Source organism: Doryrhamphus excisus, chromosome 5 (genome assembly GCF_030265055.1).
Source record: "Doryrhamphus excisus isolate RoL2022-K1 chromosome 5, RoL_Dexc_1.0, whole genome shotgun sequence".
NCBI lineage: Eukaryota > Metazoa > Chordata > Actinopteri > Syngnathiformes > Syngnathidae > Doryrhamphus > Doryrhamphus excisus.
Window position 1 is genome coordinate 22,695,511 of NC_080470.1, and position 121,990 is coordinate 22,817,500.

Here is a 121,990-nt window from a genome sequence, read left to right on the forward strand (position 1 = left end):
TCAAAAGTTTAGAGACACTTTCTATTGCTTTTATATGTAAACGTGTCTACAAACTTTTGTTTCCACAAGTTTGAACACACTTCATAATGCTGATAAAAGTGAAAATGAAAGCAGAAAAATATACATTTGGGAGTTCATAATACAGGTTTTGATGTTGCATTTTGAAACACACATCAGTGTATTCCAAATTAGTCTCTACGTTCCTGGAAGGTAACATACAACCTTTTTGATAAGATGCCTGTCATGATTCCACACCCACACACTCTCAATTGCCAGCTCCCCCCCCCCTCCCACGTCCACCCTCCGCACCCTAGGAGTCGAGGGGAGGACACAGAGTGAAATGGGGAGTTCAGAGTCGATTTTCAGCTTGGTGTGGGTAATAATATATAATTCAAACCGGCAATAAAAGCCTGTTGTTCCAGCGAGTCTGGTGCTTGTGTGTCTCACCAGACATCACTCTATTGACCAGTTTGTGATATTACAATATCAGAATGTCTTTGAACGAAGTGTATTTTACTTCATGTTGCCATTTTTATGCTTGAAAATGCTTCATTTGGGCCCAAAATTAGATATGCATATGTTTTGACTAATAGGCCATATTCAACCACAAAACAGCATGACTTATTCATTTATATACGTACTTTTGAAAATCAGTGATAGAGTGAAGGTGCGAAAGTCTAAGCACAGTGTGATGAGGGATTACTGTATTGACTGACATTAAATCCATCGAAATAAATGAAATGTACAATGGGGAGGGGGTGTTTAATAATTTAAAATGCAAGCGCACATTGCAGTAAGATCCATTTCTTGCTCAATGATCATCATATTTTTTCCTCCTTGCCATCACTGGTAGCTTATGAGAAAAATGGCCTACGTAGTGAAGATGTGAGGAGACAACAGGGGGCAACATTATAAACGATGACGGTTTGACCCCAAGTTAAGTGGTTTCTTTTGGTATTTAAGTGTGGTTGGTTTGACTGCATTTCAACTGGTGAAGATGTCTTCATCAGCGCAGACTAGATGCAAAATGAACACCCTTCCTTGGTTACGCCACCATGGACAGAAGGATTTGTTGCGCCAAGTTGTGCCTCCGCAGAAATACAACTCGTGAAAGCCAACATACGTGTCACTCGTCACGGATGATGGTAAACACTGATTTCACAGCTAGTTCAAGTGTGATCAGCGCCACAATTAGATGCGTTACTGGAACAGACGCTTCAATTCATTCTTATATTAGTGGGGAAAATCTGTCTGGCGTCTTTCCTGTTAAGAGTATAGCAGGCTTTTCTGTCTTCCTTACAAGATGGCCGTCATGTGATAAATCTCGTTGACTGAGAGTATGTGTGCGTGTCATGTAGTTAACAATAAGGCAAGAAGGTCAGCCTAATTAAGACAGCTGTCTTATCTGGATGTGTACTACACATGCCGCACAAATCAAACCATGTTTGTTTCCGATTCGATTAAAAGACTGAGCAAATGAGAGAGGACGGCAAACATTAGGGTTTGGTATCGTCAGGGGCACCTCCAGGAAAAACACTGATACGTGGGAAGCAATTTGTTCAACAAGTTTTTTTTCGTTGAAAATAAACAAAATTTAGAAAAAACTGGCCTGGTCTGGGATTGAACATTCACTATCTACATAAAAGGCAGCAGCTGTACCATTACACCAGTGTTTCAGTTATTTTCTGTCATGTCCCGACTGCCCCGCCCCTATTTCAAATACTATTAACAAACTGTTAACATCTATTTATCTCTCTGTACTGCATGACTGAAACCAGCGAAATGTAACAACATGTTCACTAACCAAAGTTCCACCATCATCGGATCTGCATTATCTTGATTTGGTTAGCATATGTTCGATGCTCCTCTGTATTTGTCTTTTCAAAGTTTTTAAAATATCGACTCAATCACAAGCACACTGTTCAGGTTGTCTTGGAAGATGTTTTGCCTCTCGTGCAAACGGCTTAATCGGTTCATGCTCAAAGATGAGATAGGACGGTCCAAGTCAGAAGTTCGGAAACTGTCTCAATCTGTGACCCTCGTTATCCAATGATCATTTAGACATTAAGCTGCAAACAACCATTATTTCAGTCATTTTTATTCAGTTCTTAAAATGCCAAGTTCCTTGTATTTGCTATAATGTATATAGTATATTTTTCATTTATTTACCAATTTATTTCTTTATATTTGTCTATACTTTTAAGTCAAACTGTCATCTACTGAAACATTAATACACAAAATGAGATGTCCATTTTAGAGGAATTTATGAAGGCATTTTGTCAAGGAAATGAGGAAGGATATGCATGCAAATACTGTAATGCATAAATTACAATTATATATTTTTTTTAAAGAAAAATTGCACTAAATAAGGCAAAAAAAAGTCTGACTTCACTTACACGAAGGAGTAAGATGATTCAAATATACTCAACAAGTCAGACATGGGTTGTATACAGTAGGAGATATTTTAATGTAATGCACAGCTGGTCTGGGAACGCCTCGGTGTCCTACTGGTGGAACTGGAAGAGGTGACTGGAGACCAGGAAGTCTGGGTTTTCCTAAAGAGATCGCTGCCTCGTCGACGCAGATAAGCAGAGGAAATGTAATTCTTGACTGCAAGAATGGATCCACGGTCCACTTTTGGGTCCTGACCCACCAGTTGAGAACCACTGTTGTAAAATAACCCGAACACTCCGGATTCAATGCCCTGGATGAATGACAATACTCAGCATTTCAAGATTGTTTCCAATCAAAAATCGATTGGTTGGGTTCGACTCTGGTGAAAGGGGTTTGTGACTTCATGACCCCGGTAAAATGTGGGACCCGGGGTAAAAAGTAGTTGAGGTGAGTGGGGACAAATCCCAGACAAGGCCATGTTTTTAACTGTCATCTTGGCAGGGCTTTCTGTCGGCTTCTCTCGCTGTATTTTTCCAGCTGTCATTGAGGAACTGCTGCAGGTGTTTCTGCTGCATTAATCTTTTATATCCACCAAGGAAGCTATCAAACAAAAGCATCCAAAGCGGGCCACAGAGACGAGTGAACACTATCATACACTCTCAGATTTTTTTGGGAGAGTGTGAAGCATGACATGCTTTCTAGCAAGTCTTCTGTGTGTGTGGCTGGCAGACTTGAAGACACACTAAACTGCCAACCTTCATTTTTACAGAGTTCAGGATGTTCCTACCTCGCAGCCGAGATGGGCCTCCATTACGCTCAGCTGCTGTCAAGCAGACACAATGCTCCCAAACGCAACCAAAATATCCCAAAGTCACAGAGTGAGCTCAGAACCTAAAAAGGGGCAAGGTGGTTCTTCTTCTTCTGTCCTACAATTGTTTGTGTCCCCAGAGTCAAGTTAGCCGGCTCGGTGCTCGGTCCACTAGGCACCAATCAAAACATCGCTTTAAACAGACACCAAAGACATGACGACGAGGACGCGCATTCGTCATGGCGGGCAGACAAGCACAGGCGACCGGGATTAGCACTTACGGCCGGTGACGCAACGTGCGGCGGTGCAGCCATGCAGAGGAAACCGCTTTAAAAATTGAAGGAGAGACTTCACGGCACTGGACTCGGTATGCTTCAGAGCGCCGCTTGAATGGCTGAACAGGTTAATGCGACATTACACAAACACACGACCGCCGACATTCCGCTCTTTAGAAAACCGGGAAGAGCAACGACTTCAAGTGGTCATCGCGGATCTCCAGCGCTCTTGAGGAGAAGAGGGAGCAGATGGGAGGGTGAGGGCGGCCTGACACCACGTGCCGACACTTTAATAAAAGCAAAGAGTTGTTTCGGGCCTCTTTGACGTGTTGAAAGTTTAATAGTGCAGTGTCAGAGGACCAGGCTCGTCAAACATGGTGTTCTGAAACATTGCTACTGCAAACACTGCACCGCCATGGCTGCTTCTTACTTGGCCCCTGTTGGCTCCATTTGGCGGAGGGTCACATCTTTCGATACAACATTTGTAACCATCTGGACTTTAGTTTTAGTCATATGATTCGGTCTTTGTCTCAGTTATCGGACAATGTTTTACCCTTTGGCACATTGAGTCTTGTGGCATTAATAAAGATTGATTTCTTCCGCAGATCCAAGGTCGGATGGCGGGAGTGGTAGCCTAAGCAAGGAAGCCTGGACTTGACTCCCCTCAGCTACTTCGCCCAGCCCCTCCCTGCGGGTCCAATGGCGTTCCCAGTCCGGTTGAGGGACATAGTCTCTCAGTGTCGAGGTATCCTACCTATCATACATGCCGTGAACACCTCCCCAGGCAGGTGTCCTGACCAAATGCCCGAGCCACCTCATCTCGTCCCAGAGGTCTTACCAGCAGTAAGAGAGAGCCCAGCCACCCCACGGACAAAACTCAACAAGACCACTTAACCTTTCGGTCACTACGCAAAGCTCATGACCATTGGTGAGAGTGGGCAGGTAGATTGAGTGATAAGTTCAGAGCCCTGCCCTATCTGCAGATGAAGGGCAGCCCGAATGTTGCTATGACGAGCAACATATATGGACCAAGGTTCCTCTCGCCCGGACGCAGGGCTCCAGGGCCCCCCTCTGGAGACAGGCATGGAGTTGGGGCACAGCCTGAAGATGCAACATGGGTCATACTCCCAGCATTGCATGTTTTTTTCAGCCATGTTAGATCTCATACCCAACACCACATCTTGTGATAGTTTACACAAAAAAACAAAGATAATGTTGGGAAAGGAATAAAGTTGTAAATATAACAGAGGTGGGCGGCACGGTGGTCTAGGGGTTAGCGCGCAGACCTCACAGCTAGGAGACCAGGGTTCAATCCCACCCTCGGGACCATCTCTGTGTGGAGTTTGCATGTTCTCCCCGTGCATGCGTGGGTTTTCTCCGGGTACTCCGGTTTCCTCCCACATTCCAAAAACATGCTAGGTTAATTGGCCACTCCAAATTGTCCATAGGTATGAATGTGAGTGTGAATGGTTGTTTGTCTATATGTGCCCTGTGATTGGCTGGCGACCAGTCCAGGGTGTACCCCGCCTTACGCCTGAAGACAGCTGGGATAGGCTCCAGGACCCCCCGCGACCCTCGTGAGGAAAAAGCGGTAGAAAATGAATGAATGAATGAATATAACAGAGGTCACAAACAATGGAAGATGTTGAGAAGTTGCATGTAAAACTGTAATTTGTCTCTATAAAATGTATGTTTTGTTGATCTTTGGATGTCTGTGGAGGATTCATTAGATTGACATTACTTCCTATGGGAAAATTTGCTTTGTATCATAAAGATTCCACATTCCACAGTACTATAAAGACCACATCCTTGTTGGACTAATGCGTACATTTCCTATAGCTCTTTATCGCCCCATGACCTAAAAATCCAGTTCTTCCTACACAAATGTCAGATTTCAGCATATGTAAATGTGAAGAAAGTAAGAAATTACATCTATTCCTATAAAATACGACATGTCGGGCGGGGATTAAACAGCATGTCTAAGACGCTGCACAGTGAGAGGTCTTAGTAATTCTGTCATAAGGATAAAAAAAGGTCATTATGTATTAAAAAAAAATTTTTTAAGCTCGCTGAAAGTGTCACATTAAGCAAGCTACACAAGAAAACACGCTTAACACGGGGATATACGGGGAAATTTACAGTTTCATTACAAACTCTTGCAGGTGGAATTACATTTGCATTACTCCCATGGTGTCCCCCCGGGCTCAGTTCTCGGTTCCGTCCTATTCAACTCCTGAGCTGTCTTTTCTACTACTACTTGTCTGTCTTTCTACTTTCAGAAGCAGGTGCTGATGGAGCTCCTCTGGTCTCTAACACGTCCTCAGGGAAAGGCTGACAACAGTTAGCCTGGATGATGAACTCTGCCGAGGTAGTAGCACGAGAGTGACCCCTCTTCACCTCCAACACCTACACGAGCACCCTTCTGACCTGTCTCAGAGTCGCATGGAGTAAGTCAATTAGAGGCCGCCTAACAAAAAGCAGCCGTGACAACATGAGTAGAAAAGCGCCGTGGGGTGAAAATCACCTTTTTTTTGTGTGGAAGCAACTGTGAAAAAAAAAAAACACACATCAGACAAGAGGCACTCTATCACAACTTGCAGGTAGATGGCTTCACTTCACTTCGAAACGAAACTTCTAAAGCAGGGGTGCGCAAACTATGGCCCGGGGGCCACACGCGACCCAACAAGCATTTGAATCCGGCCCGCCAGTTACTACATGATGTCTTATTCAGTAAAAAAAAAAAAGAAAAATACAAAACTGTAAAATTCAATTTCATAGTTTGATGTGGTCTGATGTTTAAAGTGTTCCTGAAAAAAGGAAAATGAGAACATATAGCTGATAGTATGACACTTTTACAAATAAAATTATACTAATAATTCAAAGCGGACTGTTAGAATTATAAGCGTAAAATAGTGTGTGTGTGTGTGTGTGTGTTAAATATATGTTATGGCCCCCCCGCACAATTTTGCTAACTCAACACGGCCCACGAGTCAAAAAGTTTGCCCACCCCTGTTCTAAAGACTTTCTGTATGAATACTGCAATGTAATACCTGTATAACGGTATACAGTAATCCCTTGTTTATCACAGTTCCACACTGTGATAAGTGAATTAGACAAGTAATATTACTTACAGTATTTATAAATACTTTTTTAGAGCATAAATAAACTGTTTATGACCTTCTAAATGCATTTGTTTACATCATTAGAGCCCTCTAGACATGAAAGACATGTAAGATATAAACTTATAGATAATTGACTGAACTTACAGATAAACTTATAGATAGCTCAGACCTGTGCTCATGTGTGTTGCTGTAAATGTGTTCTGGTGGCCCACACAGGAAGTGACATTGAGTTTTCGAGTTGAGCTTGGCATGGGTTACGCCAACAACAGTAGCCCACGTTAGGGATTATTGTGCATGTTCAAGTCTGGTGCTTGTGTGTCTCACCCAACATTACAGTAACAGTAGTAACATCTAGTGGCCAGTGTAGAATACTACATATCATTACTGCGTCTTTGAATGAGTCTTCTGAATGCCTTAGTTGTGTGTTTTACTTCATTTAGACATTTTTATGCTTGAAGTTGCTTAATGTTATTTTTTACTAATAGGCCGTATTTAGCCACAAAACATCACAATTCATGAAATATCTATTAATAAATATATAAACCTGACTCAACTGGATATGTCAAAGATACCCTCAACCAGAATCCAGACCCTCATTGGAAGCTATAGGAAGCATTTATTTCTGCAAAAAGGGGATCTACTAAATATTGATGTCATTTGTCTGTCGGGGTGCCCAAATTTATGGACCTGCCTACTTTTGTTGAAATAATTATTGTACACTTTCTGTAAATCCTATAAATTTAATTTCCCTTCTCATCTATCCCTGTGTTGGTCTGCTATATGATATATTTACGAGGAATGGATGATCCCAACAACCAGTCATTTAGAAAGGAACATCTTGAAAATTATCAGGGGTGCCCAAACCTTTTCATACCACCATGAACTATTTACAATTTACAGCACATTTTCAACTGAACTGTGTGTGTGCACACGTTCAATGCATAACCTCCTATGCGATAGATTTTTCACTTTTCACTGCAATAGCTTTTCACTTCCTGGTTGTTGGGAGTATATACTGTATTTCAATGGGAAAGGTGGATGCCGAGCACTTATAAAATGCATTTCTGATGTTTTATGGCTTAAAACTGCATCAAACATGATCTCTTCTATTGTGGAGTTCACCTTTTGCGCCTCTCATCCACAAAAAAATGAAAAAGACGTTTTAATACATCTTTGATAGTTAAGAAGTTAAGAACTACTATGAATGAAAACTTGAAAATTCACACATTGCTCCATCATTTCAAGAGACAAAGTTTTAGGTTTAAACTGATTATTCTTGACCAAAATGTCTAGTCTTTGTCAAAAATTCAGGGCATGACCAAAATTTGGGCAAAAAGTAAAGTTTGCATGTCAAATTATTATGAACGCACGCTCGCTGCCATATGGAAGTAGATTTCATTTTCTATTGGTGTTGAGTCATTTTTGGCATAATACTGCATTTTTTGCACTTTAAAAGACCAATAAAGTTATTAAATGCTTCATGATGGAACAAATGCTGCACGGTTGACGAGTGGTTAGCGCGCCGGCCACACAGCTAGGAGACCAAACTAAATTCCCCTCTCAGGCGACTCTGTGTGGAGTTTGCATGTTCTCCCCATGCGTGGGTTTTCTCCGGGTACTCCGGTTTCCTCCCACATTCCAAAAACATGCTAGGTTAATTGGCGACTCCAAATTGTCCATAGGTATGAATGCGAGTGTGAATGGTTGTTTGTCTATATGTGCCCTGTGATTGGCTGGCCATCAGTCCAGGGTGTACCCGCCTCTCGCCCGAAGACGGCTGGCATAGGCTCCAGCACCCCCTGCGACCTTTGTGAGGATAAGCGGTAGAAAATGAATGAATTGTAACAATGGATGACATTATTCCCAACGTAGTTGAAACAAGCCTAAGCTGTCATTTCCAACGCATTCAAAGCAACATTTGAGATGATATCCAGTCCAGCAGTCGAGCACCGGGAGGCGCCTTTAGGACTGGCGAGAGAGAGCGAGGTGCTATCGTAGATCCTGTTAAAGCCTGGCATAATGAGGCTAATTACACAAAGGGATAATAAGAAGGTTAATCAGGACGATAAACACAGCAAACACAGATTTGTTCCCCCCCCCCATTAGCTATTGTGATGACTCCAAGCGGCTGATAAACATTACAAATGAGATTCCAAACTGTGACTGCACACCCATTTCATCTCCCTGAGCAAAGAACAGCAAGTGGGTGGAAAAAGAAGGGGGTGGGGAAAGGTGGCGAGGCTACTTTTCCCATCACAGTAGAAAAAAAAAAGTGGTATTTACATCAAGTGTTTTTTTTAACATCATTTGACATACACTTCCTCTTAAAAGCTCAACAATTACACGCTTTTAAAACTGTACGACCAACAAGATGCACTGAGTAAAAGTGTAACAAGCAATGAACAATAAATTCAACACAGTCCTGGGCAAGAGTACAGGATCTATTAACCCAACTTTATTTTTACTCCCATGAAAATGTCCCACCCCCACCAGATTAATGTGCTCCCTAATTTATTCACCACATAAATGTGTACAAAAACAATTATACTGAGAAAGACCCACTGGAATTTAATCAACATGTGAAATATACGCTGCACAACTGCTTAGTAATAAAATAAAAATAAGACAGTATAGTTTTCTCTCTCATAGTGTTTTTTAAATGTATATACATGTATGCGTCAGTAACTCTAACAGTATTCTAATTAGACAAAATGTTCTGACGATATTTTTGCTGAAATATTGCCCCGGTTTTAGGACACTGTTTCGATAATTGTACAATACTTGACATAAACTGTACTGCATCATTCTGAAGATAGAATGAATTGGATTGTTTGGATTATTTACTATGTGTTTTTTTCTGACCCTTTGGAACAACAAAAGAGTTTGCCTGCCAAACTTTCCACAACCTTCCATCTTATGTGAAAATGCATTGATACGATCATGGTAAGGTTAAAGTATCTGCTAAAACTTGTGAAAATGCGTGTGATGTTTTTTTCCCCCTTCCAACCAGCTGTTGAGTGGTTGATTTGAGTTGTTGGCCTTTGCTCCCCAATGACAGCAGAACAACTTTTTCCTGTAAATACGCTGAATCTGACTTTCATGCTGACTGACAGCTGGCGTCGGCTCGGGATGAATCAAAAAGAACGGGACGGCTTTGCGCGACGGCGGTGGAGTGGAGTGCGAGCTCCTTGATACTGCGAGTGGTTAGATGCGACGTCTCGGGAGTTTATCTCATGTGCGTCTCGGGAGGTTAGTGAGTGACAGCTGTAAATATATCACCACGCGCGCAGCCCCGGAAAGCCGCTCCCGCAAGCCTCCGCCGAGGATGGCGGCCTTTTAAAAAGGAGGGAACACGGCAACGACAAACAAAGAGAGAGCGCGTCTGCGCGTTTCATATTTTCAGCAAATCAATATTGCAGCCTCTTGATTATCATGCGTAACATTCAGGTAGATGCAGGAATGAAAGGCTGGAATGAAGGCCGCACCTCTGGTGGCACAAATCCATGATCCTGGAGATGTTACTTTGGGTTTCAAAAGCAGACGTATCAATAGAGTTTTATTTGGAATAGGAGTATTTTCAAGGCATATTACTGATGTTCTATATTCAAACAGCCTCGTTCATCATCGAATGCTACATTAATGACACTGCTCAGATGTTTAGTGGCTACGTGCCCATAAACTCTCAATTCTGTACGAAAAGAAAGAGTACTATGTATTATGTATTTGTATTTCAGATACTATTAGGAAGGGTGTAGTGGTTCTTTTAGGGTTGGGACACCATGGAAAGATTCAAATCAGATAATGGACACTTCGTATTCAACAAGTTGGATCAAAATTATTTGCACATGGCGGAAGAATACATAGTAGGATTCCTAGTCCAATGTTGTAACACTGAAGGACAACATCACTGTTTCTTTTTATTTACCGGTATTTTTTTTCTCTTCACTATTACACTGAAACATTTTCAGGTCAAAACGGGAAAGTATGTGATCGCTTTAGCCTCCCATTTTTTATGTCCCATCTAGCCATTGGGGCAGATAGTATTGTGCCCTTACATGCTCAACAGATTTGCTCTGTCGGGAAAGGTATAAGCTACAAGTTCCCTGTACTATGAAATTTTATTTGGAGTTATTTGATGTTTTTGTTGAATTTGGAGCGGCCGGACCAGAGCAATAAGAGACACAGAAAAGAAAAAGAAGAGGGTGTGAGACAGTAGAGAAAGAGACAAAAACAGCAGCAGCAATTCCCATAACAACAACAGTGACAAACAGGACTGCATCAGTTAAATGTCAATGATGGCAGAGGGTCACAATGGAGATGATATCACTGAAATGAAACAGTCAAATTTACCAGTGGCAATAGTAACAATGAAGACATGAACTATGATAATCGAAAATCGTTTTAGCCTCTCATTCGAACAGGAAGTGCAGTCGGGTGACCTGAAGTGGTCATTCTTTGAAAACGGCGACTAGAGTGGGGAAAATCTGAAAACTTCAGGTCTCCATTTCCGTTTGGACAAGCAAAACCGTAAAACTCTAAACCAGGGGGGCTCACACTTTTTCAGCATGCGAGCTACTTTTAAAATGACCGAGTCAAAATGATCTACCCACTACAAAAATGCAAAACATCTCTTGATTTTCAAATGTATTGAGGATTATTTGTACGTACAATGTATGTTGATGTACCTTACATAACCAAATGAGCCAATATTGCAAAACACACATAATTAACTATTAACATTTTTTGTAATTACCTGAGTTTACTTTGATGACTTGCACTGAATTGAACCAGCCAGGGATGCATAGTCCGGACAGTAGCTGCTGATAGCCAGCCTCAAGCACACTTCCAAATGTTTATCAGTCATGGATAATATCAGTATCATAATATCCGTATAATATTCCATATCCGTATGGAAGTGATATGTTTTTGCCTTTTTACTTGGTCCAGCTCCTTCACTCATTTTAGTGACCATAAACTTTAGCGAGGGCTTTAAAATCTCGCAATTCGCCGACTAGCTTAGCACTTTGCATCGTTGTTTACGCATGAGCGGTGACCTAAAGGTCAAAATTCAGGTGTCATCTGACTGGTTGTCCTGTATGTCAATCAAGTAACAGGGATGGATGATAGGCTGACATCGTAAGTTCTGCTGCACTTAGAGACGTTGTTTGATTTGATTGGTCACCAGAAGGGCAACATTCAGTTGACATCTGAATGGCTGCCCTGTATATGAATCAAGTGACGGCATTGATGCTTGGGATGATATTTTTTTAATGTCACGCCGCGATCGACCAGCGATCGACCAGTACCACCTCCGCGATCGACCGGTAGCTCGCGATCGACTTAATGAGCACCCCTGCTCTAAACAATGACATTACCGTCACATGACCAGAATCGGGCTTTGATGACAAGCTAACATAATAGTATTTGAATATTCACAGCAGTAGACGTTTTGTCGCACAGTACGACTAGATGAGCCTTAAAAAGTGGAAGACAACGGACGTATGGTGCATCTGTTCTTTCTTCTTCCATGGTTTGGTGTGTCACTTGGTTATGTCCTCGTATCTGTTGGTGTATTCCAAGCATACTCCAAGCATAAAAATTGCTAAATGACTTAAAATACAAATATAAGGCATTCAGAAGACGCATTCAAAGACATTATTCTGTTGAATAATTATTTCAAAAACGACTGTAATTCCCCAAATTTGGCTGGGTAAAGTCAAGTCTGTGCAGAATGATGGCTGTTTGACTTTACGTTGACTTGTTTGGTCTTGTTTGCTCATAGGTTGGGTCTTTGCGTCTCAAAATGTCAATCGGCTGGGTTTATTTGTTGTTGGGGTTTTTTGGCCCGCAAGAGGACTCGGGAATTAAAATCCAGTGTTAATCCAGAGATGACAGCGCTGACAATGACAGGCTATTATCCAACGGTGGCCTGCAGCTGCGTGTGTCAAACAGGGATCGGTGGCAAATAAGCAAATCAGCGCGTTGGCTTCGGAGGAGGATTCTGGCAAAGTCGAAACAGTAAAGCCTATCTGGAAGCGAGCGACGCTTGCCTGGCATTGATTAAACATCACATCAAGCCGCCGTGCATGGGTGTCATGTGACAGGCCTTGTCCTGGAGCTTGTTATGTTAACAACTACATGACTTTTATTGTTACCAGGAGTATGCTGATGTACTAATTGTTGTTTTTCTTTTCTTCAGCAATGCTCAGTAAGTGTTAGAAGATGGCATTGGTGACTTGATACTTTCTATGACGGCTTTGCTGATATTTATATGAACGGGCATGATCTTGCGAGTGGGAATATTTCCAGTTGAACACAATTAATAATCGTGATATCCCAGCCAAGTACTGGAGGACAGCCATTAAAGGAGATTAAAGGGAGACAAGACAGGGCTTCAATATTCATGTGGCCTGGTTCAGGCTTGCCCCCGCAGTACCGTCGAGCACCTCACGGAGTGATAATGAGCCCATGTTGCCCCATGGCAGGCCACATAATGAGGGAATAGTAAACAGAACTGGGAGCTTTTAGCATGTGACAATCAGCAAAACAAGCATAAACATGCAGAGATTAAGATGTTAAGTTTTATTAAATAAATGTAACCATATGAGTTAATAAGTTAATATTGTGGAATGTTTCTGGAAAATTAAGCAATTAAATGCAAGGTAAAGGTCGCGTATTGTTTTATTATTTTACGCAAATAACGGAATATCGTTAGTATCAAAAGATTACATTTTTTTTTTAGAATTTGTGATATTATAATAAAAACAAAAAGAAGGATACTTTTTTGGACAATTAGTTCTAATGTTACGAAAATAAAGTCAAAATTACCAGAAGAAAATGTAGAAAAAGAAAGTTGAACTAGTTATTTTATGAGAATAAAGTCAAAATTAATGGAAAAAACAGTTATATTCTAATGAGAAAAAAGTTGAAACGTTGCCAACATAAACCCGGAATACTATCCCAAAAAATATTTTAGTAGTCATTTTAGTAGTGCAGTGCTGAAATTTTAAAGAAAAAATATATAGGTGTAAAAAAGTAGTAATATTATGAGAAACAAACAAAACTAAATAAAGTTGTATTTTGGGCAACATCTGGTTGGGGAAAGGTCAAAATATTATGGGATGGAAGAAAGTTGAGAGAAGAAAAGTCATATTCTAACAAGAAAAAAAAATCACAAACTTGTAATATAAGGAAAAATATATTTTGTAGCACAGAGCTGAAATATTAAAGAAAAAACATTTTAAGTTGTAATATTATGAAAAACACAAAAACAAAAGTTGTGATTTTTGGAAAATTTGGTTTGCTAGCAGAAAGTTGACAATTTGACAAGTTGACAAGTTGAAAGTGACAATACTTTTTTTACAAAAAATAGTAATAATGGACAGCAAGACATCATTGCTTCAAAAATTGGTTTGAGCACTGACCTAAAACCTTGCTTCCTAATGCACAAGACTAGACACACACAAACTAATAAACACATCTAAAAACCTCAGGTAGGGTTTAACAAGAAGAAACTGATGTTTGGGTTGGTCACCTGTCCAGACACAGTCTCAAGTTCTTGTTTTTTAATGCATAAGATTAGACACATGTAATCCAGAAAATAAGTAAATGTCACAAAAAAGTGGGCTAATAAATTGACACACAAAGACTGCAGATTTCAGAAAATAACAGATGAAATGATTCAGCACTCTACAAGCAAAATTAAATAATTAAAAAAAAAATTTTTTTAACTATAATGATGAAAATGGTAATATTAATGATGATTATAATGATGGTAATAATGATAAAGATTATAACAATAATGATAATAATAATAATATTACAATGATAATAATAACAGGGGAAACAAGACAGTGGCATGAACAGCATTATATCCTGCAAAAAGGGGTAGGCATTTATAAGCTTTTGCTTCAGCCTACTCCTTTTGGGCTTGGGATCAGATAGTTGAATACAAATGTAAATAATGGAAAGTTATATTTTGATTGATGTAAGAAATGCACTGTAATGTTTCACATAATTGCCCAAATAAAGGGAAAAAAAAAAAAGAAAGTGACAATAAAGTATAAATATCATGGGAATAAAGACTTGATTTTACAAAAAAAAGATAGTTTTAAAGTTTTTATAAAAACTATATATTAAAATATCCACGTTGCTTTAGAAAATAAAGTGGCTGGATATCCCTGGTGTAGATTTTGAGGCTCATCTTTGGTACCCATAAACAGGCTATGGAACACTGTTTAAACATCTTTAAAAAGTCATTTTGCACAATAGTGACCTTTTAATATGCAACTTTTTTGTCCAGTGGGGACAGGCTATGTTGGCTTTGCTTACACAAAGCACTTGGCGTCTAAGGGAGGCTGGATACTGCTTATTTACAGTTAAAATCTTTGCAGAAGAGAAAGTAGCTGTAAACAAGTTTTCCTGTCCGCTCGCTGACCAGATGCTCCTGCAAGTTGCATCAAACTGCACAACAACCAAACGGAGCACAGCCGAATGCCAAAAAGACATAAACAGGAGATACCGTAGTCCAACGCACACACGGATTAGAGGATTTCCTCTCAGTCTCAGACATATGCTGTTGCTGCTGACGCGACGCATTTCCTTAAAGCCCAATCGCTGCACTCGTTTCATTGTGTTTGACGCCATCTATGACTTCAAGCAATTACCACGTTGATTTATCACTGCGGTACTTAGACGAGATTAAGACGTCTTGCGGTATCACAGGTATCGACACCAGCGTCGTTTGATCCCCGGCTGCAACACTCGCCGTCAATCCCTTTATTCTAAAGTCTATTGGGGACCTAATCCCGTTCCCCGGCAACTCATCAATAGCACTTTGTTTACAGAATACAGATGCTAGTGCTACCCGCACTAGCGTTGGAACAATGGGAGCCAGAGTATGATTTCAATTTGGGCCCGGTCTGATGAAAGAGGCCGACAAAAGGTGATTTATCCCGTTTGTCTCCACTCTCAGGTGTTACTTCAATCGCGTGAACAATACTTTCTTGGGAGACGGGCCCGGGGAAGTTGGCAGCCATTTCTCCGGTCTCTCTATATTGGGCGTCCGTGCGCATACGCACGGTACATAACAATGAGCAGCTCCGGGCCCCGAAACTTCATCATGTCACAGCCAACCAAGGTTTCCTCATACTCCCTTTTCACACGCACAATAGCTGCGCTGAAGCTGGCGATGGTGGGGGTGGGGACTTTTATTTCACAGCCTCGGATTGAGCAAAGTTGATGTTCGGGCATATGAAAAAAGGGAGAAAAAGTCATCAGATGTGTTTCATCAGCGTACTGTATCACTGTAAGAGATTACATTGCATCAGCGTGAAATCTACCGCGCCACAATACTTCACCTAACCTTCGCATGAACCGCCTTGTTGACTCATTTTATTTGGAGCTTGCAGAGACAGCAAGTGGTGCTTTTTTGTACGTTGTACTTGCATGACTGATCCAAAATTTGGACCTTTTTTTTTTTTTTTTTCAAGAATGTGTCTCCAGAACGAGCACTTTGAGAGATGTTGATAGCTGCAGGCCTGGCGCAGAGTTTAGTCGGGTTTAATCCACCCCGCAAACAATCAAACATGAGTTACTATTACCAAAACAAAACACGCCCCGGCGCTGCGCTCTATTTTAAGTGGAAGTAGGTGACTCGGGCTGGTGTTCAGCATTCGGTACAAGGGGCATTGACCCATTGTGGCCCTCGCTTCTAAGTCTGTACTCTAGCTCGCTAATAGAGCCGACTGATTTACAGCAATTGTTCACAACGCTTGAAGATTTGGCTATGCTGACTGCATTTATTAACCCTGAAGAGTTCCTAAGGATGTTTCATGCCATTCGTTTTTTTTTGTTTGTGTGGAATTTGTCAGAGGGTATTTGTTATTTTTATATATGTATTTTTTTATGTAGTTATTTTTTGTTTAATAAAAACATATTTGTAATTGACAAATACTTCAATGTATTAAAATGACTTACTTTCTATTATCTATTATTATTTTTCTATTATTCTATAGCATTTTATAAATATTTTATTCCACACAGAAAGTTTTTACTTTTTTATTATTATTTTGAATAATTGATTTATTTTATTTTCAATTTTGTATTTATTATTATTTTAATTATGAATGTTTAGAATTGTCATTGCTGTTCCTTGAATTGGCTTAAAATGGCAAAGTGACAAATTTGTTTCTCATGACAAAAAATTAAAAAATTCCCATTGCAAGTTATTGTATAATTTATAGTGATGTCCTGAACTACAGTTTTTGGCTTCCGAGCCAACGTGATATTTTTATGACACCCTTATCTTGTTCCGACAAAAGTGAAAAGGAGCGCTGTTATTTTGAAGGCTGGAAATGTGACATGGATACGAGCTGATGAAAGAAGAAAGGTGCCTGTCGTCCATTGTAAAAATGACCCTTGCATTATAAAAGACACGGTCAAACCTGGTGAAAATTGACTGATCCAGCCCGAGTTGCACACATACACCCTCACACTCAGCTGCACTGCTAAACTAAGCGAACCCTGGTAGCTTTCACGTATTAGTAATCGATATAGATATTATCATACATTTATACAGGGTCAGGCAAAATGATCTGACACATTTGTAGGTTAAATAAAAGTCAAATAAAGTAAAGAAACAAAGTGTTTTTATTTTCAAAAAGTACATATAATGCCATTTTGTTTTGTTTCTTCATAATGCCATTGTTTTTCATTTCTTTTTCAGTTGTTGCCATGACTGGTGAGCATCGCGCTTTCATTGTGGAAATGTTTATCAAAACAAACGAATCTGTAAATGTGTTCCGTTTGCACTTCAATCTTGGTAGACATGATCCCGTACCATCTTGTTATGGGTTACCAACTTCAGAGCTACTGGATTTGCGGTGAAACGAAAATCAACCGACCTCGCACCGCAACTGATTAATTTTTTACATAATGAAACAGAATGGTATTATATGTACTTTTAGAAAATAAAAACACTTTTGTTTCTTTGCTTTATTTGCCTTTTATTTAATCTACAAATGTGTAAGATAATTTTGCCGGACCCTGTAGTAAGGAAACATTTTTTAGATTTGTATGATTGTCCACCAGATGGCGCCACCTTTTCCCCTACAAAGCATGCAGCAAAATTTCTTAACGAAATATACTGTTTCCAATATGTTCATCTATTTCTGAGACACTTCTTTCCAGGGGGTCACTAAAACAGGTGATATTAATAATAACCTCATCAATTATTATGTATTTGTATCTCTACAGCAGTTTTTGGGAAGGTGACTCTTGTTAAGGGGATGAGGGTGGGATACAGCAGTCGGGGACACTGACACAGAAGGAAAACAAAGTGCTAAAAATGGTGTGTTTGTGCTTGCCAGAGCATCTGTGCAGCATCCTTTGGCTTAGTTAAATGTTTTGGCCTTTGCTTCGGACATCCAGTTGTTTGGCCTCGCCTCTCACTGCTCACTCTGCAGCACTTTCACCCCGCCCCTCCCCTGCCCCAAGGCAGATTAATTGAACAGCAAACTTAAACAAGTTGTTTTTGGAGGGCTTTAGGCTTAATTGACTCATGGCTCAGGCTGTTTATCTTCTCCCGCTGCCTCTAAAGCAATCCAAGGGTGCTGGCTGCTAGCAAGCAGGGTATCCGTATCAGCCTCTTAATCACTCGGGGCTATCATCATCTAATCTGTCCATCCTAAGCATGTCTTATTTACTCCTTTTTCACTCACACTTTCCTCAGCTGTGCATTATCCTGCAACTCCACTTGGGTTTTGGGTGCTTCTCTAAAAACAATCCTCAGTGCAAAAACAAAATTAGCAAAAGCTAACTGAGGTCTTTATATGATAGCATTTGGACTTTTGAACATAAACAGATTGTCCTCGGACTGTACCATTACAGTCCAAATTATTTACAGTATCCAACAACACGTACTATGGCACTTTCCTTTTTGTTATTGAGTCTATTGAGGGATAACGACATGCAGCATATCATGCATCTCCTTCCTGATACAGTTGGGACACATCACACAAAATGACCGAGTCGTAAGATAACTGTTTCTCAAGCGTGGTGGCAGTAGCCTACCATGCAGCATACCATGCATCGTCTTCCTGATAGGGACGTCAAAGTAGCCGCACATCAAACTGAGCCACAACACTACGAGAGGGAGTTGCATGAATTCCAACATGTACTCCGAGACTGTGAGGCAGAGCAAAATATACCGCTATACAAGCTGGACATGGACTACTCTAAAGTATATGCAAGTTTATTGTCGATAGCAGGGCTTGTCACATGGTCTCAAGCTGGGACACACATTTTTTATTTTACTTCCTATTTTAAAATAAGTCTGACAATTTAATGTAATTTTTGACTAGCTGTATGTGACCCGGACTGCACGAAGCACAGCCAGGAGACCCGAGTTCAATTCCACCCTCGGCCATCTATGTCTACACTTTAAAGACCAATAACGAAAGTTCTTCAATGCTTCATGATGGAAGAAATGCTGCGCGGTGCGTGAGTGGTTGGCGGGGTGGCCACACAGCTAGGAGACCAGATTCAATTCCACCCTCAGTGTTGAGTTTGCATGTTCTCCCCGTGCATGGGTGCGCTTTCTCCGGGTACTCCGGTTTCCTCCCCCATTCCAAAAACATGCTAGGTTAATTGGCGACTAAAAATTGTCCATAGGTATGAATGTGAGTGTGAATGGTTATTTGTCTATATGTGCCCTGTGATTGGCTGGCCACCAGTCCAGGGTGTACACCGCCTCTCATCCCAAGACAGCTGGGATAGGCTCCAGCACCCCCTGCGACCCTCGTCAGGATAAGCGGTAGAAAATGAATGAATGAATAGGAACACTTTGATGACACTGAGAGCATCCACACACTCGAGAAAGTGGCCGCTTTGAGTTCAGAGTCATTATTCAGGCTGAGCAGAAGAAGAAAGGGGCGAGGGAGGGAAAGAGTAAACACTGAGAACGGGAATAAAAGCAACATATTACCCCTGCGACACCACTGCACTGCCAGCCTCGCTCATCCGAATGTGCCAAATGTGATGCTAATGAGGTGCAAAAAATCCCAAGATAGCGTGTGCCACAACAGAGCAATCAGGGCTCTTTGTTAAACAGGCGCTGATGAATGGAAAACACTTGAGGCAACGTGTAATAAGCAAATAAGTACAACGTTCATTAGCGTCACACTTTATGGACCACCTCGTCAGACACACTGTGGACTCCCCCTCACCCGCACCACCCACCATATAAATCACTCATGAGTGATGGATGTTTACAAGGAAGTGTACGACACTTAAACACATTATCATATTACAATTGTCGACTTTTCGGTATTGTGCTTAGGTACCGAAGTACTTCCTCTGTGGCTTCCTCTACCATCAGGATTATGACAGACCTCGGCATTCAGGGACAGTCTTTGTGGCAGACAATAAGATCAGTTTATGAAGTGGAAGAAAGCAGAAGTCAGTGGCTGTTGATCAAGTCCCAGGACCCTTGCTGGGCTCAATGGAAAGGGGGGCACACATGGGACGCCAGGTGTTGGCGATGAGATATCTGGAGGTGTCATGGACCCCTTCCTGCCCTTTGCCAAGGATAGGCTGTGGGGGGAAGGGGGGAGGCCGAGCGACAACCTCTGCCTCAATCCAATCAATGAAAGGCCAAAACATCCTGTGTGATTCAATGGTACACTACTGATGATGTGTCACAAAAAGAAAACATTAAATTATATTAAATATATATTATATATTATATTATATATTATATTAAAATAAATCATTGTTGCCCTCTAAATTAGCTTTTATTTATATATATATATATATTTTTTAATTTATTTTATTCATCATATATTTTCATATATTTTTTTAATTTATTTAAATATTTAAAATGTAATTGGAATGAAAGAAATTGAAGATGAAAATGACGTACTGAAAACAAAAATACACAAATAAATAAATTTATGTAAAGATGCAAAAAAAAATGTAAATGTTGCCTTCAAAATTAGCTTTTTTTCATGAAAATCTCAGCAAAAATTAAAATTTTTATATATAAATATATATATATATATATTACTTACAATTAGATATTCATTCATTCATTTTCTACCGCTTATCCTCAAACAAACAACCACAATTAGATATTTTGTAAATTAACATTTTAACATTCTATATCAATTCAATTGGTGCTATGGAAATTGTATTGCTAGCTCTGTATCCGTATTGGCTGTCCCAGAGTAATTCATCCTTTTCATGAATTTGCGGTAGAAATTGAAACTGGTCGGTATCTTGTGAATGTATGTTTTTCTCCAGTTTTGAAAATTGGTCCAAAGTTAGCTGTTTTTGCATTTTGTTTGGAAATATACCTGACTGAATGATGATCTGATTAATTAACCCTTTTTATCGTTTCCATTTAAATTCCATTACAAGTTCATGTTTTTGTTTTACATTTGTTGACACTATCAATTATTTTAAACCTTCCAACTACCTCTCTCATTTTTGGCATTTCCATCTGTGAAATATTGGGTAATCTGCTTTCTTAGTATGATTCCTGATAATACAGAGTCAACAAGATTGTAAAGAGTATGAATCAAAGCTGGTGTTACAGTATACGGTATCGATGAATAGATGTTTACCAGGCAGAGTAGGCTGCTGCTGGGACGGAAAGAAAACGCATGAAAGGAAATAAAGCAATCCCAGAGGAGGATTTCTTTGAGTCTATAAGCACTAGAGCATATTCAAATACAAGTCGATGACAATCGCCTCCACGACGTCAATCAGGCCCAGCAAAAACAGCGAAGCGTTCGCTAAAGCATTCTTGAAATTCACTTTGGCCGTAAGCCTGGCGACTCATCCGCCGCTTCAAGAATCTGGCCCGTACTGTCCCAGTGTGGGCCAGGAATGCAAGAAGGCACTTTGGAGAAAAGCAACCAGCATCCTTGGCGAGCTCAGGAATGCAGGAGGCTCCTCCAGTCCATTTTGAGACCACTGTGATATTTTTAAATTGGCTGAAATACACATTAAAGTTCGGCATGGAGGGGGCCGGTTCATTATTCTTTCCGTTCCATGTACATTACTGGACATAAGACTCTGCACTGCACATGCACAGGGGTCAGAGGGTGCACGTGGTTAGAAGATGCACACACAACAACAGTTTGTTCTGAGGTGAGGAAAATAACTGTAATCTATCTTTAGCCCAAACGACATAATTGCACACATTTGCTTTGCAGCGCTATTGTCAAGGATGAAAAATGACGGTTATCAAAGGATGTGAAGTGGACGGTGCACGGCTGAAAAAACTAACTCCTAAATTCTCATTTTTAAAGCCAACTTCATCAAACGCTGCTTCCACCTTACGTGATCATAACACTCCGCCAAGATTTATTGTTATGGTTGACTTAACATTACTTACTTACATGACAAAGTATCGTAATCTACTCATTTCATTTTAAAATAAGACTGTACGACTGACAAAAGGGTTCATTCCGTTCATGCCGTTGTTCTATGGAACAACCACGACGGCAAGGTGCTGGAACCAGTGCACGGAGTAAGCCTTCTTCCTGATGGTTTGGAGACAAGAGATGACAAAAACGAACACGTTGCATGTCTCCCAAGCATGAGGCAGACTATTCTAATGGCAATTCATCAAAGAAAAGAAAAGTGAAAGTGAAAACTGGAGTGAAATTAGTAAGGGTGCACAAATTGATATGAGGAATTATGCCGTCAAAGCGAAAGGCTGTCCTATAGGTGGGTTGAAAGTCAAGCACTCCTTTTCTATGATGTGCTGCAAATATCCTGCGATAGCTTCCACTGGGTTCACTTGGAAACAAATATGGCACCGATCGGGGGGGGGGGGGGATTCCCACTGTTTCACTGTTTGGGAGGAAGATAGTTTGCTCTGCAAACATTTTTCAATACGGGAAAAAAGGAGCTTCAACACATCAAACCTCATCAGGCACCTGAAATGCCGGCATTGCTACAACGCCCGAGGCTTGGGGCTAGTTCCTATCACCTCGGCAAAAAAGTTTGCCAGATGGGGACCGAGTAGTAACAGTTACCATCATTGATGATACCAAATTCTGTCAGCAGGTAAACCACGGTTTGTAATTCTCAGCCGCTGCTATTTTTTTCGGGTTTTTTTTTTTAAAGTTTTCTTAATGGTTATTAGTAGGACAAATCTACAGTTACAGTTTGTCAAATCCAACTTTGTTTGTGTCGTTCTTACCTCTAACTGTGCACAAACTACAGAGAAATCGACATTAAAATAACAGAAAAAAAGATGGTAAAATGCTGCCCTATTATGCCGCAACCATCAAGAACGATGAAGATGCTATCTTTGAACATGTGAAATGGGCAGTGATAACTAAGCAGTGTAGTGGTCTGGTAATTGAGATGGTCGCGGGTATGCTGGAGCCTATCCCAGCTGTCTTTGGACAAGACGCGAGGTACACCCTGGACTGGTGGCCAGTCAGTCAATCACAGGGCACATATAGACAAACAACCAAACAATTTGCCGTCGCCAATTAACCTAGCCTGTTTTTGGGAGGAAATCTGAGTACCCGGAGAAAACCCACGCATGCACGGGGAGAACATGCAAACTCCACACAGACATGGCCGAGGATGGAATTGAACTCCGGTCTCCTAGCTGTGAGGCCTGCGCGCTAACCACTCGTCCGCGTGCAGCCACTGTAACATTATTAATTCATTCATTTTCTACCGCTTTTTCCTCACGAGGGTCGCGGGGGGTGCTGGAGCCTATCCCAGCTGTCTTCGGGCGAGAGGCGGGGTACACCCTGGACTGGTCGCCAGCCAATCACAGGGCACATATAGACAAACAACCATTCACACTCACATTCATACCTATGGACAATTTGGAGTCGCCAATTAACCTAGCATGTTTTTGGAATGTGGGAGGAAACCGGAGTACCCGGAGAAAACCCACGCATGCACGGGGAGAACATGCAAACTCCACACAGAGATGGCCGAGGATGGAATTGAACTCCGGTCTCCTAGCTGTGAGGCCTGCGCGCTAACCACTCGTCCGCGTGCCGCCCTGTAACATTATAATATTGTTAAATCACCCCAGAAGTGATTGTGTCTATTTCCAGCGTTTGCTTTGTAAAGGGGTACGAGCACACAAAGAGGTTGAAAAGTTGGTGAGGCACAAAAGAAAAGGGGGCAGTGAATAATTGATGACAATTAAAAAATCATGTGTCTTAAATGTCACTAAATCCTCCTGTCCAAAATCGGCTGTATAAAATATGAATAGTGTTGTACTACGGGCCTGATAGAAAACACCCACTACATGTACAAACAACAACAAATATTGCACAAAGACAAAACTGCATCACATGAGTTATGCCCCCGTGTGTGCATGCATGCGTGTTGTATTGGGTACTTAGACAAAGAAGTGTAGAAGAACGGCCCGTCTATATGAAGGTCTGTCTCATGGAGCCAGTGTGTTATTGCTAGGATGAAAGTGAACCACCTGTTCCAACATTTTCACATTCAGTCAAGACGAGCTCGCATTCGAGCTAATGGCCATCTGTTTTGTTTTGTTATGGAAATATTGAACATAGATGTGTTGGGAAAACTTCTTGAATGCATCGGATAAAAAAAAAAAAAAAAAAAAGAACTATGCACTGTTACCACTCAGTGACCAATTGGGGGGAGCGGCACCCCTGCAACTTTGTGTCGACAGCCAAACCTCCACCACGCTGCATTTGCGCCACTTTAAGATGAGATATATCTCAAATCAATTAGAGCGCAGCCATTAGCCTTATCAGCGCACGCAAACACAATACTCAGAGTCGTATCGGCAAGAGAGAGTCGGCTAATCGGCAGATAAAGAGAGTCGATTGTAGGATTAATTAATATACCTAATGCTCACTTAATTTGTGGTAATACGTTCTTTTTCATAGTTTAAAAGGGCTGTTATTGGAGGGTAATGGCTTTTTAGTACAGACACATTATGTAGTGTGTATGTACACAATAAAAGTCAACATCAGCTCGCTTACTTGTGTTTATCTTACTATATCTCTGCTAACCACCATCTCCATCAATCATATATCATGCTGCTTCAAACAAAAACAGTCTGACTTACAGTGTCACCTTAGATAGGACGCTATAATCATCACACAGCAACTAAACACTGACTTACACAGCTAAGATACTTTTTACAAGACACGGAAAATAAAAAAAAACAACTAACTTCTTCCCATGATGCATTATTCCCAGCAGAGCAGTTCATCCAATTTCATTTTATACCACTTAATTCACATTAAATTCAGACTTTTTTCTTATAATATTAACATTTTATTTTTCTAAAAGGTTACCGCAAATTTTTTTTATGTTTTCTTGTGTAGTTGTGTTTTCAGAATGTGCCAAGTGGTAATGAAACCCCAGCCACGGGCCAGAAATGGCCCCTGTGCTATACTTTGGACACCCTGTGCTAACATGTCATGTGGCCAAATAGGTCCACTGCATTTCCATTCTTTCCTATGAGAAATAGTTGATAAAACCTGTACAAATGTAGGTTACAGTAACAAATATTTGGGAGTGAAAAGAAAACACAAAGAGGGGGTAGGAAATACCGTACTGTACTTACCCAAACTTTTACTACAAGACGATGGCAGGCTCAACACAACACGGCCCCTGAAACAACAACAAGAAAACTTTCAATAATGAGCCAAGGAACAACGCAAGTGTAAAAATACATTTGTTTGCATGTGGACCGCTTGGTGGGAGCTGTCCAATCTCAGGTGGCAGAAGTTTGCTCGTCTTCTTGCGCTTGCATGTTTATATACGCGCAGGAAGTTATAGCATTAAAGTGCAAACGCTAACACAATCAAAAAGTTAAACACTAACTTTTGACTGCGGGGGATAAATTGAAAAGACCATAATTGTGACTGAAATTTCTATTTCTGGCGCTGGGAATGTCCTACATTCGCTTTGGATACAGGTACAGGGTGGGGGTGGAATGATTTTTTATTTTTCGTCTCCAGGGCCCAAAGATGTGTGTTGTTCTTGCTGAGGAAGCCTTTTGTTGCTGTAAATTGACAGTGTCAGTTTCCCACTTTGCCACATATACTGTAGGGAACAGTGATGCTCCATACGATTGGCGTCAGTCAATGTGACAGTTGTTGTTTTTTCTCCTCTCTTAAAAAGGGAGGGGAGGAAGAAGAGTGGAGGGGGGAGGTTGTTACTTTTTTTCTACATCTGAACTTCCGAGCCGAGGAAGCAGGAAGGAATAGAAATTAATACACCTACACTCCCCTTTTCCCTTTAGGACGGCAACAATCTCTTTGTACTCGCATCATAATTACTGGTGGGCGCCAGTTTGGATGTTATCCATGCCTCCTTCGCACTTTTTTTGCAAGTATAATTTGGAGTACATGCAACTGACAACCAAGACTTTTTCCTCAACTTTGCTACCGAGTTTATTTCCAACATTCTCATGTTATGAGACCAAAAAAACAAACAAAAAAAAGGTCTTTATGTCGTGTTCCTGTCGTCACCCTTGTAGCAGCCACGAGCCCGGCACGCACCCAAGTTGTTGGTTTTATACCCAGACTATCGAAAGGGATATTCGCTTTAATATCGCTGTGCTCTCCTGCTAAAAACAGCCTGCTTTTTTTGTTTGAATTAAAAGAAAAAAAACAAAAAGATTGTTTTTCAAGGTATTTCATAAAAACACATTTTTTTAAATAAGTAATTCTACTGGTAATAATAAAAACAATAATAATACATCTGTTTTTCATTATTTAGTAATTCAATATTTTATTACAATAATGTTGTTTTCTTAAAGTAACATTTATAGCAGCAAGTAAGTTAATTCATTGATAAATGTTTTTTTGGGGGGGTTGTATGGAAAGAAAAACATTTCAGGGGTTTTTATTGAACAGAAGTATGTATAAAATTTTTATACATACATATACATTTTATTTTAAATATGTAAAGTATGCTTGTATTTTATTAAATTATTATTATTATAATTATTGTTTTCTTAACATATATTATGTTTTCTTAAAACATGTAGCCCAATGTAAGAAAACAAGTACGTAAAGGCTTAAAGGTTTTTTTTTTAAACGTATGTTTGTATTTTATTCAATTTATTATTTATCCACATCTATTTTGTCTCATAATGTAATAAATATGTTTAAGGTTTTCATTGAATAGCTGCATTTTTCCTGTATTTGTGCAATTACATTGTATAATCATTTCAAATAATCAGAATTCTAATAATAATAATAATAATAATAATTTATTTTAAGGACATATAAATTCAATTCTAAATCATAGGAAATAAATCTGAACATTTCACATAAAAAAACAGCCTCATGGTATCCTTCACGCAGCACGTCTCCCTCTTCTGCTATTTCAGTGAGCGTATACATAAATAAATATAAAGATGTATGGGAATAAGCGCACATGACGCCTCCATGGAGACTTTCTAAGTGCTCCCACAGTGGACGGCCTGATTGGATCCTAATGTTTATAGCCTGAAAAGGTAGAGCCAGCCAATGAAAAATACATACCCATGAACACACCTTGAGCCTGGGGGATGTATTTATAGACGCTTGCCTTACGGCTAAGTGAACGTTACTCATGTTCAGGTATTGCTTAGTGAGTGACATGTGGGAAAGAAAGCCCAAAAAGGTAGAAAATACTGCAAATATAATTTGAACAAACTTCTACAATATGCTCGCTCGGCATGTTGAAACCTTTTCCCACAAGAAATAGATGGGTTAAGCTGCCACCTCATCAAGTAATACTCTTTACTGGCATATAATTGTAAAAAGAAGTTAACGACTGCTGAAAAGGTCCAATTTATAGTGAGCTTGATTAGAGTTTACCACAGAACCGCAATCTACTGGTGGCAGTGGTGGAATGCTTTTGGGAGCGGCAGAACACTCGGACTGTTTCATGACCATAACAATGCCATGCATTAGGGCAGTCATGACAAAGTGTTGGGGGGTTTTGGCGTTGGAAGTTATTTGCAAGGTCAAAGGGGATTTATTTGTGAGATTAGGGCGCACGTCTAATGTATGGGATCTGTCTGTTGTTAACACAAGTGACCTCAAACTTGACACGTAAGGTTCCATCTCTCTCTCGGGCGTCAGCTTTCAGACTGAAAACTCAAGCGAGGTCGGGGTGGGGGGGGGGTTAATGTGCAACACTGAGATGGGTGGCGCTACCGTGATCCACCATGCACGCTAGGATACATATCGTGCAACTAATGAACCCTAATCCATTAATGAACCCTTTTGTGAGGACTAAAGATGCGACATGAGACAAGAGCGAGCGAAAGCGAAGCTTTTTGCGGAAGTCCCCTCCACCTCTGGCGGCACACTTGTAACAGCATTAACCGTGCTTTAAAGTCCAAATCTTCCAGCATTAAGGCTCTTAGCGGCAGCATAAATACATGCCTTCCATTTGGTTAAGCCCCGGCTTTTACTTTTTTTTTTTTTTGTTTGTTTGTTTGTTTTGTTTGGTTTGGTTTCTGTGCCCCCTGTGGAATCCAATATAGGTTAATCAAGAGCGAAGCCACTGACATCCTAAAGAGAAGACAAACAAAGAACGCCAATGTAAAGTGACTCGTCTATAATAGATGCGCTTGTGGTGCTCCAAAAAGACGGAGCGATGCGAAGCGACTCGACAAGGCGGTCATTTTCCAGTGAGTAAACCATAGGTTTATTCCATTTCGGAACTAATGAAACATACTGGAAAATATAGAGAAGAAGTTATATGTGTATACATATATTTCAAGGAAAAATAACATCTCAGATGTATGATATAGATTTTAAAAAGTCTATTTTTAGTACCAACTTTGTTATTCATTCATTCATTCATTTTCTACCGCTTTTCCTCACGAGGGTCACGGGGGGTGCTGGAGCCTATCCCAGCTGTCTTCGGGCGTAAGGCGGGGTACACCCTAGACTGGTCGCCAACCAATCACAGGGCACATATAGACAAACAACCATTCACACTCACATTCATACCTATGGACAATTTGTAGTCGCCAATTAACCTAGCATGTTTTTGGAATGTGGGAGGAAACCGGAGTACCCGGAGAAAACCCACGCATGCACGGGGAGAACATGCAAACTCCACACAGAGATGCCCGAGGGTGGGATTGAACCCTGGTCTCCTAGCTGTGAGGTCTGTGCGCTAACCCCTAGACCACCGTGCCGCCCCAACTTTGTTATTTTTTTCCTAATTTTTGTTAAATTTTCCAAACATCCCATATTTTAACCCAATTTATGGACACCACTGTGGATTAATCACATGACAAAAATGACAGGAAATTATCTGTTCCAGGGTCAGCCCGTTGCCATCACCAATCGTAAGAAAAAATGCCACAAAAGCCAAAGAAAAAGTACAGTCGGCGTTAATTCATGGCACCTACATTCAAACTTAAAATAACAAAGCAAGACTAACCAACTAAGACTTAATCACCTTAAAATGAACAACTTGTGCAAGAATGCCCCTCCCCAATCTATTTTTAATAAACCGCACTTATACATTCAAACTTTGAAAAGGAGTGAAAACTTTTGATTCATTCAGGAGACTTACAATGAATAATAGCGAGACCGAAGCATTTTATCATGATAAATGTTTGTCTTCTATCAAACATGGCCACCAACACAGGGATATAAAGTGGTGCGCGTGCTTGATGTATGGACGCTGTGCAGGCCGAGAGTGGGCTGAAGCGAGGCCCGGGTCCCAGGTGTAACATTGCCAGAAACACTGACACACGCTCACAGCCAAGACAATGATTTGGGTCAGTAGGTAATTGCATTCCGGGACCACAGGGGACTTGTTGGCAATTAATCCCGCCGACGAGCCGGCTGAAATATGCAGACGTCCCGTTTGCCGGTGGCCTGATGAATGCAGCTCTTTCTAGGCGCCACGGCGTGAAAGCTGTGACAAATGCTGACACGTTTGACTCAGCAAAGCGTCTTATGACACCACTGGAATGTTGCAGGACAGAAAAAGTGCTCTATTTGATGCGAGCGCACAATCATAAGTCTTCCCGCTCAATTTAGCGCCGGCGTCAACTCTTGTTGCTAAGTAGAAAAATCATATATCATCCCAGCCTCCAAGACTAATGGCTTAAACCTTCTAGAGTTGGGGAGAGACTATCATAGCAATAATACACCGTCCTTGTGTGCACTGTACAATAATCCAAAACTCAACATGCTGTAAAAAGTATAGTACAATGCGAGGGGGAAAAACGGTTAAAAAAGTGGTATATTTTCTCCCAGTGACATTTTTTTTTTGTTCTAACCAAATTAAGATAATTCAGGGTGCACTTCACATGTCCAGGTCCAATTCTTTGGATAAGTGTGAGTGCTCTGATCCATAATCAACCATGGTACATACATGCCCCCACCAGTTATCAATGATAAATGCCCCCTTTAATTGTAGAAATAAAAAACACAAAGACCCAAAACAATCCACAGTCAAGTGTACAATAGTTCACTCACAAAAGCACATGGCCACGCGCCTTGTGTCATTTAATTCATGTGAGCACTCCTCCCACCAGTTATTAATGATAAATGCCACCTTTCACTGTAAAGATAAACAGAAATGCTCAAAATAATCCACAGTCAACATATGATGGCTCACGCACAATGTGCCATAATTAATGTAATCGTTCCTCCCACCAGTTATTAATAATAAATGCCACCTTTCACTGTAAAGATAAACAGAAATGCTCAAAATAATCCACAGTCAACATATGATGGCTCACGCACAATGTGCCGTAATTAATGTAATCGTTCCTCCCACCAGTTAATGATAAATGTCATTTTTTATTGTAAAAATGAACAGTTCTCTCCAGTTATTCGTCATAGCTGTCACCTTGCACAAGAGAATAAGAACTAAAACAACACAAGGTCGGTAAAACTGTACAAATGATGTTTGTATGGATGGGTGTGCTCCTTGCTTTTGCAAATCTCTGCTTGTGTCATGATAAAATGTGTGTATATTTTGTCATTAATGGCTGTGTGTTTTGGCAACAGGCCACCTCAGTAATTTGAGCGTCTTTAGAGACTGGCATCTGTCAGTGCTTGCGAGCGGGCGAGTGGATCAGGCACAGAGCGCAAAGTGTCCTATTAGCCTGCAGCTAGCGCTCGGCTGCCTAATCTGCGCTTAATCACTTTGTGGCATCTGATGTTAAATGATAGGGGAGGACAGAGGAAATGTCATTTCTGGCACACCAGCCGCTCGGGCTGTCTGCGACTGTCAGCCTCATGCCACTGTTTCCTTCAAGGGTTCAAAACACTCAAGTAGGAAGTAGACATGTCAAACATAAGCATATTTGGTTTGGACTGGCAACACACATGCATTGCCGGCTGCGGGAATCGTTCACCTTCACTTTTTGTTTGTAGAATGCTGTTGCAGCGATACTGTTTTTTATGTATGATATCCTACTGTAATGTTAGGTGGGACACACAAGCACCAGATCGCCGGAACAAAAGGCTTTTATTTGCTCACAAAAGGCACACTAATCCTCATCCCAAGCTGAAATTCACATTTGAACCTCCAAAATCACTTCCTGTACGCCCAGCTCACCTAGCACGGGAACGCATTTACAGCAACACACATAAATCTTATTCTATATTGGGTAACAGGAGGGTAAAAGTGACGGTCGGGGTGCTATTTCATGTCTAGAGGGCTCTAATAATGATTTTAAAGACATTTAGAAGGTCATAAACCGGTTTTATGTGTTCCCACTATGAAAATATTCAATTTCACAACCAATTAATTAAAAAAAAGGAAGTGTTAGTGTATCACTAGTCATACACTAGTTGGCCATACTCATCAAAAGCTTGGCTGCATGCATGTATTTGTTGACAGAGTAAATGCATGATGTAAACACAGATACATTATAATATATTTATGAGCAAAGATAGGTAGGGTCAAATCTGTTCTGTGGTTGTCCAAATTCGAATGTGGCGGGCCACCATGAATAAATCAATGTATGGGAATTAAAAATTTAAAAACATGGCGTAAATACTTCAGTCTTTTCAGCCCATTCGCTATAAAACGCCCACATCCTCTGGCAACATGTGTGGCTGTTTTGAAAACAAATGAGCGCAAAAAGGCCCAACAATAGTCAGTTCATGATTTACGCTGAAACAAACAAAAAATGAAAGCCACAGGTGAGCGCAAGAAGTCAACATTCAAATGTGGAAAGTCGACCCTGGCTTTGGGAAAAGTGAAGCATCAGAGAGTTTATTAAATCACCCCATCCAGCTCAGGGGGCAAAATAGAGCAAATCCAAAAATCCTTAAAAAGTGCTTAAAGCCTGAGAGGAATAAATGGAAATACTGGTGGCGCTCCCACTATGGCAGACATTTGCCGATAATCTCCAGCGTGCACTCCATAAACCGTCAGGAATAAATAGCTGTTTGGAGGCTCGGCATCCCTTTAAGACAAATCAAGACTTTAAGCACAAAAACAGAAAGTAATCAAATCCTTAAAGTGATTCTTGCTTAATGACTATCATAATCTCCACTTGAGCTCATTCGGATCGGCGCTGTAATTGCTCCGGTTAATCGTGCATTAATTTGTTGACGACATTCTTTTGGACCACTTGCCAGCGTCTTGAAATTAAGGCTGGGTAAGCGGAGGCAGGCTGGATTAAGGCTGTTGCAGATGCAACACATCGGGGCAGTCGGCGTGTCCACTGAAGAGCATCAAAATATTTTTTATGGGGTACTTGAACATATATCGGATTCAATCAACAACATCAGAAAATACTGCAGCAGGTATTGTATGGGAATGCTGCTGTACTACATCACAGCAGATGGAGCGTACGGTGGCGCTTTCACATCCAATCTGATACCGACATTGGACATCAGCCAATACCGATATTGATCACATGACAACAAAAAGTAGTGTGTAATGTTAGAAAAGGTGAAAAAGTGATATTACTCATAGAATAGGTAGCAGTAGTAGGCATGAGGAAAAAGAGAGCCATTTACTTAATACTACTACCTATAGTAGTATAATACTACCTTATACATGTGGTGTACAGTTTCATCCACAATGTAGTGGCAACTGGGCATACTTTTGTGACGCTCGAGGTGCTCAATGAAGCGTTTGAGCACAGCATTACTCACCAGACAAGAGCTCATGCTTTTCTGTTACAGATAATGACTCTTCGCCATCCTGTGGGAGTTTCCCATGTGATGCTGTTTCATATTTGCAATGAGATTGCTGGTACTACACTTCCCCAGTTCTGCGCCACCACGAGAAACTTGTGGATGACAAGTTTTACTGCCACACGGCAGTACAAAAGGGACTCAAACCTGAGTTCAGGCAACATGTGTGCCTTCAAAAAGGTGGAAGGTAAAGATAACACAGTCCAATCGTACAAGATACCAGCGATGAGATAAGCAAGGCCTCTTCATCGCTGAGGCCCTCAGCACCCAGTTCAAGCCCATTAAGCGCTCTCCTCGAACCGCCAAAAGCAACCGTTTGAAGCGTGAAAGTAGGAGCTGGAAGGAAGGTCAGCGGTCTAAAGAAGTACATAGAGTACAGTAGAAGTGGATACCTCAGCCAGGAATACCTGCCAAACCGCACCGAAACTTAATGTGTGAGTGGAGAAAGACAACTTGTATCCTCACTACGCTTCTAAGGAGACACCACCTCAACAACAACATGCTAAAGTCAGACCCCATATAATACAATGAACGCACCGAAGCAGACAAAGCGGCGAATAAAAGCCCAAGAGGATACTCACAGTTCCTCTTCGGATGAGCGAAGCACTTTAATGGCAGTCACTTGGACAAGTTGAAATCTTTGTGCAGCAAGAAGTGACTCATATCCCTTCTCCCAACCGCTGTCAAGCATCATGAGGAGGTAAACATTTCCAAATATGGAGAAAGTATGAAGTCAGCATTGAGTGCAATATTAGTTTGGTCTGCTTTCTCTGGGAATGTCAGCTTTGTTCCACAGAGCCACTTCGTCAGACCTTACCTTTCAGCTTGCAATAAAAACAACAACAACAACAACATGGCTTTTGTTCAATCAGACAAGAGGGGCCAGGTTATGAACATAAATATAAAAAGATGGTCAATTTACTCTGAGAGGCTGAGGCTGCCGTGTACCACACACACACACACACACACACAGATTACATTCCAGTGATTAAAAAGGTATAATTAAAGTCTGATTACTCCCCAGGAGTGCCGCGGGTCAGCAGTGATGAGGGTGATATTAACAGCAGCTTAGGGGAATATACCCTTATAACTGGGATACATTTACATTAGTAACGCACGAAGAAATAAAAATCATGTAGTCTGTCCACTTAAACACATTCAAAAGCTGTCATCCGCATTTTGGCCAATCAGAAGCCTGACAAATCAATGCTTCTGTTCATCAATATAGTAATCCCAAATTTATCGTAGCAAAGTAGAATTCCTTATTTACTAATGGAATATTTGGGTAGTTATTAGAGCCCTCTAGACATGAAATAACACCCCTATAGTCACACTGACCTTTTATCCAATGTAGTAGACATAATCAGACAAGATAAAAAGTTACATGCACGTGTGTTATAGCCAATTATGCAAATTAGACTATTCTCTAACTCCATCATCAAGCTCTATTCCCTCAACTTGGTCATTTTGTAAGACTTTATTCATTGGCACAGATATTGTACATTTGTAGCCATCCAAATGTCCCATTTGCAATGTTGCCATGGGTGTCCAAACCACATAGTGAAAAATGAAAGAATACAACATTTGATATTTTGTAAAGCAACAGATGCAACATGCTAAGAAGCCATATGCAAGATATTTAAAAAAAAAAAAGCTGCATCTCAGCTTTGTCATATACTGTAGGTGAAAAAGCCTGTTATCAGTATTAAGGTTGCTTTTTCCCCACATTTTTGCTGGGGTTTTTGTCACAAATATTTATTTCTTCATACCTTTCATAATAGCATGACTATTCCCAGAATTTGTTGGGTTTATTTCCATGATATTGTAACTTTTTCTCGAACCTAATTTTCTAAAAATTTAAATTTATTTATTTGGTTTCTCATGATATTACAACATAATTTTTTTTTTGACCATTTGTATTGAGGTGTGGTCTCCTATAGAGCAGCTACACACAATAACCCGCAGAGAAGCATGCCCACTCCACTGTGACCCAAAGTGCTTCCTAACTATGAACCATATAAGGAAGTCTGCCGCTCTGTGATGTCACAAAGGACCGGTTTCCCACGCCTTTTCAAACCGAGCGTTTTGAGTCATTTCTAACTTCTGTCAGGGCTCACTTCTAAATGCGCAGACCTCATTATCTGAAACTTTGGCTTCATTTAACATTAGAATACAACATTCTAACTATATTTATAGGTCAGAAAAGTGGAAAAAGCATAATAGGTCCCATTTAACTCTATACTACTAAAATGACTAAAATTTTATCCATAAAATTACAACTTCAGACTTGATTATTTTAAAATTACTTTCTGATGTTTTTATTATATTTTCAGTATGTGGCCAATTAAAAAATAAATAAACAAATATAAACAGCCGTAGGCTGCAAATAGTCCCTAGGTCACACTTTGGACACCACTGATATAGACCTTGTACATGCAGAGAAAAACTATTTTGAATTTCTCTCCCCTTATAGGTTGAAATGTTAGGTAAGCAGCAAGCCAGCTGAGGCCAATAAATTCTCTGCCAAGTTGAAAACATCTCCATCGTAGTATATTCCTGTAGGAGCTCTGGGCCTTGCCCGTTGAACAAGACCAAACACATACTGCAGATGTTATTAACTGGGAAGAAACTCGCCAAGATCACATTACTGGAATTCTCACCCTGCAACCAAACTATATACACACACACAAGTGGACGCGCTATGAAGGCGGTCTTCCCCTGGCTAATATTAAACGGACAATGTGTCTCCGTGACGGTTGACATCCGCCCTGTGTGGATATGCGGGCCGTCTGAGCCTGGTTGGCGGCACTTTCTGTTTAGTTCCTGATTAAAAATATGGGCAGCACTCAACCTGATAGCTGGCTCAGCACATTTGTGACAAAATGACGGCAGCACACAAACATCGTAAAGAGATGTGGTCTAATTATTGCCTCTATATAGGTAACAATTCAGACAGCAGAGAGCATTTTTAAAGTCAAATCTCAAAATGAACACAAAGCATGCATTATTGGTGGTGTTTTAATTTTGTGGATGTTGCTGTTGTCAAACAAGTGATTATACTCTTGTATATACAGTATACACATTTAATTATGTAAGTGTCAAAGTTGTCCCACTAACTAACTAAAGGTCAGATCAGGTCTTGACCCAAATCACCACCATTGGCTGAAGCGTCATCGCCGTTTTAGAGCCCAAAAGAGCAGCAGAAGCATCCTCTGAAGCCAATAATGGCGCCTTTGATCTTGGTGCAGCACCATGATAAAATAAAAGCTGCAACACCTTGTAAATACATTTTTATATATGTATACATATAAGTATTACATTGTATGAATGGACATACAGTATATACTAGTATATCAGGAGTGCCCATTTTAGCCATCGCGAAGGTAGTGTGGGCCCCGCGTCGCCTACATCATAACCATCACCTTCTATAAGTCGTATGACATTAAGCCCCCTCCTGAATGTCGGCAGCCACACTCAGATAATCCAACTTTCATCTTTATTATTGTGATGACAGACAATCTAACTGAGCGATAAGATGCCTACATGTAGAACTAAAGTTATCTGTTCCCTTGAAGTGGGTACTTGCATAGAAAAGGTCAAATGTTTCACGGGTGCGCTTCACGTCATGAACTCTACTATAGAAATGAGTTTTTCTCCACATTTAGTTTAGTTTGTCAAACTATTTCACAATGAATTGATAAATGTACCCATTACTGAAAGAGTTTAATATGTTGCCTTGACTTCAGCTCTTTTGCATAATCCTTTTAGTTTCTGGTATGCAGTATCTGTAATGTTTATTGGCCAATGCTAACTGGATGTAATACATGAAGTGTGAGTGTAATGAAATCTATGTGGCTATTTTCACTGATGTACTACTCAGTTATTGTGCACAATTATGTGTACGGTGATTATCAGTGATTGCCATATTGATTGACTTGTAAACTATGAAACTGTGAATGTGAAATACACCCGGCAGGAACACCACCCGGATCAGCAGTCCCACCGTGCATTGACTGTTGTATACTTGGTGTTTAGCAGATGCCATTTTCTTTTGAGTTTTTTGTTTTGAAATTATTCCTGAAAGATTAGATCATTTTTTTTCTGTATGCCAATATCCCAAACAAATGATTCATATGAGGAAAGTCCAGTTTAGGGATATAAAATAAAAATGATGTGAAAAAATATTGTCTCAAAGTGTAGTTTTGCTTTGAACTGGTAGTTGACATCACCTGATGATGTTTGCGTTGCAATTATCATTAAAATATCATTTCAGTCTGCCTGCATACTTATGGATAGCAACAAGATGCAACTTTCTACATGTTTGTCTCTGATGGAAGCGGTTCAAAGGAGAGTTTCAAAGATAAGGGAATAGTATGAACCCTTCTCCTAATCTTTGCAGATAAAATGCCCTGGACCAATGTTAGCGATGATTTTGTGCTGCGGCAAAGTATTTACCAAACGCATGATGTATCCTGCAACATTGAGCAACAAAGCCACAGACAAATTCCTGTTACGCAAGAGCAGATTACAAGTTTCTTGGATATTAATTTTCTCTCCGAAAGAGCCACTGGGGGAAGGGGCAGGCTGGAGGAGGAGGACATGCGGAATGCAGTGTAATTATTGCAAGTCAAGTAGTAAAGTGGGATAAACATGCAGTGCATGTGAGGACCCTCCTGTGTTTCCAGCGCCAGCTGTGCTGTTCCGTGACTTCAGCTGTGAAGAAGAGTTTCTAGGACGCGTCTCTCATTCAAATGGCAACATCAATTAGTGTTATTAAGAAACACACAACAGTACTGTTATGACAACACAAGGAAACACTTCAAATCACTTCCTTCTGTCTGCGCCCAGCTTGCCCTTGTGCACAAAGCATGTCTCCATGAGCTTTGCACAAACAGGGAAACCTCTAAAGTCAGCGTACAATTCGGAATGCGACCAAAATATTCCTATAAAACCACAACAATGCTTGACGTCTCTTAAAACTTCAACAAACTTCATAGGTTTATATCAGCATGTTTTGCCTTTTCTGCTGACATTTCTTTGATTCGTTTTTTTGCGACTTTCTCACTTTGCGACATGGACCTAAACTTAACTGTCGCTTTTATTGCAAAAGTTGATCCAATATCACAGGAGAACTGTTTTTCATCATTCGCTGGTAGCCCCTAAATACAACCCCTAGGGATCTACTGTAACAAGCTTTCATATTTCAGAATTTACAGCCATTTCCAGTTATCAACCCACTCCAATTTGGAGCTTCAGGTAAAGAAAGGCCCGCCTACAATTAGAGCATTTATAGCAGGGCTGTCCAAACTTTTTCTCGGGAAGGCGACAAAGACAAGAATGAAAGGACAAAAAGGCCACTTTAATATATACCTGACGAAAATCTTAAGACCAGTTGAAAAAGTTGCACGTTTGGACCTTAATGAGGTTGGAGGTGCCATTGCTGCTGAAGTTGGACGCATTAAGACAGTCATTCTACATTTATGGACAAAATGAGCATTACAGAACAAAAAAAGTCAAGTGGTAGACACCCAAAAAATGGGTTAGGGATCCGATTGGCTGAAGGCCCTTAATGGTGCCAACTGCAGCGCAATAACCATCAGATGACCTGGTCTCCTTCAACGCCACAAAGCTGCCTGTTTAGACTTTGCCATTGAGCATCAAACATAGCACATTGAAACGTGGAAAAATGAGGATGGCTTCCAACGTTACTGGCATGACAAGGAGATCCCACGTGAGATGTTTTCTACCCGGCACAGTGGAGGGGTCCATTGTTATTCAGTGGAACACCGGCGCTTCAGGTGGTCGTCAAACAGCGTCCGGTTTTGTGCAGTTTTTTGACCAGGGCGTCCCTAATGACTGAGGGCCCTGGTCTGTGTGGTAACAGCTGGGTTATTCAACAAGACAACACTGCAGTTCGCAATGCTGGCTTGACCAAGGACTTCTTCAGGGAGAATAAAATCATTCTTTTGGACCGTCCCACATGTTCCCCTGATTTAAATCTTATAGAGAACATTTGCGGATGGATGGCAAGGGAAGTTTATAAAAATGGCCTCCTGGAAACACTGGCATCAAGCATGCCAAAACCAAATTTTTAAGTGATGAACAACAACGGTGGAGCTACTCATTACTGAGTCCTACTCAGACATTTTTTTGGTCTTTAATTTTTTGATCAGTTGATAAACTACTTTAATTGTTGTTTTCAATAAATGACTTATTCCAAAGGACTTTTTGTCCCACTCCACCTATTTGCTTCGTCATATTATAGCTCGACTTAAAACCTTGCTAAGGTCCAAATGTGCAAAAGGTAAATTCTAGCTATTTTTCAACTGAAAACAGATTTTGATGATTTGAGGTTAATGAGGTTAATGAGGTTACAAGCTTATTTTCCAACAAAATACAACTTATTTGTTGTTTTCCTGTTTTTTATCATATGATGACTATTTCAACTTTACTACTACTAAAATTATATTTTTCCCTTGTAAAATTGTGTTCTAGTGTAAAATCTATGTTTCTTTTAGTTTTCCTGTTAAATGGCCAGTCAGACTGATCATATTAACAGCATTAATATAAACAATAATAATATAAACAATATTAATATTACCATTATTTTCGCCGTCAATTCATCTGAAGCTTATTCGTTCGATTCATCACGTAATCCGTTAGGTCTAAAATGGAACAAAAATTAGTTAGAATCAGAAAAGAGGCAAAAATGTTGATCACCATTTCCTGATGCTGTTTAAATATCTTGTTTTGGTTAAAACACAAAGATAATATGTCTGCTTTCATGGACGACTAAGGAAATTCACATGTGAAAACAGCTGTTTTGATTTAGAAAAATCAATTAATATTGATTCATAGATTAATTGTTGCATTTCTAAATACTATCTTGGTATTTAGGTTCAAATTGGTCAATCTTGTCGTTGACGATTGGACTATTATCAAAGTGGCTGCACCTGTACAAGCTCTTATCTTTCTGTAAATGTTCTGATGTTACGTTTTGCTCTCAGACGACTCATCCACAGCCTGGGAAGTCGCCGCTACTTCGCCGTTAAAATATGCCAGCATAACTTGACTGAACCCACCAGGAGGGTCTGCAGCTCAAAAGGCGGTGGAGGCGCGCATCTTTTTAACTTTAACATCATCAACACTGTCAAACGTGGCCTTTTCATCCAGAGTTTTTTTTTCCCCTCAGAAAAAAGGAGCGCTATGTTTAATGTATCCCGAGTCAGAAATGTTTCTGAGCGACGCAGATGTATGCAGTTTGATAGCTGTGCTCTCGAGGGGCGTGAGGGTAGGGGGGACTCCATGATATTGATTTCAAATTCACATGGTGTCAGGGTCTTTATAAGTCCTCCTTTTAACAAGTACAGTCAGACGCTTTTCCCATGTTCGCTTAACGGAACTATTCCGCTTACATCACAATGCTGTTCCCTTCTGAACCGCGACCCGTGCACTGTAAAACTTCCGTTACCTCCCATCATTCTAACCAATGTACTAATCCCAGTCTTCCCCATACATTCAATTTGTTGTGGTAACTCATAAAGACATTATAATGGGACTATCTGTGCCTGTAGCATTTTTATGACTTCGTACTCCGCACCGCTTTTTGGCACACCTCATATCTACCAGAGAATAAGATGACGTACCAGGACTAATCGGTGTTGCCTAATTTGCGACTTTTTTGCTATTGTGGCGCACAGGAAGTAGAAAAAAGCTAAAATTGTCTTGCTGAAGTAAATACTCTTCATTTGCAGATATTAGCTAAGCAAACACACATTGATACCGCACATAGGAACAGGCAGTCACTAACCCAAACACCTACCTCGCTAATGTAAGTTAACACACAATGCAACTTTTAACAGCTGCATCCCACGGACACCAAAATAAACATGCATGAACAAACACCCAAAATGACGCCCCCCAGGCATGCTGGGTAACCCGTGTTACTCTTTCCCAACACGCTAAATCAGGGGTGCCCCAGGGTCAACCACATGTGTCACTCACATTGTTAACATCAGTTTCTAGATGTCATATGACATCAGTCAGCTGATTGTATGTGTGTGTGTGTGTGTGTGTGTGTATCCGCGTGTGTATGATTTCTCGTCTATACAGTATGTGCCCTGCGATTGGCTGGCGACCTCTTGCCTGAAGACAGCTGGGATAGGCTCCAACATACCCGCAACTCTAGTGAGGACAAGCAAAATAGAAAACGGATGGATTTGGATTTGGCCCAAAAGTGACATTTCTCTAAAGCCAAAACCTTGTATTATATTACACTTCAGCTGTTCATTCTATTTTTCCCATTTTTGCCGTTTTCTGGTGTTTAATTTTATTTCGACATTGTGCCACAGGCCAATAACTAACAAGACTTTGGACACCAGTGGTCTACAACCTGACCGACTCGTCGATTACCGTACATTTACAAAGCACACCCACTAAATTTAAAGCGAAAAACAGATTTGTACACAAATAAGCTACGCGGACTATCAGCCACACATGTCCATGTCGTAAAATGCCGATTTCCCTAAGGGAATCCCAAAGGGATTAAAGTAAAGTATTCAGTCTGTCTGTCTAAAATGCCATATTATGGCACGTATGAGTCCATGAGGACCAGGCAGTTCTAGACAGGGGCCCAATCATGACCTATGAAAAAACTCACAATGAGCTTTTCAACTCACTAGAAATTGCAGAATGTCATTACACAATACAACTCTTGACTCATAGTGTCGTCTTACAAAGAACACTAAACTCATCACACACCAACTAAACAATCAAAAGGTATACCTAATAAATATACAAACAAGTAACAATATGAGTTTAACAGTAGAATTAGTTGTAGTTCTGAAGTCACAGAGATGTCACGCTATTAGAACATAACCATAAATTAGCCGTTTAAGAAAAAACGTGGGTGCTTATACAACGGAAATAATGGTAATCAAAAAAATTTTTTGATTAATCCACTGAAAAAATGATCCTTAGATGCAGGCCTAGAAGAGAAGTTCATTTCTGAAATGTGTTTTGCGCAATTTTTGCACCGCACACAGCATCCATAAAGCACATGGTATTATGCAAATAGGATGAGGAGGTCATCTACCCCTGCTCCAGACCCACCACAAACACCACTAGAAATACAATGAAGCACTGTGGGAACCTGAATCCTGTCTGTCCTCAAAAATGATTTCAATGGAAAGAGTATATAGCGTGAAGTCTAGTCTGTGTAACAGTTTGCTGTTTTATTCTTTCAGAACATTCATTTTACCGCAATTCACCTATTCTTTTATGAAATGGCTGATAATAAGGCCATAAGGAAAACAGAAACCTTTAACCTAAAAAAGCTTTCATTGCTGAAACATACTCACTGAATCTTTTTTTCTTTTTTATCTCAAAGAATGATGACTCAAGTCCCTTCCAACAGCCACCCGTCCGCCACTTCTGAGCGCACCATAAAAGGTCAACACACAGCGAAAGTCGGCAAATGAACACGACACAAATCACCGTACTTGTTGCACAATTTACTGCTTTGCAAAGGCATCTGCAAAGACAATAATGCTCTGATTTGTTTTGACACTTAAGTTAGTCACGTCTTTAGGTTTTGTCATCAGTTTGTTCACTTCTTGTGTTAGAAAGTCATCACTTTATATTTAAAGAGAAGAAAGATTGTGTAGTAATAGATTGATATCTGTTTCCCAGCATGCTTTGCTGTACTGTTGTTGTAAATGGCTAATAAGTTACATGTTTAGAGCTCACATAGTTGATGGCTATTCTGCATTATTCATTGGTCACGTGTTGTCTGTTATCTATATATTACATTGCTGTGCATTGGTTTAAGCACTTTAAGACAGCATGAGTTAGAATGTGGAACATTAACGCGCCCATGATTTCTATGGAGCGTTGAGTTCAATTTGAGCATTGTTGTTACTCTGCGTGCGCAGTAAAAAGTTACCATTGTCTCACAAAAAATTAGAGTGGCACAGAATTAACTGCCTTATGTTGAAATTTCAGTAAAACTGCAGTTTAGTGGTGTATATGCTACATCGCTTTCATCAAATGGAAGATCCCTATAACAATAACATTCTGGTAAAAATTCAACACAATATGCACTTAAGATTTTACTCCAGTCTTGGGATTTTGCTTAGGGGTGTCTTTTTAACACGACCATTTTTTATTATTCTAAAATGTGTTAAAAGTGACTTGTGACATCACTTTTTTAAATAAACGCTACATGTTAGGTTTAAATAACAGTTATAGTGTGACGAATCTGCGTCGTCAACTTCAGAGGTTCATTTACTTTGATGGCTAACACACAAGCTAGCAAGCTTTTAACAGCTAAAAGTAAACTAAGTACAACTTGCTGATATTTTTCGAAACGAGTGGGGCTCCTTGCTTCCCCATCCCATCATAGTTTGTCTTCCGCATTGTTGAGCAGCCAACCACTTGGCTAAAAACAGACACGGGAGAGACGCCCAAAGTTGCAGCTAGCTTTAGAAAAAACTTCACAACTTAGCTTGACTGCTAGCTAGCGACTAGTTAGCGCGGCTGATAATGCTAGTCGTGCTAACGGTGGCTCGTGGTGCCCAGCGGAGCGACAGCCAAGGTGTGTCCAAACAACGTCGGAGTCTCGGCCACATTCTTACATTCCTCCCGCAGCCCACCACAGGCGAGGAAGCAGCTTCTCCACCCGTTCTGTCACTTACACGTCAAAGTACAACATTTCTAACCCCCGCCGATGAAACCGGCTAACCTTAAAGCGTCTCAAGCCGCGTCCTGTCCGGTAGGCTTACCTTGGCTTTCGAGGATATACGGCAGCGGGCAGAATCCCAGCAAAAAACAGCCAAACTTCTTGATCCAAATTCTGGGAGAGTTGTGGCCGGTGACGTCACGCAGTGAAATTCCAAGCGGCTCGTCAGTTCGGAGGTTTGCCCATGTAAGGCAGCAGGCCAGCGGGGACGGCCAGCCGGGACACCCCGCACAAACTCACCGTCACAGGGCACGATGCCGACGCCCTCTGCTTATATGGAAGTATAGCATCTGTCTGTGAAGTAAATGACTACTTTATATGTATTCTAACATCCCAGTTCTTTACTAGCTGCTAGTTCGTTGTTGTCACATTGGAGACACTTTTAGCACACCTACATAAAAGGAAAGCCAAAGTGAAATATCATAAAACTCAGGCTCTTTATTAGTGTAGCCCATGTTTGCTATGCAGGTTTTTTCTTGTATTGTCACCTTTCATTTAAATGATATAATGATATAGCACTGTAGAACTTGTTTGGGATGAGCAAGAGTCTATCCCAGCTGACATTTAGGGTGAGAGACTTGGTACACCCTGTACAGGTCACCAGTCAGTCCACGACACATATACATTTATATATTCACATATAAACTCCTGGCCCGTGAGTGCGAATGATTGTTTGTCTATATGTGCCCTGTGATTGGCTGGCGAGCAGTCCAGGGTGTACCCCGCCTCTCGCCCGAAGACAGCTGGGATAGGCTCCAGCACCCCCCGCGACCATCACGAGGATAAGTGGTAGAAAATGAATGAATGAACTCCTTGCCCAAATAATGGCCTCTGGTGTGTGCCATTAGCTGATATGTGGTAAACACAACACTGACAAGTCCCACAAAGTCCTCACACCACATAGGCCCCCATCTTGATTACTATACTATTACTATACAATGAAGGCAACAAAGTTGGCAGGTCAGGTATTAGCACGTACAGTAGATCAGCTATTATCCACAACTTTTTTTTTGAGTAGCCTCGTGTCAGTTTCTAATTTGGCATAGTGTAAGCCATGCGTGTCCTTCATCTTCACAGATACCTCTGTTTCATCAGGTAAAGCGTCCCCTTGATTTGCCTGTTCTTGACTTGATGCAAATCCGCTAACTGCTTCCTCCCCGCTCATCAGATTGCGTGTCTTTGTCGACAATGCTGACATTGTGTCTAATGCTTTTGAGAATGCTCCGAAACATGCAAATATACTTGATGGTATCTTTTTTTAACTATTAAAATGGAATGTTCTTCAGTTTCTTTGCCAAACATTTGCAAATGAATTGTCGCATCGTCATTCTGTTCCCGGGCTAAATGTCGAGAAAGAGTGGAATCTTCTCACTGATAATCCTCACTCGACTGCGACTGATTGCATTGTGCTCCCAGCAGTTGAATATACTTTTTTTTTATCCTCTCTCCCCACTTCTCTCACCACCGAGCATGAAGCATAAACAGCACATACAGATCCAGCACACTGATAAAGAGCAGAAGGGTTTTAGCTATTTCATAGCCTCGTCTCCAGGTTGCAGGGCACACGGGTAAAGGTAATCTCATTTGTAGCGTGTGACATCTTATTTGCAAGTGTGCACTCTGGCAATTTCCTAATGGGCCTGCCTCCTCTCTTAAAGCTGATTTCAAACAGACACCCTGGCGACACGTGCCGTCGCCTGTGAACTCAACTTATCAATCAAAGACCAATTAACACGCCGCGTTAGAGGAAATCGGGAGCTTTGATGTTCAGCACTTAGCGAGCGTCGTCCCGTGCTTTCAATTTTGCCTTCGCTATACCATGACACATTATGCTCACAGCGTCCACCGAAACAGATAACTCACACAGGGGATGAGTTTCATCTGAAAATTACCAATTTTAGCTGCAGACAACGAGCCGCGAGAAGATAACTTCGTATTTTGGGTGTTTCAATTGTTCCAGTGTCGGATATCCTGCACACACACACACACACACACACACGCGTGCACACCACTTCCGCCTGAGGTGGGTAAACCTTATACACTAAGCAGACGAAAGCAGATGCACTTCCTCTTAAAAAGTGTCAGTGAACCCTCACATTTCAACATGCTGCATGCACATTTCCCTACTCCGTTGTTACAAAAATGTCCATCCACGTGAGTGCAGCCTTAAAATAATCTCTGTCCAAATTAAAACACATTCACCGGATGTCATGAGTGTTTTGGCCCATCAGAATCCTGAAAAAGCAACCACAGCTGACCTGTTGGTGCATTAGAATACATCAAATATTTACCAAATATTCATTCATTCATTCATTTTCTACCGCTTTTTCCTCACGAGGGTCGCGGGGGGTGCTGGAGCCTATCCCAGCTGTCTTCGGGCGAGACTTCGGGCGACCTGGACTGGTCGCCAACCAATCACAGGGCACATATAGACAAACAACCATTCACACTCACATTCATACCTATGGACAATTTGGAGTGGCCAATTAACCTAGCATGTTTTTGGAATGTGGGAGGAAACCGGAGTACCCGGAGAAAACCCACGCATGCACGGGGAGAACATGCAAACTCCACACAGAGATGCCCAAGGGGGGAATTGAACCCTGGTCTCCTAGCTGTGAGGTCTGCGCGCTAACCACTAGACCGCCGTGCCGCCTATTTACCAAATATATTATCCTTATTTTTATACAATACAAAAGTAGTTTTATATGTCATATTTTATTTAATTAGCAGATGTGAAATAATGTAAGGTATTGTTTTTTGGTTTAGATAAAAAAAAAAAAAACTAATAACTGGGCCTTAGCAGCAACAACTGCAATCAAGTGTTTGTGATAACTTGCAATGAGTCTCTTACAGCGCTGTGGAAGAATTTTGGCCCACTCATCTTTGCAGAATTGTTGTCATTCAGTCGCATTGGAGGCTTTTACAGCCTGAAGCCTTTTTAAGGTCATGTCACAGCATCTCAATAGGATTCAGGTCAGGACTTGGACTAGGGCACTCCAAAGTCTTCATTTGGTTTTTTCTTCATTCAATCAGAGGTGGACTTGCTGGTGTGTTTTGGATCATTGTCCTGCTGCAGAACCCAAGTTGGTTTCAGCTTGAGGTTACCAACAGATGGTCGGACATTCTCCTTCAGCAGAATTCATGGTTCCATTTATCACAGCAAGTCTTCCAGGTCCTGAAGCGGCAAAACGGCCCCAGACCGTCGCACTACCACCGCCATATTTTACTGTTGCTATTATGTTCTTTTTCTGATATCTGGTGTTACTTTTACACCTGCATTGCAGTGCAATAATGGGACACACACCTTCCAAAAACTTCCAACTTTTGTCTCATCAGACCACAGACTATTTTCCCAAAGGTCTTAGGGATCATCAATATGTTTTCTGGCTAAATTGAGACAAGCCTTAATGTTATTTTTGTTCAGCAGTGGTTTTGGTCTTGGAACTCTGCCATGCAGGCCATTTTTGGCCAGTGGTTTTCTTATGGTGTAGTCATGAACACTGACCTTAACTGACGCAAGTGACGCCCACAGTTGAATGTCAATGTGGGGTCTTTTGTGACCTCTTATATGAGTCGTCACTGTGCTTGTACGGTCATTTTGGTTGGCCGGCCACTCCTGGGAAGGTTCACCACTGTTCCATATTTTTACCATTTGTGGATAAAAGCTCTCACTGTGGTTGTCTGTAGTCCCAAAACTGTAGAAATATCTTTATAACCTTTTCCAGAGTGATACATCTATATTAATCACAATTTAGTTATGTTTTAACAGAAGGGGCAAACATGTTTTCACACCACTTAAAAGTGAAACCTGCATCTCTTCATCTCATGGATGGTGATAACCACATTTGATATGATCAAGGCTGCATCCTGACAATACATGAGAATGATTTGGGTGATATTTTTGTTGGTTTGCAGGAAATAGAGTGATCGTTGTTTGGTGCCTTGCACATAAAAAACAAGTCTTCTCCACCAGGGAGAGAGCACAAAAACAACAAGCGTGTCTGGGAAGTACGCACTCTTGCTTAATTAGAGTGTAGATGGTGCAGATTAGTCTTGAAGCACAGCCATATTACAGGGAGTCATGCCAAATAAGGAGAAACAAAAGTAGCAGACAGGCAGCCTGATGACAAAAACAATGTCCCAAAGCTACTAATCAGACAACTCCAGATCTTGATTTAGACCCCAGATTGCACTAATGAATTCTAATGCTTGTGTTTTAGCATGTAAATGTGCGTTAAAAGTGGAGTGTGGTGACAATCCCCGCCTACAGTCAACTCTTTAGCATAAACGTGTTTGCTGCAGACGTATTTGCAGTTTTGTTTGTGGCTTTGCCATTTGACATGCCACCCCGTATCAACTTTCTTATCTGACACGAAGAGATAAATACGCCGTCGCATCTGGATCGCTCACTTCTCAGCAACTTGGACCTCTACTTCAGACAGTCTTAAATGTCAAACACGTACAGGGCTTCCCCTGAGCCCTTCAGAAACATACAGGCCCTCCTCATGTCACAGCATTTCCTAGTGGCGTACGCACTTCTATTCATTATTTATGCCGTACAAAAAGAGAAAAAACACAACTAATTTTGTTTAAGTTAACTATTTTCCATCGTTATATCTCACCAGTGCGAGGCAGACTCTTCTCATGGCAGTGCCTCTAGGGCAGGGGTGCTCATTAAGTCGATCGCGATCTACCGGTCGATCGCGAGGTGGTACTGGTCGATCGCTGGTCGATGGCGGCGTGACATTAAAAAAATATCATCCCAGCATCAATGCCGTCACTTGATTGATATACAGGGCAGCCATTCAGATGACAACAGAATGTTGCCCTTCGGGCGACCAATCAAATCAAACAACGTCTCTAAGTGCAGCAGAACTTACGATGTCAGCCTATCATCCATCCCCGTTACTTGATTGACATACAGGACAACCAGTCAGATGACAACTGAATTTTGACCTTTAGGTCACCGCTCATGCGTAAACAACGATGCAAAGTGCTAAGCTAGTCGGCGAATTGCGTCAGATTTTAAGCCCTCGCTAAAGTTTATGGTCACTAAAATGAGTGAAGGAGCTGGACCAAGTAAAAAGGCAAAAACTGGACCAAGTAAAAAGGCAAAAAACATATCACTTCCATACGGATATGGAATATTATACGGATATTATGATACGGATATTATCCATGACTGATAAACATTTGGAAGTGTGCTTGAGGCTGGCTATCAGCAGCTACTGTCCGGACTATGCATCCCTGGCTGGTTCAATTCAGTGCAAGTCATCAAAGTAAACTCAGGTAATTACAAAAAATGTTAATAGTTAATTATGTGTGTTTTGCAATATTGGCTCATTTGGTTATGTAAGGTACATCAACATACATTGTACGTACAAATAATCCTCAATACATTTGAAAATAAATAGATGTTTTGCATTTTTGTAGTGGGTAGATCATTTTGACTCGGTCATTTTAAAAGTAGCTCGCATGCTGAAAAAGTGTGAGCACCCCTGCACTAGGGAAAGGAAAGTGAAACTGAAATTAGAAAATGCTCAAAATGGAGAAACACAGACCAACAGTAGCCACGTATACCTGGGCCCGAATATTCCAATTGCATTCGGTTTAGTTGCTCAAACGGAAAGAATGTAACCTTTGTATACACCTCATTCCGAAAAGAAAAGTGCCAATTCGAATGAACATAATAATAATCGGATTCACGGGGGTGGAATATTCCTTTCCCCAATCCAATTGAGGTATCTTGTACCCGCTCAAACGGAAAGTTGTCAGGGTGCGTTCTTCTTCTGTTGTTTATTGGCGGTTGGCAAGCAGCTTTGCGATGCATGTTCAACATACGTCAAAACTCACTCACAAATAATGTTATTAATATTGAAGAAATTACAACACAATCAATCATTTTTGTCATATCAATTATAGCACATGATGCCACAAAAGTGCTGTCCTAAAATCTAAACCCTTCTATACTTTATTCACAAGTCCAGTTTTATTAAAAAAGAAAATATATATCTATATAAAACATGTCCCGAGTTTAATTATAAAATATTAGCAAGATTGAATTTGATCATTTCCTGTTTAAATTTATTGGTGCGTTTTTTCAGCACATACTCAGATATGACGTAACACGCAGCTCGAGACGTTCTTCAGTTTTAAAAATGGAGGCGAGCAATCAGCACTGGACTGCTGCGGAACGTTTGTTTTTGATCCAAACTAATTTCAAGACTGGACAAACGAAAAATTGGCAGTAAGGAGTTATTCCAACAAGTGGAAGAAAAACTCGGAGAAGTCAGTATCACGTGATGTTGATGTTTACGTTTTACCACGCATGCCCCATTGACTATTCCGTTTGATTATAGCACCGCATGTAGACAAGAGATTGGAATATTCCTTTCCATGTATGTATACCATTGTTTTCGGAAAGAGAAAAACTCCTCATGTAAACGTGGCTATTGGCGGTTTGCTTGGTCCAAGCTGCTCAAATGTCACGGTCATCATAAAGGATAAACATGATGTCCTTGAACATGTGAAAGGATCTGCTCCTATGAAATGGACAGTGATAACTAAGCAGTGTGGTGGTGTCATTATTGAGATTTCCATCCCCCCAAAAGTCTGTCTCTTCCTCCCTTTCAACACTTCTTCCAGTCCAACAGCAATCTTACTGTAGTTTCCATGGCTGTCATACACACCTGTCAACACTCCCATTTTCCCTGGGAAATTCCAGTGATTTGCCCTTATTTCCCAACGCCCTCCCGTTTAATGGGATATATATATATAAATAGTTTGTCATATTTTAACTTTAAGTGTTTAAACTGAAAGACCGTCAAACATATCATGTTACCTGTGGTACCTTTAGGGCAGGGGTCTCAAACACGCGGCCTGCGGGCCAAATGTGGCCCACAGGACACTAGTTTGAGGCCCCCGCCTTGATATGAAAGTTTAATGTTAGTGCAGCCCGCGCAAGTTTGATATGGATGCTGTATGGTATCATGTACCCAGAAAAAATTATTACGTTTGATTAATGTTCATGTTAAAGGTTAAATAACTATTAAAAGTTATCCTCCCTATCCATGTGGAAGTGGTAAGTTTTTGGCTATTTAAGTTTAAAGGAAATAACTTGAAGGCTACCGTTTAGGTCGCTAGCTCTCTAGTTTGCGAGTTAGCATGTGTCTCAAGACCCTGCAGTTGCGCAATATGTTGTAAATAAAAAAAGTATAAATGTGACTGTAGTCGTGTTTTGTCATGTCTACAGGGCTCTAATAATGCTTTGTTCATTTTAATCTGAAAAAAATAATTTGTCTACCCACCAACTATATGTGGTTTCTTAAGTTTTTATTATTTGCCGTTTTATTATTATATTTATTTATTACTGATTGATTGATTTTCTTTATTCTTGATTTGTTTATTTATTTTTCATCTTATTTTGTGTAGAAAAATAAAAATTAAGATATTTGAGAACAGTGGAATGTTTTATCAGAGCTTTTCTTGTAGAAAATCGGAACCAAAGCAAAGTTTATTCATTTTTCTGTTTTTAATAAATGCGTTTTTTTGGGGGGGGGAAACCTGATGCAGCCCAGTCTCACCCAGACCCTAGCTCCAGTGGCCCCCAGGTAAATTGAGTTTGAGACCCCTGCTTTAGGGTCTGTAGGCAATGTGTACAAACCAGTGGTTGATATTTGACAAAACGTTTTTTAGAGTTTCCACAGCAAGAATGCTAACTTTCTTAGCATGAGCCACTTCAATACTCACTGCATCTGTCAACAGAGCAGTTGAATGCAGTTCCGGTCCAGATAAACAACTGGAACTGCTTTAGTGTAAGCATGCAACATTCCAAGGAATGGTCCTGCATACAATAATGACATGTTTAGATGCACTCTAGATGTTTCCTTTTGAGAAGCAAATCATTCAGCCTCAGTCACAGCAAGTCTCTCTTTCATTAAACATTTCTCTTCCCTCTAAATGCCAGCGCGTTCAGGCACCTCTGACCTTTATCACGGCTGATAGCCGTCATGGAGAGCAGGGAGTTGCGTGTTTCCACAACAAGAACTAATGGAGGAGGTGGTCTGATTCCACTCCTTCCATGATGGCAGACAAGTGACAATGAAAAGCCAGCGTGACCTGGAAAGGTTAGTGTAAACTAGAAAACAGGCTGAAGACGACTGAGGAAGCAACCAAGGGTTGGACCTTTTGGGCCTCATTCTGTATATCAGGGTTGGTGAGTAATAATGCACTTTTTGTTCATTTTAAAGAGGACCTATTGTGCTTTTTCCGCTTTTCTGTCTTATAAGTGTTGTCTGAATGTTGTATTGTCATGTTAAACGATGCCAAAGTTTCAGATAATGAGTTTTTTCTAACACTGGCTCCCTGTGATGTCACAGGGAGACAGACGACCGCTCTTCAGCACTTCACCATATTAGCAGGGTGTTTACTGTTTATATCAGGGGTCTCAAACTCAATTTACTTGGGGGCCACTGGCGCTAGGGTCTGGGTGAGACTGGGCCGCATCAGGTGTTCCAAAAAAAAAAAAAAACGCATTTATTAAAAACAAAAATTTTTTTAATACTTTGCTTTGGTTCCAATTTTCTACAATAAAAGCTCTGATAAAACATTCCACTGTTCTCAAATATCTTACTTTTTATTTTTCTACACAAAATAAGATGAAAAATAAATAAACAAATCAAGAATAAAGAAAATCAATCAATCAGTAATAAATAAAAAAATAATAATAATAATAAAACGGCAAATAATACAAACTTAAGAAACCACATATAGTTGGTGGGTAGACAAATTATTTTTTTCAGATTAAAATGAACAAAGCATTATTAGAGCCCTGTAGACATGACAAAACACGACTATAGTCACATTTATACTCTTTTTATTTACAACATATTGCGCAACTGCAGGGACTTGAGACACATGCTAACTCGCAAACTAGAGAGCTAGCAACCTAAACGGTAGCCTTCAAGTTATTTCCTTTAAACTTAAATAGCCAAAAACTTACCACTTCCACATGGATAGGGAGGATAACTATTAACAGTTATTTACCCTTTAACATGAACATTAATCAAACGTAATAATTTTTTCTGGGTACATGATACCATACAGCATCCAGATCAAACTTGCGCAGGCCACACTAACACTAAACTTTCATATAAAGGCGGGGGCCTCAAACTAGTGTCCTGCGGGCCACATTTGGCCCACGGGCCGCGTGTTTGAGACCCCTGGTTTATATTGTGTAAGTAAGAGGATGTCTGTATTATAGACTGAGCGTCTCACCAGCATGCATGCAAATTACAAGTCACTGATATCTGGAGTTGCTGATACACTCGGGTAGTCCCACAAAAAACAAGTAGTGACCACATTTCCAGCAGCGATGTTGCACAAGATTGTCTGCACTTGTCTGAGACCATGTCTCTCAACTGGCCTTGGAACACCTCGGGGTCCGGGCTGGATAGAGTAGCCAGGGAGAGAAAAGTCTGGGCTTCCTTGCCCCAGCAACCTGACCTCGGATAAGCAGAAGAAGCTGGATGGATGGTGGGTAGGGGATGGAGCCTGTCCATCAAAAACAACTACAGCCAATGGACTGGGGGAGGGGGTCATTGGGAACGTTGAAGTTGAACGAACCATTACATTACCGATGATCCCTTATCTGGATCAAGCATTGTAAACATACCGTGGTGATCCGTGCCGCTTGGTGGAAACATTCCAAAATGAATGCCTTAAAAAGCCGAGCATTTCACGGTTATTAAATTCACGTGACAAACAGCAACGGTATTGATTTATTATTCTTTATTGATCTCCCTGCAGGGGGAGAGAGTCTCTTCGCTCTGAGGAAGAGATGTCAGCGCTGTTAGAGTCTAAATAAACATGTCATGCCAGAACATCTCCAAGGCTACAAAGTTGATCCCTTTTTAAAGAATTTGCCTGATCCCCCTTTTGTTAATTTGACGCTGGCTGAAATTACATCAGATGACAGCGTAATTCCGCATCATTATCAACATCAAAATGCGGCCGCCGCCTCTTGGCCCGGGGGCCGACGGCAGCGCAACGGCGCCTCTGTAACGGGATGATATGGATTACGCCCCGGCGAACCGACCTTGCCCCCCCGCTCGGTTTTTGATGCCTGCCAGTGGAACACATGGATGGCCGCGCACGCATCGCATCCCTCGCCCAATAAAAGCCAAATATCCCCCTGATGATTAAGGTCACTCATGCACTGCTCTGCACAAGCCATCCTTTGATAAGCCTCAAACTGTTGGGGAGGGGGACGGGAATGGAGTTGTGGGGGGGGGTCGGCAAACAGTCTTTGTTGGCGTGTCCTCCTCAGGATGTCTCGTTCCAAAGACGGAAAAACAACAGAATTGTAATCAAACTTGTCCTGCAAGGCGACGTGACCTGTCGCTGGCTTTCACTTGTGTGTCACTCGGGACGCTTTAAGCCGCTCCATGAGACGTTGATCCCGGGATCACCAGGGATCTAACGGCTCACCGGTCATTTGCCGCCAGCATCCCCGGGGGCTCAGCTCGTTAGGGCCGCTTTAGTCTCAACTCTGATGGAAATGTGTTGGACTAATTTGGCTTTAGCGGGATTGGCCCAATATGAGTCCACTCATCCCACAGATTATCCGGCGATGAGCGCGGCGCACGGACAAGACTCGCTCTAATGTTCTCTCTAATGTTCTCCTCTTCTGATTGGATACATTCATGTGTGATTTTTTCCGCACATTGCCACAGCGTGGGTCATAGCGAGGCGCTTTAGCCGCCAAGGTGAGATTATACCGGCATGTGCGTATTTGTTTAATCTGAGTTCAACATTACACGACGTCAGGGAAAAAGGGGTCCTATCCTGCTCACTTCAGGATACTGGATCACAGTGGGACACTATAGTATGTTTCCGTTCATAACATATATCTTCTCCCTCGACCACACCTACCTGTCCCCCAAATCCCAACCCCTGCCGCCACTCATGGAGACACGCCTCCTCACGCTAACAGTTAGCAGCAAACAGTAACGAATTGGATATAGGATAGAAGTTGATGGATATTGGAGGATCCGCTGTGGAACTGTGCTTTGTTCACAAAACAGAACAGGCGAGCCGAGACGAGTAGTGACCGTGAGGTAGGTCTTTAGCTCCATGGAAAATGACGAAAATCTTCCCATTGTTGCCTCACTCCAGAGTAATACACATTAATACACAATTTTAACCTTCTGGTAAATGCAGTTGCGACTGGTTGTGCTTGGGAGGTGCTTGGAAACTCTGGCCATGTTGTACTGAGCAGCCAGGACCGAGATGCATCTACTGCTCTCCTTGATCAGGGGTGCGAGGGCTACAGTGAAAAATGAAAGGATGCAACTTTACCACTTAACGAATTAATACTAATAGTTTCATTCATTCATTTTCAACCGCTTATCCTCACGAGGGTTGTGGAGGTGCTGGAGCCTATCCCAGCTGTCTGCGGGCCAGAGGCGGGGTACACCCTGGACTGGTGGCCAGCCAATCACAGGGCACATATAGACAAACAACCATTCACACTCACATTCATACCTATGGACAATTTGGAGTGGCCAATTAACCTAGCATGTTTTTGGAATGTGAGAGAAAACCCACGCATGCACGGGGAGAACATGCAAACTCCACACAGAGATGGCCGAGGGTGGGGATTGAACCCAGGTCTCCTAGCTGTGAGGTCTGTGCGCTAACTACACGATCGCCGTGCAGCCCTAATAGTTTAATATTAATGAATATTAATACATAGTTTGGACCTTCTTTTATTCCCATTTTTCCTGCGTGTATTTTTAATTTCTCAATATTTCAACTTTCTTCTGAAATAAAGTTTTAAAATTTTCTTTTTTTCTTTTTCGATATTGGGTAATAACTATAAATGTACTCCCTAAATGTACTGCAAAAGAGACCAGCGAAGATAATCTGCTTATAGAAAAAATACAAATTCTTTATATTTGTTATTTGTTGTTATTATTTTTATTAAAATCACAACTAAAATTGTGCATCAAAATAAAAATAACCTGTTACCTAAAAATGTTATAAAAGACTTTTCTACAAAAGAGGAGATTTTCTAACTTTATCTTATCATCTTCTATGTTAAAAAAATAAATAAAAATCCTCACATGAAATACAGAAAGTGAATAAATGTATTGCAATAGATGTGAAATAGATGGGGGGGGGGGGACTCCTTTTGGACATGTGGAACTGTGAATTGTACTATGTGATGTATTCCATTGTAATTTGTACGCATGTTCAAATAAAATGAAACTGAAAATTACCACAACCATATTTTTATCGTATTCTCATGAAAGTACAGCAGGTTTTTTTTTTCCACATTTTTGCTGTTTTTTTTTTATTCAACTATTTCAATATTCTTCTTGTAAATTTTGCCCGTTGTCCTTTCTGAAACCTAACGTTCCCCCCAAAAATGATAATATTACAACTTTCCAAAAAACATGTCCCAACAATATGCAACTAAATATTGATATTTTGACTTTATTCTTTTAAAACTACAACATACTTTTGCGGGGTTTTTTTTTTCCTGTTTTCTTGTTAAATTATATTTTTAGACTCTGGTTAAATGATGCTATGATATGTTGTCATACCAGCTGTACCGGTGACCTAGTGGTTCGACTCGCCATTGGACATCACTGTGTGGAGTTTGCATGTGTTCAATTTACATAACTGACTTGTATATTAACCAAGCTACAGCCATATTATTATTGTAGCAGCTAACATGAAAACGTTGTAGTTGAAATAGATGTATCCCAATGACGTTACCACTCTTTCCACTACCGATGGGGGGTTCTGGCCCCCTGTGTGATTGTGATCTCGAAAGATTTGGGCTTTCTGTACAACCTCTGTAACATTTTTCCAGAATAGTGTACAGCATGACCTTAGCGGCTCCGCTGGATGACCTCTGTGTTTTTTTCAGGATTTTCCTGCCCAAATTCTCAGTGGCCAAGTTGCTCACCTTCCCACTGGCGGCGCAGGTCCAAGTGACAGCTGGTGTGATGTAATAAAGCACCCTCCCTCCCGGGAGACAAGTCATAAAGAGCAATATCTCATTCCATGGATTGAGATAATCTGAGGTAGATTACTGCTGGAGGACACTGAAATGTTTGTTGTATAAAAGCTGTGTTTATCAAACAATGTGTCCATAGGAAAAAAGTCTGATCCGGCAGATGGCTGATATCCATGCTTGTTCGCTCGCCATGCTAAAGGCACAGCTAGTCTGCCGCTCCTGCTCTCTAATGGGATTTTAGACTCTTCTCTCAAATGAATTATACATAGAAAAACTGGGATTATTTTACTAGCTGCTTTAATCTCTACCCCCCCCCCCCCTCAAAAAAAAATCGGCACTTGTCCCACGCTTGTGTCGCATTCACGGAAAAGCCGAGCAGCTTAGCGCTACAATCGATGAAGCCTCAGTCCACCAGAACCTGCTTGAGTTGAGCTGAAGAGCGTCGGTCTACCAATCCTGCACGAGATTTACGTCAGGTGCGCCGGTACTTACCTTCAGCGGTTGGACCTCCGATCTTCAGACTTTAGAAGGCCCCCGTCACTTCCTGACTCCACTGGAGACTTCAATACCCAGCATGCCTCACTCCCTCCAGCAGAAAAAAGGTGAGATGGCTTCTTAATTTCAAATAAAACAATTATATATATATTTTTCATTTATTCATTCAATCATCAAAAAATGTATAAAAGCTACAACTATAGACATTTTATTTTGAGAAATTTTATGTATTTATTAATATTACAAAAAATCCTGTTTATTTTAAATTCTATGAAGTATTTATGGCCATGACTTTGGTGACATTGAAGTACAGCTCAGGGATATATTCGCACTTGTTTGAAAAGGAGCAGGTCAAAGCAGAATTTAATTAATCCTACCTCCACTCTGTGGTTCAATAATTAGAATCATTTCTTCAATTCCTGGAGATGGAGAAAATGACCTTTTGGTTTGGATATAAAAGAAAAGGATATAGCTGTAAAGTGGTTAATCATCTGTAGATACCTTCTGCTGTATCATAACAATAAGAAATTATTAATTAGTAAAGTAATACATTAATAATTCACGATCATAAAATAAAAACTAACATTGCATAATCATTTTTGAAAATCATTAAAAAATAAAGATGTCATATTGGGGTTCATCACTTGTAGAGGACCTGTATTGTATGATTGTTTTTAAACCAACTTTTTAAAATATGTGTGATTGTAGAGTTCATTGAGTTCATTGTTTGTCGACCACCTATACATAAATCAATTAAAAAATAAATAGTACATGAATAAGCGAAATATGCAATAACAGAGTAAATAAAAAAATACATAATAATGTGCAAATGAATAAGAATTTCATTCATTCATTCATTCATTTTCTACCGCTTTTCCTCATGAGGGTCGCGGGGGGGTGCTGGAGCCTATCCCAGCTGTCTTCGGGCGTAAGGCGGGGTACACCCTAGACTAGTCGCCAGCCAATCACAGTTTGGTGGCAAAGTTGATACATAAACATAGAGTAGAGTATCAAACATGAGCCAGCATGCAAAGCATCGGGACACCTGACAGGCAAATGAGACGGCTGAATATCGGACAGGGTGATGGACACGCCGCATGGCCAGCACACGTTTAACACGAGCCAATTGGCTTCTTCTTTCAGGAAGGCCGCAAAAAGCTTGACTACTCGCTAGCATCACTTGAAGAACAATACACGTACATGTGTACAAATGTACACAAGCAACACATTGTGTAGTATAAGTCCTCCATGACATATGTGCAAGTACTAATCTAAGATGTGGACAGGGTCGGGTTGGGGTCGGGTTCGGGATCGGGCTCATCCCGGCCAATCCCACGCGTCTGTGTGGGATTGGAATGGCTCTAATGCTTTTTGGCTGCCGCAAAGAAAGCCACCTTTACACTAATGAAGGCAGATGTCATCTCCATCCTGGCGGCCCAATATCCAAATACAAGTTAATGCCCCGCTTCTCTCGCAGGAGATTTTAGCATATTGGAAGATTACCAGGGCGGTCGTCATGTTGCCGCATTTACTGCTCCATTTGTAGGCCCGAAGGGGGGACCAAGGTGGTTCCTGGAAACCTGAATCTGGTCTTGATGCTGCAATTTAGACCAGCGGTTCTCAACTTGTGTGGATGCTGGACCTGCCGTCACCCCTTAATTACAAGTGGAGATCACCTCTTTCATGAAAAGACATTAAAGACTAGCTAGGGCGTCTTTACCCAGCATGCCTTGCGGGTTTTCATACTATGATACCCGCATAGTCAGTGTGGTGCAGTCGGTCCTGTTGTGTGTTCCATTTCTGTTGTCTTGTTGTGTCGGTTTTGCTTGCACTACTCCATAAAAAAATAATTCCTTTCAAATTAAAAGCACAATTATTTTTGTCCAGGCAAAGACCGATTGTGTACTCTACTTTCTACATATACACTGTATCACTATATCACATACAACAACATAACAATGTTAGCAACACTAGCATAGTGAAGTGAGCTACAGTGTGAACAATACATTTGAACATCATGCTAGGTTACAGATACGTAGTTGGCAGAGCGAAACTACATTTTAAGATGTGTAGCGAAGCCTACTTTCTTTTTAAAAACAACATAATAGATGCTATATGTCACATACAACAATGTAGCATTAAAAAACGTTAGCAACACTAGCATAGTAAAGTGAGCTAACATGCTAACAATACATTTATACATCATGCAAGGTTAGCCTATTCACACAAGTAAAACAAAATAAACTCCCAGCTACCACATCTGTATCTGACTGACAGATACGTAGTTGACAGAGCGCCAAACTACATTTTAAGATGTGTAGTGAAGCCTACTTTTTTAAAATAAATTTTACTCTTATCCACTTTTGACTTTTACACTGCAACAACGTAATACATGCTATATATCACATACAACAACATAGCATTAACAAACGTTAGCAACAGTAGCATAGTGAAGGGAGCTAAAGTGCTAACAATACATTTGAATATCATGCTAGGTTAGCCTATTCCCAGAAGTAAAACAAAATAAACTCCCAGCTACCACATCTTTATCTGACTGACAGATAGTACATAGTTGGCAGAGCGCCATACTACATTTTAAGATGTGTAGTGAAGCCTGCTTTTTTTTAACAACATAATAGATGCTATATATCACATACTACAACGTAGCATTAACAAACTTTAGCAACACTTGCATAGTGAAGTGAGCTAAAGTGCTAACAATACATTTGAACATCATCAGAGCGCCAAATTACATTTTAAGATGTGTAGTGAAGCCTGCTTTTTAAAAAACAAATTTTACTTTTATCCACTTTTGACTTTTACACTGCGACAACGTAATACATGCTATATATCACATACAACAACATAGCATCAACAAATGTTAGCAACAGTAGCATAGTGAAGTGAGCTAAAGTGCTAACAATACATTTGAACATCATACTAGGTTAGCCGATTTTTCAAACTTACAGTTCCCACGCCGAAATAGTTGGCAGAGTTGCATTTTAAGATGTGTAGTGAAGCCTGTTCTTTTATTTTGTAAACTAAATGTTTTACCTATACAAGGGGCGGGTCCTTTTGTGATGTCATGAAAAGACAAGTTAGAACGCCATTTAAAAGGTCACTTTTGCATCTGAGGAGACGTTTCCTTTCTCCCCGTTAGCAAGACATTGGGGTTTGGAGAAGACCTTTTTCTGTTCCCCGTGCTCAAAGCACAAATGGACAAAAAATGCTTGCAGAAGGGGACACTTGTTTCCAATTCCAAACACAGCAAAGGCGAACCCGGCTCCTCTAAAGTGATATAGTGATAGTGATATAATCAGTGATGATAGAAGGAAGGAGGCCCATTGAGCAACATGTACTGGGACAGTTGATGGGAGTGGAGGGGGCACATTTGACTCCCCCTAACTGGTCCAAGGGAACAGGAGCTGCTTTGGAGTGCGTACAAAGCCTCCAGTGGATCCATGCAGGCACCAAACGGGTTTCCTCCAGAGGCAGGAAGTGGCTTTGTCATCCTGAAGGGGGCGCACCCACCACCCCGGCCCCACCTGAGCCACGCGTGGAAAATTCCAGCGAGTCACATTTACGGGCCGCATTCCTGCCTGATGAAAACTCTTGATTCCACACGCTTTGATTTCTACAAATTGGAATTCCGGCCAAGCAGCACGCCCTGGCTCCGCCTCTCACCTTGATGCCCGAGTCAAGGTTGTTCATGCAGACAAAAGTGAGAGCTGGAAGACCAGTGCAGTCAGACAGCACGTATGCGCGCGTGGCTTTCTAAGTGCATGAAAGACTTTTGTCGTGGTTTTTATCACCTGGTCATCTTAACTGACATGGCACCTGAGGATGTGTTTTCACTTGTTTAATGCAATTGGAACAATCAAATCCCACACACGACAATCATGCAGGCTGCAAGAACGTGCATTGACAAGTATATACAATAACATTAGGCACAGAAATGTAACTGCAGTGCCCTAAAAATGTAAAGAAAGTTTGTATTTGAGGCTGTTACATAAAACCAAGCCTCTATTAGTAGTAGTATTATTGTAAAGTCATCATCATATACAGTATTTGTATATTAGGTACACATGCACAATCTAAGGCGGTGGGGACCACATACTGAAATTTATCGGGCGAGAGGCGGGGTACACCCTGGACTGGTGGCCAGCCAATCACAGGGCACATATAGACAAACAACCATTCACACTCACATTCATACCTATGGACAATTTGGAGTCGCCAATTAACCTAGCATGTTTTTGGAATGTGGGAGGAAACCGCAGTACCCGGAGAAAACCCACACAGAACATGCAAACTCCACACGGAAATGGCCGAGAGTGGAATTGAACTCGGGTATCCTCGCTGTGAGGTGTGCTAACCACTGGCGCGCCATGCAGCCAAAAAAAATTTTAAATGTAAATATTAGTGAAAACTATACAACTGAACACAAAATGCATTTTTTAAATGAAACTTTTTATTATTACGGGAGGAAAAATCCACCCCACTACCACCACCATATTTTACTGTTGATTTGATGTTCCTTTTCTGGAATGCCGTGTCAGGCCAAAGTATTTTCCCAAAGTTAAAAATGTTCTGAGACGAGCCTTCTTTTTGTTCAGCAATGGTTTTGGTCTTGGAACTCTGCTATGCAGGCCGTTTTTGCCCAGTTTCTTCCTTATGGTGGAGTCATCACTGACCTTAACTGAGGCAAGTGAGGCCTGCAGTTCTTTCGATGTTGTTGTGGGGTCTTTTGTGACCTTTTGTATGAGTTGTCACTGCACTCTTGGGGTCATTTCGGTTGGCCAGCCACTACTGGGAAGGCTCAACACTGTTCCACGTTTTCACCATTTGTGGATAATGGCTCTCACTGTGGTTGGCTGGAGTCCAAAGCTTATATTTTCTCCTTTAATAATAAAAAAGTTTCATTTAAAAACTGCTTTTTGTGTCCAGTTGTGTTGTCATTGACTAATATTTACATTTGTTTGACGGTCTGAAACATTCAAGTGTGACAAACGTGCAAAAAATAAACCAGGAAACACCTTTTCACACCACTCTATGCACATAAATGCTGGACATGTGGAACTGTGAACTGATTATGTGATGCACTCAATTGTAATCTGATGCATGTTCAAATGAAATTAAACCATTACTGTTACCATTACCATAAATTAAACTAGCAACGGGTGCGCCTATGGTCCTCCCGTCTAAAAGTTAATTTGTATTATATAAACGTTTGTTTTGATTTTGTGATTTTTACTCACCTTTTTTTCTTGTAAAGATTGGATTATGGATTGTAAAGCATCCATAGGAATGAAACACACATTTGTCCAATTAGATGATAAAGTCATTGCCGTATCTTTGTAGCTGTCATCATACTAGCGTGATGTTTGTAATATTTTGGTCTTTTATCTACCTCCTACCTCACTGGCTGGTGTTTTTCAATGAATAAAAAGCTGAGTGTCCCATAACAGAAAAGGTGGAAGTGATGAAAAAGCCAAGAAGTCAAGTGCAGGCTAATGAAGTCAAAGAGAGATGATGATGGGACAAAAGAGGACAGCCACTGTGGCCTGCCAGTGGTAAAAAAAAAAAAAAAAAAAAAGAAAGTACAAATATGAAAAGAAAAGTGTTTTAAAGCGAGGAACTTAAGAAAGAGAAGAGAGAGAGGAAAAAAAAAAAGGCACCGGGTCGCTAACAGCGTTATCTGTTTGGGTGTTACAGCCGGGTTGCATCATGCCTCTCAGAACAAAAACTCCACACTCACATCTTTGCTGACAATGAACACTGAAGTTGGCAGAAATTTGCTGCCAAACGAGACAAAAGTGTGCAGTTTGTGTGCGGGGAGGGAAGAAAAAAAAAAAAAAAGTGAGGCAACCTCCGGGCCTGAGGCTTTTGTCAATGGGCATTTCTATTGGGTCAGCTAGCAAGCAGCAGGCAGTCGAACCAACAACCAATCTTATTGGCATCCATACCTGCACGCACTTTGTGACATTTCATGACCTTTGCGAGGCTGGGTGCTGATCTCAGACCTCCATGCTCAAGCTGCACTCTCATTTAAAAGGCCCGTCATGTCGTTAGAGTCCCGGTTTGAACAAACGCAGCCTTCTATCCCAAAATTCTTTGTGTCCTTTTTACCTTACAAGTGCAGGTTTTGTGGTTTGAATCGTTTCTACGCCAAATGCCTTGCCGCTAACACGCAGGAACATGTGAAGGCTCGTCCCTCTCCCGTTTAACCACAGCACCTTTCACACAGACAATACATTACACTGCAGCACAGAACGGGAACGAGTGGGTTGTCCAGGCATCGTAGCCGTTACAGAGTCGGAACATGAACTTTCAACACTCGCTCCTCCCTTCCTGTTGTCTTGAAAGCAATCGTCGCTGTCCGTTGAGCAATTTAGAGCTCGTGGCAATGAGTGACTTCCTTGCCTTCTCCATCCGAAACAGGCAAATACAAATAAAGGACCCTGATGTCCCATCTTTATGGAACCTCGCTGTGAAAGAGGCCCTGACTTGTAGAAAGCACTTTCTCACTCCTACAAAAGGCCCTGAACAGGGAGAAAGGGAGAGAAAAAGACAGAAAAGGAGAAGAAGGAGGAGAAAGAATAGAAAGGAGACCAAGAAGACAAAAGAGAAGAAGATTTGTAGCGTTCGTCATCTCATCTTTCTGAAGTCTGAGTGAAAGTACAGTACACATGTGCCTCTAAACTCCTGGATGGTTTGTGGCCGTGCATTATGCATAACACCCCCTACACACACACGCACACGCACACACACACACACACACACACATCCCCCGAGTGGATTGAAATAAAGTTGACGCTGCTCTTTGTTTAGACTCTTTATTTGGCTGTGCTGAATCGGGGATTGCTGCACGAGCGTGCGTCTTAATTATTTTGGAGGCGTTTTTTTTTTTTTTACCCGCCCCTCCTCCTCCCCTCCCCAGTGGTTTGTTTACACCTGGAGTGTTTTTTAGCGGGATGCCGGATGCAGATGGGCGGATGCTCGGGCATTCCTCAGGGGGAATGTCAGTCGCATTACAGCGGCGTGCGTCAGCACACAAAGGGTTAAGGTTTTTTGGTTTTTTTTTTGTTTTTTTTTTGCAGGCTGCGTCTTGTTCATTTGGGTCATGTAACGCTGCTTAATGAGGAGTAGGAGGGGGAGGAGGAGTAGGAGGAAGAGGAGGCTGCTCACGCCAGTTTAACATCTCCTATTGATCATTACGGGATGCGTTGTTTCATCTGCTTAAAGTCAAGAAATGCATCAAATCCGTTCTTATCAAGGCTGGAAACGGAACAGACACTCGCTTTTAGCCAAGAAACACACGGAAAGACGCCATAGTGACCATATTCCGACACCGGGATTGACAAAATGCATTTTAGAAATGAAATGTTTCATTATTAAGGGAGGAAAAAGTCCAAATCTCCATGTCCCTGTGTGAAAAAGTGATTGCCCCCTAACGCTAATAACTGGTTGGGCCACCATTAGCAGCAACAACTGCAATCAAGTGTTTGTGATAACTTGCAATGAGTCTCTTACAGCGCTGTGGAGGAATTTTGGCCCACTCATCTTTGCTGAATTGTTGTCATTCAGTCACATTGGAGGCTTTTCCAGCATGAAGCCTTTTTAAGGTTCTCAATAGGATTCAGGTGAGGACTTGGACTAGGCCACTTCAAAGTCTTCATTTGGTTTTTCTTCATTCATTCAGAGGTGGACTTGGTGGTGTGTTTTGGATCATTGTCCTGCTGCAGAACCCAAGTTGGTTTCAGCTTGAGGTCACCAACAGATGGCCGGACATTCTCCTTCAGCAGAATTCATGGTTCCATTTATCACAGCAAGTCTTCCAGGTCCTGAAGCAGGAAACCAGCCCAGGACCATCACACTACCACCGCCATATTTTACTGTTCTATTATGTTCTTTTTCTGAAATACGGTGTTACTTTTACACCAGATGGCATGGGACACACACCTTCTAAAAAGTTCACCCTTTGTCTCAGCAGACCACAGAGTATTTTCCCAAAGGTGTTTTCTGGCCAAATTGGGACGAGGCTTTTGGTCTTGGAACTCTGCCATTCAGCCGGTTTTTGCCCAGTGTCTTTCTAATGGGGGAGTTATGAACACTGACCTTAAGTGAGGCAAGTGAGGCCTGCAGTTCTTTGAAGATGTTGTTGCAGGGTCTTTTGTGACCTCTTGGATGAGTTGGCGTTGGGGTCTCTTGGGGTCATTTTGGTTGGTCGGACACTCCTGGGAAGGTTCACCACTGGCTGGAGTCCTAAAACAAATGGCCTCATAACCTTTTCGACACTGATACTGTAGATCTCAATTTATCTCAGTGAAGATGGGTTGTGTTGGGGGGTTGGGGGGGGGTGTACTTTTTCCACTTAGAGCCATGTAGGTTTGGATTTTTTCCCTCCCTTAATATTTTTTTTTTTTTTAACTGCAAAAATAGTATTTTCCACACATTCATTTATTTGTAGTGGTTTAACAACAATTTCAAATATTGAAATAAAAATTGTACCCTCTCATATTGAACAAAATAACTAAATAAAAATAATTACAACCTGATTTCCCCCTGTGAGTCTCGCCAACCTGGGCGAGTTGGCTCCGCTGCCCTGGTCCTGCGCTCTGACAACCAACTATGATATATTTTTTTCTGCAGAATCTACTCCATAAAGTCAAAACCAAGGTATTGCAACTGAATCTGCATACTTCAAACTACAAACATAATAATAACATCTGCAGCATTTTCATTATTACATTGTGCAGGTGTGCCCATAAAAGCTTCCTCATAAGTTAAACGAATCCCAATTTGCATGACTTTGAGAGGACAGATGTAACATATCCACAAGCAAATAAGTATTTGGGAACTGAATCTGTCCTGTTTGTGGCCCCACAGCCCAGCAAATGTTGCTGCTGTGCCAGGGAGCCGACGGGACGAGAAAAGAGGGGGAATCCCTGCTTTGGAATCACCACAAGCAAAGTTTCCACGGTGAGTCATTTTGGTAGTAAGTTTACTACAAACCGCTCCACTACTCATTATGCACTTCTATGATTGTCACTTAACATTGTGGCGGGCTTAAAAGTGACCAAACAACACAAACGTGGTGAAACGTTGAGAATAAAAGTTTATTCTGGGAGATTTTAGCTACGAATATATTCACTACATTTACAGTATGTGCTTTGTAGGAAAAGAAAGACACAAAATAGAAAATATTACAACTTGCAGTTCCACTAAATGATTGAACTCCCATTTTTTTAAACAGTGGTCATTAGCTGCACTGAGCTATGATTTTTTTGTTTTTATTTATTTTGTTATAAAATGCAATTGTATAAAGTTTGCAAATCAACAGCATTTACAATGAGAGTTGCATGATTTTGAGTGCAAATGTGAAAAATAAAATTATTTGGAAAAATTTTACAAAAAAATATATAAAATAAAAGTGTTCTAAATATGATGGAAACACGGTAGGGCATGAAAAGACACTTAAAATTAAAAATTCCTTGCAAAACAATTGAAGTCGTTATGCTGCCATGCTTGCAGATCAATGATGCGTTCACGGGCATGCAACAAGTACAATAACGCTCTACAAAAGTCAGACACATCCAAGGAAAGATAGAGAGTCTTAAATTTTTTTAAAAAAAAGGCTATTTTTGGCGATCACAAACCCCCAGTGAAGACTCGACGTGCGGGTGGCGAGAAGCCAATGAAGCAGAAGAAGCTAATGAAGGTAATGAAGCTAATGAAGACTTCAGCCCGAATGCGTTCAGGCTCTGCTCTTATGTGACAACTACTTCTCAGAAGCTCCACGGGGGGGGCGGGGCTTCAAGACGGTGACGTTAACAGACTTTGGACTGAACCAACAGCACAGGGGATTCCGGGCTAGAGAGTTAAAGTGTACTTCGTTATTTTAAGTCAAAATACTAATTTTAAAGCAAGCTAGTGATCGGCGGTGTGTTTAGAGGAGCGTTAAGAACTATGTTAGTAAAAAAATACAAATGAGAAGACTTTAAAAGTGACAAATTGAGGCCAAAGAAAGATCGGTGTCCTCTCCTTCGCCAGGAGACGTTGGTACGGTCCCGGGCTCAAATTCCGAGAATTGAGCTGGTGTGATTCTTAGAACTGGTCTTCTTAGAAGTGGTGATGCAAGAAGTTTCTAGGAAAGCGCTACCAGGTGATTTTTAAATTTCACTTTTTTTCATTCTAATTTAGCGGCAGCTTGTTGTGTCGCGAATGTAACGTTTGCTGTGCTCTTGCCGGACACGCTCCGCGGGACTCCGCGAGCTCCGGAGCGATGACAGGAGGCGCGGCGTGCCGGAGCTGTCAGAGCCGACACCCCAGCTCCGGCACGCCGCGCGCGCGGCTCTCCTCCGCTGCAGACACCGGGTCCTTGGCGGCTCAGTGGCCGCCTTGGGGTGCGCATGAGACGGCTGCAGCGAGGCCCGAAGTGGGGCTTGGGTGCACGGTTGTTGTTTAATGCTGCTGTCATTCCAACTTTGCTCTTTGGCAGGTTACCGATTTTAGTCTATGTACTTGTGTGTATTTGAATATTCTATATCTTTAAAAATGACACTGTTGCGTATTTATGAATGACGCTGCTGCTTGTTCCGGTGGTTTCTCTTCAAAAAAAGTCCCATAAAAAGTGTCCTGCATGTTTAACTTTTTAGTGTCGCCTCATGTCAACAGTGACAAGTTATCGTTTACATTACAAATATGTAAAAGTACACGCAGTACTAGACGGTCATGTATTAAAAAAAATGAAAGGTACTGTAAATAATATGCCAGACAAGTTTGGTTTTTGAAACTGCTTGGGGAAAAGGTTAATGTTTTTCCACGGGTGAAAACATCACGAAAAAATTGTAAATCACAGCTCTTCGTTTACACAGAATGACTGGAAATGTGTAAAAAAAATATATAATAATGTTGTTGTGCTGCTTTTAAAAAGTCAAATCGGATTTAAATTTGCCTGTAATCGTTAAATTGCACGTTTTTTTAAATTAATTTGCTTCATGTCACTTTTCATACAAATGTTTGTTTGTTTTTTTGGCTGAACGTACAGTTGAAACAATACAACAATATTTCCAAATGATGCTGCAATGACTGAAATTAGATCAACCTTCGTCTTGTCTGCGTATTGCATGTAAAAAGTTGATTTATTACAGAATTCTGTCACGCACTTTGCCTTTCCGGCCAATAAGCTCGCTCTCCAGTTTTTAATTCATTTAAATAATTTGTTGTCCTCATCTGTCAGGCTGCGTTTCGCTCAAAGAGAAAGTAGAGGGGGGCTTGGGGGGGGGGGTCAGAAGGGTGTAAATTTAAATGTCTAAACAGGCTTTAGTTTAACCAAATGGCGCCATCTTCTGGCTGCTTGCTGAACATTCTCTCGTCATGGCTTAATTCCATGTCATTAAGATGTAACTACATCCTGTGAAATGTGTAACTTTTAAGGTAAACAAAGTGTTTGTGTTTCCAGAAGTCTGCAAGATGTCTTGCGCAGCAGACAGCTGCATACAGTTCACGCGCCACGCCAGCGACGTTCTGCTCAACCTGAACCGCTTGCGGAGTCGGGATATTCTCACCGATGTCACCATCCTGGTCAACAGGCAGCAGTTCCGTGCTCACAAGACGGTTCTCATGGCTTGCAGGTGTGTGCTCCTTGTGTTCGGACTCTTGTCCCGCATCCTGGCAGATGTCTGATGTTTGTGTTTGTCGTGTTCTCAGTGGGCTGTTTTACACCATCTTCACCGACTCCCACAAGTGCAACCTTAACGCAATCAGCCTGGACCCGAAAGTGGACCCGGAGGGCTTCGCCATCCTGCTGGAGTTCATGTACACGTCCCGTCTGACGCTCAAGGAGAGTCTGATCATGGCCATTATGAACACTGCCATCTACCTGCAGATGGACCATGTGGTGGACACCTGTCATAGATTCATCAAATCCAGGTTCGTAGATTTGATATCTCTAGAAATCACATTTTAGGACACAGGTGCTTCATGGTGTCTCTTCTTCCGCAGTGATCCGACTGCCAAGCTTCCCAGAGATGAGTTCCTGGTCAGTCCTCTAGTTTTGTCTCAGGACATCCACGCGTATCGCCCTCATGATGTGGTTGATACTTTGCACAGCCGCATGGCTCCGTTCAGGGATGCGAGACCTTATAGCGCCACCGTGCTCAACGGAGTCAGCACACCCAGCAACTACCATCTCTATGGGCAGTTCCCCATGCCAGGATTCCCTTTCCCTCTCTGCAAGCTGACAGATGCCAAAAACACATTTGCAGACCTCTCTCGGAGCGGGATTCACCACAAGCACCCTCTCGACGGTGCCGCCGTCAGCAGGGCTGAGTACGCCCGAGCGGTTGGTTCCTCCGCATCCTCCAGCATCCTTCATGCCACCAACTTCGCTCCCAGGGAGGTGGGGCGAGATGAAGATATGAGGAAGGAAAGCCACGAGGGAATCAACCTTCCCGTTGGCCTCAGTGCGAGGAAGCGCGTCTTCCCCGTGTTGACCCTGGAGCACCACAAAGACAAAGACCACACTCCGCCGGCTGAGGGGGAGCTGATCCATCATCACTACCCACTTGGAATCTCCGCTGCTGGACGCAAGAGCCTCATGAGCAGCCCGCAAAGCCCACTCAAATCGGACTGCCAGCCAAACTCCCCGACAGAGTCTAGCAGCAGCAAGAATGCCGGTCTCTCGCAGGCGGCCTCAGGCGCCCAGGCTCCGCCGGGTACTCAGGACCCCAAAGCTCGAAACTGGAAGAAGTACAAGTTCATAGTGCTGAACCAGAGCGCAAAGGAGGAGGAGGCCAGCCTGCGGGACCCTGGGTTGTGCTCCCCTCAGCGCCTCGGCCTGCAGTCGTATCTACATCCCGGGGACTCTGAGAATCTTGAGTCCCAAACCACAAGGAAGAGTATCGAGGATCATCCTGTACCGCAGACCAGCCGGCTTAACAACATCATCAGCAGGTAAGCAGTCATTCATGGTGTAAAGTCTTAAATCACGTCAGGCAATTATCATTGTCTTTTGTAAAAGCGAAAGTTAGCAAGGAGGGACTCTGTGTCCCTGAGGTGGACCAGGACAATCCGTGCTTAGATTCCAGCTCACTTATGAGCAGGAGAAAGCTGGTCAAGGAATGGAAGTTTATCATAATGTTTTGTCTTGTCTGAAGTGCACTGGAGGGGTCACTGCGAAATGTCGAGGGTCACCCGTCACGCTACCTGAACCGCCTCAACTGCTCATCATGCGGCTCCCAGTCTCCGCAGCACTCTGAAGTCTGCCCATCCAGGTCACGATTGGCTGAGGACATGGCCGAACTTCACTCCGAGTATTCTGACTCCAGCTGTGGTGAGTCGCCAATCGTACAAAAAAAAAAAGACATGGCATCAATCTGAAACGTACGGCGCGTAATTCACATCCGCTCTTTTTCACCTGAACAGAAAACGGCACCTTCTTCTGCAACGAATGCGACTCAAAGTTCGCCGAAGAGGAAGCGCTCAAGCAGCACACGCTCCAAGTCCATAGCGACAAGCCGTACAAGTGCGACCGCTGCCAGGCCGCCTTCCGCTACAAGGGGAACCTCGCCAGCCACAAGACTGTCCACACCGGTGCGCCAGATCAGGAAGCCTCGGTCCATTTTGTCCATTTTGTTCCGTTGCTAACCTACTGTGATTTTTTTTTTTTTTGTAGGAGAGAAACCGTATCGCTGCAACATCTGTGGTGCTCAGTTCAACAGACCAGCCAACCTCAAGACTCACACTCGCATCCACTCAGGAGAGAAGCCATACAAATGCGAGACCTGCGGGGCTCGTTTTGTACAGGTGAGCCTCTTACTTTGTTTGGCTTTACAAAGTGCGGTAGTAGTAACGTTTTTAATAGTAACGGCAAATACTTAAACCCTAGACCAGGGGTGGGCAAACTACGGCCCGGGGGCCACATCCGGCCCGCCAAGTGTTTGAATACGGCCCGTCCGTTCTTTCCAAAGTATTTCATTTAAACTCAACATACGAACTGGCATCATGGCTTGAGCCAACCTTTTGATGGTTTTATCAATTTTGTTATTTGATGTGGTCTGTTGTTTACAAAGTGCTCCTGAAAAAAGGGACACAAGCATAATGATGATGATGATAATGATAATAATAATAATAATAAATTTTAAAATATTTAAATATAAAATATTTAAATAAAAATATTTACATATAAAATATTTAAATAAAAATATTTACATATAAAATAATAAATAATAATAGCAGATTGCATGACACTTTTACAGATACAATAATACCAGGTGGACTGTTACGTGTAAAATATATAGTCTGCCCCCCCCCCCCCCCCCCCCCCCCGTTTTTGCTAAATCAATGCGGCCCGCGAGTCAAAAAGTTTGCCCACCCCTGCCCTAGACGCTTACTGTAGCACCAAGATTGAGACTTTAGACTTTTGATGATTGAAACTACCTCGCCGCCACAGTCTTGGGTCTGCTGCAGAGACACGGGTACCAACCGATGGATGGTTTTACTGCCTCCTGCATCAACCCAGCCATTTCCCACCTTTGGAGTAGTATCAGAGGCAGGGACGGCACTACAGTGATGTCTAATTTAACACCCGACAGACCGCCCTGTTGTGTTGAAAGCCACTGTCTGACAAATATTTGATTGCACGTCTCATCTGGTTCCGGGATACCCGTGTAAAAGTGTTAACGGCAATATCTCAGGAGAACTTTATTGAGTTCTGCATCAAAGACAAAGATGAATGAATACTGGAAATTCTCTCTGGTACCATTTTCCAGTAAACGAGACACAATCAACCAAGAGTTTCCTCCTAGGGTGGCTTAGCGCTCCCTTCGAGGTAAGGTGAGAAGTACTGTCACCCAGGAGAAAGTCAGAGTAGAGCCAGATGAGGTGGTTGGGGCATCTGGTAAGGATGCCTGCCAGATGGCTCCCAGGGGGAAGTGTTCAAGGCACTTCCAACCGGTAAGGGACCTCAGGGAAGACCCAGGACTCGTTGGAGGGCATCTCAGGGTCCACAGGGAGGAATTGGATGAAGCAGCCAGGGAGAAGAAAGTTCTCTGCTTAGGCTGCCGATTACAGATAAGCCAAAAGAATGGGTGCATGGTTACTAACTTAACGTTTGTTGCCAGGTTGCCCATCTCCGCGCCCACGTTCTTATCCACACGGGCGAGAAGCCATACCCTTGCGAGATCTGCGGGACGCGCTTCCGTCACCTGCAGACGCTGAAGAGCCACCTGCGCATCCACACCGGCGAGAAGCCCTACCATGTAGGTACCATCGCTACCCGGTCTCTCTGACACCATCTAGTGTTAACATTGTGTCATCGCGCTTTGCTTCCAGTGTGAGAAATGCAACTTGCACTTCCGCCACAAGAGTCAACTACGACTGCACCTGCGGCAGAAACACGGCGCCATCACCAACACTAAGATCCAGTACCGCGTGTCTGCCGTCGACATGCCCACTGACCTGACCAAGGCCTGTTGAGCCCGCCCTTGGGAGGGGCATCGCTGTGAGGACAGAGGCTAACTTGACCCGCCTCCCTTTTGACGTGTACAATCATCCAAAACGTTAGTGCCACACTGTGTTCATTGGACAAATCAAATTGGCCGTGTTACGCCACGCTTGTAAAACAAATGAAAAACGGGTTTCCACTTCATGTGAACGTAGAGCCGCAGCCGGCATCTTAGTCACTTTATGGTTTCTATATGAATAGATCTATATAAGTATGTATGTACGTGTTTCTAAGCTTTGAAGGTACCCATATAAAGCTTTATTTTGTCGAAGAACGGAATGTAAAAAAAATTGTGATTTTTAAGGTGAAAAAAAAAACAGTATTTTATATCAGAGAAATTACTTTTCTGAGAATATTGACTGACGGGTGGTACGTATATTTTAAAAATAACACGTGTACAGATTCATCTATACATTTTTAAGTGGAAATGTGAGAAGAGGTCTTGGGTTTTGTCCGTTAAAAAAAGAAAAAAAACATATCAGAGAAGCGCTGCTGTCTGACTGCTTATGCATGAGCTGCTCCCTTGAGGGCGACTGTACTATAAACATTGTGACATACTATTGTGTATTTATACATATCTGTGGGATTGTCCTCTGCTGGCAGAGCCAATCATGGATGTTAAAATTGCATTTCAAGGTTTGTTATGACTGAGAAAATATTTTGCTTCTAATGTATTTGTATAGTTGTGTTTTTTGTTCTTTTTCTTTTCTTTTGAAGGTTTACAGTTCTGGTCGTTGTTATCTATCCTGGCGTACAGTTGTGTAATTGTTGCTTTGTACATACACTGTGGATTCAATGTGCCTTTTCTCCATGGCGACAGAATTCCTCTCCAGCTCTGTTAAGGTACAACACCCTCCCTTCTGTGTGTATGAATGTGTGTGTGTTTTTTCAATGCTCGTCACCAACCTGAAAAACATGCAAAATACTTCACTGTAAATTTTCAGGACATGTTTTTGGATTGGATTTTCTATCTGAATTGAGACTATTGTACAATGTCCTTGATGTATGAATGTAAAATAAAGGTAATGGATTTCTATGTATCCACACGAGCGGCGACGTCTTTATTTGCGCATTAAAAGCACGGCCCAAACTGCATAAATGCTCACGGCTGCGCACGGAAGGTGAAAAGAAGTTGGGAAAGACACAAAAACCTCAATCAGTAAAGCAGTGTTCTGTTGTAAGTCAGGTTCAGTATTTCCCCTGTGGACCGTATCTGTGGCGGTCCACAACAAACATGTTAAACACATTCAAGTAATCTTTTGCCGTTTTGAATATTGCAGCTTCACTTTATCATGGTTTTTCCAAACGATATTAATAAATCATGCTGTTTTGTATAAGTAACAAATTTGCATCTTTAAATAAATTAAAAAAATACAATTAACTACATTTTTAAATGTTTTAAAATTCTATTTTTCCTCATTATTGTAATCCTCATTCATACTTTTTCTCATTAAAATGTTTTTTTCCTCAATAGAGGAAAAAAAAACTTATTCTTGTAAAATTAGTTTTTTCCAATTCTACCTAATTAATTAATTTAAAAAAAATAATTTCCCATGTTTTGACTTTACACTTGTAATATAAGATTTTCCCCAACCTACTGTAATTTTGCAACAATGACAAATTCTTTTTTTTTTTTTCTTTACTTTAATAACTTTAACACTGGTTGTTTGTCTATATGTGCCCTGTGATTGGCTGGCGACCAGTCCAGGGTGTACCCTGCCTCTTGCCCAAAGGCAGCTGGGATAGGCTCCAGCACCCCCCCACGGATAAGCAGGATAAACGGTAGAAAATGAATGAACTTTAACACTGTATTTCAACCGTATGCTACTAAAATGAGGTTATTTTACTTTATATCACACTATACTCATAAAATTGTGACTTTTTCTTCTTTGTTTCCAGTTGTGTTTCAATATTTTGATGTTATTCTTGTAAAATTACTATTAAAGCTTCCATTTTTGCTATTTTTTGTTAAATTATATTTTTAGTATGTAGCCAATAACAAAAAATGTCACTGGCTGCACTTGGGACACCCGTATTCTTGCTTATTTTTGTTTTGCTTTCATTTTGCTCACTATTTTCTAATGCATCATGGCCAGTTGTGCAAATTATCCCCCTAACCCACCACACCACAAATAGACTGCAGTCCTGTGGGAAACAATGAAGCACGTACTGTATGACAGTTATTTATAAAAGCCACATATACAGTAGGTGCTATGCGGTTGGATTTATTTATAGATCGGGACTTCACAGCCATGTCAAAATAAGTAACTTGTCAAAAAGCATCCCCTGAGGTGTGACATTTTGTATCTTTATTTGCTACAAATGCAGTCATTTACAAAATAAGAACCAAAATAAAGTCACATGACAAATTGTCTTTTTTTCTTTGAAAAAGGTGAACTAATAAAGTTATGCTTCAACATAACGCTGACAAGTGATGCTTTTCTTTCCCGTGTGAAATAAAATTGGGAATATTTTGTCTAATAATAACAATAATAACAACAACAAAGAAGTCCTGTGTGGTGGAAACAATAAGGGTTGAGGAGAAACATATTTTTTTGAACCCTCACCCGGCGAGTCATCACTGCTTCTGCTGCATGGCTTCTTTGCGCGCGGCGTCCTGGAGGAGCTGAGTGTCCACTTCGTCGGCGGGCAGCTGCACGTAGCGCACCACCGAGCCGCGGATGAAACAGTTTTTAACGGACAACTGATGGAAAACAGACAAGGGTGTGACGTGGACCTCAGAGGTTTCGATGATGTGCATCGCCACATTTTGTTGGGAGAGCGTCACAACAATACAGAAGTATACTAGAAATATTTTTTCCTCGCATTACATACGCAGTGTTTCCCATACACTCATTTATGCGTGGCGGCCCACCACACATACATTTGGACCGCCACAAATAAATGACGATAAATCTAGCTAATCACGCTCGTGCACCACTATTTGTATGTGCTCACTTTATTAGGCACACAATCTTTTGACATCACATTCAAGAGCAGCAGCTAAGATTTCCACAGATAGTCAGGCTTTTTATTTCAAAGTGTAAGCAGCATCAGTTAATCATGCTTATCAGTGTGTTTTTAGGAATAAGCTTAGAGATATAATAACAGCACAAATAAAATATTTACAGTTCAATATAATCAACTGCTTTGTCGTGAGCTTGCGTGTGCTGTGTCATGATAACGTACCATGTGTGGATATTTCTCTGGGTCTGTCACGCTAATGTCTGTGAGCTTGATGTTCAGGTACTGAAACACAGAGAGAAAAAAAACATTCTTAGTCCAACGCTTGCTGTCATTTACTGCAACAAATCACCACCAAAGTCTCTAAAAATATTGGCATTAACAGCTATGGCTTTGGGAAACCTGATGTATTTTCTTATTAACGCCTCAAGATGGCAGCGTTTGAGGTATCACCAGTGGTCAGTGGTTTAAGTGCACTTTAAAATGTTGCCACTCAGCTGTTGGCGTTACCCTTACATCTGCATTAGGCTGTCAGTGGACTGGAGTTTTGAATAGCCACATATAATTAAAACAATGTTAATAATAAAAGACATCATACCTGGTCAACTGAATGAAGAGTTCCACATATGCTGGAAAAGTAGAGACAAACGAGATGTAGTTCAGTACTAGCTTGTAAGCAAAATGCAGCACGTGCAGTGATCAACATTAAGAACGTGTTAGCTTCAATAGCCGTCAGTGACTCACAAAGTGAATTATCATTTTAAAAGCCAGGATAAGTGCCACGGCATGTATAAATAAGGCTCACCTCAGGTCGTTCTTTAGCTCCACCACCACATCTTTGCCCACCAGGGACTTGAAGAACGAGTAGAAAAGCTGGAATTGAAAACGACAGAACAACGTTAGCCTAGCTGCGAGCTAAAGGTGGAAGTCGCGTTTAGCTCGTAAACAAAGCAACACATTAACCTCCGGCTAACTTAAAGGTTTAAATTTATATCACAAAGAATATACAACGACCGTCAATTCATTCATTCGTGCTGTTTACTCGCCATTGTTGCTACTCCGGTTTGAGTTTTCCGGCGTTCGGTCTGATGTCAGTGACGCTCTCGTGACGTCATTTACACGCGACAGAATATGGATTGGTTGAGCGATCCAATGATAGTAGCTTGATGATAGACGCCTCACCGAGCGCTGAGCCGTACGAGCTTGGAAAATGTACTTACTTTCATAAAATAAATTTAAATCAATTTCGTTTTTTACACACACACACACTAATATACTTGGAAAATATACTTGAAAATATACCAAATACATTGTGTTACTGCGTTTATTTTATTTGTATTTATTTTATTTTTAAATATTTTTTCATACAATTGTATGTCATAAATAATCATTGTATTATTTTCTTGAGTTTGTTACATTGCCTTATAATGCATTTATATATTGCTCAATTGTTGTGTAGATATATTTTTATTGAAAATCCTTGTCGTGTGTTATATGCTGATTATTATAACAACAATCAACCGAATGAAGATTGCAAAATCATTCAATGAGCTAAAAAAACAAGCAAGTAAAAAGTATCGGTATCATCTCGGGAATACTGGACCTGTATTTTTGTATCGAATCGGTATCAAAACTTTGCCTACAGGACTGTATTAATTGTACTGCCCAACCCTACTCTAGAGACATGTTGGTCAAAATGTCCACAAGAGGGCGACAGAGATGCTTGCCGCTGCTGTGTAATGAGTTTGGTGTTCTCAGTAAAATGACACTGTGAATCAGACTGCTGTATTGAATAATGATCTGCAATTTTCAATTTGTTGATAAGCTCACTGTGACTTTATAATTAACCGTAACTCGTGATTGGCTCCTGTCAAATAAAGATGTGGCTTATAAACCTGTTTTTGTCTTCTAAATGTAATGGTTGCAGATTATTAAGTTTATAAGCCAAATGGGCTTATACCCTGGAAAGTCCTTGATTGTTGCATTTTTTTAAATGTTCCAAATATTTAAATGTTCTTCAGTAATTGTTTTATTTAATTTATTTTCTTCTTATAATATTATGACTTTATCCCCATAATATTTTCACATTTCCTCCAACCCGAATTATACAAGAATTGCAACTTTGTTTTGTTTCTTATATTTAAAAAAAAAAAAACATTTGAATATTTCAAATCTACGGTACTAAAATGAAACTATTTTCTCTCATAATATTACTTTATTTTTGTAAAATTACCACAACTTTTTCTCTTCATATTTTGACTTTATTCTTGTAGAATTGCAGCTGTTTTTTCCCAACTATTTCAACTTTCTACTGGACTTTTGATTGGCTTGTGATTTGAAAAGGATCCAAACAAAGTTGACAAACTGATATGAGAACTATAGGTGGTCTCCCTTACGGTCCTTTTGGGACTGAGTCAATCCGGGCCTCGCTGGTGCTTGCTGCTTGCCAGGGAGTTCTGAGATGTCCCTGTAGTCTCTAGGTTTGGGGGCCTGCAGCTCCGCAGGCCCCGGGCGAGCTTTGGCGGGTAGCGGCGGCCGGCTGGTCGGCATGCAGCCCTGCGAGCGCGACGGCACCACGGGTTTCTTGTACTGGGCCACGGCGGCCGGGAGAGCCGGTTTGGACTCGGAGCAGGTGAAGGAGCGGCTGCGAGGGGTGGGCACCGGGGGACCCTCTGGCAGCTTGGGTCCAAACATGGGGTCCGGGGGCATAAGGTGGTTCTTCTGTAAGGCTTCCTGATCCTTGCCTTGGATTGGAGATGTCCGCGTGGATCCGTAAAGTGGATTGTCAAACATCTTTGACACCTCCACATCCCTAAGGGACAGAATCACGGGTTTCACCATGTGGTATGTCTCGGTACCCTGAATCGTAGCACTTCTCACATTCGTACATAAGGATTATAATCATGATCAACATGGACAATTCATTCATTCATTTTCTACCGTTTTTTCCTCACAAGGGTCGCGGGGGTGCTGGAGCCTATCCCAGCTACACCAATCACAGGTCACATATAGACAAACAACCATTCACACTCACATTCATACCTATGGACAATTTGGAGTCGCCAATTAACCTAGCATGTTTTTGGAATGTGGGAGGAAACCGGAGTACCCGGAGAAAACCCACGCATGCACGGGGAGAACATGCAAAACTCCACACAGAGATGGCCGAGGGTGGAATTGAACCCAGGTCTCCTAGCTGTGAGGTCTGCGCTCTAACCACTACGTAGACCGCCGTGCCGCCATGGACAATTCATTCATTCATTTTCTACCGCTTTTTCCTCACAAGGGTCGCGGGGGTGCTGCAGCCTATCCCAGCTGTCTTTGGGCGAGAGGCGGGGTACACCCTGGACTGGTGGCCAGCCAATCACAGGGCACATATAGACAAACAACCATTCACACTCACATTCATACCTATGGACAATTTGGAGTCGCCAATTAACCTAGCAGGTTTTTGGAATGTGGGAGGAAACCGGAGTACCCGGAGAAAACCCACGCATGCACAGGGAGAACATGCAAACTCCACACAGAGATGGCCGAGGGTGGAATTGAACCCAGGTCTCCTAGCTGTGAGGTCTGCGCTCTAACCACTAGACCGCCGTGCCGCCATGGACAATTCATTCATTCATTCATTTTCTACCGCTTTTTCCTCACAAGGGTCGCGGGGGTGCTGGAGCCTATCCCTCTCTTGGGCGAGAGGCGGGGTACACCCTGGACTGGTCGCCAGCCAATCACAGGGCACATATAGACAAACAACCATTCACACTCACATTCATACCTATGGACAATTTGGAGTCGCCAATTAACGTAGCATGTTTTTGGAATGTGGGAGGAAACCGGAGTACCCGGGGACAAACAACCATTCACACTCAAATTCATACGGACAATTTGGAGTCGCCAATTAACCGAGCATGTTTTTTGGAATGTGGGAGGAAACCGGAGAAAACCCACGCTTGCACGGGGAGAACATGCAAACTCCACACAAAGATGGCCGAGGGTGGAATTGAACCCAGGTCTCCTAGCTGTGAGGTCTGCGCTCTAACCACTAGACCACCGTGCCGTCATGGACAATTCAATGATATCAAAACATTTGAAGTAAAAAGAATCTGTATCAGCAATACTGGCTTTAGTACTGGCCTACCAAACCACTTCCACCTACCATTAGGTGGAAACGGGGCTAAAGACTAAATTAGAACCTCCGGGTGGTGACCATCAGCTACTGATGTCGGGATCAAACCGGAGACAGTCACTCACGCTGGTTTTACAGGTTTGCCAGTGGGACTCTTCTTGGAGTCTTTACTGGGCTGCCTGGCGATGGGCAGGGTTTTGGGCGGCAAGCTGTAGCTCCAACCCTTGGCGATCACATTGTCGCTCCTGTAGGACACTTCCATGTAACTTGGGTTGGATATGTCGTGCGCTTGGCCAGCCGACGTCCTGTTCGGCAAACAAGACAAATACCGTATTTTCCGCACTATAAGGCGCACCTGAAATCTGATTTTTTTTTTAAAAAGCTGACTATGCGCCTTATAATCCGGTGCGCCTTATATATGGATCAATATTGAGCCGCGACAGGTCTCGCAACTTACGGTAAGCAGCCACCGACTCCATTTTTCCCGTAGAAGAAGAAGTGCGCTGTGCATACTGGGAAATATTAAACAACGATTCACTTTCATTTGTGCGTTTGTATAAAGACCCTGAAATGGCTCCTATTAAGAGACACGCTTACAACGCAGAGTTTAAACTCAAGGCGATCAGTCACGCAGTAGAACACGGAAATAGAGCAGCAGCAAGAGAGTTTAACATGAATGAATCGATGGTGCGGAAGTGGAGGAAGCATGAGGATGAGCTGCGCCAAGTAAAGAAGACTAAACAAAGTTTTCGTGTCACTATATTGCGATTGCACTAACGTTTAATTTACCGTAACAGTATCAGACGGTTTTTTGCGTGTTGACTAAATGGAGGAAAAGTAAAATGTTATGCCTTGCTGTTGTTCAAAGATGTCAAAAATGTGTCACGAAAATGCTTTACCTCAGAGAAAATAATAAAACAGCTGTTTATTCATTTTGGGAGTGAATGGAGCTGTGGAAAGCTTGTTTGTTATCTATTAATAAAGTTTGACTGACCTATCTGACTGTTTTGTTGACATTCCCTTTAGCGCGGCACCATCTAATGGTTGCATAACGTAACTACAGCCTCTACTGTAGCGCCTTATAATGCGGTGCGCCTTATGTATGGAAAAAGTTTTAAAATATATAATTCATTGAAGGTGCGCCTTATAACACGGTGCGCCGTATAGTGCGGAAAATACGGTAAGTCACGGGAGCTGTGCGGAACGTGAATGAAGCAGCAAAAACAAACGTCTCACTTGTTAGGCTCGCCGCTTTTGCCCTTTGCGTCATCTCTCTCCACTTTGATGAAGTCTGGAAGAAAACAGGAAGTGATGAACGCTCGAGGCATTCAAAGCTGGGGACAACATCCAATAAAAGATGATACCGACCGTATAACTTCTCAGTGGGTTTGCCTTCTGAGGTGTGCAGCTGAATGCCGCCGGTCAAGACGCCCGTGTTCTCGCCGTGGTGCGTGAGCGCTACCTGGAACTCGGTGTAGCAGAACTGGGCAGCTCGCAGTGCGACACAACCCTCTCCTAGCAGAAGCACAAATGAGGGACTTTGATGTTTTCTGCTCTTTTTGTAGATACTGCATCTTCACGGTCTTTACCGTACGACTCGTCCGAGTCCGTGGACTTCACACAGATGAGGATGTGTTGGTCCAAAAGGTACTCAGCGTCCGAGATGATTGGAGTGAGCTTGAAAACACAAACAAACCTTACAAGTCACTGTTACTTAGTAATGTGTGGTAGATTACAGTATGTACTTAGGTAGGCACAATTGGTCGATGCAGTAGATTGACAGTAAATACTTATGTACTGTATGTGTGGTACATACTTGTACTAGGTGCTTAGGTAATGGAGGAACAGTATGGTTGGTAGTCAGGTAGGTGCGGTAGATTACAGTATAGATACTTATGTATGTACGGTAGATACTTAGGTAGGTACAGTCAGCAGATAGTTAGGTATGGTAGATTAGAGTAGATACGTATGTGCTGTAGGTATGGTAGATACTATTGTAGTACAGGGTACGTAGGTATGGTCAGTAGATAGATGCAGAGAGTTACATTAAATGTCTATGTCGGTAGGGTAGATACTGGTACTAGGTACTTAGGTCGGTACAGTCGGCAGTGATGTAGGTGCGGTAGATTACTGTAGATACTTATGTACTGTAGGTATGGTAGATACTATTGTAGTACAGAGTACGTAGGTATGGTCAGTAGATAGATGCAGAGAGTTACATTAAATGTCTATGTCGGTAGGGTAGATACTGGTACTAGGTACTTAGGTCGGTACAGTCGGCAGTGATGTAGGTGCGGTAGATTACTGTAGATACTTATGTACTGTAGGTATGGTAGATACTATTGTAGTACAGGGTACGTAGGTATGGTCAGTAGATAGATGCAGAGAGTTACATTAAATGTCTATGTCGGTCGGGTAGATACTGGTACTAGGTACTTAGGTCGGTACAGTCGGCAGTGATGTAGGTGCGGTAGATTACTGATACTTATGTACTGTAGGTATGGTAGATACTATTGTAACACTAGGTACTTGGGTATGGTTGAAGATACAGAGGGTTACCGTGAATATCTATGTAGGCAAGGTAGATACTGGTACTAGGTACTTAGGTAGGTACAGTCGGCAAATAGGTAGGTACGGTGATGCTGAGGAAGGTACAGTCGGTAAATAGGCAGGGGTGACAGATTACAGCAGATACTTAGGTGGGTAGTTAATACTTATAGGTAGATACAATTAATAAGTAGGTAGATGCAGTGGATTACAGTAAATACTTATGTATAGGTACGGTAGATACTAGTGCTGGGTACTTACTGTAGGTAAGTACAATGGGCATATAAATAGATGTGGTAAATAAGCGTAGATAGGTAAGATAGGATACAATAGATTACAGTAGATACTTATGTATATACTTGGGTAGATACTTAGGTTGATGGTGTACAGTACATACTTAGGTAGATACTTAGGTAGGTATGGTAGATTACAGTAGATATTTAGGTAGATGCAGTCGAAAGATAGGCACAGAAGATTACAGTAGATACTTAGAGAGGTATGGTTGATACTTAGATAAGTTGGTAGATATTTAGGTAGGTACAATAGAAGTAGATACTTAGGTAGGTACGGTAGGTAGGGCTAGTAGATATTTAAGTAGTTGTTGATAATTTGGTATGGTAGACACTAGCTACAGTACTGGGTAGAGCAGGTATGGTAGGTACTACTTGGGTATACTTATGTATGGTAGGTACAACTAGAAGATAGATATTACGGTAGGATCTTACCTGGACTTGGGTGCCAAACCAAACTTTGATGGAGCCGTCCGAGTGTTCCGTGTTCTCGCCTTCACATGTCCTAACAGTTTCTGGAGGAGTTTTGTGAAATATTTAATTTCAATTTGACAAATGCCTGCAAAGTTGCGGAAAACTTTTTTTTAAGGTTAAGGTATACACAAGAGTATGTAAAAATGCTAAAAACTACTCTAGACTTAAGATTGTTTTGTTGTTTTTGCGTTGGTGAACTTATTTTGACACAAGTTAAAACGTTGCCTATCCCAGCTGTCTTCGGGCGTAAGGCGGGGTACACCCTAGACTGGTCGCCAGCCAATCACAGGGCACATATAGACAAACAACCATTCACACTCACATTCATACCTATGGACAATTTGGAGTGGCCAATTAACCTAGCATGTTTTTGGAATGTGGGAGGAAACCGGAGTACCCGGAGAAAACCCACGCATGCACGGGGAGAACATGCAAACTCCACACAGAGATGCCCAAGGGTGGGATTGAACCCTGGTCTCCTAGCTGTGAGGTCTGTGCGCTAACCCCTAGACCACCGTGCCGCCCCAGAGCATTTCAATGAAGCTTATTTCCAGTGGGAACATTGGTTTCCAAATACAAATAAGCCTCCTGCAATGGATCCTGTTGGACTTTAGATGTTCCACTTCCACTGTTTGCTTACTTTCCAAGCAGCTGGAGTGGTATTCTATGAAGAACTTGGTCTTTGACTTTGTCAGCAGGGTGGCCTTACAGTTCATGATCTGTATGCCGCCTTGAGGCGCATTGTCTGGATCTGCGCGTTGAAGGACAGGAAATGAATGAATCAGCAGGTTTGTTGTTGGAGGTGTGCAGCACGTGGTGACGTGGCGAACCTACCTCGCTTGGAGACAAACTGCGAGGCTACTCCCACTTCGAATGAGGCAAACACCGGTGAGTGGTCACTTGTCATGATGTCGTTAGTGCACCCTGTCAGTGGAGAATAGATTTTTTTATCATTTATTTCCATTTTTTTCAACCTTCCACATGGAGTACTTGACTAGAAGGTGTATGAAAAAGTATAAAGTAGAGAAAAAAACAACAAAAAACAGAACAGGAAGAGGAAATGACTCACCATACGCCTGGCAGACGACATGGACCAGAGGGTAGGACTTCCACAGGATGCGATCGCACCATGACGGCAAATTATATTTAGTCTGCAACATTTCATCATACCGCAGTCCATCGTTATTGTCACTTCAGATTTTATGTTGCCTTTGACGATTGTCAACATAAGCGGGACCGACACATGTACAAGTGCTTCCTGTTGGCTTAAACGGGGCACTGGGAAGAGGGGGATGGTTGGGTGAAGACATCTGACAAAACACAAGCATACCCCGGTGGCTTTGGCCTTTGTGTAGGCGTACTTGTCACGCGTGTAGCGTTCAAAGCGGTACGTCGGCGCAAATGTGATCTCCTCCTCGGCTGCAATTCAAAACATTACAGAGACAATATTTGGAATAGTTGACGTCATACGTGAGCAAAGCCTGCCGTGTCCGAGCGTACCAAAGTGCAAGAAGACCTTTTGGTCGTTCCTCTCCATGGTGAGCTGGTCTCTACAGAGGAGTTCCTGGTACTGCTGCTGCTTGATCTTTGACACAATGTACTCGGCTTCCTTGTGTGTGTGGGGGGGGGGGGGGGTGTTATAAATATTTTTCTACTGCAAAAACCTGTAAATACTTTACCGTATTTGGCAAGTCAAGGCGATAGTTGAGGTCACCCAGCCAGAAGAGGTGTGTGAAGCGGTGGGTGATGTCGAATGGATTCACCTTCTTATCACCCAGATTCAAAAATCGCAAAATATTCAAGTAGTTTTGGTTACGCCTGCCCAGACAAGAAATATACGTCACGTTAGATCTCAGAAAATAGCAGTTATAGTTTGACTTTTAAACATCCCATTTAGGACCTAAATGGTATTATACGGTATACCAGAGCTTCTCATGGTGTGGCTGCAGAACATTTTTTATTTTGGCAAAAAGAGCGCCCTCTAGACATGTAATAACACCCTTTGCAGTGGATGTAAGAGACAGCACCTTTAATAGTACTACTAACAACGGTACTACGTCAACATGTCCTCCTCACCTGAGTTTCTTCTCACTTCCTGAAGTCAAGTGACTGTTGACAAATCCGAAGGATGTTCCGTTGAACATGAAAGACACGCCCACCGCACCCTTATTTCCTGAAAAATCAAACTTATCGTCAGCACTCATGCACATCAAGGTTTGTGTCGAGTGCAGCCTTGTACCCAAAGTGTTCGCTATCCCTGTTTTGACGCTGTCGGAGAAAACGTGAGAGATCCTGTTCTCATGCTCGGGCTTGGCGAGCACCACAATCCTGGTGTTCCACAGCGTGTGAATGGCGACCTGATAAAGGGTGGGAAAACTTTAGGAGTGATGCGCGGGAAGCGGAGAAGCACCTGGAACGTCAGTATGCTGACTTGTTTGAAGCTGATGTTTGTGATGTTCCTCAAGACGCTCTTCACCGTGTCCACCCACTCCCTCTCGCCCAGAGGGTCCTCCTGGGTGCCGATGACATAAATATCATGCGGGATGTGATCGGCTGTGTCATCCTGTGTCTTGCCTTGGCCTTTGCACTGGAACCAGGAGTTTGTGTTGTGGGGGGGGCTGGCGTTTCCTGCAAGTTCAGGAAAAAAACTCCTGCATGATTTTGTGGATTTGATTCTGGTGAGAGTGGGATATTCCTACCCATGTTCCAGGTGCCGACAAACACTGTGATCATGTCCGGTTCAGGTTTTTCCGAGTGTTTGTTCTTCATTTGTTGAAGGAGCTGACAGAAGCCTTCCCTTTTCTGGTGTGACGCAGAAGAAGAACATTAAAATGAATTTTAAAAAAAAATAAAGCTTCTAAAATGCAAGTCACAGGAATGGCCACCTTTGCGTTGTCAAAGACAAACTCCTTGCGCAAGATCTTCTCTTTCTCGGTTTCCACCACGATGACAAGCTTGGCCTGCATTTTCTGGGATTTCACCAACTGCCTGACTATGGGAGGATCACAACAAAAAAATGTTTCAGACAACCAAACAATACCCAAACAAAGCAATCACGACTTGCTGACTCTTTTACAGTTGGGATACTACAGGCAGATTCCGGCCAGGGAATCATTTTTATTATGTGTGTGTGTGTGTATGGTTTATTTGTTCAAATAACACACAGAGAACGATGAACAACTCCGCATCTGTCTCCTTTCTTCCTCCTCATAAGCAACAATGAGCCCTGCATTGACGAGGTGTTCAAGTACATGGTATAATTCTGCTAAATCTTTTTTTTTTTTATTGAATACGACTGCAAACAAGTACAAGTACAAAAGGATAGTCTGTAACAATTAACTTATATGTATTTTGCATTGTTTTCTGCATGTAAAACGATAGTCATTCTCTATAATACACGATGTTTACTTCGATTTTTGGGGATCTGGAAAAGATTAATTGGATTTTCAAAAATTGGAAATACAAAAGCCGAGGTATCACATCATAAATTAATTTCTGCAAAGTAGGATTCCTTATTTTTAAATAATATATTTTTGTAGTTACAGCATAGAAAACCTGTCTTAACTTAAAAATGCAATTTTTAACATTATTAGAGCCCTCGAGAGAAGAAATAACACCCCTATATTCACAATTACACCTGTATTACTTAAGACATTAAGTAGACATTATTAGAGAAAATAAGCCATTTAAGATTTGCGCTCCTGTATGTAAACGTGTTCTGTTGCTAGGGCAGCTGAGTGGGGGCCGAAAGGCAAATGACGCCGGGGGTTCAGAGTTGATGATACAGCCGAAACAGTAGCTCGTGTTAGGGATTATTGTGATTGTTGTGAGATCATTCAAACCTGCCATAAAAGGCTGATGTTTTTGTAGTAAAGTCTGGTGCTTGTGTGTCTCACACATTAGAAAAGCATTACTGTAAAATACTACATATCACTACATATTATCACATCTTTGAATGCGTCTTCGGAATGCCTTCTATTTATATTCGTACTTCATTTCGCCATTTATATGCTTGAAAAAGCTAAATGTAGACAAAAAAAATAAGTAAAATGTACTTATATATGCAATTTTGTTACTGATAATGGGTGTATATTTTTGAAAGGAATGTTTGTTTGTTTTTCTCTGCATTTTCCTGATTACGGAGTCGCCACAGCAGATCTTTTGATCCGCATACTGATTTTGACTTGAGCACTTTATATTCCGGATGCCCTTCCTGATGAATACCGATGATGCTTACTAGTGGAGATTCGAAACCGGGGCGTTTGCTCTGAAGTCCACGCTAACCAATACACCACGGCGGCTCTAGAATGAAGCTGCAAAATCCAAAGTGCAAGTGGTGAGGGATTGTAGTATTATCATATTAGCATGCTAACGCCACTCTGGCAATTTGGAATTAGAGATTCTCTGACCACAACCTCAGACCTCACAGCTAGGAGACCAGGGTTCAATCCCACCCTCGGGCATCTCTGTGTGGAGTTTGCATGTTCTCCCCGTGCATGCGTGGGTTTTCTCCGGGTACTCTGGTTTCCTCCCACATTCCAAAAAACATGCTAGGTTAATTGGCAACTCCAAATTGTCCATAGGTATGAATGGTGAGTGTGAATGGTTGTTTGTCTATATGTGCCCTGTGATTGGCTGGCGACCAGTCTAGGGTGTACCCCGCCTTACGCCCGAAGACAGCTGGGATAGGCTCCAGCACCCCCGCGACCCTCGTGAGGAAAAGCGGTAGAAAATGAATGAATGAATGAATGACCACAACCTGGAGAATATGCAAAGCAACGTCTCTTCAAATTGGATTTTGCAATTGTAAAGTGACCCTGGGTTGGATATTTGATCCAAAACTGGGAATCAAGTCAATGAAATTCAATTGGAGTAAAAAGGAGTACTTACTTTTATTGTGTACAAAGTATTTGTCGTCGGGCCCGTCCTTTAACTTCTTGAAGTGGAGTTTACCGCCCTCAACGTCCACTTTCATAAACATCTTTGTAGGAATTCCAAGAGATTCTTGCTTGACCTTCCATGTGAGACATGATCCAAATGAACGACACGGTGGCCAGCGCTTTTATTTTTTAAAAGGTTACCTCAAAGACAACAGGTGGGATGAGGGACTTTCTGTGGCCTCCGTCATAGCCCACAGATTCAAATACAGCGTTTTTAGCCTGAAAGGAGAGTAAGGATCCATGAACTGACAACCTGTGTTTGCTCAGTTCCAACCTACCTTATCCTCTATGGAGTAGAGAAGTTTGGTCAGTTGCTCAAGCCTGAAGGACACGGCGTGGCCAGGATCTGCAGAAATCTGGAAAAAGAATCACCCCTTGATGAGTTTTCCTTCTGAATTGAGCAGCAAACGAAGGATCCAGCATGCCACTCACTTGTTTCGGATGCGGTCCAATCCCTGGTGAGAGCTGTTGGTCCAACGTTCTCTGGCAAGCCTCCAGAGCTGGTAGGACGCGGGAAATTTCACTACCTCACCAAAAAGGATGAAGACGTCCTGATTATTTGCTGGTACGTGACATGATGCGTGAATTATCTGCCGTTGGTCGCTTAGCATACCCGTTTAGATTCTTGCAGATTGCCATGGTGAGCTTCTTGAGACCAGGGAGGCTGAGGTTCCCGTTCTGTGCTTGTTCAGCATCCAGACAAATCGTGGTCCTGAAGTAGTCCAGAATGAGCACTTGCTGCTCCTCCGCTATCCTGAAATGTATCACATGTAAACCCGTGAATAAGGACGGTCTCATGGTGATCATGGTGGATCATTGAGAACTCAGCTGGTGCTTCAGGTTAAGCATACATGGACATGTCCATGTGCTGCAGCCTCATGAGGAAGGTATCTGACAGGCCTTCTTTCACATCGATGGCGGGGAGGTTTCTCGGCGGAAGCTGTGGTGGAGGATTCTTGGATTCTGGAGGACAAATCACGTTTAGAGTGAGAGAGTATTAGTAAACATTAGAGGTGTTTTACCTGGCTCCTCCTCTGGCTCCTCTTCCCTTTGTACGGCATACTGCAGGTGCGTGACAAGGCCCATGTTGGGGTTGTGGTATGCCTCCACCAGTTCCGGCAGCATGGAGAAGAACCTGATAGGAACTCCCTCTGATGCCTGCAGAGAAGAGTATTATGTTTTGTCTTTCTTGGACTTCTGCATTGTCAACAACTGAACCATCCATTTTCTTCCACCTATCCGGGTCAAGTTGGTCAAATTCATCGGACTACACTAATCTCTTGCCACTTCCCCTAGTTCCATTGGCAGGATGGAAGGGACCTCCTATCAACTGCTTGGAACACCACTCCAGTGACACCTCAGATTTCTCCTTTCTTGTGGAGAAACAGCAGTTCTACATTGAATCTCTTCCAGATGAAGGTTAATTATTCATTCTGGGTGTTTGGATCTGCAATCCCGAACCTAGAACCTATCAACCGATAATTTGGAGAGCTTTGGAGAGCTTTGCCCTCAGGTTCAGCTCTTTTCACCACGACAGTCCGATCACTCTGCCAACGTCAGGATGCGACTTACTCTTCCAATCCAGCCAGAACTCCATTTAAGGCAGAACATTTTCCTAAAGACTACTTCATTCAGGATTGTCTGCTTGTCTATCTCCGGGTTATGGTCTTCAGTTTCACCTGGTCTCATTAGTCCAGCTCTACTCCTCGGCCACTCTGGTCCTGCCCGTGTTCTACCCAGCGTTTCACTTGTGGTAAGATCCAGTCTGTCCATGCCATCTCTACAGCCAATTGTCAACAACCCAGTCAATAAGCCTCCTGGAGTCTCCTCCAGGTGTTTATTGGACAGTCACGAGTCAACACAAAACAAGTATATTCATTGACTTGACCAAACCCACCTGGACTGAGAGCTTCTTGTCCTCATTCGACAGGATTCTATATGTGTACACACATTTCTGGAATCTGTGGTTAACATGGCAAAGATTTGCATTATTTGACACACTCCCTGTTTGCTGAAGTACAATGTGAAGGTTATAGAAGTACTTACAAAACACACAGAGCAAACGCTCCTTGTATGGACTCGCTGTCACGAATGAGGAAACTTCCATCTCTGCCTGCTTTGGAGAGGAGATCCTCTGTCTTGGATCGAGTTATATTGCCGTGGCACCAAGCCTGGCAACTCTGCATCCTGTCCGGCAGCGAAGACCTCAAAAGTTTTGCATGTACTCTTCAACTAGTGTCACATTTACTGACGATTTTTTTGTTCATCTTTCACAAGTCCAGTCTTTCATTCTCACTTCCTCATTTGAACAGAGAGGAGGGCCTCCGATGTGCCGGATATATCACAGATCCAGCTGTCGATGAATATGCAGGCTTGAACTTCATTCTCATCAGCTTAATAATGTTTTCTCATTATTTGCATTTACATGTACTACTTCTGCCCGGTGAACAATTTGTCCATATAGAACCAGAGGCTCAGAAAAAAGGGAAGTACCACATTGCAAATAAACAAATGACTCATTGAATAAATATAATACCTTAGCAGTCATTTCATTGGATGTGTCCCTGCACCGTCAATCTCAATCTTTCTGATGTTACATTAAAGTAAACTGTGGTCCGACTCCCACGAAACGACATAACACGCATTGAAGTAAGAACCAGGAAGCACACACTTACAGCGGCTTGCCATTTTCGTGCAATGGACAGGAAATGTTGCAGAAATAGGAGGAAAATAGAAACCACAACACAGGTCACGTGACTCAAAAAGAGATGTGCGAGTGTCAAGCGTCGGGCTTTAAATAGCTTTGTCACTTTCACAGTAACTGTGATATAGTGACTCACATATGTCATCATTGTTCTTTATTGTTACTGACTTTAACTTTCATGATTAAAGAGAATAAGCACGGCTCTCACTTTTGCCATGGTCATGAAAACAGTACGTTTATTGTTGTTGCCAAGGGCCCACGGTAAAAAATAAGTGTATTAGTTGTCATGCAGAAGTGCAATACCATACAAACGTAACAAAAAAAGTACATGCAATTATTATACAGTATGTACAATGAGGATTTGTCAAGCACAAAATAATACTGGCGATACATACAGTCAGATATATACAAGTACACTTAATAATACTTATTCTAGCTGTGATGTACATTTAGCTAGATGCTAACAAGCTAATATGCGCATGTAACACATTGGTGATTTACCTTTGTTGTTCAAAAGAAGTTCAAAACAGACCCTTCATCCAATCAGATTTCAGTCCTGCATTGAAGTGCAGGAAAATGATTCTGATTGGTGAGTGAGCAGAATTAGCAAACGCAAGCTAGCAGTGCAAGGTTAAAATGCATGTATAGTGATTTAGTGGCTGTTTTTGTCCATTAAATGCTAATGGAAAGCTAAAATACAACAGCACGACCGCGCTGTTAGCATCAGGCTAGTCTCAAAACAAACAACAAAACAGAGCAGCCTTTTAGGTGAGTATATATATTTCATTTCACCTTCATTTTTACTTAATATTGTAGTATCTGCTGGAAATACTGTATATCTACACAATGTTTGATATTTTCGATGATGATGATGTCTGTCGTGTAAATTATATTGACGTTAAAATGGTAGCGATTATTCTAGACTTGTGCTAAAAAAGCATCAAGATTAGAAAAGCAGACCCATAGTAATTGTCAGAAGTGGGAACAAGTCACACAAGACAAGTAAGTCTCGAGTCAAGTCTAAAGTAAGGACTTGAAAGTCCAAGTCGTGTCAAGTCCGAAGTCCAAAGTCATAGGCTTGAAATTTGAGTCCTTAGAAGTCTGTTTAGTGTGACAAGATACACCATAGAAGAAGCTAGCATTCAGCATTTATGTAATCCACACATTGGTTGTTTGGTCTTAAACGTGATTGGTTACTTATTTAACCCCACACGTTCACCAAAATTTTCAAGTACCTTTCAAGTCATCAGACTTAAGTCCAAGTCGAGTTGCAATTCCTTGATGATATTGACAAAGTTCTCTAAATAAATCAGAATTGTGACTTGGGTCTGACTGGAGTTCAAGTCTCATGACTCCAGTCCACACCTCTGGTACTTTGACCCCTAAAGGTATAAAATCAGTGTTAGCAACCATTTCTTTCCAGGCAGGTATTTGGCCTGAAAAAAACTCATTTCCAACTTTGCTGTGGCTTTTTTTTTGTTTGTTTTTAGGTATGAAACGAAGCAACTAAGCTAAGGTAACATGGTGAACTAGTACAGTATACGTGGATTGATACAATAAAAAATAATCACAAAATATTCTACTATAATAAAGCATTTTTGGGGTCATTACTGCACGAAAGCTCTCCCCACACAGCCTATTAAAAGTCAGTCATTTTCTGGGCTGTGGTTCTGTATGAAAAGCATGACGGAAAAGCAACACGGAATGGGAATGGTTGAAATTTATAGGCAAATTTGCCGCTTTTAGAGGGCAAGAGGGCGGCTGTGGAAAAGGTAATATTTACTAAGCTGCATCAGGAGTTTGCTGGGGTTCTGTGTGAAAGGCACAGGTGGATAAATGTTCAGTGTGAAAACGGCCTTTTGGATCAGGCTAAGGCATCATCGTGAACAACCGGTTCCTGTTTGGAACCCATGTAGGTGCATCGCAAAGCATCGTGCCAACCCTGGAGATTCCCCAAGTTCAAAATTCCGATTTGGCACTCAGAGAACTCTCATGGGTTCCTTTCAAATCCCCGCTGGTGGCCCCCGATGTTGCTCCCTTGTCTTTGCAAAACAGTCGCATCAGAGTCCCTCGAAATTTCTCGGCCCCGAACAGGTAGATGAGCGGGTCCATGGCGCCGTTGAGGCAGGTGAAGAGGGAAGTGAGGCGGTTGGCCAGACTGAGGCCTCGGCGGGTCTGACAGGACACGTCCGGGTGGCTGTAGCCCAGGATGAAGGTGGCCCGGCTCACGTGATAGGGCAGGAAGCACACCACGTAAATGAGCATGACCAGGCCGATGGTGCGTAGCGCCCTCAGCTTGAGCGTGGGTTCTAACCTGGAGCCCTGGTGAAGACTGCGGATGATGAGCAGGTAGCAAGACAGCGTGGCCAGGAAGGGCGGTGTGAAAGCCACGGCCAGCGAGATGAGCGCGTTACGAGACGCTTTCTCTCGGTAAAGCTGCAAACACACCGTGGTGCCGTCCACCTCCGCCGTCTGGTGCGTCACCAGCAGGGGCGCCATGGAGATGGTGACAAGCGCCCAAAGGCTAAAGCTGATGATGTGCGCGTAGCGAGTGCGGCGAAACTTCAGCGACCTCACGGCATGGACCACCGCCAGGTAGCGGTCCCCCGCCACGCAGGCCAGGAAGTACAAGCTGGCGTACATGTTGACATAAAACAAGAAGCCCGCCAGTCGGCAGGGCACCTCGCCGAAGGGCCAGTGGCCCCCGGTGAGGTGGTAGGTGGCCCTCAGGGGCAGGATAACGACGTATGACAGGTCGGCCACCGCCAGGTGAGTCAGGAAGATATTGGCGGGAGAAGAAGTGCCGCGCTGGCGGGAGAAAATCCAGAGAGCCAGACTGTTGCCGTTGAGCGCCAGGAAGAAGATGAGGATGTAGAAGATTCCAAACAGGACGTTCTCTGTCGTCGACTCTGTTGCCGCACAGCTTTGTGATGACTGATTGGTCAACAGGGCTGACAGCTCCGTGGTTGCCGACTCCATCTTTGTTTCTGAGGGAATAGAAAGTCTAATGAACGGCGTATTTTAGCTAGCCATAGTTAGCATTCAGGCAGCAATGTGGCTGACGACAGGAGACCCCAAACAGCAGGGTGTGTGTCACTATGTAACAATAGGCTCCAGTGTCGCTGACTCACTTGCTCATCAGTTTCAGACCTCCTGCACACACGCTATGTAAACAACATTCAAACTTTTTTGGTTTGCCAGCTAACCGAACCTAAGAATCGTATGAATCCCTGCACCTGACTAAAAAAAAGCCATCCATGAGAACCGACAGTTTTGCCACAAGTCCCAAAGACAGGTTTTCTTTGTGTGTAGGCTACGTAATTAGCACGACATCATAGCAACGTGACAGGAAGACATGATGCTAACGTTAACAAGTCACCAAAATGGCTTTGAACCCTTTCACTTCTCTATTTATTTACATTTTGTTCAAAATGGTGTCTAATTGGCCCATTGCACATTCTACAAATAGAATTTACCGACACAAATAAAACCAAAACCCCCAAAACAAATGAAGTCAAAATATTGAAGAAAATTCAGAATTTTATGAGAATAATGTAATATGATGAAAAATAACATTTAAGTAGCATACAGGGAGTGTGTCAAGTTTGAAATCTTTGAAATGTGTTTTTAAGTCATAATAATAAGAAAAAAATATAATAAATAAATTTGGAAAATGTGGTTGTTAAAGTTATGTCACAAGAATAAAGTCAAAATATTATGAGAATAAAATAATAATTACAAGAACAAATGTAAAAAAACAGCAGAAATTGGGGAAAAACAACTGTAATTTTACAAGAATAAAGTCAAAATGTCAAGTCAAGTCAATATTAAATACAAAGAGAATTTAACAAGTAAAAAAAAAAAATGGGAAAAACAGTAATTTCACAGGAATAACGTCCAAATAATGGGAGCACTTCCTGAAATCTAAAATATACATATATAACATCTTAGCATCGTTTCATTTTTCATCATGTGGCCCTCACTGGAAAAAGTTAGGACACCCTGAGGTACGCCCTACTTTCTACAAACCAAAGTCTTCAAAAATCCCAGTCTGTAACTTTTAAAGATGCAGATTTAATTAACATCAACATCACGTCATGTGACCTTTATCCCTGGTGGATATTCCCCAATTGTGTCTTATCTTGTCCAGATCTGGACAAGAAAGTGAATTGTTTCCAAAGAGACTTGAGATAAGTGGAGTAAAGTTTGAAGAAAGCACGTCCTAAAATGGTTCCTACATTCCACATATGTTATCTCGGAGACACACCTCACGTTTAATCACGCCTGGGTGTCCCCTGGGCGTCTCTGACAGGCTGAAGCACCCACGCCTTTTGTTTTATTGTCTTATTTCATTCCTTTTCATCCTTAGACAGCCGTACATCACCGGGGCGGGAACAACAAAGTCTAAAAATAATAAGGAGCGGTTGCTGGCTGGCTTCATCTTAAGTCTGTTGGCAGCTCCAACACGCCGAAGGGAGTGGGGAGACAAGGCCGAGTAGAAAATATGTCATGAAAATGGAAGATGCAGTCGTGCTAATGTTGAACAAAAAGGATTACGTCTCGATCGCAGTCTCAGTCGCAGCTGCGTACACTTGCATAAGGAGCCAGTCGGATGGAGCAGCTGTCATTGTGTGTGTGTGTGTGTGTGTGTGTGTGTACACGTTTGTGTGACTTACAATGGGGACGCATCAAGCTGCCAGCATTCAGCAGCACAAACACTGAAAGAACTTATTAGAAGCAGCTGAAAATTAGCATGACATCAGTACGCATCATGGCCACGGGTTGTGTAGTGGTTCACGTAGCTGACTTTGTGGGAATCACACCTTCACAATCAAGGTTTTGCACTACCTGGACTGTGTAAAACAAGTAGTCAGATAAATGTCATGAAATGTAGACAGCGCCCTTTTTAAAGTTTAGTTACAGTACAAGACTTTGTAATACAAATATATTCATGTCTCCCTTGCTGCCCACATGGCTTTGTGTTCCAGTTTAGACCCGCCCATCGTCCAGGACCAGTCCACATGCCAGCAGGTGGGAACCCCTCCATCCATCAGTCTAACTAGCATAACTCGCTAGGGTATGATGCTATCACCATGGGAGTGTCTACATAGCATGCTTAAAATTAGTTTTTAATACAAAAAATAATTTATGGTAAATTTTTTTTGTTGCCCATATATTTAATTTCAGCCTATGCACTTTTTTAAATGGAAATTATTTGAATAAAATAAATGTAAGATTTTTTTTATACATAAATAAAATTTCTAAATATTTTACAGTCAACCCCCCCCCAGATATTTAGCTTATTTTTAAAAACCAATGAAACAATTTTTTTGAAGTTCTAAATTTGACCATAAGAAAATACAGTTTAATCTTATTTTTAAATGAAATACAATAACATATTTCTTGTCATTTTTATTTTTAAAAATGTTATCATGCATTCATTTTATTATGATTAAAAATAAAAATGATTTTTTTAAAATAAATATTTTGGGGGGGGAAATTACCATAAAAATCTTATTCAAATTTGTTTTTAATTGAAGTCATTTATGGTAACATGTATACTTACAAATAAATAAGAAATGTATAAAAGATGATCATATATTTTATCATAAAGATATAGTTGAATTGTATTACATTAAAAACAAAATGCATAGTCTTGATGGAGAAAGGAAAGGAAAAAAAAAGCACGTTTCAGGATGCAATATCAATATGTGATGCTGCTGTATGGACACTGTACATAAGAGACAAACTATGCCATACAATATATGGATGCATATCAACATTTTGTACTACTCCTATTCATTGTCATGGCAGAAGCTGGAGCCTACCCCAGTTGACTGGACTGGTTGCCCCATCAGTCACAGGGTGATTTAGGAGGGTTTATTTTGCCTCTTGAAAGCCAGCAATGTGAACCACTACAATATAGCCGAGCAGGGTTAGAAATACATGCGGTTTGTCCCGAGTGACTTTTGAGGGGGAGAAAACGGTTGAAAAGACTCACCAGAGATTGCTGAAGGGAAAAAAAAGTTGGTTGGTGCAGCGGAGCAGAGCAGCACTTGGAGCCTGGAAGACAAGACGGGGGCCCCTGCTAGACAAAGAGCGCGGTCCTCTCACCTCTCCTCTCTCTTTCTCCCTCAAGATGTTCTCTCCAATGAGACTGAAGCTCTTTTTGTGTCTCAACAAATTTGATAACACGGAGGGAGTCCCGACGGGAGACTTTGGCTTGAACCTTGACCCCACCCTTTCTTCCTCGCCCCCCTCTCTTCAGTGAGCCACTTGTGCGCTCCACAATAGCCCGAGTCAGGGGAAGCGGCTCATGTTAGCGGCGAGGAGAAGAATGGCATGCCTTAGCAAGGGGAGCGCTGCTCTGCTATGACTCCATGGAAACAAGGCCCGGCCCCCCCCCACTCCCCTCCCCGCTGATAGATAGTCTTGTTAATTGACACGTTTATGACTGAAGCCTCAGTGATGATCTCTTCTGCATGGTCCACAGAGGGCCCCTTGCAAGACCAAAACAAGAACGTTGCTGCTGGTGGGAGACGGAGGGGAGGGGGATTTTGGAAGAAACAGAGGTCCTTGTTGGCCCCCCGCCTCCTGGGGGCATTCTCAATTGGAATGCCCAAAATAATCAGTCACATAGCCGTGGGACAGATGTGGAGAGATTGGGGGTGGGGGGGTGGGGTTATAATATTTCTTTTATAGTCCAAGATCACAGATGTCCATGGAGACACATCAGGCCTTTCTCTGTCTCCCCCCCCCCCCCCCCCCCTCATATGCAAATGTCTTCTATTGGTGGATATCAATGAGGACACTACACACAACTTCTAATTGGGACAAACCTCCTTACACACACACACACACACACACACACACTTTGTGGGTCTCAGACACTCTGTCTGCCGTGTGCACCCCCCCCCCTCGCTCCACCCCCCCAACCACCAAACCCTTGCGTCCATACAAAAATGGTAGTCCTTTGAGACGTTTTGAAGGACTTTTGACAGTCACTGCCTGCTTTATGATTCCTTTGTGTTGACGTCAAAGAAACGACGACAACATTTTACTGAACGAGCCCAGTGGTTGGCACGCTAGGACAGGAAGCTTTTACAGTAGGCTCAAGTCTGTCAGCCGAGGCCTTCCAGGACAGACTTGGTACCTGATGAATTCCCGAATGTTATCTTCACCGTCTCAAGTCCCAAGATTTGCAAGCTCTTCAATCCTCATGTTAGTTTCCACTGAGCAGTCGAGGAAATAACACCATGCTTCCGCAGGGTCATCAACTAAACACAGAGTTATTAGTGTTATTAGTTATTAGTGTTATTAGTTATTAGTATTATCTGAGTTATTAGAACAACCGTTTCGTGCTTCACGTAAAAGCCAAATTATAAAAGTCAATACCTGCTTCATAAGATGCTGTTTGTCAGTGAATACATTTCTTTTTTATGCTAATATGCATATACAGTGGTAAGAAAAAGTTTGGGCACCCCGGGTAATTTTCCTTTCTAAATGACTGGTTGTTGGCATCATCCATTCCAGGTAAATATATCATATATCAGACCAACACAAGGATAGATGAGAAATGAAATGAAGTTTATAGGATTTACAGAAATTGGGCAATCCTTATTTAAACACAAGTAGGCAGGTGCATATATTTGGGCACCCTTTATTGATTTAAATACATGGTGGTGATATGTAGTATCCTACATTGTCAATAGGTGTCAGTAATGTTACTATAATGTTGGCTGAGACACACAAGCACCAGAGTTGGCTTTTATTGCAGGTTTTACACAATAATCTCTAACACAGGCTACTGTTACAGCCGTAACCCACGCCGGGCTAATACTCAACTCTGAACCCCCGATGTCACTTCCTGTCCGTCTTCCACTCAGCTCCCAAAACACATTTACGACAAAAGGTGTTCTTTTCTGTTGCTATGTCTAGTATATTGGGTAATAGGAGTGTAAAGTTGACCCTAGGGATGTTATTTTGTCTAGAGGGCTCTACTAATGTTAAACATTTAGAAGGCTCTGAAAATATGTATTTATACAGTGATTCCCAAAGTGTGGGCCGCGGCCCCTCGGTGGGCCATGAGAGGTCATTATAAATATGATTCATTTTTGCAAATATTATTTTTAAAATTATTTTCATTGTAAAATATTTATTACATGATTAAAAAAATATTTATAGGCCTAAGTAATAACCTATTGAGCGTTACTGACCTGTCACAATATTTTTGAAACCTTATACAGATTGGAACGTAGCTCTGTGGTCATCATGCCAGTCTTGGATGCAGTTATGAAAAGTATGAGAATTAATTCTGTCTTGTGTGTACACCACAGATTGAAAGACTGGGCTTCCTTTATCCCCCTGCTTTCATTTTTATTATTATTTTTTTATTTATATAATAATAACGATGATAATATTAATATTATTAATTTTAATATAAATATTATATAATAATAAAAGGGGTACAATAATCATAATAATCATAATAATAAATGTCATTATTATTATTATTAAGTTAAGTGCTCTGAGAACGCAGCATTTCGTCCATGTACTGTTTATAGGACAAAGGTGGGCTGCGGACATTTTTTTTTATTTTCAGTGGGTCCTGAGTTTTGGAACCCCTGTATTCATATACAAGGAATCACTCTTCACAGAAATCTGGGTGTGCAGCCAATTAACCAAGTTAAACGAGGGCTAATTAGTATGTTTTGTAGTAATATGTAGTATGATTTTGTAGATAGTAAAATGATAGTAGCCCCTTTTCCACCAAATGTCCAGGAACATTTAGTTCCTGGTAACTAAAAGCTTCCTATGACCCCATTTTGTTTGGTGGGTCGAATTTGGTTCCTCCAGAATGGCCAGGAACTGCAATTTAGCAATATGAGGTGATGGTCCTGGTTCCGTGGAAAAGGGGCTACAGTATACTGTACATAACGTTTGCATAGTAAAAGTAATAAATACATACTGTATCAGCCGTGTTTGCTGTGAAAGGATCAGCCTCGTCATGGAACACAACGCTAGTGTGGTTCTTACGTAATGCTTCACTTTTTTACATAATTTGCCCACACACAGCACCTGAGGGTGGGCGCCATCAGTTGAAGCGCTGGTTCCTGTTCGGGCCCAGCCTCCTCTCCTGCATGTACATGTTGACGTAGGAGGTGATGAGGTCGTCCATTTTGTATCCCTTCAACACGACGACACGGCGCTCATATCGTGCGACACACATTCGCAAAAACGGCAACTGCACCAAAAAGGGAACTCACCAGCGACGTTTCACACAGGAATTTGCTCCCCTTCACCAAATTGCCGATGGTCATGTGGAAGTAGGTGCTTCCGCTGCACCAGTTGGCGATGCAGTTGAACGGGTGGTTGGCCAGCACTTCCTGCAGGGCGAGGGGGGCGCTCAAGTTAAAGGTGGTGCTATCTCGCCCATTTCAGAGGCTTTTAAAATGATATTGGTAAGTTATATATATATATATATATATAAGTTTAAATCTGGGTAAATCTGCATGCATGGGGGCGGGGGGGCTCTATAAGATGCTACAAACCTTGGTTTTAGGATGGATGATTGTCAGTCCCTGCTTGCTGATAGCGATCCGCACAATGTCCGGGAAGTTTGACTCGGATGTTTGCTGAAATTGACAGAGCGGGTGGTCATGGATGCTGGCATGGTAGAATGATAATAATAATAATAATAATAATAATACATTTTATTTAAAAGCGCCTTTCAGGACACCCAAGGTCGCTGTACAGGAGATAAAAACACCAATATAAAATACAAGATAAAAGACAACAAACAAGGGCTGATGATGCAAGGGCTCACCTTCACTTCAAAGAAGGCGCAGCCGAAGGTCGGCCAGCGAAACACCGCCTTCAGAAACGCCACCTTGGCCTCCTCCACACTGCCTTCTTGCTTGTTGTACGAGGCGACGATCCTCTGTTGTCCACAGGAGAAAAAAAAAACACCATCAGTCGCGCAGGAAAGGAGGCGATGGTGGCGACGAATGATATGACCCAACCTTCTTCCACTCGTTCTCAGACATGGCCTTCAGCTGGTCGGAGGGGACCAGCTCCTTCAGCAACTTGGGGATGGACACAAACTGACTCTTGTCATTGCCGACTTTGATGCGGAAGAGCAGAGACGCAATGTTGACCATTTCCTCTTTGGTGCACATGTGGTAGCCCCGCAGGTACTTGGGTACTTCCTGGAAGTCACACACAAGATGCACAGTCGATGAGACAAAGACGAGTTGAATCATGCTGACGTCATGCTCCCCTCATCATAGCCATTATAGCTAAAAATGGCTGATCTGAAATCATCAAATGCACCTGTGGGAAGTGAAAGGTGAGGTCAGCCTCCACATCCCTGCCAGGGATCACGTTAAACCACAACTTCCTCATGAAGAAGACCACATAGGGCATGTTGACTTGCCCGGCTGCAGGTCACATACACACACATACATTAGGCTGAATGTACATGCAGACAACAATCAACAGTGTCAACTACAGTATTTATACCATCTTTAATGTGTTTGGCCCTCTTGGACCAATCTGTGATTTGCCTCAGGCTGTCAAAAAAGTAGTCTGCGTCATTCAGGCTGTGGACCTGGAAGAGAAACACAATTATCGCGGAACCTTGGTTAGCGTTTTTCCAATTAACATCAAAAATGTAGACCAAATGTTGCCTCGGTTTGCGTATATAGCGTAGAGTATGTAGCGTGCCTTGCCGTGTTTCCAAACTGTGTTCCTTTTTTATTTTTTTTTTATTTTTTTGTCCCGTCCAGCCATTGGGGCAGATAGTATTGTTGATCTAAATGCACTTACATGCTAGACAGATTTGCTCTGTGTCAGGAAAGGTCTTGGCTACAACTTCCCTGTACCATGAAATTTTATTTGCCGTTATTTGATGTCTTTGTTATGCCATTTGGGACGACCGGACCGGAGCAAGAAGAAGAACAGAAAAGAAGAAGAGAGAAGATAAAGGTGGGGTTGGGGGGGGGGGGGGGGGCAGTAGAGGGAGCGACAAAAACAGCAGCAACAAGAATTCCCAAAACAACAACAGTGACAAACAGAACAGTTAAATGTCAATGATGGCTAAGGGTCACACTGGAGATGATATCAGTGAAATTAAACAGCCAACTTACCAGTAGCAATAGTAACAATGAGGACATGACCCATGATAGTAAACACAATTGCAACCATACAGTTATAGTAATTAAAATCTCACTGCTTGACATCATTATTACTGTAATAATAGCATACCAATACTATATAAACATCAGGGATAAGATAGTAGATAGAGAAGCAAACTGTGTTCCTAATTTATTTTTAACACAAAACGTCCTTTTTAGAAGGCTATTAGCTTGCTAATACATGGAAACAGGAAGCGGAAGTTAGCGCCATCGTCAGTCAACCCAAATCTATTATAATTGTTTTTATAGTCTTACTGTTACATTCATTTTCTACCGCTTACCCTCACTAGGGTGAGGATATCCCAGCTGTCTTCGGGCAAAAGGCGGGGTACACCCTGGACTGGTGGCCAGCCAATCACAGGGCACATATAGGCAAACAACCATTCACACTCACATTCATACCTATGGACAATTTGGAGTCGCCAATTAACCTAGCATGTTTTTGGAATGTGGGAGGACAACGCAAAACGCAAAAACAACGCATGCATGGAGAGAACTCCGCACAGAGATGGCCAAGGGTGGGATTGAACTCGGGTCTCCTAGCGTGTGAGGTCTGCGCGGTAACCACTCGACCATCGTGCAGCCCCTTACTGTTAAAGTTTTAGCATGAGGAATGAAATGGATAAATTATCATTTAAAGTTACTTTTACTTTCATTGATAAAGACACAATGTGGCAGCCAGATCAACACGGACATCAGAGTGTTTTTGATGTTTATTAAATTGCTGGCACTTGCAACTTTCTTTGGCTACATTTTGGAATTTCGGCCTAAAAGGTATATCTTATCTTATTTTAGGTTACTTTGTAGCAGTGATCAAAAGAAAAGCAGAATTTGTACGAGGACTAGAGACACGAATGCAAATGGCAATATATTGAGGCCAGTTAAATTATCAAAGGGCAGAGTGGTTAGCATGTAGTGCTATGTAGTGTGTTATTTATTATTTATTATTTATTATTTATTATTTATTATTTATTATTTATTATTTATTATTTATTATTTATTATTTATTATTTATTATTTATTATTTATTATTTATTATTTATTATTTATTATTTATTATTTATTATTTATTATTTATTCATTCATTTTCTACCGCTTTTCCTCACTAGGGTTTATTATTTATTATTATTATTTTTTTTTTTTTTTTATTATTTTTATTTTTATTTTTTTTTTTTTTTTTTTTTTTATTTTTTATTTTTTATTTTTTATTTTTTATTTTTTATTTTTACTTTTTACTTTTTACTTTTTACTTTTTACTTTTTACTTTTTATTTTTTACTTTTTATTTTTTATTTTTTATTTTTTATTTTTTATTTTTTATTTATGCTGAAAAATGGATTTGGAGTATGTTAAGGTTAGTGACAGTGCTTCAAATTCAAAATGAAGTGCGAGGCAGACCTTGTCGTGCGTTTTAATGAAAATGCAGAAGCCATCCGCTGAAGCCAGTTGCAGCTTGCCGGAGATGTTCTTGATGAGATCTTTGATCTTGGTGCTGGTCGCCACCTCGAATATCTGCAGACGGAACAGTTAGCCAGAGCTCATGAGAGAGTTCTTAGCTAGCTTAGCTGTAGCTTGCCGGCTCATTCATACCTCCCCAGTGTCGTTGGGGAAGTGGATTTTGTGGAAGATCTGCGTGCTGTTCTGCTGGATGGCGTCCACTTCCACCTGGTGTGGCGGCAGTTTCCTGGGTTCCATCCTGCACCAAGACAGACAGGTCAAAGCACACGCATAACACCTACATCACCTGTTAACGCTTCATGAGGGTGAAACCCCCAAATAGAACCTTCCTGACCTCAAAGAGCTCTGCAGTCGCTGCAGGCAGTCGGACGCCAGCGGCTCTCTGCGGCGCGATTCCAGGAATCGCCGAGTGTGTTTCAGAAGCGACTGGCTAGGTGGAAAGAGCCCGCAGCAGAGCCACAGCAGCTGCCAGCCTTGCTCCATACTGAACCTGTGTGCAAATGAACATCACACCCCAAGAATGAAGCCCATCCAAATGTCTTAGCGAGAACATTTATTGGGATGTCAAAAGCACGGCGTACCGATTGTTATTGCTGCTCATCTGCTTCATAATCTGGCAGTAGATCTCATCTCTGAGGGCCTCGTTCTCAGTGGCAGGCCCGAAGATCTGGTCGGTGAGCTCCAGAGGACTCTGCATCTGCTTGGTGGGGTAGTCACCCATGTACTTGAGGACGGGTGAACAGGAGTCAGGAGTACAACAACAAGTGGGACATGTTGCTGTGTGATGTGACTCTACAGCAGCAAAGGATATCAGTGAAAGCCAGGCAGGCTTGGTGGCTCAGGTCCGGGTTGCCCACCAGTCTCTTGAGGAGGGGCAGTCTGATGGGCTCTCTGGAGTTCAACCACAACCTCTCGGGTGCTGCGTTTCTCGACATCACCTGCCTGTTCACGTCCTTCACAGGCTGCCTGTGCGATCGGCGAGACAAGATCTTTGCTTGAGCTTCAGTAATCCCTCATGTACGTATGACGATTACAGTAATCGGTTCCAGACCTGACTGAGTCCACTGGGTCCACCGGCCCAGTGGCGCAACTTGGCTGGCGCCATTACATTCCAGTGGATTCCAATATGCGGATTGTTTGTGCCATTACATTCCATTGGATTCCAATAGGTGGATTGTTTGCGATATTTGGTTCCACTTGGTAGACACTTCGCATTGACTGCTTGATGCAAGTGGTGCGCGGAAGATTTTAAACATTTAAAAATTTTCTTGCCACCAAACTCGAGTTTTTGCCGCCGTTACGAGCCACCACGAGCCAGTTGGGAGGAAGTTTGAGCCACTGAACACCACTAGGCACCTTATTGGAGACACTAGTCGCCACAGCCAATTGCGTTGGCGTGAACTGGCACCAACTGGCGCTGGCCCAGTGGACTCTTAGCATCAGATTCCTTATAAATCAAATATTTTCATAGTTAGAACCCGTTTATAACGTTCTAAATACGTTTTTTTAACATTAATAGAGCCCTCTAGACATTAAATAACACCCCTTAACACTCTATTACCAAATATCTTAAGAGTATATAAGCTATTTTAAATTGGACTTGTGCTTGTGTGTGTTGCTGTACATGTCTTTCCTATGGGAGCTGAGTCAGGGAGTGGACAGGAAATGATGTCGGAGGTTCAGAGTTGAGTTTTAGCTTGGCATAGGTTACGGCTGCAACAGTAGCCCATGTTAGGGATTACTGTGCCTGTTGTGAGATCATTCAAACCTTGCAATAAAAGCCTGTTGTTCTGGCAATCAAATCTGGTGCTTGTGTGTTTCTGACACCTACTGACATGTGGAATACTACAGATCACAGCGTTCTTGAATGCATCTTCTGAATGTTTTAATAACCATTTATCAATTTATATGCTAGAAAATGCTTCATTTAGGCAATAACTTTTTTTTTACTAATAATAGGCCGTACTCAACCAAGACACAGCATGATTTATTAATCAATATATATATCAATATACTCAAACGTGATAAAGTGAAGTCTCTCTACCTGAAATATTCCAAGGAGAACTCCTTCAGCGTAACAGGAGCCACCCGTTCCACTGTGCCCGTCTCCTTCTGGTTGGCCAGGATGTTCTTCCGTTGATTTGGGGATAGATTGAGCAGACTCTGACATGGAAATTAAAACCATGAAATTTAAAATTCTGCAACTGAGATCTGGTCTTGTAAAAAATGTTTTTGTAGGCCATCTCCGTACCATAACCTCATTAGTAGGTTTGCTGAGCGTTGGGAGAATTAAGATAGCCTCCATGGGGACGGCCCCTGTTTTTCCCGTGCTGGAATTCTGCCCGTTTATCCATCCTCGTTGCTGAGAGAATTCATTGTCTTTCAGTATGACGATGAGCTCTCCCTTCTTGAAGCTGAGAAACGTGGGATCGTCTGACAAGAGAATGGACTCCGTGAGCGCTGATCAATGAGCGTGGAGGTCAAGCGTGCTGACCGACCTTGCTTGTCCATTTCCTTCAGCGCCACGGCGTACTGCGAGCGCTCGGTCAGCCCGCTGAGGAACATGGTGACCAGCTCAGCCATGTCCTCGGCTGTGGATCCGCTCAGCGTGAAGTCTCCCTTCAAGGTCAGCAGAGACACGGCTGGGCCTTTCGCCCCTCTGGATAGACCAAGACAAGAGCAAGTGTGAACCGATGACCAACATCGTTCTGCTATCACACTCAGAAGCCAACTGTTCTCTACCTTGTGGAGTTGACTCCAGTGACTTCTGGGAAAGAGAGTTCCAGAAGCCTCTTCTCCCGCTCATCCAAGAAGGTGATACCGGTCCAGTTCACGGCCACAATCAACTTGTTCTTGGTCAGAGGTGGACCTGCAAAAAGTATCACTTAGGGCAAAGTCACATTCTGGCAGGAGTCTCCAACCCATGGACCGCGGGGCCCATTGTGGAGCATTTCTACAAGAGCTGGTCAGAGATACTTCAGTTTGCTTAAAGGAAGCAGGAGGGGGGTCATGAAAGAAAATAACTGAGTAAGCACTACTACTATGGGATTACAGCAATCGCTCGTTTATCACAGTTAATTAATTCCAGACCGACCATATGTGATTTTCTGCAAAATATGATTATTTTTATATAAATAAATAAATAAATAATTTTGTAGTTAGGAACATAGAAAACCTGTTTACAACCTTCTAAATATGGTTTTAACATTATTAGAGCACTCTCGCCATTAAATAACACCCCTATAGTCACCTATACAGTCATATTAACCAACATAAATACATATATATATTACATAAAAACAGCCATATAAGACCTAAATAAGGCTGGTGCTGGTATGGGTCGTACTAAATGTCTTCCAGATGTGTGGACAGGAAGTGAAGTTGGGGGGTTAGTTTTTAGCAAGATAACAAGCCACAACAGTAGCCTGTTTTAGTATGATTATTATTATGTTATTGTGTTTTGTGTCATCAACTGTGGTGCATGGTTTACCTAGTGGCCAATGTAGAACACTACATTTCATCAGAAACTACGAATTCTGTATTTTAGTTTAACCATTTCTATGCTTGAGAATGCTTAATTTCGGCCAAATATACATATTTGTGACTAATGGGCTGTAGCCAACCGCAGAACAGTGACCATTTATTTTTTATATTTTTAAGAAACGTGATCGAGTGAGAGCATGATGGTTGAACCGTGATGCGGCGAAGGGACAACTATGATAAAAAAAAGTAACTTTTTTTTTTTTACAAAACACATGCCGCAAGGCAGGCTAGGAAGCCAGAAAGTGCGAGAAAGTGCATGAATCGAGTGGCATATGTTTATTACGCACACAGTTGTAGTCAGTGAGTGTACTATGGGTTTGACTTTTGGATCTTTGTATTTCCTTTCTATTTATGAATGGTGTCCTTTATCATTATAGAATGTGCCTTGAGCGATGGCCTTACAGTCATTCTGCGACCCTGCTTCATTGCATGCATGCATGGAATAGCGCCGAGCCCGAGACCACCCTTCCTCTCTTCCAAAGGAGGGGAAGGGTGCCGTACCTGGGTATGATTCAGTGTGATGATTCGTCTAGCCCAGGGGTCTCAAACACGCGGCCCGTGGGCCAAATGTGGCCCGCAGGACACTAGTTTGAGGCCCCCGCCTTGATATGAAAGTTTAATGTTAGTGCGGCCCGCGCAAGATTGATATGGATGCTGTATGGTATCGTGTACCCAGAAAAAATTATTACATTTGATTAATGTTCATGTTAAAGGTTAAATAACTGTTAATAGTTATCCTCCCTATCCGTGTGGAAGTGGTAAGTTTTTGCCTATTTAAGTTGAAAGGAAATAACTTGAAGGCTACTGTTTAGGTTGCTAGCTCTCTAGTTTGCGAGTTAGCATGTGTCTCAAGACCCTGCAGTTGCGCAATATGTTGTAAATAAAAAAAGTATAAATGTGACTATAGTCGTGTTTTGTCATGTCTACAGGGCTCTAATAATGCTTTGTTAATTTTAATCTGAAAAAATAATTTGTCTACCCACCAACTATATGTGGTTTCTTAAGTTTTTATTATTTGCCGTTTTATTATTATTATTATTATATTATAATTTATTTATTATTATTATATTATTTATATTATTATTATATTTATTTATTACTGATTGATTGATTTTCTTTATTCTTGATTTGTTAATTCATTTTCCATCTTATTTTGTGCAGAAAAATAAAAATAAAGATATTTGAGAACAGTGGAATGTTTTATCAGAGCTTTTCTTGTAGAAAATCGGAACCAAAGCACTGAAAAAGTTTGTATATTTTTCTGTTTTTAATAAATGCCTTTTTTTTTGTTTTTTTTTTTGAAAACCTGATGCGGCCCAGCCTTGCCCAGACCCTAGCCCCATTGGCCTCCAGGTAAATTGAGTTTGACACCCCTGGTCTAGCCAGTCTCTAGGTGGGACACCAACCTGACACCTTGATGACCTCAAAGAACCTGGAGAAGAAAATGGGCCACTTCTGGCGGGCGTAGTCGACTATCTCCATCTTGACGGAATCCGCCTTTTGCTGGGAGCTCATATAGGAACCCTGATGAGGTTGGAAGGATAACACTTAGCTTAGACTCTCATCCTTTTCAAGTGGAATGATGTGTAACGCCACTGACCTGAGCATGGGCTGTGCTGACCATTTGCACCCATTTGGCTTCAGACTTGGCCTCCAGCAGATTGTTGGGGATGCAGGCCTGCACCGCATTTTTCATGTCCTCCGCAGAGATGTTGGAACCATACTGGATGTAGAGGTACTTGGCAGCCAGCTGAACAAAATCATCTTCCTGTATCGAGAACATGTAGGCACACATCTGCTGATTGTTTCCATTGTGTGCAATGATGCCTGTGTCGCTCAGGCAACCTCCTGATGTTGTTCATTAACTCCACAAGATGGTAGCACATACGGTATTCATAGAAAGATGAGTGGTCAGTATTCAGCAGCTTTATCTGCCGCTGCATGCACTTGAAAATGTTAGTAAGGTACATTTGCTAAAACAGTAATCACTAATTTTTCACAGTTTATTGGTTCCAGACCTGAGCATGAATTTCAGTGAAGTAGTGTACCTTGTTTACAAATGAAATATTTTCGTAGTTAGAGCATTAAAAAACTTGCTTTAAACATTATTAGAGCCCTCTAGACATTAAATAACATCCCTACAGTCCCAGTTTGACTACTATTACCCAATATACTCCGACACAATAAGAGAAAATAAGACATTTAAGACACAAATAAGACATATGTCTTATGTGTGTTGGTGTAAATGTGTTCCGTTGCTAGGGAAGCGAGTTCGGGGCGGACAGGAAGCCATGTCAGGAGTCCAGAGTTGAGTTTTAGCTCGGTGTGGGTTACAGCCGCAACAGTAGCCTGTGTTAGGTGCCTGGCAAACCAGTCTGGTGCTTGTGTGTCTCACCCAATATGACATTAGTAACATTACTGACACCTAGAGACCAGTGTAGAATACTACATCAACACAACCAATGTTTATATTAGTTAATGTATCTATTTTTGATTACATTTAGATCATAATACAATACATAACATGCTGAAATATTTTTTTACAAATAGGCCATATTTTATCACAAAACAGCATGATTTATTAATTACTTTTTCTTATAAACAGTAAAGCTACAAAATTCGAAGTGGCGAATAATTACTGTAGTCTTCTGGCTAACAAGCTGACAACATTAAAGCACGGACGTGGCTCATGGATCGGAAATTTCGGCAGGTGGTTTCTGTGAATCACGCTCGTACGACCGGATCAGCTCAGTGATATCCTAAGTTTAGGTAAATAAATGGTCATATTTATCTAAAAAAAAAGCCTCATCAATTTGCCCGAGCAGCGAACATAACTGAGGCATGCGAGGTATGAGCCTGTCCTCAAAATCAGAATTCACCTTCTCCATCTGGTACTCCCCGAATTTCAGCCCATAGATGATCTGCCTGTAGATGAGCTCCGTGCTGGTCTTGTCCTCGTGGCAGTCGTGCCAGGGTGTGAAGATCTCCTTGCGGAAGAGGAGGCGCCACGGGGCGTGCTGTTCCTGGCCTCCTCTCCTCTTCACTTCCTGCTCACACAGGGAGATGGCGTCCATGACGTGTTCCCGCCTGCTGCCGAGAGCCCACACCTGCGGCGAAGACAACACCACTTGTGGATATCTACCTGATGCACTATTGTGTGCTTTCACCATACCTTTTCATAGAGTGCCACGTAGAGAGAAAAGCCAAACGTGTCTTTCAGCTTGACTTTGTTGGAGAGGAGCTGGCAGATCTCCTTGGACGTGGATCCAGAGTCAACGGGCAGGTTGATGGAGCGTCCGTCCATCAGAGTCACAGACACAATCATGGGCTTCTTCGTTTTGGTAGCCTGAGCATGAAAAAACATGTGTGACAAATTTGCCGACGAAGATGTGATTGTCAAGATTACATCCATTGGTTTTCTAGACCGCAAGATGTCTTCAGGGTCGGAGGAGGATGGAGCCTATCCCGAGTGAACTAAACCAATATTCTTCTGTCACATTTCATATCAATCACAGCACCTGCAGCTCCAGCCAGGCGGCGGGCTCCCCTCGCACGCCGTTCATGATGGTGCGACGCAGCCTCTCAGAGCAGTAGGAAGCGTAGCCTCCTGGAGCAGAGCGGAGGAAACTTTGGAGGTACTGGCAAAAGAAGAGCAGCGGTTCAAATGAGGATGTTTCGCTAAACCTTTACCACATAAGACTGCATCCTGGGAAATAAAATGATGTGGGGGCCTTATTCATTCATTCATTTTCTACCGCTTTTCCTCACGAGGGTCGCGGGGGGTGCTGGAGCCTATCCCAGCTGTCTTCGGGCGTAAGGCGGGGTACACCCTGGACTGGTCGCCAGCCAATCACAGGGCACATATAGACAAACAACCATTCACACTCACATTCATACCTATGGACAATTTGGAGTCGCCAATTAACCTAGCATGTTTTTGGAATGTGGGAGGAAACCGGAGTACCCGGAGAAAACCCACGCATGCACGGGGAGAACATGCAAACTCCACACAGAGATGCCCGAGGGTGGGATTGAACCCTGGTCTCCTAGCTGTGAGGTCTGCGCGCTAACCCCTAGAGTGGGGGCCTTATTAGTATTATTATTATTATTATAGTAGTACAGTACAGCGCAAGCTTGGTTTTCCCCATTACAGCAATTCGTTGAAAAAGGTCTGACAAAAAAATTATTTTCCCATAGGACATCACTAAATATGAACATATTTGTTTTATACGATGGAGTTTCAGACACACAAATTAATTAAGTTGTAAATTTACAAGGAAAAATCTTCTATTACAATAAAACTCAAAACTTTGTTATAGGCATTTCCTGAGGCAGCTATGAAAAGGGGGGGACTTACTTGACCTTTGGCATGTGGAGGGGCAGGGCAAGGAAGGGGGAAGTGTGAGCGCCACATGCGAGAGAAGGACTAGATATGCTAATGTGTTTGTGCTCAAGTGCTGTGTTTTGCTGCCATGTTATACACGTATGATTTCGATTTCGCTCCAATTTTGGAGCCTATCCCAGCTGTCTTTGGGGCGAGAGGCGGGGTACACCCTGGACCGGTCGCCAGCCAATCACAGGGCACATATAGACAAACAACCATTCTCACACACATTTATATGTATGGACAATTTGGAGTCGCTAATTAACCTAGCATGTTTTTGGAAAGTGGGAGGAAACCGGAGTACCCACGCACATGCAAACATGCAAACTCCACGCAGACATGCCCACGTGGAGATTTGAACCCAGGTATTCCTGATCTCCTGACTGTGTGGCCACCATGGTTAGGTCAGTGTGAGTCAGCAACTCACTTAAGATGCTTAGTTTGATTTCGTTTGATTTACAGGGCAAACAGGCTAGCTTGCAAAATTGTACAAAAACAGAGGCTAACTTTTCAACAGCAAAAACGTTCAACAACAACTTATACAAAAAATGACATCTGACGGTATATTCCTTATATTAAGTCTTTTTGATACAATTTTTCCAACTTTTTCTTGCGTACTCCAAGGCCCCATTTACAATATTTTTCATTGCATGCTCTCACCCTTATGAGACGCTCACTCGGAGGGAAAACTCCCAAACAGAGGGAGAGCAAGATCCATCCTCGGAAGTAGCTGCTGCGATTATTGTTGTCCTGAAGCTGCTTGCAGATCTGACAGTAAATCTCATCCCTGCACACAGAAGCTCTTCATCAAGCAGGCAACTTCTCCTGACTTCCCTGTGGAGTCCCCCCCACCACCACCATTCACCTGAGGTCCCTTCTGATGATGCCGTAACCCACAATCATGTGGAGTTTCTCCAGAGGTGTTAGAGGCCGATCCAGGGTAGGTCCTTCGACATCCTCCTTTACCGTCTGCAGGGTGGGAGGCTTGGACACCTCGGGCTGATCCTCCAAATTGCAAGCAAAGAAGAAAATGACATCAAGAAAAGGAAACCCAATGAATGAAAGTGTTTAAGGTGTCCGCTTCACCTCCTCCATGATGACAGAGGGCTTCCGGAAGCTGGATGATGTGGAAGATGATCTGGAAGAAGATCGGGAGGATGATCTGGCGACTCCGTTTTCTTGAACAGTCGATGTTTTTCTGCTCCTGGACAGCATGTCTGTGAAGGTGGACCCTTTCCTTGTGCGAGGGCTTCCTTCAGGGACAGTGTATATCTTGGGCTTTGGGGCCACCTCATCCGGAGCAGGTCTTTTGTTCCTGGACAGGAGGTCTGTGAAGATGGAACTTTTTCTGTTTTGTGTCGACTCCTCCTGGACAGGGGAAGGCTGCACAACTTTTTTATTCCTTAGAATCCGCTAGAAGAAACAGATGTGAACTTCAATGCCACGCCTTCTGTCATTTCTAGAACTCTTTGGTGTGAATGAGTCTCTGTACCTGATCCAAGCCCACCATGTGGCTGAGGCGTCTGTCCTTTCTTTCCATCACGTCCTGGGTGATAAAGCGGTCCTGCGAGGAGCGCTCCTGCACATGGAATTGCTTCTTTGGCTCAGGAAGATCTCCCATGAACCTCAGAATGATCCACCAGACTGTCAGTGAAGCCTGGTGAGGACACAGGAAGTTGACAACAATACAAGCGCTTTAGCTGATAACTGAATGTCAACAAGGAGACGCACCAAGACGTCTCCTTCATCCTCGTGGTGAAGCAGTGGATGCCGCAGCCTTTGACGGATGTGTTCAGGCGATGCTGCGCCCTGGAAGTACATGGATGCAAACTTGGAGAAAGGGTACTCATCGAGGTCGTCGTCATCTTTGGGCAGATCTTCCTCGATGGGGAAGTCGTCAATGTCAATCTCCTCCAGAAGAACCCTCTTGCTCTCCAAGTTCTTTAAACCAGACACAGACATGAGGTGTTGCTCTTCCAAGCATTCTCGAAGTGTCCAGTTTCTGCACCTCAAATCCTTCAGGCGCCTGCCCCTCCTGCCCTCCGACCATAGTTGGTAGGAAGCCAAAGATGTTGTCCACCTCCTGGTCGGTGATGGATTCGGACTGGGCTCTGGCCTCCATCTCTTTCTTCTGCTTCAACACTTCTTCCAAATGCTTCTGTCTCTCCAAGATGGCTCTCTGTTCCGCTTCCTTCTCTTTGGCCGAGAGATACATCTAGCCGGTGTGTAAAATATTGTTTACAGAGCAGAACCATTTAGCATTTAAAAGATGGCAAAATGTCATGTCAGCTTACGTCTCTTTTCATCTTTCTGAGCGCCTTCCTGGCCAGCAGGCCTCTGGTGTGCGCCTGCAGGAGCACCACGGCGTCTCTCTTCCGTTTCCATCCCTTCCTGGCCAGGTACCCTCGCGCTTGGGCCTGCAGCACGATGGTGGCCTGCCGCTTTCTCTTGTACTGCAAGTGGAGTTGGCGAGAGCGGACCTGGGCCTGCAGCCTTGCGAAGCCCTTCTGAACCTAAGAGAGACAAATGGATAATTTTATGATTGTGATGATGACAACTGGGATAGGCTCCAGCATGCCCGTGAGAAAATGGATGACGTAAACAAAGCTGCCTTGACTCACCACTCGGTAGAGTTTTCTCCCTTTGTGTCCTCTCCAGTATTTCTGAATGACGAGAGCGCCCGCTTTCTTCTTCAGGAACTCTTTCCTGCCAATGACATCAGTAATTTCAATAATACTACTAATAATTATAATGAAAATACAGTCGTGTTTTGTCCATGCCTGTATCTGTAGCCTTGCAGAACCTTTTGGATCAAAAGTGCTTTTGCATGGAGTTCTTTCATCCGCTCCACTTCCAGCATGGTGTCATGGATGTCCTGCGTGTTCAACAACGATACTTCAATTCAGAAACATTACAAACTTCAACTTTAAAAATTGTCTATAGCGCTAGTAATCATCTTATGAAGGCAACAATTTCCCTCTGGAACTGAATATTTCAGGTCTGAGGGCCGAATGGATTTTGTTCCACCTCAGAACCTTTGAGAAGGTCTCTAACAAGGCAGCACCTTGAGGAAGATCTTGGTCTTTCCGGTCTTCCAGTCGCCCTCTCCACTCAGCACAGACTCACAAATGCTCTCACAGCACTTCTCCTTGCTTTCCTGTGGGCATACGTTCATGAAGCTCATTGTGCTCATAACGTTTTTAACATGCACGCACCTTATGGGGGTCACAGACGTAGGTTTTCAGGAGAACTCTGTAGCGGTCGAGGAATTCGTCAAAAGTGTAACGCACAGGATAGCCGGCTTTCCGGATCCTGATGGTCTCCATCATGCCAGAGTAACGGAGCTGACGCAGGCACAGCTCTCTGTCAAAGAGCTGCCACAAAAATACAAAACTGTGAAGATGTTCTCGCACTGAAGGAGCATGTCTGCTCACCATGGGCTTCTTGTAGTCATTTGGCTTGATGCAGCGTATGAAATACGGCTGACACGCCGTCAGGGTTTTCATCAGGGAGTCCAGGGACTGACGGAACTGACCGGTTAGCGTCGGCACACGCTTCTTGCCGTCGTTTGCTTGCTATGACACAGAAAATACATGTTACCATCACACTTCTTTGAGTTCAAAACTATGAACAGGCTATTATTGGACGCTGAAACCACGTCAAAAGAATATCAGCAATCAGGGACGTCACTAGGTTTTGACTCCGGGGGAGGCTTATGAATGAATGTAGTAGACATTCAAAAAAAATCATAAAAATCAAAATATAAAAAAAAAAAACAAATAACGAACAAGAACCGGGATATAACTTTCCCACTTTTGGACTTTTAGTAGAGATACTCAATTGTTTTAGGCCACCATTAACTGCACACAAGTACACACAATCTACACTGCAAAACCACTGCTCAAGCTCTGCAACCATTCTGTCCAGTGGACAGTGATCAATTATTATATTATTAATTTTCCTATTATTATTACTATCATCATTATTCTCCTTTTGATTATTACTACAACTACTAGTAGTAGGCTAGTATTAGCCTGCTTATTGGCTCGCTTATTAGCCTGCTTTTGACCTGTTATATAAAATTTGTCAGAGATTTTTTTTGTAAAAAAAATGTTAAAAATCAATAAAAAAATATGGGCGGCACGGCGGTCCAGTGGTCCAGTCTCCACAGCTAGGAGACCAGGGTTCAATTCCACCCTCGGCCATCTCTGTGTGGAGTTTGCATGTTCTCCCCGTGCATGCGTGGGTTTTCTCCGGGTACTCCGGTTTCCTCCCACATTCCAAAAACATGCTAGGTTAATTGGCCACAGGTATGAATGTGAGTGTGAATGGTTGTTTGTCTATATGTGCCCTGTGATTGGCTGGCCACCAGTCCAGGGTGTACCCCGCCTCTCGCCCGAAGACAGCTGGGATAGGCTCCAGCACCCCCGCGACTCTCGTGAGGAAAAGCGGTAGAAAATGAATGAATGAATGAATGAATAAAAAAATATCAAATACTTAGGGGGGCTCCCTTAAAATAGGCCTAATGATGCCATTGTCAACAATATATTACTCTTTTGGCTAGGTTTGCTGGTATTTTTCTGGCTTTAAGCTACGATTGCTGCTATTCTTGACTTTAATCGCTTTATTCTTCTAGCTATGTTGTGCTATGTTGTGAATGGGCTCTGTCTGAAGAGTAAATGCGAGCTCTACACTTACGGTCTCACGTGATGTCATGTATAAATGTCTGCTCCAGTGTCAATGCCATGATGGTGTCGGTCAGGACTCGCCAGCATGGACTCACCCGCAGCGTGTTCTTGGTGGTGTTGATGACCATCCGCGGGTTTCCACCACTCTTGGTCATTCCGGACTCCAGCTCGGTGTGAAAGACCTGCTTGAGGAGTTTGTTGGTGGACATCTCTACCAGCTGGATGAGATCCGGGCTGAGGGCATCACGGTTCTTCTCCAGGAAACCTTCAGGAAACCAAGTGTTCAGAACATGGCAGAAGCATTACGAATTGCTTGAGCGTTTACCTTTGGAGTCGTAGTAGACCACACCAGCAAAGTGATTGACTCCAAACTGTGTCTCGTAGTTGTTCTTAGGGGAGATATAGACGCTCCCCTTCCCGTGGACCTGGTTTATTTTCTGCAGCATGGTAGTGTCTGTGCCCTGAACACCCACACAAAACACTTTACACTTGATCTTGCTCCACAAAGTATGAACCCCCAAGGTGGATACCGACCTTGGGGAAGTTGCTCTCCTCGTCAATGAGAGCCAGTATGTTGAGGGCCTTGTTGGCAAGCACGTCCAGCGTGTCCTGGTTGTCTTTGTAGTCGATGCGCTCCCAAACAATGCTCTCCCGGGCGTACTCCTCCTGTTCCAGCTTGAACACGTGCCGGACAAAGAACTGCTGCAGCTGCTCGTTGGCATAGTTGATGCAGAGCTGCTCGAAGCTGCTCAAAGCAGGCAGAAGAGATGGATGGATGGCATCCACGCCAGAAGAGGCCTATAGTGTGTCACACTGACCTGTTTGTACTGAAGTTCTCAAAGCCGAAGATGTCAAGGAGGCCAATGGACTGTCTGACCTCACTGGAGTCCTCCGGGGGCGGCTTGTAAATGGCACCATTGATTTTGTCCACCACCCAAATGAAAAGACGGCCATAAATAGCCTGGGCAAACCATAAAAGAGAAGAATTTCGTCATATAGTGTGTCAACTCAAACACACGCACGCACACACGCTTGTGAGTGCAGTCAAAAAGATATATTCGCACCATCAACGGGACAAAATGTACACTTGTCCCACTCTTCAGTGTATGCTTGCCTATTGTCTTGTGGAGGGCTAATAGACACTTCTCTCCATCATCCAAACTGGGACTCAAACTACAATTCTTTCTGAAGGCAAACCATATTCAAAAATTTGCCTCAAAAGTCATTCATTCAAGGCAGCCCGCCACAATTCAATTTGGACCACCACAAAAACATTTGGTGCTCTTGTTGTTGAAGACTTGTTGTCTGAATTTCAGTTCATTCCAGCAGTACCCATACAATTACAACAACCCATACCTTTATTCTAACTTTATTTTACATCTGTATTTACTTCAAGATATGTTAAAATGCGACTCAAAACATTGGCAACAAGTGTAGGCTAAGTATGCACACTTCATTGATTTGTAGGTGCTGAATGAAAACCAAAACGCGTTTGGAAGAGAAGCCAGACAATAGCACAGTGGCTGCTTTGTGTGACGTGATGTTACTTTGACAAAGGCGTCCCTGCCGTCCACAGCCTGGGCAGAGGTCAGCACTTTGGTCACGCTCTCTCTGATGGTCATGAAGGAGCGCTGAGTCAGGCTCTTCTCCAGCACTTTAGGGTCCACCTGAGGGGGTACCGCAGTCACAGGAATTCTAACCAAACGTGCACAAAACATTCATCGCATACCTCCAAGAGCTGGCTGGCCATGTCGAAATGCGACGAGGCAAGGACGTCGCAGCCTTCCAGGTTGTTCACTATCGTTCCTGAAAAACAATACAATAATCCCTCCTTTATTACAAGTAATTAGTTCCAGACTAGCATTCCTTCTATATCAATCAGGTTTACTTTTAGAGTTAGAGCACAGAAAATCTATTTATGACATTCTAATTACAGGTTTTTAACAATATCAGAGCCCTTAAGACAATGAAATAGCACCCCTATATTCGCCTTGCACATCTAATACCCAATATAGCCATCACAATAATAGAATATAAGACAGTACTGCCTCAATCAGTTATCATTGTAACAAAATGGAACTTTACTGACAGCTAGTGACCACTGCAGAATACTACATATCAAAATGTAGACCCTGCCATCTCCACCCATAACCATTCATTCATTCATTCATTCATTTTCTACCGCTTTTTCCTCACGAGGGGTGCTGGAGCCTATCCCAGCTGTCTCCGGGCGAGAGGCTGGGTACACCCTGGACCGGTCGCCAGCCAATCCCAGGGCACATATAGACAAACAACCATTCACACTCACATTCATACCTATGGACAATTTGGAGTGGCCAATTAACCTAGCATGTTTTTGGAATGTGGGAGGAAACCGGAGTACCCGGAGAAAACCCACGCATACACGGGGAGAACATTCAAACTCCACACAGAGATGGCCGAGGGTGGAATCGAACCACCCATAACCAATTTCATTATTTTTTCATTATGCTGTTGCTATTTTGTTATTTGTTTACTTTTAGCGTATTTGGGAGGGCAATTCATTGTAATAAAAGTAAGAATGTGAGATATTTAAAAAAATACAGAACATGCCCGCCAAGCCTGCACTCACCCTCAAAGCTGACATTCCCAAAGTGCAGGATAGCTGCAAGCAGCTTGCAGATCTCCCAGGTGTCGTTCTCGGTGAACATGAGGATCTTCAGAGCTGAGCGGAAGTGAGCGTACTCCTTCACGTCGTCACGACCTTCACAGCTGGTGCACTTGCCCTGCGGATATGTACGCTGTGTTTATTGACTCTGCGCATGGATGGCGACACGCTCTGGAAGACGGTTCAGTACCATGGTTAGGTAGTTGTACTGGGCGGCGCTCCCAAGTGACAGAATCTTCTTCTGCTCAGCCGTCATTCCCATCAGCATGTAGTAAAAAACATGGTAGTTTCGCTCCTCGGGCGCCTGTGCATGGTAGCAAGTGTTCTCCAACATGAGACAAGAAGGCTGTGCTAACTCCTCATGCATGCAAATGGGTCACCTGGCGACAAACTCTGGACTTCTCCAGCAGGTACTGCTCAATGCGAGCCCCGTCGATGGCACCACCTTTGGTGAAGTTGATATCAATGTACTTCCCAAAACGGCTGGAGTTGTCGTTGCGGATGGTTTTTGCATTACCAAAGGCTGAGAAGTTGACAGGAATTAGAGCAAAAGAAGTTTTGTTTTTCTTAAGGAGGGGTCGGCGCTACCTTCTAAGATGGGGTTGGCCTCCAGGATCTGCTGCTCGATCCAGGAATGCTGGCCACTCACTGCCGCCAGGAATTGCAGCATGAGCTTGGTGCTCTCAGTCTTGCCTGCTCCTGACTCTCCACTGAGGTGCAAGGGAAGAAAGTCCAAATAAAACACTCAATTTCAGCAAACGTGGCACTCTAGCTTTCTGTTTTGTCCTAGGTTTCAATGCTAATCACTTATTTTTTATCTTTTATCTCATAATAAAACATTTGGAGTAACCTAGATGACTTTGTTTGTTCAGTTTTGATGCTTTAAATAAAAATAAAATATATTATACGCTGTGCCACGGGCCAATAGAATACAAGGTATGGGCTGCATATGGTCCCCGGGCTGCACTTTGCACACCACTGTTATAAGGCATCTTTGAGTATCATTTGAGCACCTCGTTGTTGCACCAAATGTCCTGGTTTTTGGTCAATAAAATATGCTCATCCTGTAGTACAAAACTGCCCCTTACACACTTGACCTTGACCTTTTTGGCCCTTGGAATCGAATAATTGGTATAGTACAGCCGTAGATTAATATTAGTACAAATAGTGTCTTGTTTACCACGCAAAACACAAATAATAGCCAAACATAAATGGCTAATAATTATGTATTTTCTTATTTGTGCTAATGTACCGCCTAGAGCAGGGGTCTCAAACACGCGGCCCGCGGGCCAAATGTGGCCCGCAGGACACTAGTTTGAGGCCCCCGCCTTGATATGAAAGTTTAATGTTAGTGCGGCCCGCGCAAGTTTGATATGGATGCTGTATGGTATCATGTACCCAGAAAAAATTATTACGTTTGATTAATGTTCATCTTAAAGGTTAAATAACTGTTAATAGTTATCCTCCCTATCCGTGTGGAAGTGGTAAGTTTTTGGCTATTTAGTTTAAAGGAAATAACTTGAATATTTTTCTGTTTTTAATAAAAAAAAATTTTGGAAAACCTGATGCGGCCCAGCCTTGCCCAGACCCTAGCTCCAGTGGTCCCCAGGTAAATTGAGTTTGAGACCCCTGGCCACCCACCCTACCCACCCCTAGAGGATGGGAGAAGAACCACATCTCCTGGCCAGGTCTTCGACTGCTAGGCTGCTACTTTTCACACAACAGTCCATAAGATGGCGACGGGAGGCACCTGATGACGCAGCACTGGTTCCTGCGGTCACGGCGCATTTTGAAGAAGCAGCTGTCCGCGATGGCAAAGACGTGTGGCGGCAGCTCGCCCAGACGCCGGTCCGTGTACATGTGCACGTGCTCCGTGGTGTAGAGCGGCAGCAGCTGGTAGGGGTTGACCGCCACCAGGATGGAACCTGTGTACGTCTAAAGGACACAGACAGGAATGGGCGAGGGAGTCGGATAGGATCATGGCTAAAGCACTTCCACAACATTAAGTACACCCTCAGAGGGAAAGCTGCCAGGTGGGGTACATGATGGTTGTCTACAAAGTTACAGTAGCTAGCAGATTTGTTCAATTTTGGTACAGATCCAGATAAAGGTATAGACGGATCCCCCTTTTCACCCTTAAGGGTCACCACATTCTTGTAAGTAAGTATCATAAGACATCTGTCTTAAAAGTGGAGGGTGGGACAAAAAGACCCCGACAGACCACCACCATGACAAACAATCTCTCTACATGGGCAACCAGGCCACCAGTCACGCTTTATGGTATTTGTAACTACACATGACAATCACAGACACACGGCAGGGCTTCCTCTCCCTGCACAGGCTCGTCACTGGTCTCCATGGAGACAGGTGATAAAACACGAGGGCGGGGGTCAAAGTCTGACAGCTTCCAGCAGTGATTATGGGCGCCATAAAAAGTAGGATGGTAACAGCCGGATGGACTCACATAAATAATGCCATCCTTGTGTCGCATCAGGAGGTTCCTGAGGAGCCCCGCCTCGTTGAGGTCCCCCAGTCTGATCATGTCATCCACACCCTGGACCGAGGTGGGGTGCATGGGCCGGAGAGCGCCCTCTGTCTTCTTGCTGAGCTTGTGCTCCTGGAAGGTAATTATTTAGGTGAAACACGTCATCGGGAAGACTTGTTATGGATAGTTTTTTTTTGTACCTTTCCTTCATCATCGATGAGCTGAAGCTGCCCGGTGTCGGTCAACTTCACCTGCGCCCCGATGGGCACCCCGACCCCTGTGTCCACCCACACAAAATCCCCCTGTAGTTGACAGAACATCATGAGCGTTGACATGTTTAACATAAAGATATGTGATCATTTTACCTTGGACAGATGCATCACTGTGGAAATCTGTTTTAAAAAAAAGAAGACAGTAATTATCCAATTTGATGTAATATTCCATGTTTCCAGTCTCCTTTTGCAAAATATTGCCTGGTTAAACTGGAATTTAGCATATTAATCCTCAAAATGACTGCAGTACACAATTTTTTGTGTTTATTGTATAATTTGTGTTGATCATTTTAGTAGAATATTATGATAGTTTTAACGGTACAATTAGTTCCACACCCAACCATGACAAGCGAATTTCTGTGATTAAGATAATATAACATTAAAAAACATGTTCACAACCTATTAAATAAATTTTTTTACCATTAGAGCCCTCTAAATATGAAATAACACCCCTATAGTCATATTTACACGCCCATTACCAAACATAACAGACATGATTAGATGAAATGAGACATTGAAAGACAAAAATAAGTATGGCGCTTGTGTATTGCAGTAAATATGCACTGGTGCTAGGGGACAGGGCGTGACATCGGGGTTCAGAGTTGATGTTTAAGCTCACCATTGGCTACAGGTACAATCCCAACATAGGCCGTATTCAGCCTACAAGTAAAACAGAAAGGGATAACTAGCTGTATGTATATATTCATTTTGTTTTGTTAATATCATGAAATGTCATGATTGG

At 42.2% G+C, this 121,990-nt stretch overlaps 6 protein-coding genes across 12 annotated transcripts in view; 1 reads left to right on the forward strand and 5 right to left on the reverse strand.

Moving 5' to 3' along the window:
* The window catches only part of lpp (LIM domain containing preferred translocation partner in lipoma), a 150,789-nt gene extending 107,024 nt beyond the window's left edge, over window positions 1-43,765 (reverse strand). The window contains exons 1-2 of one of the 2 annotated variants that reach the window (XM_058072881.1): window positions 43,543-43,765; window positions 25,195-25,241 (exon numbers count right to left, since the gene is read on the reverse strand). Coding sequence is in view for 1 of the 2 variants with exons in the window: in XM_058072880.1 (XP_057928863.1) it covers window positions 25,195-25,241; window positions 33,343-33,455 (160 nt within the window). In the remaining variant the exon portion in view is untranslated. Of the gene's footprint in view, window positions 1-25,194; window positions 25,242-33,342; window positions 33,471-43,542 lie in introns of those variants that run through there. The other variant, XM_058072880.1, reaches the window with a different exon arrangement.
* A 13,082-nt stretch (window positions 43,766-56,847) lies between these two features.
* bcl6aa (BCL6A transcription repressor a) lies at window positions 56,848-73,585 on the forward strand. Of its 3 annotated transcripts, XM_058073789.1 has the most exons (10): window positions 56,848-57,131; window positions 65,914-66,006; window positions 68,489-68,660; window positions 68,737-68,958; window positions 69,031-69,981; window positions 70,185-70,360; window positions 70,453-70,620; window positions 70,703-70,833; window positions 72,150-72,287; window positions 72,361-73,585. In XM_058073789.1, exons 1-10 carry the CDS (start codon window positions 57,104-57,106, stop codon window positions 72,502-72,504), a joined length of 2,223 nt encoding a protein of 740 aa, XP_057929772.1. In that variant the 5' UTR covers window positions 56,848-57,103; the 3' UTR covers window positions 72,505-73,585. The 3 variants fall into 3 exon arrangements, with proteins under 3 accessions (XP_057929772.1, XP_057929774.1, XP_057929773.1); XM_058073791.1 differs by lacking the exons at window positions 56,848-57,131; window positions 65,914-66,006 and adding an exon at window positions 66,998-67,189 and having other exon boundaries at window positions 68,492-68,660; XM_058073790.1 differs by lacking the exons at window positions 56,848-57,131; window positions 65,914-66,006 and adding an exon at window positions 67,012-67,189.
* A 1,127-nt stretch (window positions 73,586-74,712) lies between these two features.
* smx5 lies at window positions 74,713-76,641 on the reverse strand. The gene is made up of 5 exons (XM_058073437.1): window positions 76,543-76,641; window positions 76,302-76,369; window positions 76,095-76,125; window positions 75,722-75,781; window positions 74,713-75,236 (listed from the first exon to the last, which is right to left on the reverse strand). The coding sequence occupies exons 1-5, from the start codon at window positions 76,543-76,545 to the stop codon at window positions 75,111-75,113; spliced, it is 288 nt and encodes a 95-aa protein (XP_057929420.1). The 5' UTR covers window positions 76,546-76,641; the 3' UTR covers window positions 74,713-75,110.
* A 1,094-nt stretch (window positions 76,642-77,735) lies between these two features.
* On the reverse strand, window positions 77,736-91,817 carry inpp5d (inositol polyphosphate-5-phosphatase D). 4 transcript variants are annotated; one of them, XM_058073548.1, is made up of 27 exons: window positions 90,549-91,817; window positions 89,920-90,060; window positions 89,771-89,834; window positions 88,896-89,031; window positions 88,725-88,836; window positions 88,487-88,627; window positions 88,306-88,396; window positions 88,152-88,229; window positions 88,015-88,092; window positions 87,824-87,947; window positions 85,819-85,925; window positions 85,633-85,735; window positions 85,365-85,561; window positions 85,173-85,290; window positions 85,010-85,106; window positions 84,613-84,751; window positions 84,434-84,542; window positions 84,264-84,352; window positions 84,003-84,084; window positions 83,768-83,857; window positions 83,574-83,684; window positions 82,895-82,974; window positions 81,212-81,299; window positions 80,991-81,137; window positions 80,859-80,913; window positions 79,748-79,927; window positions 77,736-78,308 (listed from the first exon to the last, which is right to left on the reverse strand). In XM_058073548.1, exons 2-27 carry the CDS (start codon window positions 90,057-90,059, stop codon window positions 77,873-77,875), a joined length of 3,192 nt encoding a protein of 1,063 aa, XP_057929531.1. In that variant the 5' UTR covers window position 90,060; window positions 90,549-91,817; the 3' UTR covers window positions 77,736-77,872. The 4 variants fall into 4 exon arrangements, with proteins under 4 accessions (XP_057929531.1, XP_057929529.1, XP_057929530.1 ...); XM_058073546.1 differs by having other exon boundaries at window positions 89,920-90,226; XM_058073547.1 differs by having other exon boundaries at window positions 89,920-90,226; window positions 90,410-90,558.
* Window positions 91,818-91,963: 146 nt separating this feature from the next.
* Window positions 91,964-96,918, reverse strand: gpr17 (G protein-coupled receptor 17). Its single transcript, XM_058073550.1, has 2 exons — window positions 96,579-96,918; window positions 91,964-93,564 (listed from the first exon to the last, which is right to left on the reverse strand). The coding sequence occupies exon 2, from the start codon at window positions 93,554-93,556 to the stop codon at window positions 92,537-92,539; it is 1,020 nt and encodes a 339-aa protein (XP_057929533.1). The 5' UTR covers window positions 93,557-93,564; window positions 96,579-96,918; the 3' UTR covers window positions 91,964-92,536.
* Window positions 96,919-98,288: 1,370 nt separating this feature from the next.
* LOC131129461 (unconventional myosin-VIIa) lies at window positions 98,289-121,356 on the reverse strand. The gene is made up of 47 exons (XM_058073066.1): window positions 121,342-121,356; window positions 121,177-121,278; window positions 120,956-121,108; window positions 120,242-120,426; window positions 119,080-119,201; window positions 118,872-119,014; window positions 118,682-118,795; window positions 118,456-118,609; window positions 117,574-117,650; window positions 117,392-117,511; window positions 116,663-116,805; window positions 116,379-116,589; window positions 116,170-116,305; window positions 115,940-116,109; window positions 114,591-114,731; window positions 114,372-114,530; window positions 114,221-114,313; window positions 113,937-114,031; window positions 113,778-113,862; window positions 113,451-113,669; window positions 113,165-113,371; window positions 112,888-113,097; window positions 112,649-112,813; window positions 112,243-112,569; window positions 112,022-112,161; window positions 111,817-111,943; window positions 110,291-110,410; window positions 109,945-110,118; window positions 109,652-109,879; window positions 108,373-108,540; window positions 108,179-108,296; window positions 105,972-106,098; window positions 105,728-105,888; window positions 105,481-105,662; window positions 105,274-105,392; window positions 104,041-104,195; window positions 103,811-103,964; window positions 103,564-103,719; window positions 103,362-103,467; window positions 103,170-103,283; window positions 101,099-101,186; window positions 100,910-101,016; window positions 100,600-100,785; window positions 100,404-100,517; window positions 100,129-100,212; window positions 99,844-99,963; window positions 98,289-99,764 (listed from the first exon to the last, which is right to left on the reverse strand). Exons 1-47 carry the CDS (start codon window positions 121,354-121,356, stop codon window positions 99,672-99,674), a joined length of 6,687 nt encoding a protein of 2,228 aa, XP_057929049.1. The 3' UTR covers window positions 98,289-99,671.
* Between the last annotated feature and the right edge of the window lie 634 nt (window positions 121,357-121,990).

Coding starts and splice junctions, on each gene's coding strand:
- gpr17 (XM_058073550.1), bottom strand. CDS start 93,556: ATGGAGTCGGCAACCACGGAGCTGTCAGCCCTGTTGACCAATCAGTCA.
- bcl6aa (XM_058073789.1), top strand. CDS start 57,104: ATGCCTCACTCCCTCCAGCAGAAAAAAG. Junction 68,959..69,030: donor CATAGATTCATCAAATCCAG/GTTCGTAGATTT, acceptor CTTCTTCCGCAG/TGATCCGACTGCCAAGCTTC. Junction 72,288..72,360: donor CCGGCGAGAAGCCCTACCAT/GTAGGTACCATC, acceptor CTTTGCTTCCAG/TGTGAGAAATGCAACTTGCA.
- smx5 (XM_058073437.1), bottom strand. Junction 76,126..76,301: donor GAGCTAAAGAACGACCTGAG/GTGAGCCTTATT, acceptor CTACTTTTCCAG/CATATGTGGAACTCTTCATT. Junction 75,237..75,721: donor CAGAGAAATATCCACACATG/GTACGTTATCAT, acceptor GTTTTCCATCAG/TTGTCCGTTAAAAACTGTTT.
- inpp5d (XM_058073548.1), bottom strand. CDS start 90,059: ATGCAGAGTTGCCAGGCTTGGTGCCACGGCAATATAACTCGATCCAAG. Junction 85,107..85,172: donor AGGGATAGCGAACACTTTGG/GTACAAGGCTGC, acceptor TTGATTTTTCAG/GAAATAAGGGTGCGGTGGGC. Junction 84,752..85,009: donor GGAAGTGAGAAGAAACTCAG/GTGAGGAGGACA, acceptor TTGTCTGGGCAG/GCGTAACCAAAACTACTTGA.
- LOC131129461 (XM_058073066.1), bottom strand. Junction 113,670..113,777: donor GGAGAAAACTCTACCGAGTG/GTGAGTCAAGGC, acceptor TGTCTCTCTTAG/GTTCAGAAGGGCTTCGCAAG. Junction 99,964..100,128: donor TCATCCATCCTAAAACCAAG/GTTTGTAGCATC, acceptor CTCGCCCTGCAG/GAAGTGCTGGCCAACCACCC.